Source organism: Silurus meridionalis, chromosome 12 (assembly GCF_014805685.1).
Source record: "Silurus meridionalis isolate SWU-2019-XX chromosome 12, ASM1480568v1, whole genome shotgun sequence".
Classification (NCBI taxonomy): Eukaryota; Metazoa; Chordata; class Actinopteri; order Siluriformes; family Siluridae; genus Silurus; species Silurus meridionalis.
Window position 1 is genome coordinate 20,060,897 of NC_060895.1, and position 115,438 is coordinate 20,176,334.

At 39.0% G+C, this 115,438-nt stretch overlaps 10 protein-coding genes across 12 annotated transcripts; 6 read left to right on the forward strand and 4 right to left on the reverse strand.

Annotated features, from left to right (window-relative positions):
* Window positions 1-6,065: 6,065 nt before the first annotated feature.
* On the forward strand, window positions 6,066-7,037 carry LOC124394316 (olfactory receptor 4Q2-like). The gene has a single exon (XM_046862457.1). It carries the CDS (start codon window positions 6,066-6,068, stop codon window positions 7,035-7,037), a length of 972 nt encoding a protein of 323 aa, XP_046718413.1.
* Window positions 7,038-22,959: 15,922 nt separating this feature from the next.
* Window positions 22,960-26,620, forward strand: LOC124394317 (olfactory receptor 4Q2-like). The gene is made up of 3 exons (XM_046862458.1): window positions 22,960-23,138; window positions 23,230-23,428; window positions 25,649-26,620. Exons 1-3 carry the CDS (start codon window positions 22,960-22,962, stop codon window positions 26,618-26,620), a joined length of 1,350 nt encoding a protein of 449 aa, XP_046718414.1.
* Window positions 26,621-33,921: 7,301 nt separating this feature from the next.
* Window positions 33,922-35,996, reverse strand: LOC124394318. The gene is made up of 2 exons (XM_046862459.1): window positions 35,733-35,996; window positions 33,922-34,979 (listed from the first exon to the last, which is right to left on the reverse strand). The coding sequence occupies exon 2, from the start codon at window positions 34,768-34,770 to the stop codon at window positions 33,922-33,924; it is 849 nt and encodes a 282-aa protein (XP_046718415.1). The 5' UTR covers window positions 34,771-34,979; window positions 35,733-35,996.
* Window positions 35,997-46,816: 10,820 nt separating this feature from the next.
* Window positions 46,817-49,139, forward strand: LOC124394319 (olfactory receptor 2AT4-like). The gene is made up of 4 exons (XM_046862460.1): window positions 46,817-46,834; window positions 47,078-47,388; window positions 47,467-47,799; window positions 49,112-49,139. The coding sequence occupies exons 1-4, from the start codon at window positions 46,817-46,819 to the stop codon at window positions 49,137-49,139; spliced, it is 690 nt and encodes a 229-aa protein (XP_046718416.1).
* A 2,505-nt stretch (window positions 49,140-51,644) lies between these two features.
* On the forward strand, window positions 51,645-54,530 carry LOC124394747 (olfactory receptor 2AT4-like). The gene is made up of 2 exons (XM_046863180.1): window positions 51,645-51,655; window positions 53,597-54,530. The coding sequence occupies exons 1-2, from the start codon at window positions 51,645-51,647 to the stop codon at window positions 54,528-54,530; spliced, it is 945 nt and encodes a 314-aa protein (XP_046719136.1).
* Window positions 54,531-56,725: 2,195 nt separating this feature from the next.
* LOC124395089 (protocadherin Fat 4) lies at window positions 56,726-65,989 on the reverse strand. Its single transcript, XM_046863695.1, has 10 exons — window positions 61,836-65,989; window positions 61,558-61,659; window positions 61,159-61,460; window positions 60,897-60,982; window positions 60,377-60,556; window positions 59,908-60,035; window positions 59,544-59,761; window positions 59,201-59,459; window positions 57,702-58,802; window positions 56,726-57,245 (listed from the first exon to the last, which is right to left on the reverse strand). The coding sequence occupies exons 1-10, from the start codon at window positions 65,626-65,628 to the stop codon at window positions 57,022-57,024; spliced, it is 6,393 nt and encodes a 2,130-aa protein (XP_046719651.1). The 5' UTR covers window positions 65,629-65,989; the 3' UTR covers window positions 56,726-57,021.
* Window positions 65,990-66,011: 22 nt separating this feature from the next.
* On the reverse strand, window positions 66,012-71,868 carry LOC124395092 (protocadherin Fat 4-like). 2 transcript variants are annotated; one of them, XM_046863697.1, is made up of 8 exons: window positions 71,677-71,868; window positions 70,515-70,582; window positions 69,354-69,698; window positions 67,840-68,750; window positions 67,527-67,698; window positions 67,108-67,288; window positions 66,396-66,646; window positions 66,012-66,170 (listed from the first exon to the last, which is right to left on the reverse strand). In XM_046863697.1, the coding sequence occupies exons 3-8, from the start codon at window positions 69,643-69,645 to the stop codon at window positions 66,028-66,030; spliced, it is 1,950 nt and encodes a 649-aa protein (XP_046719653.1). In that variant the 5' UTR covers window positions 69,646-69,698; window positions 70,515-70,582; window positions 71,677-71,868; the 3' UTR covers window positions 66,012-66,027. The 2 variants fall into 2 exon arrangements, with proteins under 2 accessions (XP_046719653.1, XP_046719652.1); XM_046863696.1 differs by having other exon boundaries at window positions 70,515-70,686.
* Window positions 71,869-74,924: 3,056 nt separating this feature from the next.
* Window positions 74,925-78,260, reverse strand: hmgb1b (high mobility group box 1b). 2 transcript variants are annotated; one of them, XM_046862423.1, is made up of 6 exons: window positions 78,105-78,258; window positions 77,793-77,988; window positions 76,109-76,265; window positions 75,852-75,997; window positions 75,586-75,760; window positions 74,925-75,498 (listed from the first exon to the last, which is right to left on the reverse strand). In XM_046862423.1, exons 3-6 carry the CDS (start codon window positions 76,253-76,255, stop codon window positions 75,370-75,372), a joined length of 597 nt encoding a protein of 198 aa, XP_046718379.1. In that variant the 5' UTR covers window positions 76,256-76,265; window positions 77,793-77,988; window positions 78,105-78,258; the 3' UTR covers window positions 74,925-75,369. The 2 variants fall into 2 exon arrangements, with proteins under 2 accessions (XP_046718379.1, XP_046718378.1); XM_046862422.1 differs by lacking the exon at window positions 77,793-77,988 and having other exon boundaries at window positions 78,105-78,260.
* A 5,619-nt stretch (window positions 78,261-83,879) lies between these two features.
* LOC124394273 (testis-expressed protein 26-like) lies at window positions 83,880-87,002 on the forward strand. Its single transcript, XM_046862420.1, has 7 exons — window positions 83,880-84,114; window positions 84,369-84,450; window positions 84,580-84,742; window positions 85,618-85,750; window positions 85,916-86,068; window positions 86,290-86,451; window positions 86,560-87,002. Exons 1-7 carry the CDS (start codon window positions 84,102-84,104, stop codon window positions 86,694-86,696), a joined length of 843 nt encoding a protein of 280 aa, XP_046718376.1. The 5' UTR covers window positions 83,880-84,101; the 3' UTR covers window positions 86,697-87,002.
* A 1,276-nt stretch (window positions 87,003-88,278) lies between these two features.
* wdr95 (WD40 repeat domain 95) lies at window positions 88,279-114,995 on the forward strand. The gene is made up of 32 exons (XM_046862461.1): window positions 88,279-88,388; window positions 89,460-89,718; window positions 92,268-92,321; window positions 92,410-92,493; window positions 92,644-92,709; window positions 94,927-95,157; window positions 95,780-95,865; window positions 96,155-96,247; window positions 96,460-96,505; window positions 96,597-96,643; window positions 97,636-97,753; window positions 97,936-98,005; window positions 98,322-98,562; window positions 98,987-99,092; window positions 99,343-99,494; window positions 102,838-102,940; window positions 104,578-104,684; window positions 104,809-104,888; window positions 106,538-106,592; window positions 106,698-106,743; window positions 107,334-107,393; window positions 107,633-107,795; window positions 109,304-109,402; window positions 109,879-109,981; window positions 110,340-110,482; window positions 112,210-112,268; window positions 112,354-112,492; window positions 112,582-112,621; window positions 112,708-112,796; window positions 113,316-113,494; window positions 113,695-113,792; window positions 113,910-114,995. The coding sequence occupies exons 1-32, from the start codon at window positions 88,321-88,323 to the stop codon at window positions 114,115-114,117; spliced, it is 3,492 nt and encodes a 1,163-aa protein (XP_046718417.1). The 5' UTR covers window positions 88,279-88,320; the 3' UTR covers window positions 114,118-114,995.
* The last annotated feature ends 443 nt before the right edge of the window (window positions 114,996-115,438 follow it).

Consider the following 115,438-nt stretch of genomic DNA (forward strand, 5'->3'; position numbering starts at 1 on the left):
TCCTCCTCCAAACATAGCGTTGATCCATGGGCCCAAACAGTTCTAATTTTGTTTCATCAGTCCACAGAACACTATCCCAAAACTTCTGTGGTTTGTCCACATGACTTTTGGCATACTGCAGTCGACTCTTCTTATTCTTTGGGGACAGCAAGGGGGTGCGCCTGGGAGTTCTGGCATGGAGGCCTTCATTACGCAGGGTGCGCCGTATTGTCTGAGCAGAAACTTCAGTACCCACATCTGACAAATCTTTTCTCAGTTCCTCAGCAGTCACACGGGGACTTTTCTCCACTCTACGCTTCAGGTAGCGCACAGCAGTCGAAGTCAGCATCTTCTTTCTGCCACGACCAGGTAGCGTTTCAACAGTGCCCTTTGCCTTGAATTTGCGAATGATGCTTCCTATGGTGTCTCTTGGTATGTTTAACATCTTTGCAATCTTCTTATAGCCATTGCCCTTCCTGTGAAGAGTAATCACCTGTTCTCTTGTCTTCCTGGACCATTCTCTTGACCTCACCATGTTTGTAACCACACCAGTAAATGTCTAGAAGGAGCTGAGTATCACAGTCATTTTAAAGCTGCCTAATTGGTGCTTATTATGCTTTATTGCTGCTCCCTGATATCCACAGGTGGTTTCAATACCTGATTGAAAACACTTCATTGAACCTCTGTTCTTCAGAGTGGTAGTCTTTAAGGGGTTGAATAATTATGTCAATGAAGAATTCACAAAAGAAACATTTACTACTGTATTACAAAACTAATTGATGTCATTTTAGTTGCATATGGTTCTTTAAGAAGTCCTTGTAGGATTTCATTCTGAATACAATTACAAATGTACACTAAATTCCTAAAACCATTTACAGCATTGGGGGTTGAATAATTTTGAACACAACTGTATATATATATAATATATATACACACACGTATACATATGTATACAACGTATGGTGTTATTTCCTCTGCCTGCTAACTTTTTGAAATTACAGTAGAAAAGTTATCATTTTTACTTCACATATTTGCTGGACCACTTAGGCCCCACCTTGGAACTTGAGCATCTGCTTCTAATACCTTTATGGCAAATACTGCACATGCCTTGAGTAGTTTTAATGCTATGGCTGATTGGTGTATATGTAATTAATAAAAGTCAAAAAAGCATATCCATTAATTGCTTTTTAATAAAGTATAGGTAGGTATAATAACACTGCAAGTTGTGCAGTCAGATAATGTTTGTTGACAGTGCCAAGCCTTGTCAGCCATGTCATCCACAAAACCATTAACATAGCAAAATGTTGGTACAGACACAAGATGGAAACACAGTGCAACACAACCAACATGAGATATATGTAGCAGGTGATAAATAAAATCACAAAAAATGTTATATACAATGATACCTGCTATAAACCATTATACCTTTTTGACTGAACCAGCATAAAAAAAAATTATGCTTCTTTTGGGGAAAACAAATTTGTCCCTACAAATCCTTTCAATGGGTTAAAATCCACAAGCCTGCAGCTCCCTGGACGAATATTAAAAGTTCGCTGGGCCAGTTATTTGGTGTTTACCCGTTCCTCTCCCTGACTGTAGTTCCCACATTATTTAAAAGAAATATTCACCATTGTACATATACTAAGAAAATCTGCAGTAAACCAGTTGATTGACTGCTTAACCTTCCTCTTGTGTTAGGGTCGGCACCGACCCGTTTGTAGGTTTAAATGCACAGAAGTACCACATAAATTTGTTTATTGCATCAAGGATTTTTAACTTTGTCAGGAACCTCTATTTAAACAAAATAAAACAAAAAAAAATCTCTTTAACTAAATTATAAATTTGTCTGATTAAAATTATGACCTTTGTGGTGTTAGGGTCGGTTTCGACCCAGTTATAATATAAGATTTTAAAACAATAATTAGTGCTAAATCTAAATCATAAACACACTGTCAGCTCACTAACACAGTCAGCCAACAGCTCACTGACTGTCAGCTCCTCTCCTAACCCTGTAAGCTTTACTTAGGAGCTTCTCTCTTAGCCTGTTTGTGGCCTTCCCTGAACAAGCAAAACAAACAAAAATGGACATGTAAGACATGCATAAGACCAATTCAGTTTAGAGTTGGTGACTTGCAGAGTGCATATATCCAGTTTGCAGCATGCAAAAATTGAGAAGATTGAGATCATCTCTTTGCTGAAAATGAGACAGAGGACACAGAGCAGCATCGCGATACAGATGAACCAGGAGACACAGACACATCTGATGAGTCTGATGAAGAGGTCGCCGGTGCTGAAGCTGCTTCTGCTCCTTCTTCTTCTTCTTCTTCTTCTTTCAGCTGCTCCCATTAGGGGTCGCCACAGTGGATCATCCGTCTCCATACCACCCTGTCCTCTAAATCTCTTTCACACCAACTACCTGCATGTCTTCCCATTACCACATCCATGAACCTCCTCCTTGGCCTTCCTCTTTTCCTCCTACCTGGTGGCTCCATCCTCAGCATTCTTCTACCAATATAATTTATGTCCCTCCTCTGCACATGTCCAAACCATCTCAATCTCGCCTCCCTCACCTTGTCACAAAACATCCAACATGTGCTGTCCCTCTAATAAACTCATTTCTAATCTTGTCCATCCTCGTCACTCCCAACGAAAACCTTAACATCTTCAGCTCTGCTACCTCCAGCTCCACCTCCTGCCTTCTACTCAATGCCACTGTCTCTAAACCATACAACATCGCAGGTCTCACCACACTTATGTCCACAATTCACAAAGATGCAGATGTGTCATCAGGAAGTAAGACAAAGCCCATACTTATTCTGGACTATGATAAAAACAAAGGAGAAGTGGACAACCTGGATAAGCTGACTGTCACCTACACTTGCCAGGGAATGACCAGGGATGGCCAGTGGTTGTGTTTTATAACATCCTAGATGTGTCTGCATACAGTGCATGTGTGTTGTGGCACCACATCCAGCTAGGGTGGACCTCAACCAATAAAACCAAGCGAAGAATGTTTCTTGAGAAGCTAGGAAGTTCCTTAGTCAAGACACTCATTGAGCGAAGCTGAGACCCAGCCATGGTTAGACAGCTGCAGAGTTCACCTAGCACTCTATCTATGCCATCAGCAACTCAAGTAGCATCAGCACGAGCATCCTCCTCAGCCAGCCCTGCCTCAACATCAACCAGCACAGCAACAGCAACAGCCACAACCCCACTGAAGCCACCTGATTCTAAAAGAAAGAGGTGTCAGGTCTGCCCTAGCAATAAGGACAGAAAGACAAACATATTGTGCTTCTACTAAAAAAAATATCTCTGTAAGTTTTTGCCACACATGCAGCTAAACACACACATACACATGTATGTTTTTGCAAACAAAGACTTATTTTGGGGCTAGTACTTAATTTGCTTGATTGGTTGTTGTTTGTTTGACTGCAAATCTATATATTTTTATTATTACTAGTTCTAATTTTAATTTAGTATTTCTATTAAAGCTCTATTTAAAAAAAAAACAAAAAAACAACTTTTTTGCCTTTTTTTGGAGTAAAAATATATGGGTCAAAATTGACCCGAACACCATAGATGTTACTATAGTTAATAATATTAAAATTATTTTTATTTTTTAATTTTTTTTAATTTAGAGATGTTTTCTAATACCCCTCAGTAATAGTCAGGCAACATAACAATCATTAATTTATTTATATAATTCTCTTAAGGTTAATTTTACACCTTTGTTTAATTGAAAACGAGAGGTATGCTATCAAATAAAAGGCCCAGGGGGCCACACCAAAAATATTAAAAGCAATATTTTCATGGGTATGGAAACCTAACAAGGTAACCAAGAGGTAAGAAACAGATTGGATGATAAACAATAGTTTAGGGTATTTTATGACTGTTTTAAGACACGGGTCAAAACCGACCCGTTAACATAAGAGATAGTAAGAGAAAGCTAACATAAGACGAAGGTTAAGCGCTGTTGCTCTGACCACCATTGAACCTCATTCAACCCACTGCCCAATGCTTTCTCCCACCTAGATAAATTTGTGAAAATGCTGATTGTGGACTACAGATCAGCATTCAAAAGCATTGTATCATCATACATTTGAAAGCTAGATTTAAAAACATCGACTATGAACTTGCACAGCTCTCTAGACAAAGACTGTATGTGAATCAACTGGAGCACATTATAAAGTTTGTTATAACTGTTAAAAATGACTTAGGACCAGTACAAATCTGGCAATCAGACAGAAAGATAAAGTAAAGAAAGGATATTTTCCAAATGTAGATCCTAAAGCAAAGCACAAAAATCTGTACCCTACTTCTACAAATATTAGTCCAATTTGTTGCTGGATTAAAAACACAAACATGATATTTATTATATTGTAAAAATATAGTGATTCTACACCATGCACTTTGAACAAACAAAACAAAAGCAGTCATCTAAACCAGGGGTGGCCAACTCATGCTCATGAGCCGATTATGCTCTTTGGCTGGTTTCATGCGGCTCTTACGTTCATATCGATTTTTGTGTATTTGATTTTTAATGTGCGTGTTCGCTTTGCTTAAGTTCAATACGGTATTTTTAAGACTTAAATGAGCTTGCCCCTACTGGGAAACTTTGCGGTATATCAGACCTTGGCATGAGGCCAATCATAAATTACAAGGATGCACCGCGAATTTTCGGAAATACCTAAACCACCGAAACAACACGGCAGAAACACAATTGTAATGACACAATAAAAAAGCGCAGCAGCACACTGTTATCTGGATAAGAGCAACATGTCTGCGGTGTGCGGAGAGCGATTTGCAAAACATGCAATGCTGAAATTTCAAGAGGGGGTGTATCTGCAAAGAGTTTCTCCAAGTCGGGTATAATTTATCACCTGAAATCCAAACATCACGATTGCCTTCTAAATATGAGAAGAACGCGGCGCAGAAAAGTAAAGTCAATCCGAGCATGCGCACTCCGTCTGTAGTGGACGTTTTTGAAAAGGCAGGAAAGTTTTCCAGTGAAGGTGCCGAGGCAAAAGGCATAACACACAAAATTATGGATTTCATTGTCATTTGAATTGAATTTTCTTTTCGGTGCATCTCTAAAATATTATCGTTGGTGTGGCCCTCTGACACAATTCAGGTTTCTCATGTGGCCCCTTGTAAAAATTAATTGCCCACCCCTGCGGTATATTCATCTCACGCACATTCGCATTTGACGAAAATACCGTAATGAACTCAAGCGAAGTGAACACGCACATAAAAAACCCCACAAACAAAGTCTGTGTTTTCTACCCTGAAACACGTGAAATAAAAGCATCAATCTGTTCTGACTGACACCCATGTGAAAGAATTGCTTCGAGTGGCAACAACAGAATACGAGGCAGATTTGAAGGGGATTGTTTAAGGCAAAGAATGCCAAAATTCCCACTAAGTAACATGCATAGTAAAAGAAAAACGCTATTGTAAATTAATATATTTTTTTTGTGGACTTGGTTGAACTGAGAGTTTGTGTGTGTGTGAGACAGTGCACACAATGTTCATTGTTGAAAATGACTGTCCTGTGGTCTTAGAACTGTAGGAGTCAATTTCTGTCATTATGTTGGTGTGTGACATTTACAATAAATCTGGCTGAGCAGAGGTAGGTGTGTGTGTGTGTGTGTGTGTGTGTGTGTGTGTGTGTGTGTGTGTGTGTGTGTGTGTGTAAGAGGAAGGGATGGTGATGTTCATGTGTGCCCATGTGTATGATGTGGCTCTTTGCGGTAACACAGTCAAAAATGTGGCTCTCGGTCTCTGACTGGTTGGCCACCCCTGATCTAAACTCTCTAAGGGTGTGGTGTGATCAGATGTTAATGATATTCATTACGTCAAACTATGCTTAAAAACCTCAACAGCACATGATTAAAACCTCAAGTCTTGACAAGTCTTCATCACTTCATCACAGCATTGTAGGAGTCTGGACCAAACTTTGGGCAAGGTATAATTCAAGACAATTTAGTGATGTTGCATTTTGTGTCTGTATAGTTCTATAGTTTGACTAATTCACAAAGAAAGTCCTGTGTAAAATATATTTAAACAAATATGCTCTTTTTTGTCAGATGACTAGCAATACTGAAACATTGTACAAAAACTACACAAGCAACATTCCTGAAATTGTCCTCCAAGGATTCACAGGAATCCCTGATGTTTATAATGGATTGGTAGGAACATTTTTCTTCTTCATTTATCTTATGCTGGCATCGGGTAACATTTTCATCCTTGTATTCGTGGCATGTGAAAAAAGTCTGCAGAAGCCAACGTACATCATCTTCTGTAATCTTGCACTATCAGATCTTGGATTTGGAACTACAACTCTACCTAGAATTATGGCTAGGTACTGGATGTCACAGAAGATCATGTCATTCAATGCTTGTTTAACACAAATGTTCTTTGTTCATTACTTTGGGGCTTGCAGCTCATTTTTAATGGCGTTAATGGCCCTTGATCGATTTGTTGCCATATGCAACCCACTGAGGTATCCCGTTCTGATTAAGAATTCCACTATTGCGATTCTTTGTTCAGTGCTTTGGATAGGAAACCTTGTCCAGCTTTGTGTAATTGTTTTACTTACCCTCAGTGTGCCCTATTGTGGCCCAAATATTATAAATCAGTGCTACTGTGACTTTATTTCAATAACTAATCTAGCATGTGCAGACATAACAGTCATCAAAACCACTAGTACATCTATTGCTATGACAGTGCTGTGGGGTCCTTTATTTTATATTATTTTTTCTTATGTGGCTATCATTATATCTGTAATGAAAATCTCAAATAAAGAGGGAAGATATAAAACTTTCTTAACATGTACTCCACAGCTGTTAATCATCTGTCTGTACTATCTTCCCAGAAGTTTTGTGTATGTTGCATTTGTTATTGGGTTTCATTTTGAAACAAACCTTCGTGTTGCATTGGTAATGATGTACAGCCTTTTCCCAACCCTCATCAATCCACTTATATACTGCTTTAGGACAAAAGAAATTAAAGACACATTATTGAGAAAATGTAAGCAAAGACAGACAAGGGTAAAATAAAACAATAATAAAAAAAAATTACATATTCAAATATTTTTTATGCTTAATTGATCTGCATATATAGCATACGAATCTATACCTTTTCACTTCTTATAAATGTTAGTTTTATAAATACAATATACAAGATAAATGTTGTTAGTTGGAACTGATTGATCAGCCAGAAAGTTTGTTAATTAACTATCAATATATTCTATAATAAATTGCAATTAAATGGGGTTATTGCAAAATATTATATTTATTTAAGTGTGCAAAATAAAAACTACACATCCAAATTGTACAAAATGCTGACGTCTGATACTGTAACAACCAATTTTTCACATAGTCAATTTACAAAGCAGTTGCCTAATATTTAAATTCATAATAATTTTTTCAGATATTTAATCTTTGGTTCTGTTGATTTTGGTGGCCTGAGGTTTGTTTTAACCAAATCACAGCATGATCCAATTTAGGTGCGGAACTTCAGGTTCAGGCAAACAACACAACAATTCCAGTTAAACGAATTATCACCTGTTTCTACTTTAATGATGATGGGGAAATTGTGCTTATCTATATGTGTATTTATGCTTATTTATAAATCCAGAATTTCATGAAGCATTGTTTACTTGATCGTTCAGCACCAGGAGGTTTGTGTATGAAGTGCTCTAGACATATTATAGACATAGACACATAAGCATATTGCAATATCCATCTATTCTATTTACCAACATTTAAAGTGTGTACTTTGAGGACCTTTGTCATATATTTTTAAATGTTACTTTGTAATGATTCTAATCCATTATTTAAACTAAACGTCTTGTGACAAAATACAATTAAATAGCCAGCAATTTTTCTATGCCAAAGTTTTAAAGATTTTTTATTAAAATAGTCCACCATATATGCTGTACAGTATGCCTACTATCATTAATAAATTAGCTAATAAATATACTGTGTGAACCTGAACACTGAGGTTTTACTAATTTAAGACCAGTACACCATCTCCACTTCAATAATACTAAATGCAGTGAACCCTCAGGGATAAGAGTTTCCCTTTCAGGAACTCGAGCTGCATCGGAACACTTTGGGAACGTAACTGTGTTTTCCATGTTCTTAATAATGAGTCTAATCATTCAAAATTGAAGGCAGGCTGTCACCGGCGCGGTGACATCACGACCAGTATAAAAAGCACAAAGAATAAAATCCCCAAGAATCTGGCTTTAGCTTCTGTTTGTTCATGATGCACTCTGTGTGTGTTTGTACCCTTCAGGTAAGTGGTAAATGTCCAAAAAGCAAGCGATCGTTCCGACTGTGCACAAAGCACAGCCTGTTGTCGCTTGCTTGGAAGCAGAGTATGCTAGGTACTGCAGACTGCTTGGGTTCATGGCAGCAGCATCTAATGTCATTCCACTTGGCCTCCTGTACATGAGAAGTTCAGAAGTAGCTCAAGGCCCAAGGGTTCTTTCAGAAGGGCAATCCCCTCCGCACGATCAAGATCACATGGCGATGCCTACATAACTTAGATGCATGGAGAGATCCCGGGTTCCTGCTCCTGCCCCATGTTGAGAGGTTCCGGTTGTCGCACAGTGCTAATGACGGATGCGTCCCTCACGGGATGGGGAGCGGTCATGAGTGGCCTCTGGTCTATGGAAGAGTCCCCAACTACGGTGGCACATCAATTGCCTAGAAATGCTGGCCATGCTTCTGGCTTTGAAGCACTTCCTCCCAGACTTAAGAGGCCATCATGTGTTTATCTGCTCGAACAAAATCTCTGTAAACTTCTGTGCTTGTGCACCCTGTACAGGCTGGCATGCCAGATCCTCCTGTGGGCCCAGGTGAAGCTCCTCTCCCTCAGAGCAGCTTATATCCCAGGCTGATTTAACAAAGCAGTAGACACCCTGTCGAAAACGGGGAATGGCGCCACCACCCTCAGGTGGTGAAGCAGATTTGGGAGAAATTTGGCAAAACCCAAGTAGACCTGTTTGCATCTTTAGATAAGTCACACTGTCCCCTGTGGTTCTCCCTATATCCTCCAGCCCCACTGGGACTGGATGCCATGGCCTGTTGCGCTGCTTCTGGGAGTTCTGGAAAGAATTCGCTGGGACAAAGTCCATCTCCTCCTGGTCACCCCACGGTGGCCGGGCCGTCCATGATTCACAGACCTGGTGGCCCTCCTTAAACAGCCTCCATGGGAGATTCCTCTGAGGAGGGATCTCTTCTTTTAATCAGTGGGAGCAATAGCTTACCCCCGCCCTGAGATGTGGAAACTGTGGCTGTGGCTGTGGCCCACTTATTTAGGCACCATATGGGATTCAACCCTTTTCCCCTGGCAGCAGCTTCCAATTGTGATTCCACTTGGCACATGAGACCCTTTCAATCCCCATCTGCTGTGGCACATCAATTGTCTACAGATTCTGGCTGTGCTTCTAGCATTGAAGCATTTCCTACCATACCTCAGAGGTCACCATGTGTTGATCTGTTCTCGTACTTCAACCACCAAGGGGTCTGTGCTCACAGATTTGGCAGGGCTCATGTAGACTTGTTTGCGACTCAAGAGACGTTGCACTGTCCCCTTTGGTTCTCCCTTACTGCCCCAGCCCCTCTGCAGCTGGACGCCTTGGCTCAGGCATTACCAAGGCTACACCTGTATGCCTTCCCCCCGTCGTGCTGCTTCCATGAGTTTTGGAAAGAGTTCACTGGGATGGAGTCAGTCTCCTCCTGGTGGCTCCATAGTGGTGGGGCAGATCGTGGTTTGCAGACATTGTAGCCCTCCTTGAGAACCCTCCCTCGGAAATTTCTTTTAGGAGGGATCTTTTTTCTGCAGGGGGTCCAATTATTCAGACCCTGCCCAGAGTTGTGGAGGCTGTGGCCACTGAGGGGGTACAACTCAGAGGTTCCGGTCTCTCCAATGAGGGCATAGAGACCATTATCCTTTCCAGAGCTCCTCCCATGAAGAGGTTGTATGCCGCAAGATGGTGCCTGTTCAGTGTGTGGTGCGAGCAGCACTGACTGGATTTAGTTAACTAGGGGGCACTGACCTGTCTGATGTATTACTTTGACATGTTTGATCAAATACATCATTTAAATCTGTAGAGGGTCTACTTTCATTTGTGTATGCTCACCATATAAACAAAACGTCATTTTTTTCAGGGTGCTTAGAAACACGTCATTAAAAAGCACTGAAACTTGGCCAGTATCTGATACAGGGAAATAAAAAATATATCTTTAGACAGCTTAAAGTATGTAGTTTCAGAATAAGTCGGTGAAAAAAAATATATGTTTCCAATGAATATAAATGATGTGAAACCAAGTAGAGGCACAGATTTTCCACCGCAGGTCATTATCTGAAAATGAGCTGTGACCGGACATGCCCCCCTGCAATTCAAAGGTAAAACAGTTCACACGTTGAGTGACACGCCCCCCGGACGGTGGCATAAAACAATGCCAGAGAATTTACCTTTTAATCCGAAGTTCAGCTCGATTCCGACGAGGAGCGTTTGCATTTTGAAGAGCGAATGGTTAGTGTCACTTATCATCCTAAAAGGCTGTTATGTAGTGTTAGCTAACAGAGATGTTCCAGAATGCTGAGGTGTAAATGCTATTGTCAGGGAGCACCCTGCGTCTTCGCCCGCACCAGCCCCACCCGCACGGAGCTGCTCGCCTGATTACTAACGCGGTGCACCTGATCTCCATCCACTACGCACATATAAGCAGCCTATCTTCACTTCCACTTCGTCCGTTATTGTTTTCCCACGTCACGCTGTCCGCATCGCCATTCTCCGGCCGCTGCCAGCGCCCCGTGGATTTACTATACACAGACTGCTATTATATTCACAGGACTGCACCGCTTTGCTGTATGTGCATTCTTCTCCTGATATCTTCATTAAAGACTAGTATTGCGTCTCCTTCGGCTTCCGCCTCATTCTCCGCATCACAGAATAACGGACCCAAGAAGAAATAAAGAGCGGCTTACCTCAAGATGGATCCCCAACCCAGCGCACCTTCGGACTCGGTTCGGGACCTCATCGCCGCGCTCCGAGCCGCCTTCCCTTCCGCCGCAGCTCGCCAAAGCCTCCCCGCTGCCACCGGCAGTCCCTTGGCACTCCCAGCGACGTTCTCCGGTGAACCCTCCGAATGCCGCGGCTTCCTGATGCAGGTGAATCTTTATATCGACATACAGCCGCAGCGATTCCCCACCGAACGGTCAAAGGTCGCTTTCTTCATCTCGCTCCTGTCAGGGAAAGCGCTAGCGTGGGCGCAATCGCTGTGGGACGCCGCTGGTCCGGTGGTAAACGCCTACGCGCCGTTCACAGCGCACTTCCTGGAAGTGTTTAGCGCCGCCTCTGGGGTCCTTACAACGGCCGATCAGCTGCTCAGCTTGCGTCAGGGTGACGACACCATTACGGATTACAGCCTCCGTTTTCGCACTCTGGCGGCATCTAGTGGCTGGAACGAGTCGGCGCTTCTCGGTGTATATCGGCAAGGATTATCTCCAGAAATCAGGCAAGCAATGGCTGTCTATGATGACAAGGTGGGGCTGGAGGGATTTATCCAGAAATCCATCGGCCTCTCGCAGCGCCTGGCAGCTTGCGTTTCGACACCACCGCAACCTACGCCCCTGCTTGTGATGACACCACCTGGAGCACAGGTGGCCGCCGGCTCCGAGCCGATGCAGTTGGGCTCCCAGAGACTGTCCTGAAGGGAGCGAAACAGCCACCTGGTCACTGGTAAATGCTTGTACTGCGGAAAGCCGGGTCATTCCATCTCCAAGTGCCCCACACGCCCTGCGCACACCGCGGTGAGTACAGTCAAGTTTCCTTCAGATATCTCACCTCTGTCCAAACTCACTGTGACTCCATTTCGGTTCGGGCGCTGGTCGATTCCGGCTCTGCAGGAAACTTCATCTCTCAGGCCTGCCTTGACCGCCTGCAGCTCCCCCGAGAGAGGGGCTCCCAGGACTTAGCCGTCCAGACCATCCAGAAATGTCCACTGGGCAGGGGCTGGGTAAAGTACTGCGCACCGGTCGTGACGCTACAAGTCGGGTTGTTCCACCAGGAGGAGATCCGGTTCATGGTGCTCGAGGACTCCACGGTCAGTGTGATCTTGGGGAGACCCTGGCTACAGCAACATGCCCCAAGATGCTCCTGGGACCCGTGTGATATCCTGGAGTGGAGTCCCCACTGCCTAAAACACTGCCTCTCCCAGCTTCCATCCAGGATCCCCAGAGCCACGGTGGGTGCCACCCGGGTGGAGGAGGCGACAACCGCTACCCAGGTGGAGATTCCAGAGGAATATCAGGCGTTCAAGGATGTGTTCTGTGCAAAAGCGGCCACTCGTCTTCCCCCACACCGACCGTGGGATTGCTGCATTGATCTGCTCCCCGGGGCGAAGCTGCCCAAGGGCCGCGTCTACCCCCTGTCGGCCCCTGAACATCGAGCAATGGAGGAGTACGTCCAGCAGGCCCCCCGACAGGGGTTCATCGTCCCGTCTACCTCCCGGCGGCGTCTAGATTTTTCTTCGTGGGGAAGAAGGACGGAGGCCTCCGTCCATGCATCGATTACCGGCAGTTGAACTCCCAGATCGCTCCTCTCCCTTATCCCCTCCCGCTCGTTCCAGCGGCCCTTGAGGATCTAAGGGAGGCACGGGTGTTCACTAAGCTCGATCTCCGGAGTGCCTACAATCTGGTGCGTATCAGGAAGGGGGATGAGTGGAAGACCGCTTTCATCACCCTGTCTGGGCACTACGAGTACCGGGTCATGCCGTACGGCCTCTCCATCTCCCCGGCCGTCTTCCAAGGGTTCATGAACGAGGTGCTCTGACCTTACCTCCAGAGGTTCGTGATGGTTTACATCGATGACATCCTCATCTACTCACGAAATCTGGAGGAGCACCACACCCATGTGCGACAGGTCTTAGGAGCACTCCGGTCGCACCATCTCTACTTGAACCTTTCGAAATGCGAGTTTCACAGCCCACAGACCCATTTCCTGGGGTACGTGATCAGCGCTCGGGGTATACAGATGGATGTGGGGAAGGTGAAGGCAGTGCGGGACTGGCCCATCCCAGAGATCATCAAGGAGATCCAACGCTTTCTGGGCTTCGCCAACTTCTACCGGCGGTTCATCCAGGGCTACAGCCGAGTCGCCGCTCCCCTCACATCACTCCTCAGGGGTAAGGCACGAACCTTGAAGTGGACCCCGGAGGCCCAGGAGGCTTTCCACGAGCTCCGCCGGCGTTTCTGCAGCGCTCCTGTACTCCGCCACCCGGATCCCGGAAGGCCGTTCGTGGTCGAGGTCGATGCCTCCTCAACTGGCGTAGGGGCGGCCCTCTCTCAATGGTCTGGTTCCCCTCCTCGGCTCCACCCGTGCGCGTTCTACTCCCACAAGCTCTCCGCGGCCGAGCAGAACTACGACTTTGGCAACCAGGAGCTTCTGGCGATAAAGCTCGCCCTGGAGGAATGGAGACACTGGTTGGAGGGCGCCAAGCACCCGTTCACTGTGATCACAGACCATAAGAATCTCCAATATCTGCGAGAGGCTCGGAGATTAAACCCCAGGCAGGCTCGGTGGGCTTTCTTCTTTACCAGGTTCCGTTTTCAGGTCACCTACCGAGCTGGGTCACAGAATGGAAAGGCGGATGCTCTCTCCCGCATGTTTGGGCCGGAGGAACCCTGCGATCCAGACCCCATCCTTCCACCCTCGCTCATCGTGGGGCCCATGGTATGGGAGATCGACGAGGAAATCCGCACCGCCTCAAGCCGGGAGCCTGCCCCTGAGGGCTGTCGGGAGGGACGGGTGTTCGTCCCCACCACCTGTCGGTGGGGCCTCATCCAGTCAGTCCACGAAGGGCTGGGTACGGGCCACCCAGGCGAGAAACGCACGGTTCAGCTTGTCCAAGCGCGTTACTGGTGGCCTGGTATGACCAGGGACATCAACCGCTTCGTCCAGGAATGTGCCACCTGTGCCATGGCAAAGGTCCCCCGTCACCTGCCCGTGGGCAAGCTCGTGCCGCTCCCGATCCCTCAGTGCCCCTGGTCCCATTTGGGCATCGACTTTGTGACCGACCTCCCACAGTCCGAGGGCAACACATGCATCCTAGTGGTGGTGGATCGCTTCTCCAAGGGCTGCCGCTTCATCCCCCTGAAGGGCCTACCCACAGCCCTTGAAACAGCCGAGGCCTTGGTTCACCAGGTTTTCCGCACCTTCGGCCTTCCGGAGGAGATCGTCTCGGACAGGGGACCTCAATTCACTTCCCGGGTCTGGAGGGCTTTCTTTCGGCTCCTCGGGGTATCGGTTAACCTCTCCTCAGGCTACCATCCCCAGTCCAACGGCCAAGCGGAGCGGAAGATCCAGGAGCTGAGCCAGTATCTTAGGGTCTACTGCAGCCAGGACCAGGGGAATTGGTGCCGTTTCCTACCATGGGCCGAATATGCACAAAACTCACTCCGTCAAGACACCACGGGCCTCACCCCCTTTCAGTGTACGCTGGGTTTCCAACCGCCCTTATTCCCCTGGTCCGACGAGCCCAGCAACGTGCCCGCAGTGGACGCTTGGTTCCGGAGAGCAACCGGGTCTGGGAGTCAGCGCACACCCAACTACGTCGGGCGGTTCGAAACACCCGTAGACACGCCGATGCTCGTCGTCTGGAGTCGACGCGGTTCCGTCCCGGGGACCAGGTCTGGCTGTCAACGAGGGACCTGCGGCTGAAACTCCATGCCGTAAGTTGAGCCCCCGGTTCATCGGGCCCTTTAAGGTGGTCCGGCAGATCAACGACGTGTCCTACCGGTTGGAGTTGCCGCCCAGGTATCGTATCCATCCGACCTTTCATGTGTCCCGGTTGAAACCTTATGTCTCGCCTGTCTCTCGCCCTCCAGGTGACCCCACGGCACCTGTCCAGCCGGAGGTCGTGGAACAGCCAGAGGTCTACGCGGTCCGGGAGGTGTTGGATTCCCGGCGGCGCGGGGGTCGCCTCGAGTACCTGGTGGACTGGGAGGGATATGGTCCGGAGGAGCGGTCTTGGGTGGCCAGACAGGACGTGCTGGACCCGGCGCTGCTGGAGGAGTTCCACACCGCTCACCCGCGTCACCCAGCGCCAGGGGCCGGCCTCGTCGCAGAGTCAGGGCGTCCGGTGTCGCCCCTGAGGGAGGGGGTGGTGTCAGGGAGCACCCTGCGTCTTCGCCCGCACCAGCCCCACCCGCACGGAGCTGCTCGCCTGATTACTAATGCGGTGCACCTGATCTCCATCCACTACGCACATATAAGCAGCCTATCTTCACTTCCACTTCATCCGTTATTGTTTTCCCACGTCACGCTGTCCGCATCGCCATTCTCCGGCCGCTGCCAGCGCCCCGTGTATTTACTATACACAGACTGCTATTATATTCACAGGACTGCACCGCTTTGCTGTATGTGCATTCTTCTCCTGATATCTTCATTAAAGACTAGTATTGCGTCTTCTTCGGCTTCCGCCTCATTCTCCGCATCACAGCTATATGTACAATGCATGCTAACAAATATATATTGTTCAAGTGTATTTATCATCCTAAAATATATTGTTTGGTTATTTTTAGGAATGTGGCTGCATCACCCTTGCCTTCACTGAAAACTCACACCAGGCCACGCAGGCATCGCTCCATTTTGAGTTCAACCGAGAATCATCCTGAGTAAGTACATATTTTATATTTTCTTAAAATATATTTAGTTTGAATCATTATTGCATTGTATGACATATGCAAACAACTTTATGACACAATTAGTTATGTTAATGTGTCTGTGTGTGTGTTTCAGGAACAGATGTGATCAAGCACCTGCACAAAGACATTTCCATGCACTGCATTTGTAAATGCATACAGCCAGCACATGGGGGCATTGACCTGTCTGATCAACTGTTACAATACTACACAGCACAGCACAAAACAAAGAAGTGGTACCGAATGATTTTTCTACACTTCTTGAACATCGCTGCCACCAACAGTTTCATTGTGCATAAAGAACTGTATGGTGACGTGTCCCATGAAGAATTTATGGAACAACTTATTGCCGAGCTTTGTAGCGTCACACAGAAAGTAATGCCAAAACGGACCAACTCTGATCATGTACCAGTTCCAGGAGCTAACCTGTCCTCTGATGTCAGAAATGTTGCCACTGCTGGCCGCAAGAGCTGTGTACATTGCAAAACATTGCATGGTAAGCACCACAAAACACCATGGAAATGCCTGCCATGCGATGTTCACCTGTGTCTTCAGTTGAACAGGAACTGCTTTCAAGAGTGGCACAGGATTTTGCATAGTATTGTAGTGTATTGTTTTATTGTTATTGTTGCACTCTATATATATATATATATATATATATATATATATATATATATATATATATATATATATATATATATATATAAAATGCATAGTGTTGTAGCCCTACAGGCTAGAATTTGAGGAACCCTACTGTACTGTATTGTTTTATTGTTACACAATTCCCTTTTTAATGCTGTCCTTGCTAATGTGTATTTTAAATAAACCACAAAGGAAACACATTCTTTCTTGTAGTACTGTACTTCTCACTCAGATCCTGGCTCAGTGATCCACAGCTCATTATGTAATCCGCAGCTCATTATAAGACCCATTGTCTACAAAGCTGTCAGTCACAGCATGTCGACGCCTCTTCGCATATGGCCTTTCAAAGTAGAAAGTGACTTTTAAATTTAAAATCAATGTATTGTTTAATGTGAATGAGCAGACAGGATGATTTTCACATGATTAAAAAAAAAAAAACTACATTAGAAGCTCTGTTCTCAAAAAGTCTTGGGAAAACAAGTTTACTATAGGTTTTGGCCTTATTTCAGTGAGCCTTTACCCATTACACCACCACCACCAGCCTGAACCATTGATACAAGGCAGGATGGATCCATGCTTTCATGTTGTTGAAGCCAAATTCTGACCCTACCATCCAAATGTTGCAGCAGAAATCGAGACTCATCAGACCAGGCAACGTTTTTCCAATTTTCCATTGTCCAATTTTGGTGAGCCTATGCGAATTGTAGCCTCAGTTTCCTGTTCTTAGCTGTCAGGAGTGGCACCCGGTGTGGTCTTCTGTTGCTGTAGCCCATCCGCCTCAAGGTTCGACGTGTTGTGCTTTCAGAGATGCTCTTCTGCATACCTCGGTTGTAACGAGTGGTTATTTGAGTTACTGTTGCCTTTCTATCAGCTCGAACCAGTCTGCCCATTCTCCTCTGACCTCTGGCATCAACAAGGCATTTGCGCCCACAGAACTGCCATTCACTGGATATTTTCTTTTTCGGACCATTCTCTGTAAACCCTAGAGATGGTTGTGTGTGAAAATCCCAGTAGATCAGCAGTCTGAAATACTCAGACCAGCCCTTTTGGCACCAACAACCATGCCACGTTCAAAGTCACTTAAATTACCTTTCTTCCCCATTCTGATGCTCGGTTTGAACTGCAGCAGATCATCTTGACCATGTCTACATGCCTAAATGCATTGAGTTGCTGCCATGTGATTGGCTGATTAGAAATTTGCGTTAACGAGCAGTTGGACAGGTGTACCCAATAAAGTGGCCAGTGAGTGTATATTCTGTGTACAAAGAGATTGCCTATTGTTTAAATTTAAAATAAATTATCCAGATTTTTGATATTATTAATTAAAAATGAAATTTAACAGCAGTCTTTTATTAACAGCACAAATTGAATAATATATGTTGTAGGGATGTGTGTGTGTGTGTGTGTGTGTGTGTGTGTGTGTGTGTGTGTGTGTGTGTGTGTGGATGTGTTAGTTCTGGTAAAGGTTAATAGTATTACTAATACGTGTAACATCATGAGTAAATAATTAGTAATATGCATCTTTTTACCAGATTTAAAGTGTGTATTTGATAAGTACCTTTGTGATGTTATACATTTTGAATTCTTGTTTGTAATGTTTCTAATCATAATAATTAAAACCTTTTTCCAAATTATCTTTTTGTGAGTTAAAACACCATTTAGTGTATACATTTTCATTAATTAATTTCAGATTCATTAATTCTATTGTGGGCATTCAGGCCATCAAATCTACAAAAGATTTAATAAAAGCCTTTCAAGCTGATGTTAGGAGAACTGAGCATTTAAATGTCCAGCAATTTTTTTTTCATGTGTAAAGTTGCTGATAAACGAAAGAGTCATCCTTGCATCCCTACATGCTGCATGTCTACTATCATTAATCGGTTTTCGGCTAAGTAATAATCTATATAATAAATATAATAATAATAATCTATATGCCTATACCAAGTCATCATCTCTGCTATATCATTGTGAATCGAGGCAACCCTTATGGGTCCAGTTCACCTTAGTTTAACCTACTGTTTCATGATTATGAAGGTGTGTAGGGGGTTAACAGCTCACATAGATATTGAGGGGCCAGATTATTTAAGGCCTTATAGGTGAGCATGAGAATTTTAAACTCAATATGAAAACTAACAGGAAGCCAGTGCAATTTTTCCCAGATAGGTGTGATGTGTTACCTTGCACTGGTCCTAGTCAGAATTCTAGCCACTGAATTTTGTACCAATTGTAATTTACTTAGGGTAGCTTAAGGAACTCCAGCCAGCAAAGCATTACAGAAGTCAAAAAGTGAAAATAAAAATGTGTTGATCAACTTTTCAGCCACAGAGAAAGTCAGCATGGGATGTAATCTGCCAATGTTTTTGAGATGAAAAAATGATGCTTTGACAGTGCTACGTACATGATGGTCAAATGTCAAATTGGTGTCAAATATCACCCCTACATTTTTTTGTTTAGTTTGGAATTGTAAAGCAGAGCCATCCAAACTTAAGGTTACGGACTCTGCTTCACACAGCTGATGAGGTGAACCAATAAGCATCACTTCGGTCTTGTCACTGTTCAGACAAAGATAATTTTCCGACATCCATTTCTTAATCTCAGTAAAACATTGAGAGAGAAAAGACACAGGCATATTGACATCCGGTTTAGAATGTATATAGATCTGAGTGTCATCGGCATAAAAGTGATAGTTAAGACCAAGTGATCTTAAAAGCTGGCCAAATGCATAAATGTAAATACTAAAAAGTAATGGGCCCAAAACTGATCCCTGAGGAACACCAGATTGCGCCACACTAACCTTAGACTTGCAATTACCCATCACAACAAACTGCTTATGGTCAGAAAGGTAGGACTTAAACCATACTAATGCAGATTCAGAAACCCCAAAGATAGTCTCTAATCGGTTAATCAAAATTGCGTGATCTATAGTGTCAAAAGCGGCACTAAGATCAAGAAGAATCAGTATAGATAGACGGCCGGAATCAGAAGCCATTAACAAATCATTAGTGACCTTAACTAACGCCGTTTCAGTGCTGTGGCGTTTACGGAAGCCAGACTGAAGTGGCTCAAAAAGATCATTAGTAGAGAGATGTGAAAGTAGTTGAGAAGCCACTGTTTGTTCTAAAATTTGAAGGAATGGAAGATTAGAGATGGGATGAAAATTGTTCGGATTGTCAAAGTTTATGTTGTTAGTTTTGGTACTGGGGTGACAGCAGCAGTTTTAAGTGCTGCTGGCACAACACCGGTATACAGAGAGTTATTGATAATTCTCAAAACAACAGGAGAGAGGGAATCAAAACAAGATTTAAAAAGACAAGATGGTATCGGATCAACTCTGGAAGTTGAGGCTTTCAGTTTTGAAACCAAGATGCGTAATGACTGGGAGTCATGAACAGCAAAGTTAGAGAGACAGATACCAGAAAATGCAGACACACTTAAGGATGAGGTAGCAGTGTTAACAATGTGATTACGTATATTTACAATTTTGGTGCTAAAAAACTCCAAAAACATATTACATAGGTAAATTGAAGCTGGAACATTAGAGAGGCTGTGATTTTTAAGCAGCTTATTGATTATGTGAAACAGTTGTTTAGGGTTTTTCTGATTATTGACAATTATCTGGGAAAAATACACAGATCTGGCTGACACCATTTCAGCTTTATATTCAAGTAAGCTGACTTTCCTGGCCTGGTGATGAACCGTTAAACCTGAAATGCGCCATCTACGCTCCATTTTGCGACACAAAGCCTTCATTGTACGCAAATCATCATTGGAGCAGAGCGTGCAAAAGCAACATATCGTGACTTCAAGGGAGCCAATGTGTCCAGGCCAGACAGGAGGACGGAGTTCAGCATAGAAACGTTATCATCCAGATCATCAGATAGAGAATCACAACTCAAAGAAGAGTCAATAAAGTCTGAAAAATCAGTGGGCTCAATAGATCTCCACTTGCGATAATTAATGATGCGAGAAGAGGTAGTGTTCATGAAAGGTAACTCCATTTTAAAAAAGACAGCCCGGTGATCAGACAGACCTAGATCAGAAGTTGAATTAAAAAACTAAAATTAAAATAAACGGGGGAGAAGAAGCGGCAGCCAAAACGTGACAGCGTGCCCTTTCAACCGGAAGTCACCAATACACCAACACATCTCAGGGGCCACAAAAGAGAAGGTTGGTGATATTGGGGCTTAAAACCCTAAACTTCCAATTAGTAACTCATAGCCTTAAACACTGAGCTTCCACTCCCCCATTGCATGCACTTGCAACTGTCTGTGGTGATTGACAACTGAAAGCGCCATTAAATTTGATTTCAAACATTTTGTGTGATTCTTCCCAGAAGGAAATAGAAAATGTTAAATATTGCACACTTAATAAATAGTGATTCTCACTATATAAATTAAAATAAACAAAAACAAAACAAACAAAAATATTATATATATATATATATATATATATATATATATATATATATATATATATATATATGTATATATATATATATATATATATATATATATATATATATATATATATATGTATATGTTAGGGTACACCTGCTTCTTCTCCTGCACGTGCCCCGCCCGCTCGGAGCTCATCACCATCCTACTGATTCCAAACACCTGCCTCTCATTTACCATGCCCATATAACCACCCCTCTCACCCCACTTCAGCGTCCGTTATTGTTTTTGTTGGTGTCTATGTGTTTTTGCTGCAGCACTCCATTAAAGCTTCCTTGTTTTTTGGTGTTTCGGCTTCCGCCTCAGTCATTCGCAGAATAACAGATATATAACAGATATACAGATATATAACAGAATAACGGACCTCAAAAAGAAAAGGAAAGTTAAGAAGAGAAGCGGTGTAGAAGACGATCAACCCGGCTCTTACCTCGCTATGGACGAACAACCCAGCACGTCATCCATTTCGGTTCTGGAGCTTGTCGCCGCGCTCCAAGAAGCGTTCTTCCTCTGCGGCTGGGCAAAACCCCCACCGGCTGGGCAAAACCCCTCACCGGCACTTCTATGGCGCTCCCGGCTGCCTTTTCCGGAAAAGCTTCCGAATGCCGCAGATTCTTGCTCCATGTAAATCTGTACATCGAGATGCAACCGCATCGATTTCCCACTGGTGTTCCTGGGATCCCTGTGACATCCTGGAGTGGAGTCCCCGCTGTGAGGAACACTGTCTCGCTCAACTTCCCACGCGGGTCCAGAAAGCGGTGATTGGCGCCACCCGGGTGGAGGAAGCCACCACCAAGACCCAGGTGGAGATCCCTGAAGAATATCAGGCCTTCGAGGATGTGTTCAGTGCCCAGGCCGCCACCCGTCTCCCCCCTCATCGACCTTGGGACTGCTGCATCGACCTCCGCCCCGGCACTAAGCTACCCAAGGGCCGTGTGTATCCGCTGTCCACTCCTGAACACCGGGCAATGGAGGAATATGTGCAGCAGGCTCTCGGTCAGGGATTTATCAGACACTCGTCCTCCCCAGCAGCATCAAGCTTCTTCTTCGTGGGAAAGAAGGACGGAGGTCTTCGTCCCTGCATCAACTATCGACAGCTGAACTCTCAGATCGCACCTCTTCCGTACCCACTCCCACTCGTGCCTGCTGCTCTGGAGGACCTGAGGGAGGAGAGGGTCTTCACCAAGCTCGATCTCCGGAGTGCTTACAACCTGGTACTCTTAAGGAAGGGAGACGAGTGGAAAACTGCCTTCATCACACCCTCGGGGCACTATGAATACCGGGTCATGCCGTATGGTCTTTCCATCTCTCCAGCCGTCTTCCAGGGGTTCATGAACGAGGTAATTCGGCCCTATCTCCAGAGGTTCGTCATGGTCTACATAGATGACATCTTGATCTATTCACGGAACCTGGAGAAACACCTGGGACACGTACGCGCCATTCTGAAAGTGCTCTGTTCTCACCGACTCTTCCTAAACCTCTCAAAGTGCATGTTCCACCGCCCATCAATCCACTTCCTGGGTTACATCATCAGTGCCAAGGGGATCCAGATGGACGAGAGGAAGGTGAATTTAGTGAGAGAGTGGCCCGTTCCAGAATCGATCAAGGAGCTCCAGCGTTTCCTGGGCTTCACAAACTTCTACCGCCGGATCATCCAGGGATACAGCCAGATAACAGCCCCCCTTACCTTGCTCCTTAGGGGTAAGGCTCGAACCTTGAAATGGACCGAGGAGGCTCAGGAGGCCTTTCAAGAGCTCCGCTGGCGTTTCTGTAGCGCTCCTGTTCTGCGTCACCCAGACCCCCAGGATCCCTTTGTGGTTGAGGGCGACACCTCATCAACTGGGGTGGGGGTCACTCTCTCCTAGCGATCAGGAACCCCGGCACAGCTCCACCCATGTGCCTTCTTCTCCCACAAGCTCTCCGCCGCCGAACAAAACTACGACATCGGCAATCGCGAGCTCCTGGCAATCAAGCTGGCCCTGGACGAGTGGAGACACTGGCTGGAGGGAGCAGAGCATCCATTCACCGTGGTCACCGATCACAAGAACCTCCAGTATCTACGGGAGGCACGGAGACTCAACCCACGACAGGCACGCTGGGCCCTCTTTTTCACCAGGTTCCGGTTTCACATCACTTACCGTGCAGGTGCCCTGAACAGCTAGGTCGGATGTACGGGCCGGACGAACCCAGCGACTCAGAAACAATCATTCCTCCCGCACTCATCCTGGGGCCCATCGTTTGGGATATCGACCGAGAAATACGCACGGCATCCCTCCACGAGGTCACGTGGGTCCTCAGTTCACGTCTCGGGTCTGGAGAGCGTTCTTCAAACTCCTGGGAGTCTCAGTTAACCTAACATTGGGGTACCACCCACAATTCAATGGCCAGGCCAGCGAAAGATCCAAGAGCTGAGTCGCTATCTGAGAACCTATTGCAGCCAGGACCAAGGAGAGTGGTGTCGGTTCTTGCCTTGGGCGGAATACGCTCAGAACTCGCTTCGCCAGGACATGACGGGACTCACCCCGTTCCAGTGTGTGCTGGGGTTCCAGCCGCCCCTGTTCCCCTGGTCGGATGAGCCCAGCAACGTGCCCGCAGTGGATTACTGGTTCCGGGAGAGCAGTAGAATCTGGGAGTCGGCACACACTCAGCTGCATGCCTGGTGGCCTCAAAGAAAACTGGCATGTAATAAACTACATGATTATTATTACAAACAATAAAAGCTTGAATTTGAAAAGCTGTCAAAAATCTACAAGACAAAAAAGGATATTTTGATAAATAATATACATTATATATAATACATTTTTAAATAACATTAGCTGTACCTTACTGCTAAAAAATATAATGCCAAAGACTCTCTTTGTTTATAATAGGAAACTCTGAATAAATTATATATTCACTATAGGCAAATGATTTGGAACCACATTTGGGTGTGATCAGATGTGTACGATTACGTCAAAGTATCCTCAAAGCCTCAAGAGTAAGTGTTTAAAATCTCAACAAGACCAGGCTTCATCCCTCAGTCTGTGGGCAGCATTGTAAGAGCCTGGACCAAAATGTAAGGAAGGTATGAACCAAGAGTTCTGGATACAGTGCTATTGGCTTGATTAATGACTACCAGCCTCAATTGTGAAAAAAAGTAAGATTGTTTAACCAACGAGGATCAGCTACATTTGAAGCATACAGTAGGAATATCTGGCATTGAAGTACTTGGGCTCTGTAGCAGATCATAATTAAAACAAACAAACAAAAAGAATATATATATATATATATATATATATATATATATATATATATATATATATATATATATATATATATAATATACAATGTATGGTGTTATTTCCTCTGGCTGCTAACGATTTGAAATTACAGTAAAAAAGATTTTACCATTTCTACTTCACATATTTTCTGGACCACTTAGGCCCCACCTTGGAACTTGAGCATCTGCTTCTCGTGCCTTCATGGCAAATACTGCACATGCCTTAAGTAGTTTTTATGCTATGGCTGATCAGTGTATATGTAATTAATAAAAGTAAAAAAAGCATTTCCATTAATTGCGTTTTTATTAAAGTATAGGTAGGTATAATAACACTGCAAGTTGTGCAGTGAGATAATGTTTGTTGACAGTGCCAAGCCTTGTCAGCCATGTCATCCACAAAACCATTAACATAGCAAAATGTTGGTACATTTTGGAAACACAGTGCAACACAACCAACATGAGATATATGTAGCAGGTGATCAATAATATCACAAAAAATTGTATATACAATGATACCTGCTATAAACAATTATACCTTTTTTTTTACCAGTATAAAAAAAATTTATGCTTCTTTTAAGGAAAACTAATTTGTCCCTACAAATCCTTTCAATGGGTTAAAATTCACAAGCCTGCAGCTCCCTGGACGAATATTAAAAGTTTGCTGGGCCAGTTATTTGGTGTTTACCCATTCCTCTCCCTGACTGTAGTTCCCACATTATTTAAAAAAATATCCACCATTGTACATATACTAAGAAAATCTGCAGTAAACCAGTTGATTGACTGCTTAAGCTCTGTTGCTCTGACCACCAGTGCACCTCATTCAACCCACTGCAGTTTGCTAACTGTGGCAACTGCTTCTCTGATAATGCTATGCCTTTCCCTTACCCACTGCTCTCTCCCACCTAGACAAATTTGTGAAAATGCTGATTGTGGACTACAGATCAGCATTCAAAAGCATTGTATCATCTTAGATTTGAAAGCTAGATTAAATACCGCATATGAACTTGCACAGCTCTCTAGACAAAGACTGTATGTGAATAGGGTTAGGGTTAGGGTTATCTATTAAGTTTGTTATAACTATTAAAAATGCCTTAGGACCAGTAAAAATCTGGCAATCAGACAGAAAGATAAAGTAAAAAAAGGATATTTTCCAAATGTAGATCCTAAAGCAAAGCACAAAAATCTGTACCCTACTTCTACAAATATTAATCCAATTTGTTGCTGGATTAAAAACGCAAGCATAATATTTATTATATTGTAAAAATATAGTGATTCTACACCATGCACTTTGAACAAACAAAACAAAAGCAGTCATCTAAACTCTCTAAGGGTGTGGTGTGATCAGATGTTAATGATATTCATTACGTCAAACTATGCTTAAAAACCTCAACAGCACATGATTAAAACCTCAAGTCTTGACAAGTCTTCATCACTTCATCAAAGCATTGTAAGAGTCTGGACCAAAATTTGGGCAAGGTATAATTCAAGACAATTTAGTGATGTTGCATTTTGTGTCTGTATAGTTCTATAGTTTGACTAATTCACAAAGAAAGTCCTGTGTAAAATATATTTAAACAAATATGCTCTTTTTTGTCAGATGACTAGCAATACTGAAACATTGAACAAAAACTACACAAGCAACATTCCTGATATTGTCCTCCAAGGATTCACAGGAATCCCTGATGTTTATAATGGATTGGTAGGAACATTTTTCTTCTTCATTTATCTTATGCTGGCATCGGGTAACATTTTCATCCTTGTATTTGTGGCATGTGAAAAAAGTCTGCAGAAACCAACGTACATCATCTTCTGTAATCTTGCACTATCAGATCTTGGATTTGGAACTACAACTCTACCTAGAATCATGGCTAGGTACTGGATGTCACAGAAGATCATGTCATTCAATGCTTGTTTAACACAAATGTTCTTTGTTCATTACTTTGGGGCTTGCAGCTCATTTTTAATGGCGTTAATGGCCCTTGATCGATTTGTTGCCATATGCAACCCACTGAGGTACCCCGTTCTGATTAAGAATTCCACTATTGCGATTCTTTGTTCAGTGCTTTGGATAGGAAACCTTGTCCAGCTTTGTGTAATTGTTTTACTTACCCTCAGTGTGCCTTATTGTGGCCCAAATATTATAAATCGGTGCTACTGTGACTTTTCTTCAATAACTAACCTAGCATGTGCAGACATAACAGTCATCAAAACAATTAGTACATCTATTGCTATGACAGTGCTGTGGGGTCCTTTATTTTATATTATTTTTTCTTATGTGGCTATCATTATATCTGTAATGAAAATCTCAAATAAAGAGGGACGATATAAAACCTTCTTAACATGTACTCCACAGCTGTTAATCATCTGTCTGTACTATCTTCCCAGAAGTTTTGTGTATGTTGCATTTGTTATTGGGTTTCATTTTGAAACAAACCTTCGTGTTGCATTGGTAATGATGTACAGCCTTTTCCCAACCCTCATCAATCCACTTATATACTGCTTTAGGACAAAAGTAATTAAAGACACATTATTGAGAAAATATAAGCAAAGACAGACAAGGGTAAAATAAAACAATAATAAAAGAAAATTACATATTCAAATATTTTTTATGCTGAATTGATCAGCATATATAGCATAAAAATCTATACCCTTTCACTTCTTATAAATGTTAGTTTTATAAATACAATATACAAGATAAATGTTGTTAGTTGGAACTGATTGATCAGCCAGAAAGTTTGTTAATTAACTATCAATATATTCTATATTAAATTGCAATTAAATGGGGTTATTGCAAAATATTATATTTATTTAAGTGTGCAAAATAAAAACTACACATCCAAATTGTACAAAATGCTGACGTCTGATACTGTAACAATAAATTTTTCACAGTCAATTTACAAATCAGTTGCCTTATATTTAAATTCATAATAATTTTTTCAGATATTTAATCTTTGGTTCTGTTGATTTTGGTGGCCTAAGGTTTGTTTTAACCAAATCACAGCATGATCCAATTTAGGTGCGGAACTTCAGGTTTATTGTCAAACAACACAATTCGTTTAACTGGAATTGTTATCACCTGTTTCTACTTTAATGATGATGGGGAAATTGTGCTTATCTATATGTGTATTTATGGTTATTTATAAATCCAGAATTACATGAAGCATTGTTTACTTGATCGTTCAGCACCAGGAGGTTTGTGTATGAAGTGCTCTAGACATATTATAGACAAAGACATATAAGTGTTACAGGTACCGGGTTGTGGCGCCCGTAGACAGCTGTATAAAAAAAACTGAAAAGTGGAGAACAAAAAGGATGACACAGAAACTGTGGCTTGCCTTCATTAAATCTTTCTCAGTTATGTTTATTGACATGTTATTCACTGCAGTGTAAACACTGTCCATTTATCCAGTTTATTTCACTGTCCATATTCACTGTCCTCTTAGACATATTGGAGTGTCCAAAAATAAACACATTCTGTTACAACACCATTTTCACATCTCTACATCACTTTACAGATTAACATGCTGGTTACTTGCACCTTAAATGCACTTTTACACACACCATTCAGTGTTTCTTGGACTACATGCTTCACAGCAACTTGTAAATAACATGGCAGTTTTATTGTCAGCTTCTTTAAACGTGTAGAGCTTTGCATATTAACTCTGTGTATTTTAACTCTTTTAATTAACATATTTTTATATACTAACACACTAACATATAATTTTATATTTAAACATCTCTTAACATCATTTTAAAGTAAAACCAAATCTCTATACATATTAAATAAAACAAAATGCAGGGAGCCTGATATCACATTTTGACTCGTGAAAATATAAGCACGTGGCCTACACAAACCTCACATAAAGTACTACTTGCCCACACTAGCGGTGCGCGTTACCTTTGCTAAACAGCATTAGCATTTATTTTATTAGCATTTATCCAGCCTTGTGGAAAAAACTCTCTACACTAACACCAAAAGTGTCTCTGAATGTTCACAAAGTCATAACAACAACTTTGGTTAAGTTTTAAACATATTACCCACTTGAAAAGTGGAGAACAAAAAGGATGACACAGAAACTGTGGCTTGCCTTCATTAAATCTTTCTCAGTTATGAGAGAAATTTCCGGTGATGCATAGGCAAACTAGTCCCATTGCCCCCCCCTACAGGCGCAGAGGTATAATTGCATGTATATGTTACTGTTTAACATTACATGTTATGCAAAAATAAATCTTGAAAAAAAGAGTGTATAATAAAAATTAACTACAAAAGAAACAACTAATACACAATGTGGGCACACTTTCGTGGGCATCACACGCTCCCCGACAAAATAAGAATGGCTCCTGGCATTCCTTTAAACATATTAACCAAACAACATAAACTGTTCTTCAATCATAAACATCCTTAGTAATCGAAATTCTACTCAATAGCAAAGCGTTGTAGATGGAATATATGTGACTGGTGTATGGTGGGTATATGGTGGGTACGGTGTCTGAGTGTACAAGATGGGTTGTAAACCTGGTAGACTCATTGGGGTAATAAATGACATGGGCAGGTATGGGGGTGAAGGGAGATGGGTGATGGGCGTGTATGGGGATAAGTGAGCAGAAACTGAGTTAAGATTAGTGTGTGACTGCGTTGATGGTTCACCTAATGTTTCATAGGTGAGAAACTGTCTTGGCTTCCTTTCACGTGTCGACCTCCTCAGTTCTGTGTGGCCTTGCTCAACAAGATGGGTTAGGGGTCGGCTTTCGGTGCTGGGCTCCACATACTGGTTGCCTTCATTTTCTTCCATAGGTCTACTGAGATCATGTAGGACCTTATCAGTGCCTTGGGTAGCTTCACTTTCTGGAAGTGCCAGGATAAAGCTTGGTGAATACCCAGGTACAGTAAAAGGTGTGCTACATACAGGTTCTGGAGCTGCACAGAGGTTCCTCTGAGACGAGGTAGATTTCTCAGGATGAGTAGGAGGCCCTGCCTCCTGTCTCACTGAAGGGGTTCTCAACCAATACCCTTGGTTGTAATCATCATCATCATCATCTGAATCAGAGCTATGACCCTCACTGGTGCCCGTTTGTGTGGCTGTCTGATCCCCCTGTCTTACTGTGCGTTGCTTTTTTCCAGTGATAGGTCTGGTATGAGGTACGGTGATGTCGAGAGGTAAGTCGTTCACCAGCAACAAGAGATTGCGATGCAATGTACGGGTTTTTTCCTGGTCCCCAGTCTCAGGACAGACAATGTAAACAGAATTGTTGGCCAGTTGTTGTTTAACACTGTAGACAGTCTTCTCCCAATACGGTCTTAACTTGCCTGGGCCCCCACGTTCACTGAGATTCCTAACCAGAACCCGATCACCTGGTTGTAAAACCACTCCTTTTGCTTTCCTGTCATAAATAACCTTTCCTCTTGCACTGGACTTCCTGCTGTTTTCACTGGCAATCCGGTAGGCTTCTGACATTCTTTCGGCCCATTTTTCGGCATAGCCTCTAGGTGAATATGACTCCTTGTCTTCAGGTAACCCAAAGAGTAAGTCAACTGGGAGATGTGGATGACGGCCATAAAGGAGGAAAAAGGCGAATAGCCAGTTGATTCGTGTCTGGTGCAATTATATGCGTGTATAACATGCGGAGGTGATCCTTCCACCGCAGTTTCTCACTTTCAGTCAGTGTCCTCAACATCTGGAGTATGGTGCGGTTTAGCCGCTCAGCTGGGTTTCCTTGCGGGTGATACGGCGTTGTCCTGAGTTGGCTACTCCCGACAGTTGCTGTAACGTTTGGAACAGTTTATTCTCAAACTCCGGCCTTGGTCGTGATGAAGTTTGGCGGGTACCCAAATCGGGTATAAAGTCGCTAAACAGGCGCTCGGCTGCAGTCTTACCGCTCTTGTTCTTTGTGGGATACGCCTGTGAGAATCTGGTGAAATGATCAAGCACTACTAGAATGTACTCATAACCTCCACTGCTGGCTTCCAAATGCAAGTAGTCAATGCACACAAGCTCTAAAGGGAAACTGGACGTGATGCTGCCCATTGGTGCACGGATCTGTGTGGTAGGTTTCTTGGCCTGAATACATGGACATTTTCGGTGACATAATCCTCTATTTCTTTTGCCATAAAGGGCCAGTAGAATCTCTCCCTAGCAAGGTGGAGGACTCTTTCTGTGCCCACATGTCCCATCTCATTGTGCAGATATTTCAGAGCAAGCACCCTGTATTTGCAGGGGAGGACCAACTGTTTCTGCTCCTTAGTTCTTCGGTAAAGGAGATCATTTTCCAAATACAGCTTACTCCATTCATGAAGCAGCTTTTGAGCGGCTCCTCTCACTGTTTTTCGGATTGCTTCCGTCAATTTAGTGCCAGACAGTTTTAACTCTCTTATCTGGTTTATTGCTTTATCCTCTTGCTGGGCCCTCACAAGATCCTCATGGTTGATGGGCAGTATGTTGGAGTGAGATTGTTGGAGCGGTTTAGAGGAGGTCATATTAAGTGCTGCCACCCAGGCTACGTCCTTGCTCTTAGCTGCCTGACTCCCATCCCATGTTGCACGCACTGCCTCATCTGTGACTTCCCCAGTGCAAGTCATCTCATATGTCTCTATATCCAGAGGCAGGCGTGACAAAGTGTCTGCATCTACATTTGACTTCCCGGGCCTGTATTTAATGTCAAATCTAAAATCAGAAAGCTCACCAACCCACGGTGACCGACCGCGTTGAGTTTCGCCGTCCCAGGACATAAGTCAGCGGATTATTATCTGTATAGACAGTAAAGTGTGGAGCATAGTATAAGTAATCGCGAACTTCTCACACACTGCCCATTTCAGTGCAAGGAACTCCAGTTTCCCACTGTGCAGATGGTAATTGCGTTCTGCTGGTGTGAGTGTTCTTGACCCATATCCTATGACTCTCAGTTTGCTATCCTGGCGCTGGTATAGGACTGCTCCAAGGCCTCGGTCTGAAGCATCGGTATGTAAAGTAAAAGGCAAGTGGAAATCAGGGTATGCCAAAACAGGTGGACTTGTCAAGAGAGTGACCAATTGTTCAAGGGCCCCTGGTGTACAGCAGTCCAGCTAACAGGTTCTCGGGAGGGTAATTGTGGCCCCAGCACTTTTACCTCGTACTGGGATCCGGGTTTTTCCTGACTTCGTTTGGAGCAGCTCATAGATCGGCTTTGCAATTCGGGAGAAATCCTGAATGTATGAGCGGTAATAGCCCAGGAATCCAGTCAGCTTCCTCACCTCACCAACTGTCTGTGGTGTTTTACTCGTCAGGGTTTTGACAGCTTCCAAGTCACGGGGTCTATTCTGATCCCCTCAGCTGACACAAGACGGCCCACATACCTGACTTCTTGTTTGAATAGCTCGCATTTCTCTGGCCTCAATTTTACTCCGTGGCGCTGGAGAGCCTGGAGGACTCTGCGGAGCGCCTCCACATGTTCATCGAATGTCTTTGCATAGCAGAGCACATCGTCAAGATATGGGATGCAGCACTCATCTCTGAGAGGCCCAAGCATTTCTTCCATGCTTCGCTGGAATGCTGCAGGGGCATTCGACAATCCAAATGGGACACGGACCCATTCATAAAGCCCCCAAGGAGTGATAAACGCGGTGAAATGACGGGAATCTTCAGCAACAAAACCCTGGTGATAGGCTTTGCCCTGGTCCAATATGCTAAACCAGGTATTGCCACCAAGGGTATCTGTCAGGTCCTGTATTCTAGGTAGAGGATGTCGGTCAGGGACAGTCTTCTTGTTCAGGAGGCGATAATCAATGCACAGCCTCAAGCTTCCATCTTTTTTTCTGACGCAGACAACTGGAGCAGCATACGGGGATTTGGATTTAACTATCCAGCCTCTGAGCATCAGTTCCTGTATGTACTCTTTTACCTCTTTAAAGAGTGGCTTAGGGACTGAAGAGTAAGTCCTTTGCACGGTATTGTATCCTTAAGTGTGATCGACATCTGTAGGCTTGGTATGCATCCAATATCGTTTTCACCTTGTGCGGCGCCAGCTTCTTGTGAAGCATTTCACTGACCACTAACCTTTTTCCTCGTTAAGATGGCTAAGGTCAACATTAGGTTGCCATGGAGGTGGGCTGGGGCCATCAGGGGTTAAAACAGCACTGTTGATGGTTACTGTGGATGTTGGGTTGTTGGGCTGGCCGCTGGAATCACCTTCTCAACAGTATGAATGCGACCAAGAGCTGTCTTTCTTGGTAAGAGGATGGAGTGTTTTGTGTTGTTTCCGACAGGTACAGTTACATATGGCTTCCTTGGGTTTTGCACCTCCAACAGAGCATCACCAACATCCAGGTCGGCCAGCAATGCGTTATCATCAGGTTCAAACAGGAAGGCTAAATCAGACGAGTCCATGCTTGGTGGGACTTGGCATTTTATCCAGGCTACTTGACCCGCTGGAATGGCAACATCTTGTCTGCCAGTCCGTATACATCCACACTGTACAGAGGGTTTGCTGACCTGGATGAAGGCTACAAGAAGCTCTGCTTTATCGGTTGATATCAACATGGCGTTACAAAGTAGGGTAGTGAGTGTGGGGACTAGCTGCTCAGGCTGTGTTTGTATCATCTCCTCCAGTACATTAAATCCCAGTAGTGGCCTCTCCAGGGTAAGACTGCTGACAAGAAATGGCACAGTGACTGACAGAGCAGGATTTTCATTTCCCATCAAATTAACTGTTAGGGATATCCAGCCATCAAATGGAATCATGTCACCATTAACTGCACAGACTTTCAGCTCCTCTCCATCCTGAAAAATCTCGCTAAGCGAGTTAACAATGGTATCTGGCAAGTATTTGTTTTTCCAATCTCTGTCAATCATGCTCACCTGAGCTCCAGTATCTAGCAAAGCAGTCACAGCTAACCCATTCAGGTTACAGTAGGTGAGAGCTTTTCTTCCAATGAGTTTGGCAAGACGCCCACTTTTGCTGTTCGGGAGGATGTGAAATGGTGTACCAGAGGTTGGGTTTGTTTGTCTCTGACTTTGAACTTCTGTCATGCCTTGTGCTTGAACGGCTGTCACACTTTGTGTGTCTGGGTCATTGGTATGGCGGGTGTGTGTCTGGGACTTTAGGGATCCAGTCACTGTCTGTCCCCCAACAGGGACTGGCTCCAGTTTTCCTGCTGCACCGTTTTCTTCAGACATCCCACTGCTCGATGACCGTCTTCGCCACAACGGAAACAGTGAGTGCAAGCGGAGTAGTTCTGTTCAATGCACTTGTGACATCCATATGGTTTCTCCCTCCTGTCGTTTGTCTTACCTCTCTGTGCATGCCTGACTTGTCCCGGTTTTTGTGTTTGTACTGACTGTTGCATAACCTCTACAAGACTGGTCAGCTTCTCAATTTTGTCTGTCAACTGTTGGATCACATCTGTTTTTGATTTCTTTTCCACTTTTTCTTCCTTGACACCAGGAGACTGAATGACATTTGCTTCAGCCTGAGCACTGTGCACAGTAGCGAGCCTTTGACGGGTGGCCGGACCTAAACGCCTCTGTCTTCCACTTTCATCGCTCATTATCTTATGTATCTGTTTCAGGATTGTCTCATCAGTCACACTAGGATCTGCAAGCAATGGTTTGAGTTCTCGACGGATTTCATCATGCTTGTGCCCCAGGCCTTGATGTACAGTATGGAGGAAAACATCCTGAACTGTGCTTGGACTGTACCTCACATCTGTATCAGCATGTCTTGAGGCCAGCAAGATCTTTTGCTTAAGCCCTATTGCTCTATACAGGAATTGTTGAGGTGTCTCATTGTCCTTCTGTTTGGTGCACATGAGCTCCTGGAAAAGCTCCAAGGTGTTTTGCTCACCGAGGTGGGAGTAAAGAAAAACTTTGAACTCTTCGATAGTCAGATCTTCCTTGTTCATAAGCATATCTTTGAAATTCCAGGTTTTATTGCCCTGAGGACAGCTTTAACAATTTCTGCATCACTAAATTGCTCCTTTACCCCTTCTTCAATCTGGCGGCAAACATTGTTATAACTGATGTCTGAACCATGATCTCCAATCTGACCACCCTGAATCTTGAACTCTCTACGATGTAGATAGGACAACTCTCTTAAGGAGACCAACTTGTCATGAGCAACAGTTGTGGGATATTCACCCAAACGCCTAGTGTTCAATGTGTCCCTATTCTGTGATGTGAGATGTGACTTTGCAGGTGAATGGAGTGTGGACTGCAGAGTGGAGGTGGGTATGTACTGTGTGATCTTCTTACTAAGTTCCTCATAGCTAGCCAGTAATTTCTGTATTTCTGAGTTGTGTGTGTTGATAGCTGTGTTTGCTAAAGGGTGTATTGCATTAGCATCAACTTCAACAGTCTCACCATCAACTGGATTTACATTAACATTAGCTTGAGTTTCCTCATCAGTGATATCAACTTGTAAGTTTGACAGTGGAACATGTGAGACAGCATTACCTTTTACACACATTTGTATGTCAGACACATGACTCTGAATAGTTACATCAACTACCTCTTTCAACTCTAATAAGTGAGCTAGGCCTTCATCCTCAGACTCTTGCAAGTGCTTACTGTGCATGAAACTGCTGATGTAGTCGAAACAAGCCTCCTCATCCATAGGTGCCAAACGAGACCGGTCCACCCCTGGCACAGGACCCAGCGACTTTGCAATCTGGAACAGTTCATCTGCAGAAAGGGTGAGCAGGCCTTTCTTGATGGTCCACACCAAGCTTTTCCTCTCACTGTCTGCCATGAGTGTTTCCCTCTTTCACGCAATGGGTCACCGTATCGAATCTCTCTCCCCAATGAGTGGCTAGTTCCCTGGCTGGTCACCTTTGGTCCCAGGTGTCTGTATCACTGGATCATCTTCCACCCTGACAGCGGAGAAGATCCCGGACGAGCCCCCAATAAACTGTTACAGGTACCGGGTTGTGGCGCCCGTAGACAGCTGTATAAAAAAAACTGAAAAGTGGAGAACAAAAAGGATGACACAGAAACTGTGGCTTGCCTTCATTAAATCTTTCTCAGTTATGTTTATTGACATGTTATTCACTGCAGTGTAAACACTGTCCATTTATCCAGTTTATTTCACTGTCCATATTCACTGTCCTCTTAGACATATTGGAGTGTCCAAAAATAAACACATTCTGTTACAACACCATTTTCACATCTCTACATCACTTTACAGATTAACATGCTGGTTACTTGCACCTTAAATGCACTTTTACACACACCATTCAGTGTTTCTTGGACTACATGCTTCACAGCAACTTGTAAATAACATGGCAGTTTTATTGTCAGCTTCTTTAAACGTGTAGAGCTTTGCATATTAACTCTGTGTATTTTAACTCTTTTAATTAACATATGTTTATATACTAACACACTAACATATAATTTTATATTTAAACATCTCTTAACATCATTTTAAAGTAAAACCAAATCTCTATACATATTAAATAAAACAAAATGCAGGAGCCTGATATCACATTTTGACTCGTGAAAATATAAGCACGTGGCCTACACAAACCTCACATAAAGTACTACTTGCCCACACTAGCGGTGCCGCGTTACCTTTGCTAAACAGCATTAGCATTTATTTTATTAGCATTTATCCAGCCTTGTGGAAAAAACTCTCTACACTAACACCAAAAGTGTCTCTGAATGTTCACAAAGTCATAACAACAACTTTGGTTAAGTTTTAAACATATTACCCACCTGAAAAGTGGAGAACAAAAAGGATGACACAGAAACTGTGGCTTGCCTTCATTAAATCTTTCTCAGTTATGAGAGAAATTTCCGGTGATGCATAGGCAAACTAGTCCCATTGCCCCCCCCTACAGGCGCAGAGGTATAATTGCATGTATATGTTACTGTTTAACATTACATGTTATGCAAAAATAAATCTTGAAAAAAAGAGTGTATAATAAAAATTAACTACAAAAGAAACAACTAATACACAATGTGGGCACACTTTCGTGGGCATCACATAAGCATATTGCAATATCCATCTATTCTATTTACCAGCATTTAAAGTGTGTACTTTGAGGACCTTTGTCATATATTTTTAAATGTTACTTTGTAACGATTCTAATCCATTATTTAAACTAAACGTCTTGTGACAAAATACAATTCAATAGCCAGCAATTTTTCTATGCCAAAGTTTCAAAGATTTATTATAAAATAGCCCACCATATATACTGTACAGTATGCCTACTATCATTAATAAATTAGCTAAAAAATATACTGTGTGAACCTGAACACTGAGGTTTTACTAATTTAAGACCAGTATACCATCTCCACTTCAATAATACTAAATGCAGGCAACCCTCAGAGATAAGAGTTTCCCTTTATGGAACTCGAGCTGCATCGCAACATTTTGGGAACGTAACTGTGTTGTCCATGTTCTGAATAATGAGTCTAATCATTCAAAAATGAAGGCAGGCTGTCACCAGCGTGGTGACATCAAGACAATTTAAAAAGCACAAAGAATAAAATCCCCATGAATCTGGCTTTAGCTTCTGTTTGTTCATGATGCACTCTGTGTGTGTTTGTACCCTTCAGGTAAGTGGTAAATGTCCAAAAAGCAAGCAATCATTCCGACTGTGCACAAAGCACAGCCTGTTGTCGCTTGTTTGGAAGCAGAGTATGCTAGATCAGTTCCAGAGGAAGCCGCCTGCATGCACATGCTGCCTGCGAGGAACGGGGGCAGAGTGATCTTATAGACATGCGAGCACAAAGCGTGCATTCAAGCTGAATGTGTGCTTTATGCTCGCATGACTATGCAATCACTCCGCCCCCGCTCCTCACGGTTTGCAAATATGCCTCGCAGAAGGGGAGGCAGTTCTTTGTGAACCCGGAAGCGAGGAGTTCCTGGAGGTTGTGACACGTGCCATTCAGAAACTGGATATAGCTTGGCTATCTCTCCCCGGGTGTGGCATTTTTCCTTAAACCCTCGACATTACCCACCAAGCCTCTGCGCACTACCTCGGTGCTGGTGGGTAAGGCTATGCCACAGCAGGTCAGGCCGCTGGATGTCTGCACACCATGTTGGTGCTACAGGCATACCAAGCTGAATATGGGAGACCCTTTGGGTGGCCAGTTTTCCGAGATCCGCCCTACAGCGGATCTGGCACTACGGGCCACAAAAAAGACCGCTTAGACCATTAGCCGGTCTGTGGCCACCCGAATATGCTGCTCGGCGGGTGCAGCCCTAACCCAGCACTTTGCACCGCCAAGTGCAAAATGGAGCATCGCGACGCGCTCTCCCACTGTGCGGGATCCAGAGACTGCTTGGGTTCATGGCAGCAGCGTCTAATGTCATTCCACTTGGCCTCCTGTACATGAGAACCCTTCAGAAGTGGCTCAAGGCCCAGGGGTTCTTTCAGAAGGGCAATCCCCTCCGCACGATCAAGATCACATGGCGATGAGTCATGAGTGGCCTCTGGTCTATGGAAGAGTCCCCAACTACGGTGGCACATCAATTGCCTAGAAATGCTGGCCGTGCTTCTGGCTTTGAAGCACTTCCTCCCAGACTTAAGAGGCCATCATGTGTTTATCTGCTCGAACAAAACTTCTGTAAACTTCTGTGCTTGTGCACCCTTTACAGTCTCGTATGCCAGATCCTCCTGTGGGCACAGGGGAAGCTCCTCTCCCTCAGAGCAGCTTATATCCCAGGCTGATTCAACAAAGCAGCAGACACCCTGTTGAAACCGGAGAGTGGCGCCACCACCCTCAGGTGGTGGAGCACATTTGGGAGAAATTTGGCAAAACCCAAGTATACCTGTTTGCATTTTTAGATACAGTGAGGAAAATAAGTATTTGAACACCCTGCTATTTTGCAAGTTTTCCCACTTAGAAATCATGGAGGGGTCTGAAATTGTCATCGTAGGTGCATGTCCACTGTGAGAGACATAATATAAAAAAAAAAAAAGTTCCAGAAATCACAATGTATGATTTTTAAACTATTTATTTGTATGATACAGCTGCAAATAAGTATTTGAACACCTGAGAAAGTCAATGTTAATATTTGGTACAGTAGCCTTTGTTTGCAATTACAGAGGTCAAACGTTTCCTGTAGTTTTTCCTCAGGTTTGCACACACTGCGGGAGGGATTTTGGCCTTATTGGCTTTAGGTCTGAAAACTGGCTAGGCCACGCCAGAACCTTGATATGCTTCTTACAGAGCCACTCCTTGGTTATCCTGGCTGTGTGCTTTGGGTCATTGTCATGTTGGAAGACCCAGCCTCGACCCATCTTCAATGCTCTAACTGAGGGAAGGAGGTTGTTCCCCAAAATCTCGCAATACATGGTCCCGGTCGTCCTCTCCTTAATATAGTGCAGTCGCCCTGTCCCATGTGCAGAAAAACAACCCCAAAGCATGATGCTACCACCCCCATGCTTCACAGTAGGGATGGTGTTCTTGGGATGGTACTCATCATTCTTCTTCCTCCAAACACGTTTAGATGAGACCCAAAAGTTCTATTTTGGTCTCATCTGACCACATGACTTTCTCCCATGACTCCTCTGGATCATCCAAATGGTCATTGGCAAACTTAAGACGTGCCTGGACATGTGCTGGTTTAAGCAGGGGAACCTTCCATGCCATGCATGATTTCAAACCATGACGTCTTAGTGTATTACCAACAGTAACCTTGGAAACGGTGGTCCCAGCTCTTTTCAGGTCATTGACCAGCTCCTCCCGTGTAGTTCTGGGCTGATTTCTCACCTTCCTTAGGATCATTAAAACCCCACGAGGTGAGATCTTGCATGGAGCCCCAGTCCAAGGGCGATTGACAGTCATGTTTAGCTTCTTCCATTTTCTAATTATTGCTCCAACAGTGGACCTTTTTTCACCAAGCTGCTTGGCAATTTCCCCGTAGCCCTTTCCAGCCTTGTGGAGGTATACAATTTTGTCTCTAGTGTTTTTGGACAGCTCTTTGGTCTTGGCCATGTTAGTAGTTGGATTCTTACTGATTGTATGGGGTGGACAGGTGTCTTTATGCAGCTAACGACCTCAAACAGGTACATCTAATTTAGCATAATAAATGTAGTGGAGGTGGACATTTTAAAGGCAGACTAACAGGTCTTTGAGGGTCAGAATTCTAGCTGATAGACAGGTGTTCAAATACTTATTTGCAGCTGTATTATACAAATAAATAGTTCAAAAATCATATATTGTGATTTCTGGATTTTTTTTTTTTAGATTTTGTCTCTCACAGTGGACATGCACCTACGATGACAATTTCAGCCCCCCTTATGATTTCTAAGTGGGAGAACTTGCAAAATAGCAGGGTGTTCCAATACTTATTTTTCTCACTGTAAATCACACTGTCCCCTGTGGTTCCCCCTATATCCTCCAGACCCACTGGGACTGGATGCCATGGCACAAACGTGGCCGAGGCTGTGCCCTTTATGCCTTTCCCCTGTTGCGCTGCTTCTGGGAGTTCTGGAGAGAATTCGCCGGGACAAAGTCCATCTCCTCCTGGTCACCCCACGGTGGCCAGGCCGTCCATGATTCACAGACCTGGTGGCCCTCCTTAAACAGCCTCCATGGGAGATTCCTCTGAGGAGGGATCTCTTCTTTTAATCAGTGGGAGCAATAGCTCACCCCCCTCCTGAGATGTGGAAGCTGTGGCTGTGGCCCAATTATTTAGGCACCATATGGGATTCAACCCTTTTCCCCTGGCAGCAGTTTCCAATGTGATTCCACTTGGCACATGAGACCCTTTCAATCCCAATCTGCTGTGGCACATCAATTGTCTACAGATTCTGGCTGTGCTTCTAGCATTGAAGCATTTCCTACCATACCTCAGAGGTCACCATGTGTTGATCTGTTCTCGTATTTCAACCACCAAGGGGTCTGTGCTCACGCCTGCTGTAAAGGCTGGCACGCCAAGTCCTCGTGTGGGCACAAGGGAAGCTGCGCTCCTTAAGAGCAGCATATATCGTGGGCCACCTACTCGATGCAGCAGACGTCCTGTCAAGACTGGGGTTAAGCCCTGGGGAAAGGTGGTAGAGCAGATCTGGGAGAGATTCGGCAGGGCTCATGTAGACTTGTTTGCGACTAAAGAGACGTTGCACTGTCCCCTTTGGTTCTCCCTTACTGCCCCAGCCCAGCACTGGACACTTATGTCCACAGGACAACTCCGAGGAGGAAATCGGAACAACTGCTCGTTTGCTACGGCCCTCTGAGGAGAGGCCTCCTTGCGAACAAGCAGACATTGAGTGGGACATTGAGCAGGATTGTCGATGCTATCGCATCTACCTATGAGTCATCTGGTCACCCAACTCCATTCGGGGTCAGAGCACACTCGACCCGGAGTGTTTCAGCCTCTAAGGCTTGGTCCTCTGGAGTGTCCCTCCAGGACATCTGCAATGCTGTGAGCTGTTCCACCTGCTGTTCTATAACCTTGACCTCAGTGCCCCTCCATCCTTCGACCTAGCTTTGCCCAAACACAGTGGTGAGTCTGGCAGTATTGGACACTCATTTCCAAAGCTTTGTTGATGCAGCTCGAGTGCCTGAAGGGGAACATCTCTAGGTTACGTATGTAACTCTAGTTCTCTCAGGGAACGAGACGCTACGTCTCCATGCCACACTGTCAGCATCCCTGTAGCACTTCTCCTATCAGAAGCTGGTGCCAGCTTCACTTCATGTGCTTTTTATAGCTTCCTGGTCGTGACATCACATTTTACATTTACATTTATATTTGCGGTATTTAGCAGATGACCCTATCCAAAGGGACATACAAAAGTTCTTTAAATCTATAGTAAAAAATAAATCTACAATGGTACGCCAGATTACAAACTTAATATAAATATAACCCTAGAATTCTACAAACTTGGAAAGTGCTAATTAAGTGTTTTAGGAAGAGGTAGGTCTTCAGTCATTGCTTGAAGATAATCAGGGACTCTGCTATACGGACATCTAGGGAAAGTTCATTCAACCACCTTGGTGCCAGAACAGAGAAGAATAAGTGTACTTACCTCTCATTCTGAGAGAAGGTTGTACCAGTCGAGTAGTGCTGGAGGATCTTAGACAGTGTGGTGCAGTGCGAGATGTGATGAGGTCACTGAGGTAAGATGGCACTGGTCCATTTTTAGCCTTAAAGGCAAGCATCAGTGTTTTGAATCTGATAAGTGCAGCTACTGGAAGCCAGTGAAGGGAGCGCAGCAGTGGGGTGGTGTGGGAGAACTTGGGTTGATTAAACACAAGTCGTGCAGCTGCGTTTTGGATCATTTGCAGTGGACAAATAGCGTTTAGGGAAAGACCTGCCAGCGGTAGAGTTGCAGTAGTCGAGTCTTGAAATCACAAGAGACTGAACAAGCACCTGGGCAGCCTGTGTGGACAGAAGGGGAGAGCATAGAGTCATGAAGTGTTATTTGGAGATCTTGACATGGAGATTAATCACCTGGGATGATCAGCAGTTCTGTTTTGCTGGGGTTGAGTTTTAGTTGGTAAGCACTCATCCATGAAGATATGTCTCTCAAGCATGCCGAGATCTGAGCGGAAGCTGTGGTATCTGATGGAGGGAAAGAAAAGATTAGTTGAGTGTCATCTGCATAGCAGTGATAAGAAAACAAATGTGAGGATATGACTTCACCAATGGAGTGGGTATAGAGGAAGAAAAGGAGGGGACCAAGAACGCATTGGACACATTAAGATAAGATATACCTTTATTCGGCCCACAGTGGGGAAATTTCTCGACAGTGGGTAAATTTCTTTACACAAGTGATTCAGAGCGAGGAAAATCCCAAAGCGTTACCTCAGGGAACTAGTGTTACATACGTAACATAGAGACGATCTTCTATCACTCTTTGACTGGTCCAGCTCCAGGGTAGGAGGTAAGTATTCATAAAGACACTTTTCTGTTCTGGGACTAAGGTCATGGAATAAACTTGCCCAGATGACCAAACAGCTGAGTCACTGGCTTCAAACAACAGTTGAAGACCTGTCTCTTCCTGAAACACTTGGACTGTTTCCTATTTTGTTTTATGGCTTTAGGTAAAAAAAAACAGAATTCCTCCTGTAGCGTCTGGTACAGGTCATTTAGACTTCATGTCCCAGGCATTCCTTTTAACCTATGACATCTACATCTCAATCAAAAGGTGAAACTTTTATTGGGGTGGTGTATAAGTAAAGTGTCACACTCCCCCCCCGGAAGACTGATAACACAAGCCAGTCTCTATACCACACACACACACACACACACACACACACACACACACACACACACACACATACACACACCACCCCGAAAACCAGATAACCCCCCTGGCCTCTCTGGTTGAATTCACAGCGACCCTCAGACCATAAAACAATTCACTCGGAACTCGGCCCCAGTACGTCTGTTTGTGACACACACACATATGCAGACACACACACACAAAGGGAGCATTCTTTTATTAATTAAATAATAAATAGAATGTCCCATTTCACATGATACAAACATACATCTTGTTTGTATCTTCTACTATAAATAAAGCAAGTGTTTAACTCTACATCAATAATATTCAAACCTTAAAATGTTTAGTAATATAACTCTGTGTTAAATGTTGTTTCTTTTCTTCTTAAGGCTTGATTGACTTAGAATTATCTGTTCTTTACTTTCCTGACAACGGTGCATTTTATTTATCAGAATACAACATTGTATTAACATCAGTTAATTACTGATCTCTGTAAGTTAATGTACCTCTGCCTTATACTGTCATTCCCTTTCATGTTTAGTATCCAAATGACCGCAAAATTATCTGTTTCTTTATTTTTCAAATAATGGTACATTTTATCATGAAATGTACCATACCGTCTTAATTCACTTTGAATAAAACTTTAAAGTCCTCCAAAAGCAAGTATAGCCGGAAACCATGCCCACAGATGCATGAACAAAGGAAGTTTTTCCCTCCAAAATTTCAGGCCATAGCATTGGCCATTCCCCCAAGGATGGGTGGGGTTCAGGACCTTTAAAACATCTTGAACCCAACTAATCATAGTCCAGTCAGAGTGCAGTCGGGTCCAGTCAGAGATCAGTCAAGAGAGCAACTCGCTCACTCGGCTCGACCGAAGGCTCGGACCCCGGGCCCGGCGTCTGGGGCCCGATGGCCTGGAGAGTCGGACGCTTCGAACAGCTCAGCAGCAATTTTTCGGGACGAGATCTCAAATCTCTTTTGAGATCTTCCAGCAAGCTTTATCTTCAAAACACCAACTGCTCTGATCTTCAGGAGAAGCTGGAAGAACATCTGACTCCATCCTAACCGACTCGTCCAAGATTCTTTTGTCTACCGCATCCGGACTCTTGTGCAACAAGTCAATGCAAGTAACCGGTTTACCAACTAATTTAGATGCGTGTTAAGTTTGAGCCCCTTAATATTAAGGCAATTTAAATTTCCGTGACGATTTCTCAGTTAGGATGTGATTAATTTGAAGTAAGCTGCCCTTTCCTCCTTTTACCTCCTTATTCCTTTCCCTTCCTCCTTTCATAATTTCAACTTTCGTTTATTTTATTTTATTTTAATTTAATTTTATTTTCTTTATTTCTTTTTGTTTGTTTGTTTGTGTAGTTAGTTTTATGTTGTGTTTGTCTCATTCATTAAACGCCGTATTTTTCATAAGTGATCGTCTCTGAGTATGTTCCATAAATGCGAAGTTCCTGCAAACATCAGGTCTGAACTACATGCTCTATTTAATTAATTTAATTTACGGTATAAAGTAAAAGGGGGTTACATCTTTCTTGGCCAGGGAGATACCTCTTTTATAAAATTAATATAAAATTATACTGTCTGTTTGCCGGACGAACAGACAAATAAGTGTAATGTTAATTCCATTACCGTCAATTCAACTTAATTTAAATATTTAAGAGTAACTATAACACGTTATAATTACTTATAAATATTCCCTTTTCTTTGCGAGCTAAATTCGCTACATATAATGGTGGAGAATGCGGGCAGACTGTGCTTCCAACTATATACTCAATTTATCTGTATTATAAGTTTGTCCCTCTTATCCCCCAGTCGCTACACTCCCAACAGAGTTTTAGGCTGATGGTATCCTAAGTTTGCAACCTAGTGAACCAGTGGTGATTTATTTATTGATTGGGACTTTAAAGTGCTTTTGCACATCGCTCTAGATAAAAGTGTCTGCTAAATGCTGTGAATGTGAATGTAAGCGTATTCTTCTTCTTCTTCTTTCGGCTTCTCTCATTAGGCATTGCCACAGCGGATCATCCATCTCCACAACCCCCTGTCCTCTACATCTGCCTCTGTCACACCAACTACTTGCATGTCTTCCTTCACCACATCCATAAACCTCCTCCTTGGCCTTCCTCTTTTCTTCCTTCCTGGTAGCTCCATCCTCAGCATTCTCCTAGTGATATAACCCATGTCCCTTCTCTGCACATGTCCAAACCATCTCAATCTTGCTTTCCTCACCTTGTCTCCAAAACGTCCAACATGTGTTGTCCCTCTAATAAACTCATCTCTAATCCTGTCTATCCTCATCACACCCAACGAAAACCTTAACATCTTCAACTCTGCTACCTCCAGCTCCACCTCCTGTCTTTTACTCAATGCCACTGTCTCTAAACCCTACAACATAGCAGGTCTCACCACAGTCCTATAAGCTTTCCCTTTCACTCTTGCAGGTACCCTTCTATCACAAATCACTCCTGCCACTCTTCTCCACCCTGCCTGCACTCTTTTCTTCACATCTCTAACACACTCTCCATTACTTTGCACTGTTGAAGCCAAGTACCTGAACTCATCTACCTTCACCACCTCTTCTCCCCAACCACACCACTCCACTGCCCTCTCATTCATAGACATGTACTTTGTCTTACTCCTACTGAATTTCATTCCTCTTCTCTCCAGCATGTACCTCCACCTCAACCAGGTTCTTCTCAACCTGCACCCTACTCACTACAAATCACAATATCATCTGCAAACATCATAGTCCATGGAGACTCCTGTCTGATCTTTTCCATAAACCTATCAATTACCCCTGCAAACAGAAAAGGGCTCAGAGCCGATCCTTGATGCAATCGACCTTCACCTTAAACCAGTCTGTTGTTCCTATTGCACACTTATACTCCTTATACAATACCACAACTCCTCTTTTGGCACCCTGCCACATGCTTTCTCTAAATCCACAAACACACAATGCAAAATTGTTACCAGCACACTCTTTTTCCATTCCTCTGGTATCTTCTCACCTTGCAGAATCTTGTTAAACAATCTTGTTAAAAGCACCACTGCCATCTTATCTAAACATCTCCATGCTTCTAACCGTATGTCATCTATTCCCACTGAATTTACACTCTTCATCCTCTTAACTGCAGCTCTCACATCCTTCTTGCTAATCCTAACCACTTCCTGCTTCAACAAATCCACATCATACAACCTTCTCTCTCTCTCTCTCTCTCTCTCTCTCTCTCTCTCTCTCGCTCTCATTTTCTCATTCTTTAGCTTCTCAAAATAGTTCCTCTATCTTCTCAACACACTCTCCTCACTAGTCAACACCTTTCCATCTGCATCCTTTATTGCTCTAACTTGCAGCACGTCCCTCCCAGCTCGGTCCATCTGCCTAGCCAATCGGTATCAATCCTTTTCTCCTTACTTAGTGTACTTTTGCCACATCTCCTTGTACTCCTGCTTACTTTTCTCATCTCTCTGTTGATCCCAATTCTCTTTTGTCAACCTCTTTCTCCTTATGCTGTCCTGCACTTCCTCATTCCACCACCACATATCTTCCTTTCTCTTTTCAGATGTTACAACAAGTACTGTCCTAGCTGTCTCCCTTATCACTTCTGCAGTAGTTGCCTAATCATCCAGCACCTCTTCATCACCACCGAGCCCCTGTCTGACCTTTACCCTGAATCTCAAACTACAGTCTTCCTCCATTAGTTTCCACCATCTTGTTCTTTTTTAGTCTTCACTCTCCTTCTTATCTTCTTCACCTCCAGAGCGATTCCTCTCCTTAAAGCCATACCTACCCATCACCTCTGTTCCATTCAACATGCCTATTTAAATCTGTCCCAATTTCCAATCTTTCATTTCTAGGTTCACTGTCCACTACTTCATCTAACTCACTCCAGAATTTTTCCTTTTCCTCCATCTCGCAACCCACTTGTGGAGCATAAGCACTGATGACATTTATTATCAGCTTCAACCAATCCGGTAGGTTTGTGATCGGCATGTTTGATTTGGCACATGATTTACGCTGGATGCCCTTCCTAACGCAACCCTCCCTATTTATTTGGGACTAGCACTAAGAGTGCACTGGCTTGTGCAACCCTTATGGATGGGTTTTATATATATGCTTAAAACACCCCCTTAAAATCCAGTTCAAACCTGCATGCACAAAGGGGATGTATGGAATTACACTCTCAAGCCATGGTTCAAAAGGAATTCTTTTATGTGAATGCAAACCTTTTGATTATGAACCATGGCCCGGAACAAGCCCAAAATGTATCCTGAGACCACATTTGCATGTTCAGAGAATAGCCTTAGAAAGGAAAAAATATTACAAATAGCACATATGGTAAAACTAAATAAAACAAACCCATACTGTCAAAAGTATACAGAGAAGAAAGGCATTTTCTTAAATATACATTTTAAACTAAAGTTAGCTGTATCGTACTGCTAAATAAACATTTTATAAAAAAGTTGTTCTTCATTTCTAAATGTATACACTGAATATATGCAAAGTCGTTGGCCTATAGTGAATATCTAGCAATCATGCAGTCTGAATCCACAAAATAAGAGCGGTTCCTCTCTAAGGGTTTGATCGGATGTATATGATTACGTCAAAGTATGCACAAAGCCTCTAGAGTAAGTGTTTAAAATTTCAACAAAACCGGGCTTCATCCCTTAGTCTTCATCCCTTAGTCCCAGAGCCTGGACCAAATCTGTGGAAGGTATGACTCAAGAGTTGTGGATACAGTAATACTGCATTTTGAATCTTCTACATGTACATATTTTTATTAAATAACAGGTTAATTTTTAAAAGAAGAAAGATTTTTCACTTAATCCTGTGTAAAATATATTGTAAACAATTATGCTCTTTTTTTTCAGATGATAACATTGTACAAAAACAGCACAAGCAATATTGCTGAATTTGTCCTCCAAGGATTTACAGGAATTCCTGCTGAGTATCATGGATTGGTAGGATTCATTTTCCTCCTGATTTATCTGATGCTGGCATTTGGGAACATTTTCATCCTTGTATTTGTGGCATGTGAAAAAAGTCTGCAGAAGCCAACATATATTATCTTCTGTAACCTTGCACTATCAGATCTTGGATTTGGAACTACAATTCTGCCCAGAATCATGGCTAAATACTGGATGTCTGAGATCATATCAATCAAAGCCTGTTTTACACAATTGTTTTTAGTTTTTATTTTGGATACTGTGGGGTCCTTTAGTTTATATTATATTTTCATATGTGGCTATCATTATTTCAGTCATGAAAATAAATCAAATAAAGAGGGACGATATAAAACATTTTTAACATGTACTCCACAGCTGTTCATCATCTCCATGTACTATCTCCCTAGAAGTTTTGTTTATGTTGCATTTATTTTGGGGTATCGTTTTGAAACAAACCTCAATATTGCATTGATATTAATGTACGGTCTTTTCCCTGCCCTCATCAATCCACTTATATACTGCTTCAGGACAAAAGAAATTAAAGACACAATAATGAGGAAAATTTATCAAAGAAAGGTAAGGCTAAATCAAAAATTATATTTATCAAAATATAAAAAAAATATATTTTTCGGCTTAATTGATCAGAAGCATATATATATATATATATATATATATATATATATATATATATATATATATATATATATATATATATATTTCCACTGTGTGTATATATATATATATATATATATATATATATATATATATATATATATATATATATATATATATATATTTATGGTGGCTATTTATTATAAATTCGAGGTTTGTAAATATTATTTTCAAGAAAATGTCATAAATGTAAGCTGATTAAACAGCCATAAAGATTGTTAATCATGGGAAATATATTCTGTATCAAATGAAATCATAATTGGCTTCTGGCAAAATATTTAATTTATGTATGTAATGTGATTATACAATTAAATTACAATAAATGCACTGATTCCTGTACCTTGGCTATAACTTATTCAGTACTCAGGTGATACTTATTTATGTTTAAATAATTTAAATAGTAATTCTGAAACATTCCTCAGAGATTTTGGTCCATATTGACATGATAGCATCACGCGGTTGCTGCAGATTTGTCGGCTGCACATCCATGATGCGAATTTCCCGTTCCACCACATCCCAAAGGTGCTCTATTGGATTGGGATCTGGTGACTGTGGAGGCCATTTGAGTACAGTGAACTCATTGTCATGTTCAAGAAACCAGTCTGAGATGATTCGCGCTTTATGACATGGCACGTTATCCTGCTGGAAGTAGCCATCAGTAGTATCAGAAGATGGGTACACTGTGGTCATAAAGGGATGGACATGGTCAGCAACAATACTCAGGTAGGCTGTGGCGTTAACACAATGCTCAATTTGGTACTAATGGGCCAAAAATTTGCCAAGAAAATATCCCCCACACCATTACACCACCACCACCACCAGCCTGAACCATTGATACAAGGCAGGATGGATCCATGCTTCCAAATTCTGATCTTACCATCCGAATGTCGCAGCAGAAATCGAGACTCATCAGACCAGGCAACATTTTTCCAATCTTCTATTGTCCAATTTGGTGAGCCTATGCGAATTGTAGCCTCAGTTTTCTGTTCTTAGGTGTCAGGAGTGGCACCCGGTGTGGTCTTCTGCTGCTGTAGCCCATCCGCCTCAAGGTTCGACGTGTTGTGCCTTCAGAGATGCTCTTCTCCATACCTTGGTTGTAACGAGAAATAAATAGCAAACAAAGAAGTCACATAAAAGCTACCCTAAAAAAGTATGTTTTAAGATAGGATTTAAAAACACCCAGGGATTCTGCATTCCTGATCTTTGAGGGCAGGGAGTTCCACAGTTTGGGAGCCAAAGAAGAAGAAGCCCGATCACCCACAGTTTTTAGCCGTGTTTTTTGGGCAGTGAGAAGACCAGCTTCAGAGGAGCGTAGAGCACGTGAAGGTGTGTAGGGGATTTAACAGCTCACATAGATATTGAGGGGCCAGATTATTCAAGGCCTTATAGGTGAGCATGATAATTTTAAACTCAATATGAAAACTAACAGGAAGCCAGTGCAATTTTTCCAGGATAGGTGTGATGTGTTCCTTGCACTGGTCCTAGTCAGAATTCTAGCCACTGAATTTTGTACCAACTGTAATTTACTTAGGCTTAGCAAAGCATTACAGTAGTCAAAAAGTGAAAATAAAAATGTGTTGATCAACTTTTCAGCCACAGAGAAAGTCAGCATGGGACGTAATTTGCCATTTTTTGAGATGAAAAAATTATGCTTTGACAGTGCTACGAATATGATGGTCAAATGTCAAATTGGCGTCAAATATCACCCCTAAATTTTTTTGTTTAGTTTGGAATTGTAAAGCAGAGCCATCCAAACTTAAGGTTACGGACTCTGCTTTACACAGCTGATGAGGTGAACCAATAAGCATCACTTCGGTCTTGTCACTGTTCAGACAAAGATAATTTTCCGACATCCATTTCTTAATCTCAGTAAAACATTGAGAGAGAAAAGACACAGGCATATTGACATCCGGTTTAAAATGTATATAGATCTGAGTGTCATCGGCATAAAAGTGATAGTTAAGACCAAGTGATCTTAAAAGCTGGCCAAATGCATAAATGTAAATACTAAAAAGTAATGGGCCCAAAACTGATCCCTGAGGAACACCAGATTGTGCCACACCAACCTTAGACTTGCAATCACCCATCACAACAAACTGCTTACGGTCAGAAAGGTACTTAAGGACTTAAACCATACTAATGCAGATTCAGAAACCCCAAAGATAGTCTCTAAGCGGTTAATCAAAATTGCATGATCTATAGTGTCAAAAGCGGCACTAAGATCAAGAAGAATCAGTATAGATAGATGGCCGGAATCAGAAGCCATTAACAAATCATTAGTGACCTTAACTAACGCCGTTTCAGTGCTGTGGAGTTTACAGAAGCCAGACTGAAGTGGCTCAAAAAGATCATTAGTAGAGAGATGTAAAAGTAGTTGAGAAGCCACTGTTTGTTCCAAAATTTTGGCGAGGAATGGAAGATTAGAGATGGGACGAAAATTGTTCGGATTATCAAAGTTCATGTTGTTAGTTTTTGGTACTGGGGTGACAGCAGCAGTTTTAAGTGCTGCTGGCACAACTCCGGTATACAGAGAGTTATTGATAATTCTCAAAACAACAGGAGAGAGGGAATCAAAACAAGATTTAAAAAGACAAGATTGTATCGGATCAACTCCAACCAAGTTGCGTATTGACTGGGAGTCATGAACAGCAAAGTTAGAGAGACAGATACCAGAAAATGCAGACACACTTAAGGATGCAGTAGCAGTGTTAACAATGTGATTACGTATATTTACAATTTTGGTGCTAAAAAACTCCAAAAACATATTACATAGGTGAGTCGAAGCTGGAACATTAGAGAGGCTGTGATTTTTAAGCAGCTTATTGATTATGTGAAACAGTTGTTTAGGGTTTTTCTGATTATTGACAATTATCTGGGAAAAATACACAGATCTGGCTGACACCATTTCAACCTTATATTCAAGTAAGCTGACTTTCCAGGCCTGGTGATGAACCGTTAAACCTGAAATGCGCCATCTACGCTCCATTTTGCGACACAAAGCCTTCATTGTACGCAAATCATCATTGTACCATGGAGCAGAGCGTGCAAAAGCAACATATCGTGACTTCAAGGGAGCCAATGTGTCCAGGCCAGACAGGAGGATGGAGTTCAGCATAGAAACGTTATCATCCAGATCATCAGATAGAGAATCACAACTCAAAGAAAAGTCAATAAAGTCTGAAAAATAAGTGGGCTCAATAGATCTCCACTTGCGATAATTAATGATGCGAGAAGAGGTAGTGTTCATGACAGGTAACTCCATTTTAAAAAAGACATCCCGGTGATCAGACAGACCTAGATCAGAAGTTGACAAATGAGACACAAATGAACCGTTGGAAATCACAATGTCTAAAGTATGGCCTATGTCATGCGTAGGACAGTCCACAAGTTGGTCTAATTCAAAGCACTCCAATATGGACAAAATGTCTTTAGTTATTGTGGAGTCTTTTACAACCATATGGATGTTGAAATCACCCAGTAGAAGAATTCTTTCAAATCTGAGGCAGAGAAAAGACAACATATCTGATAATTCAGATAAAAAGTCTTTTTTTGACTTAGGAGGCCTGTAGACTGTAGCCACTGCAGTAGAAATGGGGGCAGAAACACTCAAAACAAGGCTCTCAAATGAGTCAAATTTGGGGGCAGCCACCAGACGCATGTTGACCTGTTGATTGTGTAACACAATGATACCCCCACCAGGTCAAATAATACATAGCCAGCAGGTGTTAGTTCATTAAAAAGAAGACCGTCAGATTCTTTGTGCCACGTCTCAGTTAAACAGACAAGGTCCAGCTTTTGTTCTAAAATAATGTCAGATAAAATGACAGCTTTGTTGTTGACAGAGCGTGCATTAAACAGTACTGATTTCGGCAGACACGAGGAAGGAGATGAATCCGATGCAACCTCCCAATGCCTGAGAGCTGATAAGTTATTAAAATTAACCCCTGAAGGTCTAAACGGCAGTCTATGGGGTTTGCGCAGATATCTCGGATAAGCGACAGGTTTAGATGTTGAGCTCTCACAGATCCGCCTTGCCGAGCGATGTATGCAATGATTAGGTCGCAATATTCCAACATGACTGCAGAGAGCACGTACATCTTTCGCAAAATCGAAATGTCTGTTCGGGTTCAACAACTGGTATGCAGTGTACCTGAGAGCCATTCGGAGAGGGTCCACATCAACAGCAGCCTCACAGCGGTGTAACAGTGTACGTCCTGGGCCAGGCAGCAAAACAGTAAAAGCCAGTAAACAGCACTCAGAGATAAAAGCAGAAATCCAACATGCGAAGCATGAATCCACATCATGGAAAAAAAATAAACAGGGGAGAATGAGCGGCAGCCAAAACGCGACAGCGTGCCCTTGTAACCGGAAGTCACCAACACACCAACACATCTCAGGGGCCACAAAAGAAAAGGTTGGTGATATTGGGGCTTAAAACCCTAAACTTCCAATTAGTAACTCATAGCCTTAAAAACTGAGCTTCCACTCCCCCATTGCATGCACTTGCAACTGTCTGTGGTGATTGACAACTGAAAGCGCCATTAAATTTGATTTCAAACATTTTGTGTGATTATTCCCAGAAGGAAATAGGAAATGTTAAATATTGCACACATCATAAATAGTGATTCTCACTATATAAATTAAAATAAACTAAAAGAACAACAAAAGAAAAAAAATAAATTATATATATATATATATATATATATATATATATATATATATATATATATATATATTGTAATGGAGATATGTAAACACAGTGGCCTGCTTGCAATTCACCATAAGAAATATGATAAATTATATATTGCTCTATAAATAACTACAATTTAGTACTGGTTTTCAGTGGGGAAGTCTTTGGGATGTCTAGAAACTCTAGTTAATATAAGTATGCCTGAACACCATTCTAATCCAATTCCTACCTGCATGCACAAAGAGGATGTATAGAATTACACAACCGGGCCATGTTTAATAAGGAATTCTTCTATGTAACCTGTAATTATGATCCCTGCCATTAAAGTAAAAAATTAATTTTGAGATCGCAGTTGAGTATTAAGAACAGGCATGAAAAAGAGTCTATCTGAGGTTAAAAACATTCTAAATGGATAAACCTAATTATTTATATTTTCAAGCATATCTAAAAGTGACATCCTGTCTGCACATGGTTGAATTTGTGCTGTGTGCCTGGTGGCCTCAAAGAAAACTGGCATGTAATAAACTACATGATTATTATTACAAACAATAAAAGCTTGAATTTGAAAAGCTGTCAAAAATCTACAAGACAAAAAAGTATATTTTGATAAATTTCATACATTACATATAATACATTTTAAAATAACATTAGCTGTACCTTACTGCTAAAAAATATAATGCCAAAGACTCTCTTTGTTTATAATAGTAAACTCTAAATAAATTATATATTCACTATAGGCAAATGATTCGAAACTACTTTTGGGTGTGATCAGATGTATACGACTACGTCAAAGTATCCTCAAAGCCTCAAGAGTAAGTGTTTAAAATCTCAACAAGACTGGGCATCATCCCTCAGTCTGTGGGCAGCATTGTAAGAGCCTGGACCAAAATTTAAGGAAGGTATGAATCAAGAGTTCTGGATACAGTGCTACTGCATTTTGTACTTTTTACATTAACATATAATTTCACTAAATCAAAGATTAATGTTTTAGCCTACAAAAGATTATTTACCTAATCTTGCGTAAAATATATTGTAAACAATTGATTTTTTTCTTGTCAGATGATAACATTGTACAAAAACAGCACGAGCAATATTCCTGATTTTGTCCTCCAAGGATTCACAGGAATTCCTGTTGAGTATTATGGATTAGTAGGAACCTTCTTCTTCTTGATTTATCTAATGCTGGCATCTGGGAACATTTTCATCCTTGTATTTGTTGCATGTGAAAAAAGTCTGCAGAAGCCAACTTATATCATCTTCTGTAACCTTGCACTATCAGATCTTGGATTTGGAACTACAACTCTGCCCAGAATCATTGCTAAGTACTGGACATCCGAGATCATGTCATTCAATGCTTGTTTTACACAAATGTATTTTGTTCATTATTTTGGGACATGCACATCATTTTTCATGGCAGTAATGGCCCTTGATCGATTTGTGGCCATATGTAACCCACTGAGATACCCAGTTCTGATTACACACTCTACTATTATGATTCTTTGTTCAGTTCTTTGGATAGGAGCCCTCTTTTTACTTGGTGCTATTACAGCACATGCCCTTAGTGTGCCTTACTGTGGCCAAAATGTTATACGTCACTGTTACTGTGACTATATTTCAATAAGTAACCTAGCATGTGCAGACGTAACAACCATAAAAACCACTAGTACTTCTATTGCTATGACAGTTTTGTGGGGTCCTTTATTTTATATTATATTTTCTTATGTGGCCATCATTATTTCAGTCATGAAAATCTCAAATAAAGAGGGACGATATAAAACCTTTTTAACATGTACTCCACAGCTGTTCATCATCACCTTGTACTATCTCCCCAGAAGTTTTGTGTATCTTGCATTTGTTATTGGATATCGTTTTGAAACAAATCTCAATATTGCATTGATAATGGTATACAGTATTTTCCCTGCCATCATCAATCCACTTATATACTGCTTTAGGACAAAAGAAATTAAAGACACATTAATGAGGAAAATAAAGCAAAGACAAGTGAGGGTAAAATAGAACAGATTTATCTTTAACTGAAAAGAAAATTATACTGTACTTGATCTGTGACAATCTGGATGTGGATTAAACATTGTTTCAAACTGTTTCTGACTGTTTCAAAGCCTGAATCATGGATTTCCTATCAGACCTGTTACACAATGCAACTTTATTTTTCTCATGCTCCATGAGCTGCTATATTTTTTAAGGATCAAGAAAACAAGCATACAGTAACATTTAGTAAAATATGACTTGCTGTGATATATTTTTCTTCCAGATTCTGTTGCTATAATAGCAAATTTACCAATAATCTGCTTGATGTTTTTTCTATATCCATAAAAATTCAAACAATACAAATCGATATTTATCAAAAACATTTTACTTTGGAAAACAACCTGGATGTTTTATAACACCTAATGATTCCAGATTGTTGCTAATTTTACTTCATTAACAACAGTGGGTAAATATATATAATTTAGATACATTTGCAATGAAATTGAAAGCACATTTAGGATTTAGGTTTAAATGCCAAGCATCTCTGTTACTATTGTTCAAAGTTGTTTTAAATATTTTCTAAATTTTCATTGTAAGTTTGAGGCATTGTAAGCTTCATCAAGCTGGAATTTAGTGTATTGCACCTTTGTAATTATCTGTAAGTGTTTTTTAAATGTTGCTAAAGCAGCCACTTCAGTGTCAGGTTTGAATTAACATCACAGAACTGTTCATCTATGGTTGTTTTAGTATAATACACAACTCAGCCAGAACTTGACAATAGAGCACTTTATGCAAAAGGAGCCCAGCCTCCTGCCTTTCATAACATTTCTTTTGCAACATAATTTGCAAACAAAAATATATATCCATTAATTGAATTGATTGATTTACTTGATTTAAAATTCAGGCCATCACAAACCACACACATTATGATAATAATAATAATAATAATAATAATAATAATAATAATAATAATAATAATAATAATAATTTAATAATACGTTTTCTCAAATCGCATACTTGTGTGGCATTCTAAACCATTATTGAGTTCGTCAGACTAAACACTTTTTCTATTAATTAAAAAAAATTCTCAAATAGTATATTTTGCATACCCAATATGTTTTGTTTATTCTTGTCATTTAGAATGTACAGTTTAGAGTTTCAATCTAAAATGCAGCTCATGACACTGATAAAAAAGGGAAACTTTTAAATGATAATTTGAGATCCTTAGTGTGTTTAACATTGCTCTAAATAATAATGCTTTTACATTGGAACTTATAGTCAAATGAGCAGGGGTGTTGTTTCTCAGATATGCTTGTAAAAACCATACTTAAAACATCCGCATGCAAAAAAGATAAACAGAGAAGTGTGTGAATAATGCTACTGCTTGTGTATGCAAAGTCATAAGTTCACAAATATATCAGGCTTCTTCAAACATGCCTCCTGACTTCACCACATACCTGTGGTTTTTCATTGTTAGACATATGTTATTAAACATAATACAAATCAAGACTACCATTTTGTGTGATAAATGTGAAATTTGAAAAAAAGAGAGGCCAAGGTTTGGGGTCACAGAAAATTAATAATATTTACTCAGGGTCAGACTTCAGTTTCAATGAAGATTACAGTCACCGGGCACTTCAGCACCATCGCGTGGCCAACACAGGAACTTCAGTGTAGCATATGTATCCCTGCTATTATGACTGGGAGCCCAGTTTTTTTTTTAAATAGCAACCTCGTGTGGTAACTTTATGAAGTGCAGGACAGTGTGTATATTGTGCTCTTATGTGTGACGTAAACTCTCACCTAATTAAATTTAGACTTTTTCTTTTACTGATATTGTTCTAAACAATACAGATTTTCCGGAACTGAACTTTTCAGTGTCACAACTACCATTACAGATTTTAACCAAAGTTCCTACTTCTACCTTTTTTAGCAATGTACTTATACAAAACTCAACTGAACATGTTCAAAGACTTATTTCTAATCTCCAACTCATGAGTTCTCTCACTTATTATCAGCATCATCCACATCAGTCTCTGACTCATAACCTGATGTAAAAAGTCTATCATAGTCTCTTTACTTAATAAATCTCCAAATGCAATCAAAATAAACAAGGATTATGTGCATTTTGCAAGGATGTGGTTTTCAAATGCTGAATTGTTATAGAAATTGTACTGTCTTGTGTACCAGTGTAAAGTGTATTTATTTCTGGACACAGTAAACACATTTTAAACTGGAAAGGTGTTTAATGGTGACTCTATTCAGTACACTACATTCAAGTACACTTACATCTTAAAATGTACTATATGAGGCCTTTAATTTCTGAGCAAATTATATAGGGAATATGAAGTGTTATATTGCACATTATAAGCAACTGTAACTGTAACACAAAAGCTGATATTTATTGTAATAACATTTTTTAGTGTTGATGGAAAGAATATGGATAGTGTTAGTTATACCTTTATAAGCAACTGCATCTGTAACTGTAACCCGAAAGCTGATAGTTATTGTAATAATTTTAAATAATATGTTCTTCATCACTGCGAATATCACAATCATGGGGTTGAATGACAGAGAGGCTCGCTATGTCCTCGAAAACATCTGAATAGGTATTAAAGTGGACTCCTAGGTTTAGGAGACTCTCCCAGTGCGAGATGTTCCCAGAGGCAGGTGTGTCTGAAGGGGTCCGGACATCTCTGAAGGGTGATGGAACAGACAGTATGAGTTGTCCACTTGACCAGCCTTTAACATAGAGAAAAAAAGTTCCAGTGACTAATAGAACAAAAACGATGAAGGCATGACTATAAATAAATTCGTTTAGCCATTTTTTGTGTAAAATAGCTAATGCATGGCAAAGAAACACTGCAATCTGAAGTTTCATTGTGTAAATAGTTGGAAACACCTGTTGTGTAAACAAAATGTATGCTGTGATATGAGCTGGAGATCCATGCTGATGCAGGACAGTAATGATAATTTTTAATCACTTGTCTCTTTTTAAAAAATAATGTTGATAAAGTAGTTATAAAAGTCACCAAAACTCGTAGCAAGATTAATAAACTGGCAATGGTAATATGGAATATAGAGCTGCCTAAAATAGTTCTATGTGAGTTTTAATGAATTGAAAACAGTAATGTGATATATATTTTCTATTTGAACCTGGTTATTATTAATGAACAAAATTTGCTATTTGGTACATACCCTCACTCGCAGGCTCATGGCTCTTGTCCTGTGCACTGAAAAAGCAGAGCTCTTTTTCACAGTCAATTTCTGAGCAAGTAATGGAGCTGTGGCTATTGCTTTCTGATGAGCACTCTCCCACTTTGCTTTCACCTTGTGGAATGCTTAGAATTTTAACCTCATCTACTGAGAGGAAACGAGGGGGATCTGTAAGTTCAGGGGTCAGCTTGGAAAGAAGGCGGGGTTGATGGTTTCTATACCCCTCGTACAACTGACCACAATTACTTGTAGTAAACGGAATGCCATGTCTAATAGCGGAGGATTCAGAACAAGTATGAGAGTCCATGTTCCTTGTTTCTTCACACATGCCTGCAAAAACATGTGGAGGTCCAAAACTCTCAATCAAGCCCAATCTGTCATAATCTTCTGTACTTATTTGCTGAGCCTTGCTATTAGAAAAACATGTTGTGTATGTACTGGCAATTTCATAGTACTCTAGCTCACTTCCCCCAAAACCTGTTAGATTGCTGTGGCTAAAGCTTTCAACTCGCTGCCTCAACTCCCCTGCAGCTATCAGATCTGGTTTCTTGCTGTTTTCATTAGAAACATTTTGGACACCACCATCACCATTATCTGGACTAAATGCCACGTTATCTGTGCCATGTTGTTTTGTTGGTGCTGTAATACAGGGTTGGGTTCTGGGTTTAATGTGCCAAATTGTCCCTCGTCTCTTCAGAACAGCCCAGAGACTTAATATTATTAGTATGAGAGTTATAGGGAATACAATAGCAATAATCCATAAAGGTGGGCGTTTCTGGGTTTGAAGACAATCTTCTTTGTACTCAGCAGGAGATGCGCATGGGTCGCACAGTGATGAAGAGTCGTTCTGTAAACAAACACACCAGCTATTTTCAGAAGAAGATGAAATACAGTCACTGCTACTCAGACAAGACTGAGTCTGGCAGGATTCCTTAAAGCAAGGTGAGAGGATGCAGTGGTCTGCAGACACACAGTCATTCTGGAAGAGTGAAGGACTGGGTTTTGCCTCTACTATCTCATTGTGTCCAATGAAGGGTAAGATATATCCATTCAGTTTGATGTAGTCCACACACCCTAAAAAATCTGAAGACAGGAAGTTAAAACAAAATTGTATTAGTTATTAAACATTTCTAGAATTGTTCTAAAATCAATTCTGACAGTTTATTTCTGCATAAAAGACAGTTTGTACTAAAACTTCACCTTTATTTTACTAGATCATTTTTTACATAAACACTTTAATAAATTCTACTAAACAAAGTTTCTTAACTCCAGCCCTTTTTGCTACACTAAACTTCTACTTATTAAGGCTTTAAATCTACAACCGATGTTCCATAAGACCCACTTTGTGACACTGTCTATTGTTTAAGGTGTTAAAAATTGATTATATATATATATATATATATATATATATATATATATATATATATATATATATATATATATATATATATATATAATGTGTGTCAGTAGATTATACTGACCCAAATTGCGATCGCTTGAATCACCAGATGCTGTTGGCCCCAAAGTGATCATCTCTAATAAAACAGTAGTTTGGCTAATGATGCTGTGGGTGATATTCTTAACAAGTTGCTCATCCAGAATTAAAATAATGTTTGGTCCATGTCTGCGAAAGAGAAGGACATGCCATTGTCCATCTGACACAGTACTCTCCACAACAAGCTCCCACTGCTGTCCTGACATTATATGTGTGAACCCAAACAGAGGTTTCCCATCAATTATCTGAAAAGGTAAACAAACGGAAAAAATATTTTTTATTACATTTTCACATTAACTATCTTGAAGTAAGACGAATTGCCAATTTACCTTTAGTTCTAGGTGCACTGTTTGACTTTGACAAAATATTAAAACACTGTCTTTTTTCATTGTCCTCATTTTGATCTCAAAACTGATGAAACCTTCAACAGCTCCATCTTTCTCATCCAGAAAAGCTTGAAGCAACTGGTTCCTAATATAGCTTTCCTTGACAACAAACTCAACGTATGATCCCTCATTAAGAAATAATCCATGATCGTCTGAGACATCTATTGGGTAAATTGACATTATTCAGAAGCTCCTACCTGGTTTAATGTTCAATGTTAAGCTTAGTAATTCAAATAATAATAGTCAAATATAGAAATACAAATTATCAAACTAATTGAAAGGAAAGAGAAAAACTAAATTGCATTACGGCTATCACAATTAGATCCTGTGTAATTTTCAGCACAGTGGCAGTAGTAATGGGACCAGAAATCTTGACATACTCCTCCATTTAGACATTTACTGCTGCTGCAAGGAGCTACATCTGCTCGTGGACAGCTATAAAACACACAACAAAAACAGTATATATTTCCAAGATCGGCTTCACATTCACCATAAACATATAATCAGCTTTAAGTAAAATGCAAAAATAGCTGAAAGAATCTAATATAAACTAATTGTAAATGGTATGTGATTAAAGCCAGTATCAGGAATTTAAGACATTTTTATATTAAATAAGATGAATTTACAAATTTATAATTTATATTTTTTTATTTTACACTATTGAATAAAATAAGATTTATTCACAAATTTATAATTTATATTATTTTATTTTACACTATGACAAATTTGAATATATATTAAATCCAGTTTATGTTTATAATACCAACAAAACTTACATCTCAAGTATTTTGTAGGATGCCAGTGCCTTTGAAGTGTCAAGTAAAACATCGTTCAATTTCATATTTCTCACACATCCAACAAAGTTATGAGTTCTCACTTGATAGGGCCTCAGCAAAATTACATCAATAGACTTTACACCTCCCACTGTTAAGTAATTGCTTCTAACATCCAGAGTCCTGCATGTAAAAATTGCAAAATGTACAAGTTTCAAAATCTACTACTTATGATGTATCACATTAAATTGCCAATAAACAGTAACAAACAAAATTATTAATTAAAAATAATATCTGATAAACATTCTATTATCAAGTTGTCAGGGATAGTTGTTTTCATTTGTAATTATTTGTGTAGAGCACATTATATTTTTTTTCTTGCCCAGTGGGCTGGCATAATGAACTTTGTTCACCCATTTGAGTTTTAATTTAAGTTGTGACACAAATATTTCTAACTAAAACATATGATATGATATGATATGATATGATATGATATGATATGATATGATATGATATATCCTACCTCTGGGTCCCAATACCTTCATGCTGTGACAAACAAAAATCTCTTTGCTCATCAGCACTGCAGCTGTCAACCTCCAAAGAGGCTATCTGCATCTCACAAAAATGACCAGAATTATAAACTATATAAGAAATTAATCAGAGTGACATTTTGCTATTTTATGACACTAACATACAAAACCATTCTGGGTACAAGTGTATGGTTAGTTAATCCTAATAAGAAATGAAAGTGTAGTACATGTTTGGTGTGTGGCTAAATAACCCACATTTCCAATTCTTCTAACAGTGACATTGTGGAAACTCCCATCAGCCACTGGTTTGACTGTCTCCAGTCTTGTTACACCTGACCCGAGATCAAAAGAGAGACGTAGCCTTCCTTCCACAATTTCAAGTGCAAGAAACTCAGAAGTTGTCAGCTCTCCCGGATTGTACAAAAGCAAAGAGTTCTGTTTCACAGTTGCAAATTCCAGAGAGATAAAATTGTATCTAGGATTCAAAGGAGGGAATTCCAAATAGGACAACTCCTCAAAGCCATAACTATGCTCTTCACAGTTAACTCCACTAATACCTAGAAATAAATATTAAAATATGAATCTATAAATTGTCACACTAATGTAAATTAGAAAATTATAACACTTTGATGTCACATAAAAAATGCATCTTACCAAATGGACAGTGACAAGCATACCCTGTTAAAAAATTGGAACATTGGCCATTAAGGCAAGGGGATGATGCACAGTGGTCTATGATATAATCACAGAATCTTCCTATGGAAAACAAAGAACATAATTATTTTGTCTCAAGTCTCAAAGGAATCATGTGATAGACTACTTAACCTGCTTGCCATTATTTGACAGCGTGTGGAAATAGGTAAATCACCAAATTAAGAAAATGTAGGATAAATAAACACGTACATAAAAAAAAAAACAAATGCATTAGTTACCTTCATATCCAGGCCTGCAGTCACAGAAAAATCCTCCTTGTATGTTCCAACATGTCCCACCATTTGAACACACTACTCTTTGACACTCATTATCAACAATAGAACAGTGAAGTCCAGAGAAACCCTCTGAGCAATGGCACAGAAATCCTCCAGGGTTATTAAAGCAGCTGCCTCCATTTTCACAAGGGTTTTCTAAGCATTCGTCTATATCATGCTCACACCTCGTTCCAGTGAAGCCAGCAGGGCATGAACAGTTAAAAACCTCTGCATACTGTGGAGATACAATTATGAGACGGGAACTCTCCAAAACAGCAATATCTTGAGTGATGTGTATATGTTTGTTACAAGTGGCCCCATTTTGGCAGGGTTTGAGTGAGCAAGGGTCACTGGTTATTTGAGTTATAGTCACATTGCTTTGTACCTCAAGTAACCTTTTGTGCATGCGTGAGATGCCACTTGCCACTGTTCCGCTCAGATACAGTCCATTGTAGCTTTTGATTGCTGCAAGAAGAACTGTTTCATTGCCTTGTATCCTCATTCCGAATACATGACTCTTAGATGCTTGTAAATTGAATAGGCTATCCAGAGCTTTTGCAAACTTAAGGTATTTCAGTGATAAAAAGTTCTCAAGATTGGAAAAAGAGACATAGAACAAGACACAATTGTCAAATGACAAATTGGTGAAGCCTTTATAATTTACATAGATGCTGTTGTTTACTGGTGGGTGGAAATGGTCACTTGCTTCAACAGTGATATTGTGTGTTGCCTCTCCTTGGAATGGTGAGGACCACAAGTCACACATTCCAAAAGGAAAACTAAACATCTTTATTTGTCCATTTATAATAGTGCAGTTAAATACATCTAATTCATCCAGATCATCTGGTCTCACATTACCAATCAGTCCTCCATGGAAAAATGTTCCATAATATTTGACAAAAATATTTATGGTTCTTTGAACTGGTGGATTGTCATTTTCGTCTAGAACTTTAACATGAAACACAGTGGTGGATGACAAAGGAGGGGACCCTGCATCCTGGATTACCACATGTATATCAAAAAAAGGGCTGACTTCACGGTCAAGTGGCCTTGATGTGAAGAGTACTCCATCAGATGTGAGTGTTAAACTGTTTCTCAAGGCAGGCCTTATCAGCCAGTATGTGAAAGGACCTTGATTTGGAGGGAGATCATCATCAATGGCTGTCAACGTTGCCACTAATGTGCCGTGTGGCTGATTTTCCCTAACGAATCCATCTGTGAATGTAAGTCTAGGGCCATTATCATTGATGTCAATAATGTCAACAACTACAGATGTGCTGCCTGTTACAGGAGGTGATCCCTCATCAATAGCAATTACAGTGAGGTTATAAAAAGGCCACAACTCTCTGTCTAACTCATTGTTTACTGTGATAATTCCATTGACTGGATCAATACTGAAGGAGTTATTAACGTTTCCACTCTCTATACCATAGAAAAACCTGCCCCATTTTAGAACCACATCTTGATCGGAGGCACTTACTTTGGCTATAGAAGTCCCAACTAAAGCATCCTCACGTACCAGTACTGTGTAGAGACTAGTATCAAACTCTGGAGGATCATTTTCATCAATTACATGTATGTGAACAAGGGCCTCATCAATATTGAAGCCTGTAATGCTCCCTCTGTTTTTAGCAATTATGTGGAGGGCAGCATGATTCTGTCCTTGATTTCTCATGTCTTTGGAGGTGTATATTTTTCCACTTTTTTCATAAACCCCAAAGCCTGATTTTTTACTTTGACCAAAAAGTAAATAATAAATCTCACCATTAAACCCTAAGTCATAATCTATAGCCACAACGCTTCCAATTTCTGTTTGCAAAGGAACAGTTTCAAGCACAGAGAAGTTGTAAAGATGCCTCTGGAAACTAGGTATATATTCATTTACATCTATCACCTGAATGGTAACATGTGCTATATCAAATAAATTTGGATTATCTAAGTTAAAGGCTTTGACAGTAAGTTCAAAACTTTGCTGTTGCTCAAAGTCAAACATCTCCCGGGTGGCTATAGTGCCATTTATCGAATCCAAAGAGAAGTAATCTGTGTGCCCTGATATTAGTGAATATGCTACTTCGGCATTAGTTCCAGAATCTTTATCAGTGGCAATGATCTGAATCACCGAAGATCCTATAACACTGTTTTCTGAGACAGAAGTCATGTACTCACTAGAAGTAAAGACTGGTGAATTATCGTTAATATCCGTAACATTGATAGTCACATTGATTTCCCCAGTCTTAGAGAACCATGCTCCATCTTTGGCACTGATAAGAAAGTGATGAATTTCTACCTGCTCATAGTCAAGCGGTTTAGCTAGCTTGATCAGTCCTGAAAGGTGTTCCACATAAAACAGTCCATCTCTATTCCCACCTTCAATTGAATAAGACAGTAATCCACTCAAACCAGGATCTTGATCTTGTGCCTGAACTTTCCCAAGGACAGACCCCGAAGGGAGGTTTTCGGGGACAGAAAATAAAACATGATTATCTGAAAAATGTGGCTTGAACAGATTTTCTTGTGATACTTCAAACATGATGTCAATTTGAGAAAAAAGAGGAGGGAAGCCTTTGTCTTTTGCTGTAACAACAAGATTGAATATACTGCTAAAACCTTGCCTGAATCTTCTATTTAGACTAACTTTCCCAGTAAAATGTTCTACCTCAAAATAATCTGATGCATTTCCACCAGTGATATTGTATTCAACACTGTTGCTCCTTTCTGGAAAATCTGGATCTATGGCTGTTAAGTGGAGAACCTCGGTTCCCAAAGGCAAGGTAAAAGGAACTGACAAATTTAGCATAAAAGGCAAAAAAGAGGGTGGAAAATAATTATACTGAACAAACATCACTGTGACTATTACTGAGCTATTCAAAGGTACATTGCCACAATCTATAGCTACAACAGTGAAATTAAAACTTTGAGATTCAGATCTATTGAAAATAATCAACTGTTTTGTAGAGACATCTCCAGTAGTTATATTAACAAAGAACATCTCACTTGGTGGTTCTATAAAGTATAGAATTTGGCCATTTTGCCCAAGGTCCCTGTCCATGGCAGTGACTTTTAAGAGAAAAGTGTCTTGGTCTTTAGTCTCAGGGATAGTAACAGAATACAGAGACTGAGAAAAAATTGGCATATTATCATTGATATCTATGATGACTATGGTGACATCTGTACTAATACTCCATGCCGAATCGTTGGCATTTACTCTTACAATATAATGGTCTTCAAGCTCTCTATCCAAAGGACTCAGCACAAATATTGTTCCACTATTTCTATCAATACTGAAAGGTATTGGCTTAGTTCTGTCTTCAATAGAATATGAAATGATAGCATTAATACCAATATCTTCATCCATGGCTCTCACACGAATCACCGGAAAGCCAATTAACGCATCCTCAGAGACCTCTATAAAGAATATCTCAGTGAACCGAGGAGCATGATCATTTGTGTCCAGAACAATAATATTTACTACTGCTGTAGAAGTGTACCGACTGTCATCTATATCTTCTGCTTTAATAATGAGTCGGTACTCTGGTATTTTTTCTCTGTCCAAACTCCTCTTAGTTCTAAGAATGCCATGAGTTTTATCTATTGTAAATGCGCCATCTAGGTTACCAGACACAATTGTATACTGTACTTGTCCGTATGCATGAGAGTCAACATCAGTGGCTTCCACATCACATACCCAACCCACTGGATAAGTTCTCAAACACCTCACACCTGTACTGTTCCTTTGTAAAAACAGGTGGGTTATCATTTACATCACTAACATTTATATAAGTTTCAGCATAAGTGGAAAAAGGTGGGATACCTGAGTCTCTAGCTTCAACTAAAAGATGAAAATCATTGTTGCTTTCAAAATCCAAAGATCCTTTCACCATTATCTCACCAGTCTTCTCATTCAGCTCAAATACATCTCCAATGTTTCCAGATGCCAAATAAAAAGATATAGGTCCAGCTCTGTTTGTTTCTGCTCTAGCTACTGCCACCATGGTTCCAGGAAGTGTGTCCTCAGAGAGAAACTGCTCATTGACTTGCACTACAAGATGGGGGAAATCTGAAGCATTATGAAATCTCACAGTCAAAGAGGTGGTGTCCATTTTAGGATTGTCGCCTCCATCCTGCACATGAACATTCACCGTAATGTCTCTTTTTCCTATGAGGCCTCTTTGGTGAACACAGTTCCCCTGTCAGAACTGATTGTAAAGAGATGGGCGTGTTGTCCATATAGAGAGAAATTCAGCTTTCCATTCTTTCCTTCATCTGCATCCTTGGCCATTACTGCACACACTACTGATCCTGCAGAAGTGTACATATATAAAAGTCAGGCATATATAAAATAATGTCCAAATATAAATTAGTTAAGTCATTTTGAATGTCTACATAATCTTTACCCCAATTTTGGGATTCCGAGTTTTTATAAACATAATGTCAATTTTATAATTGCCTCTAAATGCATCGCCATTAATTCTGCTTTAATTTTGTATTTTAAAAAAAATATAGAAACAAAAACAATGTTCTTACCTTTGGACAGCTCTGAAGGAACATTGGCTACATATGGTCCATAGAGTATCTGGGGTGAGTTATCATTCACATCCCCAACTATCACTTGTACAGTAGCCGAAGTTGAAAGAGAATTTATGGTGTTCCCATCACGGGCAACTAAAGTCAAAAGGTAAAAAGCTGTTGTCTCTCTGTCCAGAGCACCAGTGTTAAAGAGCTCTCCATTTGTTTCATTAATGGAAAATGGTGCACTGGAGTCTTCTAGAGAATACCTGCAGAATATATGGGAGTTTATTTCAAATACATTTGTGTTAATTTATTTAAGACATACAGTGTGTGTTGCAGTTTGGGAAAATCAGATGCCAGATCATTAGATGTTGTGATGGCTGACAAAGAAGAAACCATATAAATATAAATATACTTCATTAAAATAACAGGGAGTTCATCCCGCAGAAAAGATGTTTGGTAAGAGGTCAGTTTAACAAACACAATAGTCAAAACTATGAGTATGCCTAAATACATTTAAAACCTTGCTAGCTTTTGTGCTGTGGCTGGATTTGCTTAATTTACACACTTATTGTTGGCTAAGATGCAGGTTTATTCACTATGTATTTATATTGTATAGTAGAAAATTTCCATGTTAAGGTTTTCCGAGGTTACTAGTAAAACAGTTCATTTGTATTGATCTCATATTTTAGAATATGCTATTTTTAAAGAAAGTTTAACCACTTACCTTATTTCCCCATTTACACCAACATCTTTGTCTGTGGCTGTGATTGAGGCAAATGTTGTTCCGATTGGCTCGTCTTCTGATATAAATGCATTAAATTTAACATTATCAAATAGAGGCTCATTGTCATTTACGTCCTCAACAAAAACATGTATAGTTCCTGTTCCAGTCAGTGGAGGGAAACCTAGAGTAAAAAGCATAATGATTTGTATTTACCCGATTACCAGTTTCCCATTTTGCACATTATAGTACACTTAAATGAAGAAATCAAATCTAAATCAGAATTCTACATTAATACTAATAAGCAACTAGTCAACTGTGTCTCTCGCAAGCATTTATGAGTCAGCTTTTCTGCAAATCTAATGAAAATTATATAATATTAAACACTATACATATGAAACAAATAAAATAAATTCTATTACCTGAGTCCACAGCAATAATTGTTAATATGTGATGACTTTGTACCTCCCTGTCAAGATTTTGTAATATCTGGAATGTTCCATTTGAATGTAATATGAACTCCTCTGAATTTCCACTATCTATAAAGTATGATAAATGGCTGTTGACTCCCAGGTCTTCATCAAATGCAATTATCTTAAAATAAATAAATAAATAAAGTCAACAAAGGCATACAGCTACAGTATTATAAATTATTGATGTATTGTTACTGTTAAGTCCAAACTATTGAAAATAGTTAACTAGTTTTATTTCTGTGGATTTTAGAAGAATAGAAACCTTGTGAGTGGCCTGTGAAGGCTCTTCCTCATCCTCAGACACATGTAAAGTCAGTAATTCTTGGAAGAAAACAGGAACACAGTCATTTACATCCAGGAGTGTGATATTAATTGTGGCTGTTGAAGATCTTTGAATATCTCCCTTATCCATTGCTGTTACAATGAAAGTATGGAAAGAATTCCTCTCTCTGTCCAACTGGTGTGTTACTGAGACAATACCCAGGACTGGGTCCACTACAAAGCCACTTTCAGTGATGTCATATCGCACTTCTCCATTAGGCCCAGTGTCATTATCATTTGCTTCAATTATTAGTAGGCTTGTTCCACGAGGAATGTCTTCATATATAAGCACATTATATAAGGCTTGTGAGAACACTGGGTCATGGTCATTGATGTCCTCAACAAACACTGTTAAGTTCATGGAGCTGGAGAGCTGAGGAAATCCTTTATCTCTGACATTTACGGTTACCATAATTACGTCTTCAAACTCCCTGTCCAATTGTTTCTGCAGGTATATGACTCCAGTTGTGCGACTAATGCTAAATAATCTTCTTCCTAAATTGTCTAAACTGTATACAACATCTCCATTGGCTCCAGAGTCTGCATCGACTGCTTGTATAACTGTAACAACAGACTGAAGAGGGATATCTTCTGGACAGGAAACAATATTGTCCGATACAAAGAGTGGAGCATTGTCATTAATGTCCTCAACATAAACAGACACACGTACGGTGCTTGTGAGTTGTGTGTCCTCAGGTAGAGAACGATCGTTGGCCTGAATTAAAAGACTGTACATTGGACATTTCTCTCTGTCTAACTCTCGTTTTAGACACAAAGTTTTCATTTGATTGATTGAAAACATATTTCCGTTGTCTCCTGATATTATGGCTATATCAAATTCTCCATTTATTCCTGCAAATTAAGACAAAAGGGAGAAAAAAAGAACATTACGTTTCTAGATTGCTTACAGATGTACGCTCCATATGTCTGTAATCTGGCTTGTTATTTTCCTGCCCAGAAAGCTAAACAGAGTTCTGTGTTTTTACGCCATTACCATATATGATTTCTATCCATTTCAACCCTGTGAGCATTTAATGTGTCCGAAAAAAAAAATGTCGAGTCTACAGTATAGTGTGCCATCTTAAACACAACAATGCAAGCAGTAGAGCTTTTTCATTGTTAGCTAAGGCAGGCAGTTCCCCTGAGACAGCTTGTCTATTCATCTTTTCTCAGAGGCTGCAAAGCATCTATGACGTAAGACTTAATGAGATGGCTTCCACTATTCCAGCTGGGGCAAGCTTTTCAAACCAAATGTGTGAACCTTGCAGCTTAACTCCTGAAGCAAACAGACGAAAGAGTGAGTCAGCTAGAGCAGGCAGATTTTATATATTTATTTAAAATGTCTGTGTGGTGCTTCAGTACTAAAAGAGCTCATAGAAAGGAACATAAATATTAAAATAATTTTTAAAAATGCCTTTCATGTAACATCTGTGAGGCTGCATCATTTGTACTAACCATCATCAGCATCTGAGACATTCAGGTTGAAGAAACACAGGCCAATACGTGCATCTTCTTGCAGGGAGACAAAGTAGACATTTAAATTGAATACTGGTGGGTTATCATTGACGTCAGCCACGTTGAAATACACCCTGACCCTAGTAAGGTGACTATCCCTGTACTGTACCGCTGCCGTTAGGATGTAGAATTTCTCTGCCTCAAAATCCAGCATGCGGGATAAAAGGAACTCTCCGGAATGTGGATTGAGAAGGAAAAGGCTATCTCCGTCATCCTCCAGCACAGAATACATTAGGCTCCTGTGTCCTTCATTATGCACTGCTTTCACATGTCCCACAATTGTTCCTGTGTCAAAGGACAGATCAAGGACATTGAGGGAGTCCTTTTAACATGGTCTTGGTTTACATATTGATTTACAATAATAGAGGAAATTTTAAGAAATCTCATGTAATATGCCAAAAGGTTTCAGTATTTTCCAGTTATTTGTATGTTGTACAGATCATTTGGTGGGGAATTAGTTAAATGACTAAGGATCATGCTCAGTAAGAGGTGGCACTTACTCCCATCGGAAAACAATAGGTTGTGTTTGTGTAATGCTGTAAATCACATACACTTAAAAGCTTTATAACCAACCCAGGTTATAGACATAAGATTAATGCTACCGGCATAAACTTGATTCATTTTCTAAAACAGCAGGTTTACAATTTTTATATTTTAATCCTTTTATACCACAACAACCTGAGAATACCAACAAACTGTTTTCATTATAATGTGATATATATTTTTTTATCCATTTAGGGATATAATTAAAGTTGTGAGAAATCTGTGCCCTAATGAGGTACTATATATCAGAAAGCTGCAAGTTATGGCACTAACACTGACACTGGTGACTCCTTCCTAAATAAATTCTGCCTTCTAACAGGAAGCCGGTTTACCATATTAACCACACCTCTTTAATCTGTCTCTGTGAAACATCTGCCAGTCAGGTCTGTGTCTAAATGTATATATTAGAATAAACACAATAATATAAACGGTATTTAAATAACAGCCACTATCATTCATATAGCTCCTGTTATAGAAATGTAATCAACAACATCTGACCAAATCAAATTTTAAAACTGAGCTGTGATATAAAGTAAGATCATTGCAAAGTAAACCCACCTGGCTGTGTATCTTCTTTGACATCAAAAGAATACACAGACTTGGAGAACAATAACTGATTGCTGCCTCTGTTTAGAGGAACAGAGATGTTCAACCAGTCTTCAGTGTCAGAAGCCAGACCTTCTAATAAATTTGTACAATTCACCTCATATACAGCCAGCGTGCAGATAATCTGCACAAGCAAGAAGAAACGCCATTTGTTAATTGTGACAAAAAAACAAAAACATTACGACCGTGGGAACCGATGCATATTGTGACATTTGTAGCTGTTTCCCTTAAGACCAAAAGAAAGAGACCCTTTGTGAGGGACCTTTGCTAAAAGCAGAAACACTATCCCTTGATTTGTAAAGTCTTGTCTTTGTAAGCCCTTTTTTTCTGTCTTTCCTGTTATCCCTCACTAACCTCAGACTGTTGTTTGGATTCCCCAAGGTACTCCGCAAGCATTTAGAGACTCAAAGATCATATAACAGGCACACTGGGACATCAACCAAGTTATAAACTTGAAAATGTTAAAAAATTAAATAAAATAAAAATTGGAAGAAAGTATAAATATTAATAAAAAATAAAATACAATTAAATAAATAAATAAAATTAAAAAGGTGCATTTCCATCATCCTAAAAAAAATAGAAAAAATATATATTTGCCTTTTTTTATATATATAACTGTAAGTGGAAATATGGCCACCATGTTATTTTCACCAAGGAACTATTCAAGTTTGCCAAGATATATATTTAATATAACTACAAGCACATTTAAACAACATATTTTTATTGGTATGGAGATGTCAATTCGAAAGTGATTTTGTGCTTCCAATGATTAGATAGATAGATAGATAGATAGATAGATAGATAGATAGATAGATAGATAGATAGATAGATAGATAGATAGATAGATAGATAGATGTGCAACTGTATTAATAAAAAACTAATTATTAATTTTAAAAAGCCATAATTGAAATACTTTATTAGTCCTATATAAGTTGGTAACCCTCCTACATGAGAACAAGACAACCTAGACATCACTAATTCAAAATATGCAATTTTATATATTTCATATTTCTAAAATCTTACAAAAAAACACCTTTAGGTTTATTATAAAACTAATGGAAACTATGCGGCAGCACTACTTGCATCACTGAAGTTACCTGATGAATGTACCTACCAAAGACAGCACGAGGAACATAAGGTTCATCAATCCTAAAGGAGCCATTGGTTGTGTGCATCCATTTACCTTTCTGTGCAGATAAAGAAAGACTTCAGAAGTGAAATATAACAGATTACTGCTGTGTGTTCGAAGTTTAACATCCTTAAAACTGTTTCAGTCCAAGGTTAAAGAAGATTGTGATATGAAGGGCTCGGCTGTAGAGCTGTGCAAAAATGAACAGGGAGGGTAAACGCCTTTGGAGTCCACCCCTGGTGAGCAAACAAACCCACTTTGTGGAGTGATCTGGTAAATGTTAAGTGAAATCTGACACCTTTACCTATGTAAAAGAAGTAGAATATATTTAGCCTGGTTAATTGATATCTATAATATTTCCAATATCTTGTTTAAAGTGTCAATCTAAAGTATAGCCTTTTTTATGTGTTTATGCAATTAAAAAATGCATTTGTGTTAAAGAGTTTGCAGTAAAATAGGCTGGATTTGAATTAAATATCCGATTTCAATTATAGATTTCAACCACACATAACTGTGCTTTATATAGTTTTTAATGTAACTCTTTTTTTTTGTTGTTCATTGTTTAATATTTACTTAGTACACAAGAAGGTAAAGCAGTAGCAGTTTTATCACTGCTGAGCATCAAAACGCACTGCTCATACATTCATTCTCCTTCGAGAGCCATTTTATCTCCATGAAATGCTTTACATAATTATAAAACTAAAGGTATTGTTTTATTCAGGCTTACCACACATTTGATAATTCATGCTCACCAGCATGGTATTTTTTCCTGCATATTTACTTGCTCTAGTCGCAGTCTCCCTGTGTCTGCCAACCATTATTGTCAAGTTGACAATGATCTATTTAAATTATTTCCCTCCCCCTCTGCCTCCTCCTTTTAGAGGTTTCAATTCAATGGTCACCAGCGTGGCACTCACCCAGAAGGTGAATAGAGAAGCTGATGTGTGAAAAGGGACTCGGCAGATGGGCTTTGGACAGTTCTCCAAAACAAGAACACAATAGCAGAGAATATTAATCCGTGTTGTATCAACAGAAGACCTTTTTTTATAAACATGCTCTCGTAGGCTTGTGCTTTGCTGCTTATGTCACTCCCAACACAGAAGATTTGCTTTAATTTTCTGCCAGCAAGCATTCAATAAATGGGAGGGATGGATCTGACATCTTAATAGAGGAATCCTGACTGTGCAAGCAGTATGATAAAGAGGCTAAAAAATTATAATTTTTTATAAACATTAGGAGATTTTGTTGCAAACAATAAGCAATTCCCAGCATACATTACACATAAATTTACATAACAGCAGATCATGCAGAACTAGAGTGCATTCCAGTGAATATAAAGATACATTCTTAGGTCTTAAGGACTTACAAAATGTCAGCCTCAACACACTATAAAAAAAAAAAAAATATATATATATATATATATATATATATATATATATATATATATATATATATATATATCATATATAAATTATTTTTGTTTGATTGCAGGTCACCAAAATATTGAGGTTATTACATACTTTATCCACTAGATGTCACTGTAAATGAAAAGCCTTAATTTAGCTTTAATTGCCATTGTTGTGCAATGCGAATGTTATTTTTCCATAAATAAATACAAAATAATGTCACCTTAAATAACGAAATTATAAGCAAAATTAATGACATGTGTAAGAAATTAGCATATTTTCTTAGATTTTTTGATCATTCAAATCTATAACACGTCTCCTCTTGAAATATTGTAATAAATTAAACAAAACCCAATAGAAAAATATGAACTGTTTTTCTTCCTCTGGGATCACTGCATTAATTGAAAAATAGCAAGTTTGTAAATGCTCAGCCCACTTGACAAAACCCTGAAAAGCTTTTCCTCGTAGTTTCCCTGATGTATATACACTAGTGGTGAGCCATTAGGCCCAGCAAGGTCTTCCCTGAATCAGAATTACTAACGTGTTTTAATACATTTTGCCATGAATATGTAATCAGTTATGCACAATGGGCACCCCTGCCCTGGCACACTGATGCCAATGAAGGCAGTGGCTAGCGTATATGGTTCAATCCCACAGAAGGGCTATTGTAGCTCAATATGCTCAATATGGGGCTGCATAGTCATCCACCACTGAAAGCACCAACAATTGATATGAGCATCAGAACTAGATGCTTGAAAAATAAAAGTAGATAGAAGTATTTTTTTTTTTCTTCATCATGTAGACTGTCAGGTATGTGTATGTGTCACTTACCTGGAAGAGATGGCACTAGGATGTAAAGAAGGCTATCCAATGGAGGTCACTATGATGTTTGGGTCCTGGTATACATTTGAAAGTTGCTTTGACGCGTACACAATACCTAAACATTGTTACTACTCTCATTAATGGCAATAGAATTTTATAGTGTCAATGCTGTCTTTTAGCAGGATATGTCCAGCCACAATGCAAAGTCTGTTCAGGAATTATTTGAGGATCATGCCATAACTTGGCTTTTAATCCCCCACATTTCAATCTTTATATATAAATGCATATGCAGATAGATAGATAGATAGATAGATAGATAGATAGATAGATAGATAGAGCTATATCCCTAATTGAAAAAAGATATGGTTGGATTCAAACTAGATTTTATACTAAAATATGTATATTTTCAATTAAACAATAACTCCTTAGCAATATGTGTAAAATGTTTTAGTTCTACCACCAAATCCAATTTCTTTTGCAGTATAATTGTTCAAATTAATGCAGATTTAATTAGACAAAGCCTCATTTGCATAGTCATTCATTTCCAATGCAAACTATATTTTAGACATCTATTTGATCTATTTTCATTGATAGTATCTTCTAATGCTAGTAAGTAGTTGACTAGTTGATTCTTTTTAAGAATTAAAAAGACCAAGACTTAGAAACTAAAAATTAGGAAAAAATAAATAAATTGAAACATTTTAGGGTAAATGTAGAATTTAATAGGAAGCAGACACCCACATTAAATGAGGAAAAAAAAAAAGACCAGATATTTTACATTTGTGAGCGGTTGTGTATATTGTATAAAAATAAACCAAATACTTTGTCTTCACTACAACTTACTGTGGGCGAAAATATAGAAAATAATTGTGACTACTGAAACTGCTCAAAAAAGTATAAAAATAGTAATGAAAATGGCTGTTTACACATTTTCTAAACCGACACGAGAGGTTACGTGTTAAACATGTACAAACAGCTGGATGAACAAAAGACAGCGGGGAAACATTTTTCTAAAAAAAGAAAATGTTTATTTTGGACACATTCTTGAATGTCAAACAAAGCTGCATTCTTGTAATTAGAGTGGTATTCAAAGTACAGTTAAAGGACCTTATGACAGCAAATACAAAAAAGAAGAAAAAAAAGTTAACTAATGATTATGCACTACAGATCTACAGAAATTGTATAATTGTGCTATGCACCTTCAGGGAAACAGTTCTTCTCTCCACCTTCAAACTGTTTCAGGCAAGAGCTACCACTAACCAAAATTAAAACAAAAAAAACCAGACTGAAGACACATAGTGTTAACTTTACAAAAGGAGAATAACACTGTACATCTTAAAAACGTCCCATATACACGCCTAACGACTGGTTCTGTTGTATTACGTTTGAAGATGTGAATCGTGTACAATTGGGTTTATGGCATGAACGAAAACCCGGGCTCCATCGGAATCTATTCATCGTCATCCTCATCATCGTCGTCCTCGTCCTCATCATCGTCTTCCTCATCCTCCTCATCTTCATCACCAGGATCTGATTTGGACAGGCCTGCAATTCCCTTTGTGCGGTATGCCGCAATATCCTAGAAATGATTAACGTATTAATTCATATCCTCGGTCGAGGGGGATAAAAAAGTCGCACCAGTCAAATGCTAGAGAAGAAACCTCACCTTGTCATACTTCTCCTTCAACTTGGCAGCTTTCTTCTCATAAGGCTGCTTCACCTCTGCTGATGAGCTGTTCCACATCTCTCCAAGCTTCTTGGCAATGTCTCCAATAGTCAGGCCTGGATTCTCACCCTTGATCTTGGGGCGATAGTCGCCACAGAAAATGAAGAACGCTGACCTGGATGGCAAGGAAACATGCACGTTTCAAATAAATAGATAAATGATTGTTTTGAAGTACAATAGTGGTGCGTTAGATAAACCACACATACGGAGGTCTCTTAGGGGCATTGGGGTCCTTGAAGCGCTTCTTCTTCTCCCCCTTGGGAGGGATGTAGTTCTTCATTTCTCTCTCATAACGGACCTTATCCTGCTTGGCCATATCCTCAAACTTGCTCTTCTCCTTGGGTGACATTGTCTGTAATAATATATTTTTTTAATTCAATTAAAAAGGCATCTCTGCTTACACAAAAAAAAAGTTTAACTACACAATGTTCATATCAAAAGATTTCTGTAATTGATTGAGTACCTTCCATCGCTCTGAGCACTTCTTGGAAAATTCCGAGAAGTTGACAGAAGCATCCGGGTGCTTTTTCTTGTGCTCCTCACGGCAGGTTTGCACAAAATACGCATAAGAGGACATTTTTCCTCTGGGCTTCCTCGGATCCTTCACCATCTTGACTTATCTTCAAAGCAAAAAATTTGAAATGGATATTACTAGGGGAAAAAATGCTTAAATAAAATCAGGTGTAACATTTAAATCATTAATCTTTCCAAAGAATTTTAATCAAATCGGACCAGTGAGATCAATAATAGATATTTGCTGGCTGTTTGTGCAGGATCATGATTAAAGCCAGGTATTCTCAATTATATCTTTTTTTTCCCCTCATTTATAACAGACATTTCATATACAACAAAAGGAGCATAACTGAATCACAAAGAAACTGAGTTATGAGCAATACTCTTTATTAATAATCACATCTCTAACAACCGGGGTTGCTTTTCGATTCCAGACGACGAGGCGGTCTCGAAGCTGAAACATAAGAACGACCTCTAATATGTGTACGCTTAAATTTCCACTGAATATTAATCGTCTTTATTCCAGCCTTTTAGCCACGCTCAGGATAATCTGTCATATCTAAGCACGTGAAGACGAGCCAGAGTAGGCGGTAGGGAAAAACAGTACGATATCGTCCTCAAATTTTTTTTATGCCTTTAAAATGTCTAATCTTGATTGCAAATATCAACAGTTTTAGTCGATCAGGTTCACCGATGATTGATAACGAGAAAGGTGCATAATCGAAGCAGGCAGTGTCCGTATCGGTGGTGAGCATCTTGTCGTCTCGGTAGTGTAATAAGCGCAGTTTTCAATGAGCAGTGTTTTGATGTCTGCAGTCTCTAGATGGCTGCCTGCCATATACTGGCTCCATTGGGGGAAGGGGTGGTGTGACAGAGAGAGAGAGAGAGAGAGAGAGAGAGAGAGAGGGTGGGGTGTTTCAGCATCCTAGCTTGAATCAATATGATCTAGCTAGAAGTGGGAAAGACAAAGCTGGTGGACTTGAGATGTTGTGCTGCTGGATCAGTGAGGCTTCAGACGCATCCCAAATGCATATGAGTCATACAGCTGTTTGCCTTTATTTCCGCAGAGAAAACGCATCCACGCATCTGGCCTGCCCCTGGATTTGTTTTCATATTATATACAAAACAAATTATAATTTTCTGTAAATATTTTTTTCCGGGGGGCGGGGGGAGTGGCGGCGCTCCCATCCCCCGCCATTCTTATTAAAACGCAATGACGCGCTGAATATTATCAGCCATGTTACCTTATTGACTCACCACCGTTTCCATTTTAATCAAGCATGAAAAATTTTCCTCAGAGGAAAAAAAAAAAAAAAAAAAATCACGCAATTCTATTTTTTTCACGCTTTACAGGGCGCCCTTGAAGCGCGGTAATATTAAAAAGCCCGTCATCCACCCCCCCTCTTCGTCTCACACAATGGCTCGATCTCAAATCTCAATGCTTTGTCCTATATAGGGTGCTTCGAAGCATTCTTCCTTGGCGTACGTAGTGCGGAAAAAGAAGTGAACACGAAGCCATTTGGGATACAGCCCGGAGTAGCTTGTAAGCTAAGGGAAATGGCCGGCGGTGGCTAGTAGGGCTATGCTAATGCGCTAAACGGGAAAGGGGGTTAAAAAAAACATAGAAAACTTACCGGGGCGAAAAAAAAGTGTGAATACAGCCAAGATTTGACGGCTTGCACCAAAATTCGTGCGCGTTTAACAAAAGCCGGGAGTCGTGTTGCGTTTACTAGCCGGTTGAAAGAGCGGATGGCTGGCTAACGGCAAACTGAACCTGACAAAAGATGGGCCGGCTGTTTGAATACCAAACATCCTCGGAACAAAGGAAATCTTCCAGGGGGAAAAAAAGGCCATGGTTAATAAAGGATATAAGAACGGACAGGTGTTAAATATGTATAGATGTGTGTGTGTGTGTGTATATATAATATTTTTTTTAGCAGACTCACGTGTACGTGTAAAATCGAGATCCCGTATCCGCCGATATTCTCTCTGTGTCTATCAGTAGACTGGAGTACAATACAACAGCGTCCCTCGCGCGCGCACGCTCTCTCTGCCCCCCCCTCTCCCAAGCGCGCGCGTGTCTGCGTCCTTCTGCCCGAGACAGCGCGGAACACGGCCGACAGATCCTATTGGCTACCGCCAAGTCCTCACCGCTTCCGATTGGCTGTCCGCGCCCAATAGGCCGTAGCAGGGTCAAGCGCTGATTGGCTCGTTCCCTCAAAAAACGTCATAAACGTTCGAATGGCGGGTTCACTTGAAAATGGCTCCAAAACGGTACTAGGCTTTACATTATAGTAGGCTGCTACTGCTACTACTATCATATACTATCTATATATGTATATATACACATGTATGTTTATATAAATCAGAATCATCTTTATTGACAAGTATCATGGGTTGCAAATGGTCCAATAAACATTTTTCATGGTGTGCTTTTGCTTTAAAGTATATAGAAAAATTAGTAATTTAAAATAATAAATTAATAAATAAATAAATAGAAATATATTAACTATGCAATTTGTGTGGGGTATGTAAAAAGTGAGGCAGTGCTAATGATAATATCTCCCAGACAAGTCCAAGGTTGCAGTAAAGTAGTCTTTGTTGATTACATTAGTGACAGTGTAAGGATTACATTAATATAATGAGCAGACACATATGCATGCACAGGCACACAAACAAACACACACACACACACACGACTTATATAAATATTATTGATATGAAGAAGATATGTAAAAATATGTAACATGGTTAATTCATTGTGAAATTGAAAAGGCTCTCAGTGGTGTGGGTTATTTAAGGCCAAAATGGCTCCTAGACAGTAAAATGGCTTATTGTTGTTCACCTACAGCCCAAACAAATAGTGCATTTAAAATACACAAACTTTGCTACACACATCCCAATGACACTAATTATGCATTAACAATGATCATGATCAGTAAACGTGTTTGTTATGATATTAAATATCAATAAGCAAGCATTGCTGCTAGTAAGCTCACAGAAGGTTAGATTCTTCACTAATCATAATTATGAAAATTAATAAGTTAAGTGCTTTACAAATTTTAATGAACCCCACCCATATTCACTAATCCCTGCCCCAAGGATCTGCTGTTGCTCATAATTGCCCATAATGTTGCTCAATAATTACTTGTACTTTTTCAACAGCGTCTGCACGTTTTGTCACTGCAAAAGCCTTATATCTATTTACTTGTTGTACATCTATCTATCTATCTATCTATCTATCTATCTATCTATCTATCTATCTATCTATCTATCTATCTATCTATCTATCTATCAATCTATATAAGTTCAGGAATAAAAAAGTGTTTTATATATATATATATATATATATATATATATATATATATATATATATATATATATATATAAAATATTAGCAATTAAAGTGTGTTGCGATTGTCTGTGAAATATTAGTTTAAAATTTGAGAACCCTCTACTATCATGAAAGCAGCCAATGAAAATCCTGGATACACCAATGACAAGGCAGCACCTTAACGCGTTTTTCCATTCAGTTTCTAATCCATATATAATCAAAAAATTGTCTACACTAATGTACTTCACACAGGCTTTAACGAAAGACACATTACACACGAAATATGTTGCGCTTCCTTTAGGGGCATAGCGGTATTTTGGGAATAGCATGCCACTGCATTTTTTCCGGTATTACTGCATGTGTGGAGGCCGAGGAATATGTCCTTATTATTTTCTGATGCTAATTTCTAAGTTTCTTTGACTAACCCGTAACGCTGTTGCCAAGAAAAATAAAAAAGCACGAGTTTTGGAAACCTGTCTGTGCTTATATCATTTCTGTTGCAACTGGAGTTAGTGAGCTCTCCCTTAACCCAGACTCAATGCGTTACCACTGCTTGTATCTAAACAGTAGTAGAGAGTAGTTCTCTCGGGAGTTTATCTTTTGGCATCGTCGTGTGTTTAAAAATCACCCGATGGAAGTTTTTTCTCCCAAAGCCCTGCAGCTCAGAACACAGGTCGGGTGCGTTTTTTCGTTTCCCTTCGGAAATTTCATTGGTCTAATGTTATGGGGTTCAGTTTTTTTGGCTTGAAGTTTGTGAAACCGGGACAAACCTAGGAAAAAATTATAAATTAGCCCTTCATTGTTTAAGCAGCGGGGTTCAAAATGTGGGAAAAAAGTAGCGGCTTATAGTCCGAAAAATACAGTATGTGTACACCAAACCCTTCAGACTCATATGCATTTGTTGAACATCAAATTCCAGATTTAGTCCCTCTTTGCTCTGCCCCACTTGTCTGATAAGGGTTTCCACTAGATTTTAAAACATAGCTGTGGGAATTCGCTCAATGCTATAAGTTGGGGTGCCAGTTCTTCCAAAAGGTGTCCAGTAGGGTCGAGGTCAGGTCTCTGTGGGGGACACTTGAGTTCTTCCACTCCTGTCCTGGAAACTATGTCTTCATTGATGTCATTTCATGCACAGGAGCATTTGAATGTTGGGACATGTTTAGGCCTTTTATTTCCAGTATACCTTCCAGAAGGTATATTTTAATTGTACACGATACAAATACATCTTATACTACTGGGTGCCTTAGGCGTAATAGCAGCAGTTTATGAAGGAAAAATGATGTAATAATTTTTATGTTATTGTTTTACGTGGAATTTACTGACGTGAAGACAAAGGCTGTCGTTTCATTTTGAGAACACTTTTCACTGTTAACAGATTAATGCATATGTAATTCTGAGTTAGAACCAACGGGTGGCGCCAAACTCAAATAAAAAGTAGAAAACTAGATTATACAGCAGTTAAAAAATGTAAGCATGTTTATAGGATATTTTCATCATTATATATTTTGCAGTTAAAACGTTTGCTTCTAAATCAAATACTGTTAAATCTAAGAGGCAATTCTTGAGATTTGACGAGCTTATTTTATCTATGTAAAAAGTAATGGGATTAACAATTCCTGTTGAATTGGATTTGTATGTATCATGTTGAACTAAACATATTAATAAATATAAAATTAAATATTTTCCTAATGCTGATTTTGATATAACTTTGTACTTATTCAAATATATCTGATATGCACTGGATAGACAAACGTATTCGGACACCTGACTTTTGTGACTCCAAACAGTTAGCACAAAGATGAAGAAACACAATTGTATAGGGTGTCTTCAGAGGCTGTAGCATAACCTTTTCTCTTCACTTGACCCAAACCTCTTCCAGCAGGACAATGTCCCTGTGTACAAGGCCAGCTCAATGAAGATATAGTTTAAATGGTTTGAAGTGGAAGATCTTTAATAGCCTGTTAAGGAGCTCTGATTTCAACTCTATTGAACACCTTTGGGATGAATTGGAACGCTGACTGCACTCCAGGGCTCTTCACACTACATCAGTACTTGACTTTACTAACACCTTTGTGGCTGAATGAATCTCCACAAATCTTCACAAGCACACTCCAAAATCTAGAGGAATATAGTGTGGAAAATAATTATTTGATCAGCTGCTGATTTAGTAAATTTACCTCCTTACAAATAAATGAACAGTCTAGATTTTATGGAAGGTTTATTTTAACAAAAAGAGAAAGAATATAAAAAAAAATTATAATATTAAATACACATTATTTTGTATTTGATCAAGTGAAACAAGTATTTGATCCCGTACCAACCAACAAGAATTCTGACTCCGAAACACCCAAATTAGTCCTGTCCATTTAAGAAGGAACTCCTAATACCAACTCATTATATGTATAAAAGACACCCGTCACAGAATCAACTTCTTCTCACCTTGTCTCCAAAACATCCTACATTACATGTGCTGTCCCTCTAATAAACTCATTCTAATTCTGTCCATTGTCGTCACTCCCAATGAAAACCTCAACATCTTCAGCTCTGCTACCTACAGCTCTGCCTACTGTTTTTTTAGTCAATGCCATTGTCTCTAAACCATACAACATCGCAGGTCTCACCACAGTCCTATAAACTTTCCCTTTCACTCTTGCAGATACCCTTCTATCACAAATCACTCCGGCCACTCTTCTATACCCACTAATCCTATCCACTTCCTGCTTCACCATCTCCACACCATCCAACCTTCTCTCTCTCTTATTTTCCTCAGTAATCAGCTGCTCAAAATACTCCATCTTCTCAACACACTCTCCTCACTAGTCAACACATTTCCATCTCTATCTTTTATTTCTCTAACTTGCAGCACATCCTTCCCAGCTTGGTCGATCTGACTGACCAGTCGGTACAAATAATTTTCTCCTTCCTTAGTGTCCAACTTCTCATACAGCTCCTCATATGCCTTTTCCTTAGCTTTTGCCACATCCCTCTTCACCTGCTGCCGCATCTCCTTTTACTCCTGCCTACTTTTCTCATCACTTTGTCGATTCCAATTCTGTTTTGCCAACCTCTTTCTCCTTATGCTTTTCTGCACTTCCTCATTCCACCACCCCGTCTCTTTGTCTTTCTTTCTATTCCCAGATGTCACACCAAGTATCTTTCTAGCTGTCTCCCTTATTTCTTCTGCAGTAGTTTCCCAATCATCCAGCACCTCCTTACCACCACCGAGCCCCTGTCTGACCTCTTCCCTGAACCTCACACTACAGTCTTCCTCCTTTAGTTTTCACCATCTTATTCTTCTTTCAGTCATCACTCTCCTCCTCTTCATCTTCACCTCCAAAACCATCCTACAGACCACCATCTCATGCTGACTAGCTACACTGTCCCCTGCCAACACCTTAAAGTCTCCAATCTCCTTCAGGTTGCATCTCTTACATAGAACATAGTCTACCTGTGTGCACCTTCCTCCACTCTTATACGTCACCCTATGCTCCTCCTTCTTCTTAAAATAAGTATTCACCAGAGCCATTTCCATCCTTCTGACAAAATCTACCACCATCTGCCCTTCAAGATTCCTCTCCTTAAGGCCATACCTACCCATCACCTCCTCATCCCCTCTCTTCCCTTCACCTGCATGCCTATTAAAGTCTACCCCAATCACCAATCATTCATTCCTAGGTAGACCTTCTACCATTTCATCTAACTCACTTCAGAATTTTTCCTTCTCCTCCATCTCACAACCCACTTGCGGGGCATAAGCACTGATGACATTTATCATCACTCCTTCAACTACCAGCTTCACGTTCATCACCCTATCAGAACCTCTTCTTCACCTCCACTACACTCTTACTAAACTCTTCCTTCAGAATCACCCCTACACCATTTCTCTTTCCATCCACAACATGATAATACAGTTTAAACCCAAAAAAGGCCTTTCTCCCTTTTCACTTGGTCTCCTGAACACACAACATATCTACCTTTCTCCTTTCCATCATATCAGCTAACGCTCTCCTTTTACCAGTCATAGTACCAACATTTAAAGTGAACACCCTAACCTCCACTCTCCTCCACTTCTCCTTTCCCTGCTGTCTATGTAGACGTCTTCATCCTCTCCTTCTCCTCCTTCAGCCAACAGTACCTGAGGCGGTCGTTGGTAACCCGGTCCTCGACCGATCAGGTATGAATTTTTGATTCGTGATCCACATATTTGATTTGGCACATGTTTTACGCTGGATGCCCTTCCTAACACAACCCTCCCCATTTATCCAGGCCTGGGACCAGTTTTTTGAAACAAAGAAATCCGACTATACAACCTGGCAACCCTGCAGGCCACCAATCTCTCAGCACCCTCTCTGTTGTTGTTAGTCTCCTATAACAACCACACTTTCTCTCCACTCACCAGGGCACCTCTTGTTTAAGTGCATGAAAAGGAAGCAAAGAATATTTGAAGAAACATTTACAAACATTTCTGATAATCTTTTGTTCTGTTTATTTTAAATTTTTTCTCTTAGACCATGCATGCAACAGAAACTGGAAGCTATTAGCTGCCTGGAATTCTTTAAGTCATCCATTACTGAAGATCCAAAGGTGAACGTAATCCAGGACAAAAAATATGGCCAACTGTGGTTAGTTTGCCAAAGCTCTTATTTATTCATTATTTATTCATACATGTGTTTAGAATGTATTCATGGTAAAGCTTAAAAAATTAAAGGCATCACACTTTATTTCACATTAATTACACTAGAAGTATGCATGTGTTGCATTAAAGGTCTTTTTATACAGTTAAGTTAATTAGGGTAATGTTATCAAATACTAGACCTCTGACTTTGGATATCTGGTTGACTTAGTTAATAGTATTGTACTGATTATCATTTTTAAGATAAGAAGAAATGGGACCCATTTGATACCTCTCAGAAAAGGGATTTTATCAGCAGACCCCTTTCACCGATTACAGTTTTACGGTAGGCAGTACACAAATATAATTGCTGAGCTACTTCATGATTGTAAATTATGTTACCAATGAGATTGAGTGTTTTGTTGGTATTATAAATACTGCATAGGATTTACCAAGTGTTTTTACACAATTGAAGGCCATCTACAGCTAAGGCGTACAGAAATCAATACGCTTTGGCCGATCCCATTGGTATGACCGCATACAGTGAAGACTTTTGCTGGAAACCTCCATCTAAGCCTGACTGTATCCGGACCGGGACAGCCTCTGGCAACAGGAGAAACAACCCGCACCCAAGCCAGGTGTAGAGAACACCTCTACATGTTTGTAGTCATTTGCATGTATAGTACAGCACCAGGGGAAAATATAGCATACTTCAGAAATATATTGTAGTACCCTATAGTACAGAAGATTTCTTGAGAAACAATACATTGGAGTATTAGCTATGCAAAGAAGTCTTTCTATTTTAGCTTAGAATAATATTTATCAATACGTTTATGTAAGCTTAACCCCATAAACCCAACTCCTCAATGGTTATTTGATCTTATTGTTTCTTATATGCTTTTTTTGATTTGCGACACTCTTTTCGCTGTTGTTATTGCTGCTATATTTTCTTGCACTACACTACAGAGCACTTAACATAACATGACGTTATTTTAATAGCTGTCTGACACAACGTTCATCTGCTCTCCTTTTCTGTCTCTTGTCAGGTGTGTTTATTGTTCTGTGTGTTTATCTTCCTGTTCCCGTCTCATGCTGTTGTGTATTTTCACTTTATGAAGTTTTGTGCGCTGTAGTATTGCATTGTTATACCATGGTCCTGCAGAAATTGCATTTTGTTCCAGTGTATACAAGTTATATAAAGGGATGACAATAAATTCTCACTTGGGTTGACTTGAGATGAGATTTTTTTTTCTGCATTTTCTACAAAATTTTATAATTTGCCTGATAGCAGATACAATTTAGGTAATTTACAAATCTCTGGGCAGTGACACTGCTGGGATATTTTTGTTAAGTCTGTTCCTTAGCCCTGCTATGACTTTAAAATGAATAAATTTGAGATGAGTAAGAGTTGAGAGTGTATTTTTGTTGCTTTTTTTCTAGTCCTAGTCTAAAAACTTCTAATTACAAATTTAATTTGAATAAAACATTCCAACAAAAATATTATCACCTTCAGGGTTTTATGGTATGGAGGCATCCTCCTGGACTGAAACTTTGCGAAAAAACCCTACCTGAGGACGATGTCAAAAACGCTCTATCTGCACAGTACAAATCAACATACAGTAGGGACTTTTTGGGCATCCCCCAAGGTAGGAATCCTAACTATACTAAAAGAAAACTGCTGAAATGTCTGTAGTTTGACAAAACATCTTTGTACATTGTATTACATGTATATACTCTCTGTCATTGGTTCATTCTATCATCTCATCTAAGATACAGCATGTGCACTTGCAACTTGGGTCTCTTATCTGCAGGGATCATGATGAACCATACAGCGCTAGACAGGAAGAACATTTCTGAGGTCCCTAGGTGGATTCAAACTGAGATGAGATACAACTATCGTAAGCCTGTTCAAAGACCTGAATTTCGGGAAAAAACATCACGCCGTGAGGCCTCAAAGGGCATAAGTAAGCTTTAGCAAGTAATGTCATGTAAAATACATTATGGAATACTGTTTTCATAAAAAGTGGGTTTATATTCCCCCCAAAAAATTTAAATATACTATTAAAATATAGTTTGAAATTGTTATACATTTTAGGTAGATTTCTTTATTTATTTAAAACCAGGAAAAATTTAAAATTTAGATATTTACTGAAGAATTTCAATTTTTTTCTTTTTTATCTTTCAGTCCCTACAGTAATTCCAAAGCATATCACTAACCAGGAAATCACGAAGCCCTTAACCACATATGACAAACATTTCAGTGGTAAATCCACAGACTTTGCTTCAGTGCTCAGTTCTCTCCAGCGTGAGGAACTCCAGCAATTCTACAAGCAGTTACCTGAAAAGGGTGAGCAATATATGTAATCTTATGTCAAAAAAATTCAACACGTTAAACTAAAATGGTCAAAACAACTTTAATTATAAATCATCCGTATTTACTGTTTCCTTCCAACAGAAAAATTGGTGATGCAAAAGTTTTTGGCAACAAACCAAAGAGCTCCTGGTCAAGGCAAGAAAATAATGGAGCCAGTGGCATTCACGCAACCTCCTGCAGTGCTAGATAGGATATCCGTCTGGCCTGGGCCTCTGTGACCTATTCCCATAATGTGTATGTGTGGGCAAGAAAAGTAATAAATTCCTTATATTGCAATAAATCGTTCTGTTCAAATAGATGCTAAGACTGAACATCAAATATTAAACCACAAATACATACTATACTTGCCCAGTAGTAGATCACATAACTGTGCTAACCAGTTCTGTACATCCATACTGTTCTGATGTTGATTAATATTCCATAACAGCTGCTTTGGCAGGTTTGTGTTAATGTACAATATTCCACACAAAAGTATTTATATAAAAATGTGCAATTATTGTTATTGTGAAGCTTCTGTGTGGGGTCATTTATTAAACATTTATGGAAGGAGTCTCCAATGTTAGTGGTTTGTCTTAACACTCTTAACTTTAAGTTCTCCAACATAGGAAATCTTTTTTGGGGGAATATTGTAATTAACTTAAAATCAAGCAGCCAGAAAGGTTCATATCTCTTTATATCTGTTCTTCACTATACTTTCTTTCGGCTTCTCCCATTTGGGGTTGCCACAGCAGACCATCTGCATGTTTGATTTGGCACATGTTTTATGCTGGATGCCCTTCCTAATGCAACCCTCCCCATTTTTCCGAGCTTGGGACCGGCACTAAGGCTTGTGCAACCCTAATAACTGGGGTTGGCTCCCTGACCGGGGATCAAACCCGGGCCGCAGCGGTGAGAGCGCCGCATTCTAACCACTAGACCACCAGGGAACCTTCTCTGTGCTTCACTATAAATAAGTTGAAATACAGAATGTGTTTTTCAGAGATCAATAAAAAAAGTTCTTTTACCACTTTCTGCAGTTTAAGAGAAATAAAACATACTAAGACACACACACTGTCTCTGGGTTGCTGATCAGTGGTTTAAGCCCCAATATTGCCAAGCTGCCCCTCTTGGGGCCCTTGAGCAAAGTACTTAACCCTCTGTGCTCTAGTTGTGCTGTAATATGGCTGACCCTGAACTCTGACCCAGGCTTCCTAACATCTCTGGCATATGGGATTTCACTATGCTGTAAAGTAAATGACAAGTATAAAGCACCCTCGTTTTGTTTTCTTTTGCCTTCTTTTGTTTTCTGTTTGCTCAAGCCAACCTTGACAAAATGGAGGATTTACACACCTATTCTGGTACACAATATTTTGTATATGTAATATTGTGAAATTTATTGTCCTGAAAGTTTAAATGTGGACACATATGTGTCTACATTTCGATGACTTTGACAACCTGTGTAACTCTGAGGTCATGCACTTGGCTTTAATATTGACTGCAATGATTAAAAAAAAAATGATAGTTGAAAATGGTTGGGCCTACCCTTGAAAATAAAGTGTCTATAGAATAGTAAAATAATTTTTCCTCTTTCATTTTTTATTTTATTTTCCAAAATTATAACCTATTAGTCTTGTAATAAAACAAAGCTGCCAGAGGGTTTTAAATAAACAAAGGAGCAGGCAGGGGACCACTGCACTGTTTCAGAAGGGCGGCTCGAATATCAGGTAACACGAGACTCAGGTGAGATGTGGGCTGGACTGTGTGCAACCATAGCTCCTGCTCAGTTTTTAGCAAACAACACAAGCCAAGAAACAGCAGAGACCGAGGAAAACCTTTGCACAAGTCATTAAAACTCTTCCAGAGATGCTGCTGGGAAATAAAACTCGTCCCACTTCTGCTGCGGGTAAAATTGAGACTCAAAACATTACCAGGTACTCTGATTTGATTTACTTGCCTTAGTTCTTCAAGGATCCTTATTCAGGCAGATCAGGCTTTCATTGCTGTTTCCCAACAGCCCTTGCTGCTATTTGTTCTGCGATTCTAGTTCTTTGCCTTTTCCTCAGTATTAAGGACCAGAGGTTTTTTGTATTCAGGTATTACTAAGCATATCTTCTTGTGCTCTCCCTCCTCTGGTGTTTAATGATTGTTTGCAGTTGCCAGGAGAGCAAAGCAACAGCACACGTTTACATGATGCTGGAAGAAGCTTTTAAAATGAGCACTATCCACATCACTGTGTGTCCTTGAGGACTAATTGTTTTGCGTTATGATGAACGAGTTTGAAGGTTTCGGCTGACTTTGATTTGATTAGCCTTAGCCCCCTAGTGTTACTGGGTGAACAGATCTAATCTAGGAGGTTTCAAATTTTTTCCGTCAGTCTGGCACACTTAAATGTAAAAGCAGTAGTTTTAAATATCATGAAAACCTAAGGGCTACTAATATTAATCTGCACTGATTCATTTTAAATAAATGACAGATTATTTAATCCCAGTTCTTGAATTCAGTGGACATATTATGTCTAGCAGGCTTCTTGTTTGCTCATTTTTTTCTATCATCAATGATACATCCAGAGGCTCTTCTAGAATTGCTTTCTATTTAGCTCCATCCATCTTGTTCCCAGTCCCCATTGAATAGTATGATGCTACCACCACCTTGCTTCATTGTGGATATTGTTCTAAGAATGATGTGAGGTTATTACACCAAACTGAGGGCTTTGTGCCAAGGGCAAAACATTTTTTCATCTCTTCAGACTAGAAACCTTTTTCTGCCTTTTCCAAATAGGATTTTTATATTGGGTTTGTAAATTATGACTTTCTTTCCACTACTCCTCCATATAAAAAAGGTTTTGTATAGTATCTAATTTGTACAGATGCATGTTGTACATACACAATTAAGTACATTTTAGTTCCACTTCTTTACCATTCTTCATTATTAATAATGACATTTCCTCAAGACTAGCAAATTTGCATATGATTGATGTAGTTGCACTATTTCTTCTGCTGCAGTCTTCAGACTGAACTCAGACCTGTGTGTGGAGCCACTGTGAACAGCTTGTCAAGGCAAACCGAATGTAGAGCTGGAAGTGTTGCAGTCCTGAGTGGAAGATCTGATCTGATTGAGACACGTTCTGGGAAAAGCTCGAAGCCAGAGTGGCTGGAAAAAGAACTTCTAAGGCAAAAGCACAGACGGCATACAATACTTTTTGGAGACAGTGTGAAATTCAGCCAGTACTGTGTTCATAGTCCTTGCATCTCTAAATTTAAGGTAAAGTAATTTTACACTGCTATAGTACATTTTGTAGCAATTTCTTTCCTTTCACTTGTGTATTTTAGCCAGAGTGCATTGCGAAAAGGTTATTTGTTCCATATCTTCAAGATGTCTTCTCTTGTAATATTGTAATATTATATATAGCCACTCCAATCACCTCTCATGACTTGCTTTCCGATGAAGCAGACCTTCTACTTCAAAATGATACCAGCTTCCCTTACAAAGTGATGTCATGATAGTTATTAATGCAACAATTTTTTTATGTTTTTGCAACCAAAAGTGTTCCAGAATAAACACTGTTGCTTATTAATACAAGAGTGTTTCTGGTGATCTATGCCACAGAGTACTTGTTGAATTAATGCCAAACAGAACAGATGGGATTTTGCATATAAAGTACATTTTCGACTCCAGCAGCTTCATACCTGCTATTTTTGTTGCTACGATCAGAGTTTATTTCTGTTGTTTTTATCTGAGTAAAATGGGTCAGAAAAAATATAAAAAGAAAAAAGGCAACAGCTTTCTTAATAGATTGTAATGTATAACTATGATTTACCTTAACCTTTATCTTGTAAAGCAAATCTTCTTGATGTTTCTAATCTGAGGAAGAGAAATACATTTCATAGAAAAAGTAGTAAATCGTAAATACCTTATTGCCCAAACAGTATTAATTGGAACAATTACCAATTCCCACTTATTAGTGTATTTGAGTTAAAAGAACAATAGCGTCAGTCATCCTCAAATGCAATGGCCGGAAATTCCATTTTAAATCCAATTTAAAATCCTTTAATTTATTAACTGTCAGATCAAAAAGCCAACAAAATCCCTCATGGTCAGTGATTATAATGGTGGACAATATATTCATGTCAAACATTTCACAGAGTGCCATTGCTTATAAAATGCCAAAGTGTCAATTTTGTTTATTTTTGTTTGTGTTGTTTATACAAGTAATTTATTTCCTAACTCGTAAAATTGTTTGCACATACTCAGTGTTGCAAAGAAATCCTAAAATAATCCCTGAATATGTTTTCTGTAATATTTTGACATATATGTTAATTTGTCTAATTAATTAGCATTATGATATTTATTTTCACAGATGTGGCACGGCCTGCATTTCGTTAGCTAGCTAGGAAAATTGGCAATGTTGTCAGTGACAATATTAACATTTTATTTATTAATATCAGCTTGACAGAACGTCAAAAGTGTTTTGTTGCTATAAGCAATTTCTTTAGCGTTATCTGTTTACATACTCTACTCACATAAAAACATGTACATGCAAATATCACAAAATGAAAGCTGAAATTCTGAATTTATGGATTCATATTCATCTTTTTAAGCACAGGTATCTTTAGTGGATAGGGTATTTTATGCTTAGAAAACGAATTAACTAGCAAATGAATATAATCATAATCATCTTCAGTTATTTTTCCTAATTAAAAACAAGAGAAATATTTAAGTAAAAGATTTAAAGAAAAGCATTACTGTAATTAAGCTGTTACTAAAACAGGGGATTAAAAATGTATTAATTTTCCATTCATTATTGAAAAATTATATCCACTTACTGGGTTCTCATTCTTTACAATATTAATTTGATTTTGATTGTGTTTCCTTTTTCTTTTTATTCTTTTTTTTTTTTAATTCTGTTTGACTCAGAAGTAGTTCCATGTCCATTAGTAAAAGATAAAAAAAAATGTCACTGAGAATCACTAGACATGTTTCCGTATGTCATTTACTCTGTTACACTACCGCTAAATAATTAATAGCATGAACCTGTCTGTGCTTCGCTTCCATTGCGTTCTTATGTTCCAGCTAATAGACAGGTTGATGTAGAAAGGAACAACTAATTATGGCAGGCATATCTGTGCTTTTATCAAACTAGGTTTATTGTAGATCTTTTGTTAGACAGACATAACACATATTCTATAATACAGTATTTTTTTTGCTGTCTAAATATTTTTTAAATCAAAGGAAAGATTTTAATGTCATGTTGCCAAGAAACTAGTATGTCAAATGTATTAAATTCCATGAACAGAGATACCGGGTAATTTTTTTGTTTGGCTGTCTCCGTACCCACCAAAATCCCTGAGCGGTTGCCTTCACATTATACTTCATTCCCCCACCCTGTGAACCTCTTGAATTTCAATACATCTCTCATACCGATTGTTTCTTCATCTCTTGTTCTTTCTTGTTAAACAGCACTCAGATTTCATTAATTGGCTGGTACGCTTTGCCAATTTGAAGTGTGTGTGTTTTATTTCTCTGCAGTGTTCTGGTCTTATTCACCTTGGCCCTAAAATAACTTGATATGAAATATAGCTTGTTAAGGCAGAGAAAAAAAAATAATTGGCTCAGATCACAGACATGAAAGTCTACATGCTGGGCGAGCTTCGGCACAAATAATTTTTTTTTCTCAAAGGTTACCAAGGAAAATCTGCAGGAACATTACAGGTGGTGGTTTGGAGTTCAGATAAAGTCTTGTGTCACAGTTATTCCTGTTTAGTGAACTCACATCATCAATGAGAAAATAAGATTTTTTTTTTTTACTGCAGATTGAGCAGAAGGTGTCCCTTGAAAGTCTCACAAAGCTGAAATTGGCATTTGAGGTAAACCAGATAAATCATCACATTGTGTGGGTCTGTGTGTGTGTGTTTTGCATTACAAAAGAAGTAACCCAAGTGTTTCTTCGGGCAGGAATTTGAAAATGCTGGTACCAGATTTCTGGATCTCCCTCACTTTTGTCATGTCCTTAAGAAGTGTTTGGGTTTGCCTGCCATTGTAAGTCACAATGCAATCACTGCTGAAAGATGATATCATTTGTTTGATTATGCAGATAACATTTCAATTATTTTCCATAAAACAAAAACCTTTCACATTGTATCTACTCTCTCAATCCCTCTCATTCTATTCCCCTCGGACCCCTTTAAGAACGATGCACAAATCCGTGAGCTCTTCATGAAGATTGATTACTCTGGAAGAAACAGCATCGGATGGGTATGAATAATACAAAGCTTTTATATTCAATTGACTTGACACAGTTTACACAGTCAGAGAAGGGACATTTTGTAGCTAATGTACCAGTGCATATTTTTCATACACTCTCATAATAAAGGAGTCTCAAGGACTGAAAAAGACACAAAATAACTATTAATCAATACAATCAGTAATTAATTACTAACTAATATCGGTGTAATGGTACACAAAACCCATGGTTCCGTATATACCTCCGTTTTAAAGTCAAGGTTCGGTTTATTTTCAGTACAGTTAGGGGGAAGAAATGCAAAACATAAAATTGCTTGCCTTTTTTTATTAACACAGTTTATTATTATTAACCTTTGTGATCATTAACATTCAAACAGTTTACATTCTTTAAATAATTTTAAATAAAATGCATGCTTGGTTAAATAATATATAAAATAATATTTTATAATTAAATAGAAACATTCTAATTAATGCAATACACTTTTTATTATATTGATTAAACTGAGTAATCAATTAAATTGTCACAAATTAAATTGATTAAATAAAACAAAATTACCCCTACTAACTTCTAATCTATTAAAGCAATACAAGCAAACTCATATGAAACATTGCCTAAAGTGCTAATCATCTGGGTTGGAAACATTTTAAAAAAACCTGCAAAGTGCTGGGCTCTTAAGAAGAAAAACAATTAATTCAAGAAACTATTTTTTTATACTGAAAGCGTCTGTAAAGCTGTTGCCCCATCTGCTCCTTAACACTTCTTTTTATGCTTGTATGCAATTTTTTTACACATGCATTTATTAAAAACTTTTCTGAAAGATTTTCCATGAATGCTGCCATGCATAGATATTGTGTACTAACAGCTTATGCTTAAGTCTCAAGCATTACTGGAGCAACTCACTCAAATACTGTATATTGGTAACTACTGTAACTGTAATATCCTTTTCTCATCCTATAACACACTTTGTTCCATCAGGACATTTTTTCAACACACTCACTACTTCCACACAGGTACACTGTAATGATCAGGAGTGGCATTTATGAGTGCAGTGTCAAAACAGAGGCAAAGACAATCCTCTTAAATGAAACTTAAGCGAATATCTACACTTAAAAATACATGCATATTCAAGAGTAAATTTAATCTTTTTTAAGTGAAGTCCAGAAGCTTTTATTATCATTCCAACCATATATAGCTGATGCAATACACAGAGAAATGAGACATTTCTCCAGAACCCTGGTGCTACAAAAAAACAATGTAGTCCTACATCACACAACACAGAGCTAAGGACTAAAGTAAGTTGTTTTTGCCACATAAAGTGCATCGTGTGCAACCTAGTGCCAACAGTGCAAGATAAAACAGACAATACAAGACAGTGTAGGACCGATACACAAAAACACAAAATAGCACAGATCAGTAAACCTACTGAATATGCTGTACAGTACAATGTCCAAAAAGGGGATTTGTCTACAATTAAAAATACATGTATATTTAGTAGGCAAGTAAATTCAGTATTTTTAAAGAATTAAACAAGCTGGGTCATCATGTCCCACCCTACATTACTATTTTGCTAATGATTTATCCTAAATGAATCTCCAGCAAAAGACATATTGCACAAAAATCCTTCTAATAAAACTTTAATAAATAAAAATTATGGCATTTCATATTTGTAGTATTTACTTTCAAAAGGTCAAAATGCCCATTAGAATTAACCAAAAGGTCAAAATTAACCATATGCAATTACAAAATGTTATTATTATTATTATTATTAATAATAATAATAATATTATTATTATTACTATTATTATTATTACTACAGAAATAATTTATAACCACATTACCCCATTTTAAGTTTTGTTTCTTTTGTCTTAGGGCATTTATCCTAGTCAATATGGTCTAGTGGTTAGGATGCGGCGCTTTCACCGCTGCGGCCCGGGTTCGATCCCCGGTCAGAGAACCAACCCCAGCCACTCTTAGTGCCGGTCCCAAGCCCGGATAAATAGGGAGGGTTGTGTTAGGAAGGGCATCCAGCGTAAAAACATGTGGCAAATCAAATATGCGGATGGTCCGCTGTGGCGACCCCTAACGGGAGAAGCCGAAAGACACATACAATACAAATCTTCGTCCAGATTTAGGTCTAAAATGTTTTTGCAACAATTTCAAAATATTAAATGTTCAAATGTTTCTAATCAAAATGAATACAACAAAATCTAATATGTGGGTTTATTCAGGATGAGTTCTGCACATACATGCAGCTGGAGTACACAGAAAAAGAGGAGTCGGTGGTCCGAGCTAAGCAGGCAGCCTTCATCCTGCCAGCCAAAATAAAGCCCCTGATGCATGGTGAGCCCATTCTGAGGATCCATCCCACCCCTGGTGCAGCCATAGTGACTGTGAGAGAAGATGGGACAGTCAACTACTGGAGCCCTAAACTTCAGCTGAGGAAGAACAAAAGTGTGTTTGTGAGTAACATATATAATGTGATTTTATATCTAGAAATTATACATTAATATTACTTGTTCATAATCATAAGAACTTTATTAGGAACTTCATAAGATGTTTTGAAGAAATCTGAATGACAAAATATGACCAATATTGTACTACACATTTATGTTTCTAAAAACTGCTATATTTCTGAGAAGCCAGCATCTTATGAATTAGAGTATTGAACATGCTACTTAATTCTAACCATAAAAGCTGGCCTCATAGAGTTATGCATAATGTTGGCTTTTAGGTTTTGATCACAAAAGGTTTGTACATTCCAATTCAGACCAAAGGTGGTCAGTGAGGTTGTCAGGGCTTTGTGCAAACCATTGGAGCACATTTACACCCAAATTGACAAACCATGCTTTTACAGGTGCACACATACTGGAACAGGTCATTTCTACCAAGTTGTCTAAAATGTCTTTGTATGCGCTAGAATTAGTGTTACCATTCATTGGAACTAATAGGCCTTGCCCAAACGTTAAAACATAGCCTGACTACTATCCCTCTGCCACCATAATGGCTTTTAGAAATACACAATATAAACTAAATTAATAAAAGTGTGTTCTATTCAATAGGATTTATTTCTGTTTTATCAAGTATGAGCGACCCATTGGACGGACCCCAAAGTGGGCGACTGATTTTATCGTAATGCCACAGTACAACAAGCTGATCATTGGAACTGGGTGAGTTATTGCTGTTTATTTGTTGAATAAAACTTTTCTTAAAGCCTGATGATCATCAGGTGGGGTGGACAACTAAATATGATGTGATACTAAACTCTTATTGATTCCTTTGAAGAAGTCCAACTCTATCAGAACCTTAATTGCCTCAGGTGTGGAGGCAAAAGCTGTCTTATTACCCCATTGCAGTGAATAGCATTTATCTCATTTCTTGAGGATGTCCCAGAGAGGTCAGTTTATACATTCGAGACTTGATGTGCTTGAAATGTTAATATTATTTTCTGTGCCTTAGGGACAGAGAAATTCAGCTGTATGAGCTTTCTTCACTCGAACCTTACTGCCAGATAAACTCCCTGGAAACCATTCCTCTGAAATTAGACTACTGGTGAGAGCACTTTCACAAGCATATACAGTACATTATAAGATCATTTTCTGCAAAATGCAGTCAAGGACCTAGGTTAAATGCTTATTAAAAAAGCCCATAATAAAATATACATTGCACTAGATAATAAAGCTTCTATGTACTTTAGTGTTCTTTTAACAAATAGCCTTATACTTCCTGTGAGATTTAGTGGTTTTATTCTCATCTCTCTATAGTTATACTGGCCCTGATGAATGTGCCATTATATATGGTGATACTCAGGTATACACATTCCTAATGAATACACATTTAGCAGATGTGCAATGAAGTTCATGACATTAGTTTGATTAATTATGTAGCTTTTTCATCCTAGGGCTGTGTGAATATCATACTAATGACATCTGTGGGGGAGACACTGAGGTAAACACACATATTAATTGTCCTCATTTGGATCTTGCTTGCTATTAAAGACTTGAAGTCAATGATGCATGGTCTTATATTCATAAAGGAGTATTTTAAAATTGATAAACCATATGAATAGATTATTTATATATACATTCACACACACACACACACACACACACACACACACACACACACACACACACACACACACACACACACACACACATATATCCCACATACTGTATATATACCTCGCCAGCCTCATCTGCTCATTTATGCAGCAGAACAAAGCCAAAAATAATGCAGATGTTCATTATGAAAGCCTAAAAACGCATGGGTAATGGTGCCAAGAACGCTGATTTTAGCATAAATAATTTTAGAAACTCTCTTTAGAAATCATACAGAATGATGTAAAACAAGCTAATGGGCATCATTTTTTCATGTTGAACAGCCTGTTGATGAGCGAACCAGAGAACTAGAGTGTTTCAAGCTGGGGCTAGGGTTAGCTGAACAGCTGTACAGGTGTTCCAACTAAAATGTAATAAACAGTAGTTTATAAACAGTAGATTGTAGGTTAAACCAATATCAATCAGTCAATTAAAATAGGCAGAATAAATTTGAGTATAAACGATATACAATTTATTTATTTATTTATTTATTTATTTATTTATTTATTTATTTATTTATTCATTTATTTATATTATTTGTTGAAAAAGCTATTTTTTGTTTAGATGCTCAAGATGATAATTTTTCTTTTCATGTTTTCTTTAATATTTGTTTTGCAATTTTAGTTTCTTAAAGGTATATTTTCTATCCCTGAAATAAGTTCCCCCTCAGTTATAAGAGAGGAGCCACTTTCCTTAAAAGGAAACACGTATTTTAAATATTGGTGGAATTAAAGAAACAATGTTTTGGTGCTTTTTTATTTCAATTACAGGCATCAGAGGATGCTAATATTACACACTGCCCCTATCAGTAATGCTTTATTATAAAATTTCTTCTTACAGGATGTGGAAGAAATTGACGAAGGTTGAAAATGTGCCCAATATCAGCATCGATTTCGCAGTCCAGTCACCAAATGTGACGTATATTAGATGGAAAGTACATCAAGACTGGGTAACAGAGGTAAGAATTTTTTTTCTGTAGTATAATAAGGAATCTTATATGTAACATAACATTGAAGCATATTGAGGAACATAACTGTTAACTTGTTAGATTTTTTGAATAATTGGCAATGGGGAATACACAATTAAACAATTTCTTACTACAAATATATGATTTAAAAAGAAATTAACTTGTAATTTCAGCTGAAATACATTAATAGCATTCCTGCAATTATATCCACATCAAACCATGAAGCCTCTGCTCTTGTTATAGGTAAGATATAAAAAATGAACCTCTGAAGTCTGAAAATAGTATGTTTTTTGTTTTTATTTTTCAATCTGACCTTAGAGAATAGGTCTCTGTACTTACTCGGCAAATAATCCGATTATTTATTGCCAGTTGAGGGAGCTCGGTGTAATGAAATTCCATTTAATCTCATTTGAATAGCATGCCATTATACAGAAAAGGTGCTATGTGTCATCTGTCATGTGGTTAATGCTTCATATGCCAGTATATCATTCAGAATTTAATATTATTTATAGAGCTTAATTATTTTATTACATTTAATGTACATATATTTTTCCCCAAGGTTGCATTCAGCCATCCACCAATATTGAACAGCAGTTAAAGGAGATTAAGGAGATGCATGAGGCTAAACCCAAAAAAGTGGTTTTCAGCATCAGCAGCCCTCAGCCAAGAGCACCATGTGACCAAACCATCTTTTCCATATATAAAGGAGTCAAGACCTTTGATCTGTGCAAGAAGCATAATCTCCTGGTGACAGGCGGGATGGACAGAATAATACGCATGTGGAATCCTTATGTTCCAGGGTAAGAGCATGAGTTTTGCCATAAATAATAATGCCTATATCTTTTGAGTGACAAGGTATTTTCCCCAGTTAGATGGAACCATGTTGCTATACTGCTTTTTGATATAATGGATTTAAAATGAATATCAAGTAGAATCTTAAATGTATAAGAATTGCGAGTAAGAGCATCCATATTGGGCGAGTACAATATAGTTATCGTGTAAAACCAAGTTAATTTCTGTATATGTATCTCATAGTACTGCAAATGCAAATTAGAGCCAGAAATGGAGTTGGCAGACACTGCTCATTAGCATCCCAGAGTTGTTTTTAATTTTGAAATGTGTTTGCATGACCTCCCTGTTCTTTGGTGTGGCAGCAATGCACTTGATCTTTCTATGTTTCGAATAGCAATGGTACATCTATGTTTAATGCTCTGCCAATGATAGGAGGCCCACAGGAATTCTGAAAGGTCATACTGCTCCCATCTTCTATCTGTGTATCTCCTTAGAGGACAGCCGCATTTTCTCCGTCTCCACAGACAGCACTGCCAGGGTTAGTGAAAAATCCTTCTGTTTTGACACAAATTTCACAATACAATTGGAGATGCAAATATTTATTCCTATGCTGATTGAACTGACATAAAATTTGGCATAAATTTGAGATTTGTATAAAAGAATCCATGACATAAAATTTTAACATGAACAAATATTCCGTTAATATGCCTAGCTTCAAATAAATAAGAAAATTCACCCAGACACACAGAATTTTTTTTTATCTTGTTTTTATTTGTTTATTTATTTAGATATGGGATATAGAAGATCAGTGCTGTCTGTTCGATGCCCATCCCAAAGCGAGTTATCTGCGTGGAGAGTTGTCGGCCTGCCTGTATTTCCCTACAGCAAAGAGCCTATATGTAGCAACTGAGTCACTCGCTTTACTCTCCCTCAAAACCAAGTAGGTTCTGTGTACAGCATGCTTTTAACTAGAGCACAAAATGAGGAATCTGTCAGGCCGGACAAACACAGGCGGAAAATGAAGAAGCACTTTGCGAGGTTTAATGAGTTTGTACAGAGAAGAGCAGAGAAAAGCAGTAGCATCACTCCGTGTGGGCGGGGTGTTGAGGAGAGGCGAGGAAGGTGGTTCCCTGACAGAAACATCTATCTAATTATATTTATTAAAAGCTGTCAGTGACATGCTTAAACACCACTTTTATGAGAAAACATAACTACAGTTTAGAGGTGGTAAGTAACAAAGTACGAATACTTTGGTACTGTCCTTAAATAGATTTTTCTGGTATCAGTACTTTACTTCAACTAACTTTTTACTTTTACTCATTACAATTTTACACAAATATTTGTACTTTCTACCTCTTACATTTTCAAACCAGACTGACAATTTTTAGCCCATCAACATATTTCCGGTCATTGGACGGCGTTTTCAATCTACCACTGGTGTATCATTTTCTGGCGCTTACACACCACAGACATAGGCTAGTTTATGAAGCTAGGAATGAGCAAGTCGGAAGGCAACAAGAAGTCTGGAGTTAACGTCGATGAGACAGAGGGAGTCAGTGATGTAAACATGACTGATAACAGACACATTCCCGATTACCTGATCATCATCTTTTCTTTGCTTGTGTTCTATATGGTGAATGTTCAGCCAACATTCATTAGATAACAAAATTTGAAATTCGTTTTGTATTAATATATTAATTGTGGCTGTCAAAATGAACTTGTTAATGCAAATTACTTTTAACGGCACCAATTTTATTAACTCGCGATTATTGCAGCGTACATTTCTGTTTGGCCATTTTTATAATTTTAAATATAAATAAATAAATATAAAAGAGGCGAGGTTAAAACCTTCAATGCTATACACGTTTATTTTCGACATCATTTCTTTATTCTGACAAATAAATAAAAAAAACACAGAATTATTATTTTTTATCAGTAAACTTACTGATGCGGCAAGTCTGAAAACAGCACCAAAATCCGCATGATGCACACATCTGGCAAAGAACCCTCTGGTGTCGACAAACGAGCCGACGCGTTTTGTGGCATTATTTCCTCATAACGTCAAAACAAACTTAAATGACTGTCTTTTTTGAACGTAAAGATAAGATCAATACATTATTCAAATCTGTAAAGGGTATACTTTTATTTGTACACACTCATAATCACAACAAAACACTGCTTTTGTAAAATACAGACAGGGTGCGCTCTCTGCCATTCTTGTCTCCTCTCTTCACAGACACATAAATAAAACAACCTGAATCTTAGTGAATACTTGTCACACAGACATAATAAATATATGAATAGAAAGTTCGAAACCAATTCACATCGAATATTCACGACAAAATATTTTATGATTGTGTACAGTTTCAACGAAATCACCTCATTAACAGTCTGTGTGGAAACATAACAAAGGTTCAATTTGGTGTCCTGATGATTTACGTAATTTAAAACCCCATAATTACTAAAGCATTTACAAGAATATTTTGTATTTATGCTCTAGGTTGAATTTGGTTTCACTAATAATAAACATACATTTGCATTAAGCATCCACATTTGTCCATGCCCATGTTGATTAGAGTATTAAAAACGTGAAACATTAATTTAAGGTATATTTAGAACAGATAAAAAATGTGTGAGTTAACTCGTTACAATCGTGTGATTAATCGCGATTAAATGTTTTAATCAACGTGAGGTCCAGTTCCCAGCATGACACTAAAACACTTAGTAGTAATGGCAATACTTTACTTAAGTATATGTCAGAAACCAAACTTCTTTACTTTAACTTAAAAAAGTGTAGTCAGAACTTAAACATGAGTATCTTCACTTCTATTTAAGTGAAGGATGTGTGTACTTTTGCCACCTTTGCTACAGACCATTAAAAAAAGATTTTTTTATACAGTATTTCCTTCTTTCAGAAAAACAAAGCTGTGAATATAGGCAGATATATAATATACATTGGTAACTCAGATAGATTTTTATCTTTGATTTATTAGAAATTTAAGTTTTGTAGCCTGTACATTTCAGAACTATATAGAAGGGAAAACGTCCACATTTGAACATGTGAAGGTTTTTCCTGTCCATCACACATACTGTAGACCTCTGCACTCTGGTTTAACAGACTATCATTAGTGGTTGATGTTTCTAATGTGCTTTTTCTATTAACCCTGTATTTGTAATATGTAAAAAAAATATATACTGTATATGTTTCTATTATTTTAAAAACATTTAAATGTTTATTTAATTAATAACAAAATCAATCCATTATTTCTCCCGCATATGCCACAGCCGTATGTGGCCAGGAACCCAAGAGAGGCTAATTGGCCCTGCTCTCTGAATGGAAATAATGTCATTCTCCTCTGTGGATTAGTGCACAGCTAGCCGATTGTGGACATCTATTAAATCAGTTCATCTGTAGTGATGGGAATACTGGTTAATTTCAGTGAAAAGAAAATGTATTGATGTATTGTATTGATTGCCATCAAGACAAGAAGCTTTTAACCTCCACAAAAAAAAAGAAAAACACTACAATTAAATATTGCCTACCTGTAACATAGCTTCTTTTGTTACATCTTTAAAGAAATCCAACAGGATGCATGAATCCATTTTGTGACCTAAAAAAAACATGAATTCGTTTTTCAGATATGCTGGTACTAATATTACATACTCCAAAACAATACATAATTTATCATATATTTATTTAGTTTATACTAGAGAACTGTTAAAATCTCAAATCTGATTCACCAGTGGTATTTGAGTGATGTTTTTTCAAATGTTTTTTTTTTCTCTTCTCTATACTTACAACTCATTTGTAGGGACTTATATAGCAAATTATATAACGTTAAACAGATTTTCAAAACGTTTTTGGAGCAGTCTCCAGTGGGAGTTTTTTGTAACATTAAAAGTAAAGCCATTCCTGAAACTGTAAAGAATGTTTATGGTTGTCATTATGTGAGTGATAAAAGGAACTGACGTGCTTCATGGACAATATTAATGTAACTATAAATCTATATAATAGAAAATGGTCCAAGAAGAATAAGGGTCTCCAATCATGAATGACATTTGCACTCTCCAGTGAAGGATATTCAACTGGCCTGTGATAAGCAGTAATTTAAGAAGATGTGATAGCCGGCTTAGTGATTTGCTGATTGGTAGCATTCATATGATGGGAAGGAAATAGCTAGTTTCTTCAAATCGATTTAAACATTAAGACTTATTTATACATATGGAGTGAAATAAAATGAACTATTCTTCAATGTGCTTCCATTTTTCTTTGTGCATGTCAGATCACAGCCTGAAAGCAGCCATATCGTTTCCCATAAGGAGGCAGTGCTGTGCTGCGGATACAGTCAGGAGTTTCGGCAGGTGGTGAGCTGCACTGATGCGTCAGTGAGTACAAATACATTTTTAGAAACACCTGTACAAAGCATACACTCCTCTGGTGATGTGATGAGGTGCTGCTATGCACTGGGTGTGAACAGCAGTGTGTTTGATGATGCGCTGTATGTGAACAGCAGTGTGTTCGATGACGCAGTGTGTCTGAACAGCAGTTTGTTTAATGATGTGCTGAACAAAGCTGTTTATTCAGATTTTTAAAGACGTTTTAGCACACATTCATAATTTTTTTGCATCCAGGGACATTTAATTATGGGAAAAATTACAAAGTCCCTATTGCGCAGATTTATAATAGTCCAAATACACTACTTTAGTAAGATTACACCCAATTTACATTTCCCATCAAACTGGTTAAGAGCTATAAGAAATATAAGAATAGAAAAAACACCAAAATGTCCCCTGAGTGCCCCCAAACCTTTTTTGAGCCACAGTAGTACAACATCATGTAGTGTACTGTGTTATTGAATAATTGGCTTGAATTTAATATTTGCTAATGACCAGATGATTGTGATTTCAAATGCTTAGACTCTTTTGGACTCTTTTGGGTATAATATAGCTAAGCTATAGTCAAACTAAATTAGTAGCTTAGTAGCTAGCTACTAAGAAACGTACCTTAACTACACTAGCTACTAAAGAATTCTCTAACTAGTAATTGGCCATATAGTTGCAAATGTTTAGTACATTTTGGTATTTGCTGTGAAATAGTTGTTAATATATGTAATCTTTTTCATCCTTGGTATGACTGATGATGACTTTTGTGAATATCTGCTGGGATGAGTAAAGTGCTCTATCTATCCAAAACTATACACTTATCAGGCATAATATTATGACATTATAACATTATGAGCGATAAGTAAATAACACTGATTATCTCTTCGTCTTGGCACCTGTTAGTGGGTGGGATGTATTACGCAACAAGTGAACATTCTCTTTTTAAAGTTGATGTGTTAGAAGCAGAAATAATTAGCAAGTGTAAGGATTTGAGTAAGTTTGACAAGGGCCAAATTGTGATGGCTAGACAACTGGGTCAGAGCATCTCCAAAATTGTAGCTCTTGTACGGTGTTCCAGGTCTGCAGTGGTCACTAAGTATCCAAAAGTGGTCCAAAGAAGGAACAATGGTGTACCGGCAGCAGGGTTATTGTTGCACGTAGGAAGCAAAACGATTGGCCCGTGAGGTTCCGTTCAACAGACGAGCTACTGTTAATGCTGTTAATGCTCAATGAGTCAGGACTCTTTGTTAAGCAAAAGGGGAACCAACACAATATTAGGCAGGTGGTCATAATAATGTTAAGTCGTCAGTATTTATTTTTTTATTTGGTTTTTGTGCTTTCTTACCTAGAATGAAAAAAAAACGGTTTCTTAATGATTCCTGATGAAACAACAATTTGACTGTTGTTACTTGTAGGATTTTTAAATGGTTATGTAAAAATGGTAAACACCGGTACATGTTATAAAAAGATAATACATAATTAAACAATAAACATAGTAGCTAGTTATCATGCTGCTATGTATTTATTCCATATCACTACTTGAATCCTTAATATCTAAGAGTTTGATAACAGCATGGAAGCTACATTTTTTTGGTTGTTGTAGGTCTTCTTCACTATGAACATGGTTTGCTATATTTCAGATTGTAAAAGTTTGGGACATGGACACAGGAAGTCAGCTCTTTGAGTATGGAGATGCTCATGGAGTTTCAGCCATAACCTGCATGGCATTTGATCCAGAAGGAAGAAGGTCTGTTTAGTATTTATTTAAAAAAATGTTTTGCCTTCATGCAGTATTGCATGTTTATGACATTACATGTTGCCATTCATTTTTCATTCTTTCCACTTTCTTTAATGCTTCTTTTGTTTTGAAGACTTGTAACAGGTGGCAGAGATGGCTGTCTCAAAATCTGGAACTTCCACAATGGCCACTGCCTAAAGACACTGAGACGAGGTGAGGTGCAGTAAACTGAGTTAGAGGGAGGTTTTAAAGAGAAATTAGAAAAATTAGAGAACAATTTATAAACAATTGAACAATTCTGAAAAAGTCATCTTCACTGCTCAATAGCTGAAGGAGTTTTTGTCCTATCTATACCATGCTACCAGAACACCTTTTCCACAAAATAACTAAGGCATTTAAAAAAAAAACATTATTTTGCAGAAAACACACTGATCAAAATTAGAGAACACTTTCAGATACCTTCCAGTTATTGGTGTTAATCTGGTACCTGGTGCTAATTTCTTTGATTATTTGTCAACCCATATTTAACTGGCAGCCTAACTTCCAGTTTCACTGACTCTGCAAGATGGTGGGCCATTCTAAAGTGACTGAAAGCCTCCGGCAGCAAGTTTTCCAGATGAAGGCCAAAGGGATGACCCTATCAGCCATAGCAAGACAAGTTGGTCGTTCGAAATCTTTGATTTCAAGAATATTGAATCTTTACAACATCACAAACTCATTTAAGAACAAAATAATGTTTTTTTGGAAATGCCTTAGTTAATTTGTGGAAAAGGTGTTCTGGTAGCATGGTATAGACAGGACAAAAACTCTTTCAACTGTTGAGCAGTAAAGATGACATTATTTCAGAATTTTGATCTCCAGTGTACATATACTCAGCCTTACTTTGATTTCTATCTAAAGATGTCTTTACAAAAAGACAAGTTGTGTACTTGAGTAATGCTCTAAATTGCATCCTAATTTAGCTCTAGTCCAATAGAGCAAATCTGACTAAACAACTACTCTGGTTATCTAAATGCAATTAGGCTTAATTAGATAAATTTAAAGGGAAATTGAATTATAAAGGACAATAAGTCTTTGGAAAATAGTGGATCACTGAATTGCTGGACCTGAAATAAATGTACAATTGCTGTCCACTTTATTAGGAACATCTGTAGACCTGAACATTCATACCAGGTAATGCATTACCCATCTTTAACTGGCTAGTTATGGCTAATCTTTAAACACTGTGGTCTTCGACTCCAGTTCTTAACTGGCAGGTGTGGAATCCGATGCAGTCTGATTTGTTGTTGCAGCCTCTCCCCTTTAAAATCAGATTGTTTTGAGTATCGAGATGCTTTTCTGCTCACCATGCTTGTAAAGAGTGGTTGTGTAAATTAGCGCTTTCTGTCAACAATTCTTTGCTGCCTGTAAAAATCCTAAGAGATTTTCTTAAATACACTAATCATCTTATTTTTGGCAACAATCATGCCATGGTTGGTCACTAATAACACATCTGGTGTGTGATTTGACCTTCGTGTGAAGACCTGAATTTACATTATTTTATACATTGCACGACTGCCCCATGATTGCCATGTTGGATTATTGCATGACTACAGGGGAAAAATATTTCCAATTACTTTTATACACTAATCAAATGTGCAATTACAGGGCATACTATTGTGATTACAATTTATTTTACATAATCACTTGGGGAAAAGTATTTCATCTTATGTGAAATGTTTCACCTGATTCTTCCTGAAAGAATACAGTTAAATTGCTATCTTGGTAAACCAGCTTCGCTAACAGATCATCAAGATTAACACGCCACCTTCTTATAACCTGTTGATGTAAATTAAAAATGGCGCTTCTGTGTTTCTCTGTAGAAGATAAAAGCACTGAGATCTGTGACTGCTCCTATCTGCAAGTGCACACAAACAAGTAAACCTACACTTTCAACACAAAACATATTTCTTTTTTTTCCCTCCTTCTTTTTATTGTTTTTCATATTATTAGCTGAATCATGGCTCACATTTATCCTGGCAGATTTGTGATGTCGGTTGGCTGGGGTCGAAGGATTGACGTTTACTTAGTGAGTATAAAGGCCCAAGGCAGACCAGCATTCCCATTTCATATCAGCGTAATTCCCCAGATGGCTCTCATAAAAAGACTGACTGCTGTGACCTGCTTCCCTTCACCACTCTCCTGTTTATCGCTGTGCAGCGCATTAGCATTTTTCATTTACTGCTTCTCTCGCACCTTCTCTTTATGGCCGCTCTTCATTTTGCTGGGTGTGATAATGCATTATTCAAAACACACTCCACAAATTAGAAGCTGGAAGGAAAACCTCAGCTTAGAGCATGCAAGGGTGTTAATATGAACAAATACGTGCATCAGATCTGTCCAGAAGTGGATTTTGTTTAGAAGGTCTTAAATGTTTTACAGGTAAACAAGAATATAATTGCTTTTCATCACTTTTTGATAATCCGTTAGCGCCTTTACATTTAAAATCAGGGTGATCAGACCTACAATCTGAATTAGTGGTGCATAAGCAGGAAAAGATTATTTTGATCCCCCCCCTATTCATTGTACAACCTAGATATACATATATAAATACAGGTTTTACTGAAATGATTGAATTGTTGTTTTTCCCTAAAAATGTACAATTAGTTGTGTTTTTAGGATATTCCTGGTGACACTCGTCATGTTCAAAGGCCACAACCGTCATGGCCAGAAGACCTGGTAATGTACACAATGCTGAACAAACATTTTAGGTGTATGAACATGGCAGAGTCTTTAAAAAATTTTTACAACACAAATATCACCATTGTTTCCTGAATCTCCTGTGTTCCTAAAGCACAATTTGAAACCCTGCAATGATTTTGTTTCCCACAATGCAGCAAAAACAAACAACAACCCATTGAAAATCACTGTTTCACTATCCTTTGCCATATACTGATTAACATTTCATTCTCTACTAGAAAAAGGGACACAAAGAGGACATTTTATGTATAGCCCAGTGTCCCCCCACTCTGATTGCGACCGGCAGCTATGACGGAGAAATCATTGTGTGGAATGTGGTTTCTGGACATATCTTGTGTCGCTTTCTTACACCTCTGCCTCCACATGCAGACCATGCTGAAGGTACTTTTGTTTATTAAGTGTGATGGTCTAAGTAAATGCTTGACATGGTCAAGTTTGACATTGATAACAACATTTCTGAAAACTAAGCTGAAATATAGTTAACATTGTCAAAGGCTGAAACTGAAAAGGGTTTCCCCGTCACTCTATATTTTGTTCTTGAATTTTAAAATCCAATTAATCTCAAGGCGTTTACTCTACTTATAGAAAAAATACAATTATTGCAAAATTAGTTGATTATAAGCATCATTAGTCTAGGATTTATCAAGCGAGATAAGTCAATCAGAGCATTTAAACACAAATCTCTGCACATGACTAATCTCTGTTGATTGCACATTAATTAATTCAGTCAATTCACTTCTTTCAACTGAATTTCATCTGCTTTTTATGGTGATAGGACAGCTATCCAACAACTGGCCAGGTTTTAGATTCAGACATTTTAAATCAAACAGAGCTTTTACTGCTTAATTTAATGAATTGTCTCTTTACGTTAAATGATTTTAAGATTACAAGCTAAAATATATATATATATATATATATATTTTTTCTGAAGTAGAAAAACTATTTAAATCGTAAGAAATTCAATTTCTCTTTACCTATTTTCTACAATTAATATACAATATACAAATACTGTTTATTGTGTGCTAAATATAAATACTGTATTTAATTATACACTGTATGCATACCGTATTTTGATATATTTTATTGCTACATGTCTCTGACTATCACATCTGTTCAACATTTTTTTTTTAGTGTTTTACAATTTTTTTTTGTTTTTACAATTAAGAGATTATAGTGCAAAATATGTATTTCATTTACCTACTTATTTATTTATTTAGAAACATGACCAATGTTTGACCAATGTTCAAGCAGGAACACACACACACACACACACACACACACACACACACACACACGAAACAACAACTAAACATTATGAAAACAGAAAATAAATGTATAATAGGCTGCTTGCAGTTCTTTAGCTCTGTCTCTGCTCTCCAAACAGGCTCCCTCTCACACAGAGCTGTTTTTAATGAATCCTGTTGTGCGGTCTATTTTGAAGTGGTCATGGAGGTGCTTTACTTCCTCCCATGCCTCGGTCCTTCACAGTGAGAACTCTTCACCATAGGAATTGAAAATAATGCCTTTTCAGAATACAATTTAACGTCTTTTAGGGTAGCTAAAGCTGGGGCTCTAATGTCTCACAGACCCTTTTTACACCCTGTTGCTTTGTACAAATTTAGTGCATTGGAAATGGGTGGAGGGGTACTCAACCAGGAAATATTGAAATATATTTTTATTCCAAGGGTGTTGAATGGAAAATAAATGAAAAGCGCAAGCAATATTATATAAACATATAGCATCATATTGACGCATGTACAGTATATCTTAATTTCTTCAATAAAAGGTTACTTTTCATCCAAACTTTCTTTAAAATTATAATATTAACAACTGCCATTAGTAAAGATTTGTAATTATTCCTATCTGGATTGTGTTTTCTTTCTGTGTAGTTGTGAAAAGAAGTGTGCTGAATCTCGTTTTCTTAAAGACCCGGGCGTTAGATTCAGCATTCAATTCAGCTGCATCTCTCCTGTCCTCTGGAACTGAAGGTGAATTTCACTGAAGAGTTAAGAGTTGCTTAATGATAATGATCAACAGAGTCAGAACATACTATAATAATAATAATAATTCAAAAAAGCTCAGACGTTGTTGTAGAATTATGAATTTGAATGCTATTTTCTTCTAAACACTCAGATTACTAAGAATTCTTTTGGATAAACTGTATTGCTACATGTCTCTGACTATCACATCTGTTCAACATTTTTTTTTTAGTGTTTTACAATTTTTTTTTGTTTTTACAATTAAGAGATTATAGTGCAAAATATGTATTTCATTTACCTACTTATTTATTTATTTAGAAACATGACCAATGTTTGACCAATGTTCAAGCAGGAACACACACACACACACACACACACACACACACACACACACACGAAACAACAACTAAACATTATGAAAACAGAAAATAAATGTATAATAGGCTGCTTGCAGTTCTTTAGCTCTGTCTCTGCTCTCCAAACAGGCTCCCTCTCACACAGAGCTGTTTTTAATGAATCCTGTTGTGCGGTCTATTTTGAAGTGGTCATGGAGGTGCTTTACTTCCTCCCATGCCTCGGTCCTTCACAGTGAGAACTCTTCACCATAGGAATTGAAAATAATGCCTTTTCAGAATACAATTTAACGTCTTTTAGGGTAGCTAAAGCTGGGGCTCTAATGTCTCACAGACCCTTTTTACACCCTGTTGCTTTGTACAAATGTAGTGCATTGGAAATGGGTGGAGGGGTACTCAACCAGGAAATATTGAAATATATTTTTATTCCAAGGGTGTTGAATGGAAAATAAATGAAAAGCGCAAGCAATATTATATAAACATATAGCATCATATTGACGCATGTACAGTATATCTTAATTTCTTCAATGAAAGGTTACTTTTCATCCAAACTTTCTTTAAAATTATAATAATAACAACTGCCATTAGTAAAGATTTGTAATTATTCCTATCTGGATTGTGTTTTCTTTCTGTGTAGTTGTGAAAAGAAGTGTGCTGAATCTCGTTTTCTTAAAGACCCGGGCGTTAGATTCTGCTTTCAATTCAGCTGCATCTCTCCTGTCCTCTGGAACTGAAGGTGAATTTCACTGAAGAGTTAAGAGTTGCTTAATGATAATGATCAACAGAGTCAGAACATACTATAATAATAATAATAATTCAAAAAAGCTCAGACGTTGTTGTAGAATTATGAATTTGAATGCTATTTTCTTCTAAACACTCAGATTACTAAGAATTCTTTTGGATAAACTGTATCTACTCTATACAGCTGAAGGTTTGTGGATACCTGGCCATAACATTTGTGCTTGTTGAACATTCCATTCAAGATTTAGACCTCACTTCCCTGTTCTAATAACCTCCACACTTTTGGAAAAGTCTTTCCATTAGATTTGGGGCTGTGGCTGTGGGGATTAGTGCAGCCAGGCACTGATATCAGAAATGTGTGCATTTGGTGTTACAGTTCATCCCAAATGTGTTCACTGGGAATGATGTCAAGTTGCTGTGCAGGATCCAGTAAAGAGAAATTGTAATGCTCAAGTACACAAAGACTTTGTGCCAACAAAGTCTAGGGATGGTCTACATGTGGCCATGTCATGTTGTGCTATCCACAAACCTTTATCCATACATGGTATTGTAGCAGGCAGGTAAATTCAGATCAAGACAATACGGTCATAACTAGGTGTGAATAATCAGAATCAGAATCAGGTTTATTTCATTTGGTTCCAGCTGTTTGTGACTCTAAAAGGTACAGACATACAGTACAGACCAAAAGTTTGGACACACCTTCTCATTCAAAGAGTTTTCTTTATTTTCATGACTATGAAAATTGTAGATTCACACTGAAGGCATCAAAACTATGAATTAACACATGTGGAATTATATATGGAATTATATACACAACACAAAAGTGTGAAACAACTGCAAAAATGTCATATTCTAGGTTCTTCAAAGTAGCCACCTTTTGCTTTGATTACTGCTTTGCACACTCTTGGCATTCTCTTGATGAGCTTCAAGAGGTAGTCACCTGAAATGGTCTTCCAACAGTCTTGAAGGAGTTCCCCGAGAGATGCTTGGCACTTGTTGGCCCTTTTGCCTTCACTCTGCGGTCCAGCTCACCCCTAAACCATCTCGATTGGGTTCAGGTCCAGTGACTGTGGAGGCCAGGTCATCTGGCGCAGCACCCCATCACATTCCTTCTTGGTCAAATAGCCCTTGATGCCTTCAGTGTGACTCTACAATTTTCATAGTCATGAAAATAAAGAAAACTCTTTGAATGAGAAGGTGTGTCCAAACTTTTGGTCTGTACTGTAAATAAAACCTATACATGACAAAACTGACAAAACAAGACAAAAACAGACTATACAAGACAATACAAGACAATACAGACAATATGAGACAGTATAGACAGTGTGGGTAATAAATAGGGATACAGATCAGTAATGTACATAAAGTGTGAGAGTGCATGGTATAAGAGACCAGAGTTCCCAAAGATATATTTTCTTAAATGATCAGATAATGTTCATAGGCAACAATTAAAGCTTAGTACTGATTTAAAAAACTAGCTAGTAAAATTCTACTTGTTAGGTTTTTAATTTTTTGTGTGACTTATGTTCAGATTTATTATTTACATGCCTAAATGATTTCCACTGAGTAAGAATGTAAATTAACTGCTGTAAGATTTCACATACACTTTCAGCCCTTGCTTAAATGAAACGGACAGGGACCTTCTCAAGTGTTTAAGAACATAATGTAAATACTAGTAAATGGCTTGCTCAAGTATTTTGATGCATATTTGGTATTTTATAGGTTATGTTCATTTCTGGAATGTGTTGAATGGAGGGAAATGTTTTACCTCTTTTATGGCGGTATGTGTCATCATCATTCTTAACCTTAAACGTTCTTAAAAGAAAATAAGAAGAACAAATGTTGACATATTTGTTTATTTTTCAGTCAAGACACCAGCAGCAGGTCACAAAACTGGCCGTCACACAAGACGACCGCCTCCTCTTTGCTGCCGATCATATCGGCTACGTCTGTGTTTACGACATTAAGGATTGTGCCATCACCCATGAACAAAACCATCCAAAAAGTAATGCCCTTTTCCTTCACCCATTCAAAAGATCTTGGATCATAATGTGATTTTAAAGATTAGATATAATAACATTATTTTCATTACAGCCCTTAACTTTTGGCGAGCACACATTAGTAGCATCACTGGGTAGGCAGCCGGGCATTGTGTTCAGTTCATAATCATCATTTTTTTTCAAAAGGTCGCAATTTAACTGACTTGTACTTTTTTTCAAGCTTGCAGATCATTGAGAATGACCAAGTTCTGCTCACCTCCTCTCTGGACTGCACAGTGCGTTTATGGAGCATCCATGGCGAGTTTATAGGTAATTTAAATATCTAATAAACATAAATCGCCTTGTAAACTGTCTGTCTTATCCTACCACCTCTCTGGATCACTGTGTTATCCAATATAAAAATTCTGGAGTTAAACTATTATATATAAAAATCAGGGTTGCCAGATTAAATTGTTTTTACCATTCTGCCTAGTTTACTCATAGCTCATAGGTTAAAACTTTTCATTTAGGTGACAATTGTCAAATGTGCAAATCCCTTTTAGTTTAGTGGAAAACCTTTCCAAAAGAGTGTAGGTTAATATAACCACATAGGGGAATGGGATTTTCTAAAAAAAAAAACTGGATTTGATTATTATTTTTTAACAAATTCTTTGGCCTTTATTGTGTATTTTTCTATTCCTATTTTCCAGTTTATGTAAATGCAACATCAGGTTGCATTTCATGACTCACAAATCAGTGGTCAGGTTCAAAAATGTCACTGCATTTAAATTCTGGCACGTATTTGTGTGTGTATGTGTGAAAAATTTATACTATGTTTAAACACTACAGGAACCTTCGGACAGCCTGATCAATGGAGCCTCCAGACTGCATCATCATGGCAGCACCCTGCTGTTCCCTATGAGATTCTAGTAGATCCTCTGAGCATGCCTTCACATGCCATGCTTATTGGCAAGTCAACTCCATTAGATGATCACAGCTCTACCAAATCTGAATGCACAAATAGTGAGGTAACTACAATACTAACAATATAGGATGCTAAATTTAAATGCAGTGCAGTGACACCAAAGCTTTAGATTAAGATCATACACACTGAATCATGAAACACTCTACCATATGCCATGCTACCATGTATAGTCAGTCATATGGTAAGATGTGTTACATGATTCAGTGTGTATGATCCTAATCTAAAGCTCTGGTGTCTTTGCAGATAGATGTACCCACTACCATCACATCCCCATTGACAAGATCCAGCCACAAAGAAATCATGGAAAAGATTAACTCTCTATATCCTAAATGTGGAAAAAGGTATGCTTGCTTTATAGTCTTTATAATGCATGTTAGTATTAAAATGCACATTACAACATACATAGTGAAATATGACTCAGTGTTCTCCGAACTGATTTTTCTCTTCTGGCTTTGTAGACTGCGACATGAAATATTCAAGCACTCCAACAAGCACCTAAACCACGGGGGCCTTAAGGCCCACCACAATCTGCGGTATTTCGAGATTGTTAATGTCCCTACTACATGTGAGAAGCCAGACCTCTCGCTTGCAGGGATTGACCCCTTCAGAAGCAGTTCGTTAAATGAAAAGAACGCAGGAAATTCAAGGCAGCTCAAGAGACAATGATATAAACAAAATGGATTATTCTAAAGAACATAATAGCCACATGAATACAGGGAAAACACAAGTTCAGGAGAACTGAGCAGAACTCAGTTAAAATGTACACACGATAAGCAAGTACTTTCCAGTACTGATATAAAATATCACAAAAATACAAAATTCGCTCATTTATTTCTTATGTATTTGTTTCATTCTTGCATCCATTTTTCTCAGAATATAACATACGCTTAGTTTAAGATACATGAAAACTAAAATGACTCATTATTAATTAAATCACTATTCTTAGCAAACTACACTGGCATAAAATAAATTATGTTTTAAAAATAAAGAAAGAAAAAGAAAAATGTCGGTTACTATGTAGGCTGTAGATGATTTATGCAGAGGCACTATTGCAGGTGGTCTCCTTTGTGGCTGATTTTCTTTTTTTATTATTTTAATTTGGTAGAATTTTGTTACACTCCATGGAGACCTCTTGTGGACCCTTTATTTGCTGTTTTCTGTCAGGCAGGTTACTCTAAATTTAAGTTAGTCTGTCTGAAATGAAACGGTATAGTAAGAACACAAATCAGCCATTATAGACCAGTACATATTAGGCTTGTCTACATGACTGTCACTGTTCTCTAGAGATCGAGATTGTTAGATCAGGAATGACCCCTTTAATCGCCTTTTAGAGCAGAGCTTTCATTTAAACAAAGCTATAATTTAAAGTAAGCTATAATTGGAACAGAGCTATAAAGTTCCACCAAAGCTTTACAATGCCCTGTTATTAGAGACTAAAATACGCAGCAGTTTGTGTCATTTGTCTTCTTGCAGTTGTTAGGGAAAATTGGGACATGTTCTAAATATAGGTTAATTTCTCTTTTATTTGCCATGCTTGAGGTAAATAAAACATAACATTATTAAACATAGCCATTTTCATTTTTACTTCTATGCTGAATAAATGTATGAATTAGAAACGGAAAAGCTTGAAATGAAAATAAATGGGACATATAGGGACATAAAGGAAAAAAGAAAGGTACTTATGCCACTTAATGTAGACACTTTTTTTTTTTTACATAGTTTTGAACATTTTGGACATAATTACATATTTATTTCCATATTATTTACATCTTTGCATTCATATCAATGTACCCAACAACACGTACAAAGGTAAATAACTGAATTCTCTGAAATCGTATAAAATATAATTAGTTGATTGATAGATCTACTTATATTTGCATTTACATTTGTTCTTGGTCCACTCTAAAGTTTACAGTATGGCATTTGCAAGACACTCTTATCAAGAGCGACTCAGAGTTATCTTAGTTATACAGCTGAGAATTAAGGG

Bases quoted from the DNA above. Each gene is read 5' to 3' on its own strand.
- LOC124394317 (XM_046862458.1), top strand. From the start codon at position 22,960: ATGTACGGGCCGGACGAACCCAGCGACTCAGAAACAATCATTCCTCCC. The intron at 23,139-23,229 runs GTTAACCTAACA...AACCTATTGCAG, and splicing joins TCAAACTCCTGGGAGTCTCA to CCAGGACCAAGGAGAGTGGT. The intron at 23,429-25,648 runs GCACACACTCAG...CTTTTTTGTCAG, and splicing joins GCAGTAGAATCTGGGAGTCG to ATGACTAGCAATACTGAAAC.
- hmgb1b (XM_046862422.1), bottom strand. From the start codon at position 76,255: ATGGTGAAGGATCCGAGGAAGCCCAGAGGAAAAATGTCCTCTTATGCG. The intron at 75,761-75,851 runs GTATGTGTGGTT...CTTGCCATCCAG, and splicing joins AATGCCCCTAAGAGACCTCC to GTCAGCGTTCTTCATTTTCT. The intron at 75,499-75,585 runs GTGAGGTTTCTT...AATCATTTCTAG, and splicing joins TGAAGGAGAAGTATGACAAG to GATATTGCGGCATACCGCAC.
- wdr95 (XM_046862461.1), top strand. From the start codon at position 88,321: ATGCTGCTGGGAAATAAAACTCGTCCCACTTCTGCTGCGGGTAAAATT. The intron at 98,006-98,321 runs GTAAGATATAAA...TTTTTCCCCAAG, and splicing joins AGCCTCTGCTCTTGTTATAG to GTTGCATTCAGCCATCCACC. The intron at 102,941-104,577 runs GTGAGTACAAAT...GCTATATTTCAG, and splicing joins TGAGCTGCACTGATGCGTCA to ATTGTAAAAGTTTGGGACAT.
- LOC124395089 (XM_046863695.1), bottom strand. From the start codon at position 65,628: ATGATAACCCACCTGTTTTTACAAAGGAACAGTACAGGTGTGAGGTGT. The intron at 61,660-61,835 runs GTAACTAATGCA...TGTTTTCCATAG, and splicing joins CTGCAGGCCTGGATATGAAG to GAAGATTCTGTGATTATATC. The intron at 60,557-60,896 runs GTAGGATATATC...TTTTACATGCAG, and splicing joins GAAGGTATTGGGACCCAGAG to GACTCTGGATGTTAGAAGCA.
- LOC124394319 (XM_046862460.1), top strand. The intron at 47,389-47,466 runs GTTTTTAGTTTT...TCATTATTTCAG, and splicing joins AAAGCCTGTTTTACACAATT to TCATGAAAATAAATCAAATA. The intron at 47,800-49,111 runs GCATATATATAT...TTTTTTGGGCAG, and splicing joins TTCGGCTTAATTGATCAGAA to TGAGAAGACCAGCTTCAGAG.
- LOC124394318 (XM_046862459.1), bottom strand. From the start codon at position 34,770: ATGGCAGACAGTGAGAGGAAAAGCTTGGTGTGGACCATCAAGAAAGGC.
- LOC124394316 (XM_046862457.1), top strand. From the start codon at position 6,066: ATGACTAGCAATACTGAAACATTGTACAAAAACTACACAAGCAACATT.
- LOC124394273 (XM_046862420.1), top strand. The intron at 85,751-85,915 runs GTAGGAATCCTA...TCTTATCTGCAG, and splicing joins CTTTTTGGGCATCCCCCAAG to GGATCATGATGAACCATACA. The intron at 86,069-86,289 runs GTAAGCTTTAGC...TTTATCTTTCAG, and splicing joins TGAGGCCTCAAAGGGCATAA to TCCCTACAGTAATTCCAAAG.
- LOC124395092 (XM_046863696.1), bottom strand. From the start codon at position 71,724: ATGGCTCCTTTAGGATTGATGAACCTTATGTTCCTCGTGCTGTCTTTG. The intron at 70,687-71,676 runs GTAGGTACATTC...TTGCTTGTGCAG, and splicing joins TGTTCCTCGTGCTGTCTTTG to ATTATCTGCACGCTGGCTGT. The intron at 69,699-70,514 runs GTGGGTTTACTT...CCTTTGACACAG, and splicing joins CAAAGAAGATACACAGCCAG to GAACAATTGTGGGACATGTG.